The sequence below is a fragment of the Tenrec ecaudatus genome, chromosome 13 (assembly GCF_050624435.1).
Source record: "Tenrec ecaudatus isolate mTenEca1 chromosome 13, mTenEca1.hap1, whole genome shotgun sequence".
In the NCBI taxonomy this organism is placed as follows: domain Eukaryota; kingdom Metazoa; phylum Chordata; class Mammalia; order Afrosoricida; family Tenrecidae; genus Tenrec; species Tenrec ecaudatus.
The window spans coordinates 10,827,126-10,949,870 of NC_134542.1; the positions used below are offsets into that span (position 1 = coordinate 10,827,126).

General features: G+C 44.2%; 1 protein-coding gene across 5 annotated transcripts; it reads right to left on the reverse strand.

Moving 5' to 3' along the window:
- Positions 1-16,020: 16,020 nt before the first annotated feature.
- Positions 16,021-101,364, reverse strand: AGFG1 (ArfGAP with FG repeats 1). 5 transcript variants are annotated; one of them, XM_075529176.1, is made up of 15 exons: positions 100,919-101,363; positions 75,036-75,129; positions 49,500-49,615; positions 45,688-45,850; positions 44,683-44,836; positions 35,512-35,631; positions 32,558-32,767; positions 29,283-29,463; positions 27,955-28,034; positions 27,656-27,748; positions 22,672-22,719; positions 21,279-21,344; positions 20,694-20,852; positions 19,502-19,593; positions 16,021-18,738 (listed from the first exon to the last, which is right to left on the reverse strand). In XM_075529176.1, the coding sequence occupies exons 1-15, from the start codon at positions 101,083-101,085 to the stop codon at positions 18,679-18,681; spliced, it is 1,803 nt and encodes a 600-aa protein (XP_075385291.1). In that variant the 5' UTR covers positions 101,086-101,363; the 3' UTR covers positions 16,021-18,678. The 5 variants fall into 5 exon arrangements, with proteins under 5 accessions (XP_075385291.1, XP_075385295.1, XP_075385292.1 ...); XM_075529180.1 differs by lacking the exon at positions 32,558-32,767; XM_075529177.1 differs by lacking the exon at positions 21,279-21,344.
- Positions 101,365-122,745: the final 21,381 nt, after the last annotated feature.

Here is a 122,745-nt window from a genome sequence, read left to right on the forward strand (position 1 = left end):
CCTTTAACACACGTGATGTGTGTGTGTGTGTGTGTATGTGTGTGTAAACCAGCAACAGACAGCTGGATAATTGCCCATTGTCAATTGATTTGAAACTAGGAGGTAGTACTTGACCAAGAACTAGTGTTACCATTGGGCCAAGCAGAGACAGGTACAGCTAACTGTAAACTGAGTGACTAGATGAGACTGAAGGAGGGAAACAAACAGGAAGAGCCAGACTTTCCTGTAGACAATGAAATAATCAAGAAAGTGGCCATGTGCCACTTGTTCCTGTGTCCGGTGCTGATATTATATAAGGGCCTGTCAGCCCAAGGGGCGTCAGACCTCACACTCTCACCTCCTGCATCCTCTCTCTCACCTCCTCTGAGTCCTCTCGACTCCACCATGGGTTGCTGTGGCTGTGGAAGCTGTGGCGGCGGCTGCAGTGGCGGCTGTAGCAGTGGCTGCGGTGGTGGCTGTGGCGGTGGCTGTGCTGTGGCGGTGGCTGTGGTGGCTGCGGTGGTGGCTGCGGTGGTGGCTGCGGTGGCGGCTGTGGCAGCTGCACCACCTGCAGGTGCTACCGTGTGGGCTGTTGCTCCAGCTGCTGCCCCTGCTGCTGCGGCTGCTGCAGCACCCCCGTGGTCTGCTGCCGCCGCCATACCTGCCGCTGTGTCCCCTGCTGCTGCGGCTCGTGTGGCTGCGGCTGCGGGAAGGGCTGCTGCCAGCAGAAGTGCCGCTGTATGAAGTAATGCTGCTCCTAGGGGAGCCAGCCCGCAGGTGGGCTGCTAGCTCCCGTGGGAACCTGTCCCTCCATCCCTCCCTGTTTTTTTCCTCGTGGCCTGGAAGGCACTCATGTGCATGGGAATGTACAAATGTGAAACACTCCACTCAGAGAAACTAACTGTAAAATCCTGCACAGCAGCCTCAGAGACCCTGTGGGGCAGTTCTACTTTGCCCTGAAGGGCACCCATGAGTCAGAATGGACCCCGGGACCACGGCTATAGTCCCTGTCCTATGATCCTTTAAAAAAAGAAACTTGCTTGTTTGTGTAGATGGGAGCAATGGATATGAAAATAAAAAAGAGAAACATGAGCTGTTGGAAAGAGAACTCCCAAGTTAAGCAGGAATTCCCAGGTTAAGCAGGAATTCCCAAGTTAAGCAGGAACTCCCAGGTTAAGCAGTTAGGCCCTAACTGTTAGGGTCACTAACATGTTTGTTTTTCCCGGGATTCTTCCCTCCAACGTCTGAGCCTGCAGTTCTCTTCCGTGGGGCTCAGTTCCCCGGACCATGTCTCCGCTCTTTCGCGGGGAGGAAACTGGAGCCCGAGTAGAAGACGAGGGTGGACAGAGACTTCCTCTGCACCTTTACTGCCCTGCCCACTGTTACTAGAGGGCCCTTTGGTTCTTGGACTTCAACCAGGTGAATTAAAGAAGCCCTTTGGGGGAAGACCTCTCCTCTGGCATCAGTTTCACATCTTGTAAGGTTCGAGTTCACCTGCAGACTGATTCAGGGATGGAGCGGGGATCATGAAACGTCTTGGGAAGAAGGAGTCCTGGCGGCATCGTGATTTTGCACGGGGCCACTAACCACAAGGTCAGCAGTTCGAAATCACCACCCGCTCCGTAGGGTTTTGAAAGACACGGATGTCTACTTCCTTAAGGAGTTATAGCCTTGGAAACCCACAGGGGGCAGATCTTATAAAGCTGCTGAGTCCTTATCACCCCATGGTAGTGAGTCTTAGAAAGAAGAGGAACTAGTTTGCCAACAACAGCACGAAGAGAAAGCCCACCCACACCGTGGAGTCCATTCCGACCCATAGCGATCCCAGATGGGGTTTCCGAGGTTGTCAATCTTTATGGGGAGCAGAGAACCTCAACTTTCTCCCGTGGAATAGCTGGCGGTTTTGAACTGCTTGAGCTTCACAAGCCTGCACCTAACCCATAGGGCCACCAGGGTCCCTTGTAAGGAGCGAGGTCCCGGGTATATTCTGTCCCCACACTTCTGGTGGTGGGATCTGAATGCGCCCGGAAATCTGTGCTCCTCAGTGGAGCACATTGAATGAGACAACAACAAACACACCGACAGCCAAACCCAACCCGTGGCCACCAGTCGATTCGGACTCAAGCAAGCCCACCCAGGTGTCACTGAATGACTGACTGAAGGACTAAAAGGGAGCACTTTCAGGGGAGCCAGCGTGTGACCGTCCTTCCTTCTTCTGAGAAGCCCCGTTCTTCACTCAGCCCACTTCCGTCCTGTGGCCTCTCAGGCCCCAGGAACCTCCTCCTGCGGTCCAGCGTGCTGATTCCCATGATCCACCTTCAACCAAGAGCTTGGCTTAGGCTCTCAGGAGAATGGGCAACCATGTCTCCTTCCCTGGAAAATAGGAGGAGTCCCTTATTCTGGCTGTTGTTTCTCCTTCCGCACACCCGAGAGCGGAAGCTGCCTGTGGGGCACAGCGCCCTTGGAAACACGTCGCCAAGAGGAGAAAGACAGGCTCTGGCATGGAGGATCCACGCGGGTCAATTCATACTACACCCAAATGGCACCTCCGGCATTCCCCAAGGCCTCAGACTGGGGTCCTTTTCAACGTCCTTTGATTTGGGAACAAAAAGAAGTCTGGAGGAGACAGATCAGGGTGGATGGGAAGAGGTTTTCCAAAGACATTCTTAGGATAGCGCTTACTCTCCTGGAAGAATGAGCAGGCTCAATGTTGGGATGGGAAAAAATTCCTCCTCCCAGCTTTCCTGACCCTTTCCTCATCAATATCGTGTTCCATTTCCTTCGAACTTCTAATCACCTCAGTGACCGTCGCATCTCCTTCTAGAAAATCGGTTAGGACCACGCCTTTGGGATAAAAAAAAGGGGGCGCAGCCGTATCTTCTGAGCTGACCTGACCTCTCTGCTTGGGATTTAACAAGCTCCACAGATGCCCTCAGAAGCCAAGACCCCTAACCAAACCAAGACGTGTGAATTACCGACAGAGCTTGTCTGCAGCTGCCCCTACCCTTGTGACTTGAATCTCATTGAAAATCAAATGAATACCATTCATGCAGCCAGGCCACGTCACCAGTGTTCTAGGGAAGTTACCTGAGCAGGTAAGCAATGGGCCCAGAAAAGGGCCCCCTTCAAAGCACCCATTCCTTTGGCCATCCACCTTCTGCAACCTCGTGGATCTCTCTAACGACACACATGAAGATAAACACGCAATTCACTTAGTTCTGTCTATTGTTGCTGGTTTGGGGGCACCTTTTAAAAATACCTTAGATACGAGCCAATCCCAGTTAGCAAGAAAAAATTGGAATGTAGAAGGACAAACATGCCGAGACCACTGTGATCGGATGTGGGCAAGGTAAATTCCCATGCCCGAGGTCGGGGTGCGGGTGGGCGGGGAGGAAGGCGAGGAAAAAGCAGCGGGCTCTCCAGCCACATGCAGCTGTCTCGTCCATATGTGTGGCTCTGAAGTAAAACCGAAATTGAAAGTAACACTATCATAGCTTCATTCGTTAACCTTTTAAAGGCCAGTATTCAGAGCACGGGAATTCCATTTGTATGTACAAATATCCGTACAGCTCTCCAATAATTTTTAAATTGTTGTGAGGGACGGGATTGGCTCTTCCATCTCTAAGAACGTTTGCGGAGCCCTGGGCTAGACTGTGGATGGGGGTTCCGTGGGAGGAACGGAAGATGGTGGTCCACAAGACGGGGAAATCGAGGAGCAGGGAAGGGTAGATTATTTAGGGGTTGATGAGTCGTTTATAAACAAGTTGAGGATCCTAAATGTAAACCCCCACCTAATCTACAGTTGAAAATAAAAAGGAGTTTTAAAAAAGGGTGGAGGAGGAGGAAAAATCTAGGCCAAATAGTTAGATAGTATAAAGAATACTTTGGTAGGGCCCTGGAATGCCTATCTATGTGACGGTTTCGTAATAGCATCTGACGGTCTCAGCAGGTGCAGCCCCCACCCCTTTCACCTCGGCCAGAGACCAAGCCATCAGAGATGAGGATCGCCTGCCTGGAGTGGCCGCTGCCTCCGCCTGCAAGTGTCCAGCAGCCACAGTGGCTGCAGGACTAGCTCTTGTGTTCCATCTCACCACTGTCCTGCAGGCGCACAACCCAGGCCTGCTCCCTGGGAGCCAGGGTTTTCGAACTGGCTCTGGCTTTGTACGTTCTTTGGAGGAGAATGCTAGTCAGTGTTCATTTCCTTTGAGTTATTTCTGTTACCTTGGCGTTGAACAAAGGATTGGGTGAGAGAAGTGGAGGGGGCGGTGGGAAGTAAGCCGAGAACAGATGCTGGGAAGTATCGGCCCTCGTTTGGAGGCAGCAAGTGAAACCTCCATCAAACCCATCTTGATGAGAAGCCACAGGACATGGGGGCGGAGGGGGCCCTGAACACCTTTACCCAAAATAACCAACTCCGTAAGGGTTTATCGTATGGCGGGAACAATGTGGGTGGCTGTAATTACCACCGGCGGCTCTAAGGTATCTTTTGAACTTGAGGTCAGAAAAGAGCCTGGGTGTCTTGAGGTGGATAGGTTAGGGTCACCCAGGACAATTGGAGACTCTCCCAGCCCACCAAGCCCCTTAAGCGGAGGAGCACTAGGAGTAAACAGGGAGGCAGAGGGATAAAAGGAAGTAAAGCCACCAATGTGCCAGGGACATCTGGGTCGTGGTTGGCCTCCTTCTTAACCCAGGAACAGACTCCTTAGAAATGGCTTTGACTGGGAGGGGATGCTGTGTCTCACTTGTGTCCACATTTCTGGCAGCTGTCTGCCCATTGGGAAGTCACTAAAGCTCTCAAAGTTCTGATTTCTTCCCTTAGAAACATGGAGGGACATGCCCTCTAGGGGTCTCTCACAGCCAGTGGCCACCGCAGGGCGACATGGGGGAAGAGTACAGACAGCAATGGGTGACATCATCGGGGTGGGGCTGGGGCACCAAAAAGACTATCAAATTTCTCTGCAAGGTTTTATCAAAAGTCTATCATCTTTCTTCTTTTTAAAAAATTCATCTAAAGTATCCTATAGTTACAGCGATAAAAATCTTTGTAAGTCTAAGCTTTCATGTATCAATATACCTTCAAGGCTAAAACCTCTGTCCCAATCGACTGTTGGAATTCCCTAATATGCCTCAGTCAGAGCTGTCATCGTTGTTCAGTTACAGTGAAGATTTGCGTCATATGGCTGCTTCCTCTGCACACATACAGTAAGCACACACTGTCGTTGTTCACTCATGTCTGTTTGGAATTCTTGTCATGTTTTCTGGTGTTTCAGCGGCCATATTGTGGTAAGCAGTATTTGTGGGCCTGTATCAGTAACTCTCTTCAATGGACTTGTAATGAAAAAGGAGAGAAATCATAACAGGCTTCCAGCGACTAATGATGTAGTCATTCAATGTTGAAAGATTTGTACATAATTCTTCCCAAAAACTCACAGCCAAGGTTGATTCTGAGTCTCAGAGAGACCCTATAGGATTGTACAATTGCCCTTGTGGGCATCTGAAAGTGCAGCTCTCTCTGGGAGTGGACAGCCTCATCTTTCTCCCAGGAGTGGCTGATGGTTTCAAACTGCTGACCTTGAAGCTACGAGACCAACATGTGACCCACGACACCACCAAGGCTCCCAATTTTGTTCATGATATTCATACAAGAAATATTACATGTTATGTCACATATTATTTTCCAAATTGAGAACAAACCTTACTAAAGATTCTGGTAAGGAACAATGGCTGCTCAAAAGATTAAACACAGGAAAAAACCTAACCAGAGAAGCAAACGGCCGGCCGATACAAAGAAAACTACAAAGCACTATTACAAGAAACCAAGAGACCTACTTCACTGGAAAGAAACATGCCATGCTCCTGGATAAGACTTAACATTGTGAAAGTGTCCATCTACAGACATAATGTAATCCCTCTCCGGATTCCCACATTATGCGTTCGGGAGATGGAGAAAATAACCAGCTTTCTAGAAAAAGGCACCCTGGTGGGGTAGTGGTTATGAATTGGACTGATAACTACAAGGTCAGCAGTTCAAAACCACAAGGTGATTGATGGGAGAAAGACAGAACTTTCTATTCCTGTAGAGCTCGTCTTGGAAACTCAGAGAAGCAGTTCTCCCCAGGCCTATGAGAGTCGGCAATGACTTGTGTTTTAGGTATCCATACAGCCAAGGGCACGCCACGAAGAAGGATAGGCTGTCCACATTGGAGGAATTCGCCATTGAACACCTTAGGTCAGAAAGCATTCAAAATATGACTGAGGAAGAGCTGCCTTCTCGCAGTAGAGCGGTGCAGAATGGCATGGTAGGCAAGGCCTGCAGGAACTTCACTTCCTGAAGGGGCATAACTCAAAATGAAACAGCTGCACAGGACTCTTAATAATCAGAACATGGAGTGCACGAATTACGATTCAGGGAAAAGTGGAGGTTGCAGAAAAGAAAATGTTAACACATGAGATAGATACCCTAGGTGGCAGTGAGCTGAATGAACTAGGCTAGAAAAAATCATATGGTTTACTGTGCCAAAGATGATCTATCGAGAGAAATGGTGAGGCAGTCATTGTAAAAAAGAACATTTCAGGATCTATCTTGAAATACCATGCTGTCTGAGATAGGATGGCATCTATCCACATGCAAGGAAATTCAGTCAATACAACTATTATTCAAAGTTATGCACCAACCACTAAAACTAGTGTTGGACAATTCTACTGTCTTTAGTCTGAAATTGATCAAACAGGTAGTCAAGGTGCAATGATCATTATTGGCGATTGGAATGCCGAAGTTGGAAACAAAATGGAAGCAGAAAAACAACAATCCCAGGACACTCCACTGTGTTCAAAGTACATGTTTATGGATCAAGAGGAAGTTGTACAAACAACGAGGGAATACTACATGGTTTAATATCAAGGAAGGTGTGTGCCAGGGGTTATTCGATCTGGATGCTGAGCAAATAATTAGGGAACTGGGTCATATGAAGAATGTGGCATCAGGAGTGGAGGTACACTTATGAATGACCTATAATATGCAGATGACACAATTTTTCTTACCGAAAATGAGGACTTGAAGCACTTTCTGACGAAGATCAAAGACGGTAGCCTTCTGTATGGATTACAACTCAAGATAAAACCCCAAATCTCACAACTGGAACAGGAGGTAACATCATGGTAAATGGAAAAAAGATTGAAGTTGCCAAGGATGTTATCTTGCTTGGATCCATAATCAAGGCTCATGGAAGCAGCAGTCAAGAGATCAAATAACACGTTGTACCAGGTGAGTCTGCAGCACAAGTGTTAAAGAGTAAGGACATCACTTTGAGGCCCGAGGTGTACCTAACTCACCCCGTGGATGGTATGCTCAACCACCTCATATGCATGTGAAAATTGAACAAAAGAATTGACACATTTGAATGACAGTGCTGGCAAAGAATATTGCAAGCATCAGGCCTGCTGAAAGATTTAATTTTTTTAAATAAAAGCAGTCCTGAAAGCAGTGCAGCCGGAGTGCCCCTGAGAGGCCAAGATGGAGACTTTGTCTCATGTCGTTTGGACATGTTATGAAAAGAGGCCGGTGCCTGCCTGGAGAAGGGCAGCAGGCTTGGTGTGGAAGAAAGGAAAAAGAGGAAGACTCTCAAGGAAATGGATTGACACAGTGGCTGCAACAATGAGCTCCCGCTTAAGAACAGTTGCGAGGACGGTCCAGAGGCGGGCAGCGCTGCCATCCGCTGTACACAGAGTAGCTGGGACTCGATGGCACCTAACAACATCAACAAGCAGGGAGAGGAAACAAGCTGCCAAAGGAACAAAGATTCTGTACACAAAGCTGTGTGGCCGGGATGTGGCTTTAGATTCATTCGAGTGATTCCACAGCCCGTGTCCTTAGTCACCACACTGCAAACATCAGCCGGATTCTAGCCACTTGGTAAACAAGGGCAGATGCAGAATGTAAGGGGGCGGGGCGGGGGGAAGGTGATGAGAACCTTAGTATTAGCAGTTTTGATTGGCATCTGTCATTGTTTCTGGATAAGGAGAATCAGCTTATCAGGAAACATCTGGACACCCAGGCTCTTTCTTGATTTGAGCAGTGTTGGCTTCCTGCAGAGAAACCAAGACACCAGCTTCTCATTTAGCCCCTCAGCTGGCCCATCCTTTGCTGTCCCCATTGCCTCTTGTGTCTCCTCCTCCCATGTCAGCTCATACGCACCCCTTCTTCTACAGCACGGTTTTCAATTATAGCAACATCCCATCTGGTTTCCTTGCCCCGTGTGATGGCACGCTCCTGTGAATCTGAACTCCTGGATGTTCAACAAGGTGCTTACAAGTCAGCTAGTAGCGAACTGACTTGAGCTTGCTTTTAAAAAGCTGGAAGAAATCGGTCTGTGGCTGATGGCAAGACCCACCCCAAGACAGGCGGGCGGCCGCATCATCACTGGGAAATGCCCTGTAGAGAGGGTCACCCCGGGGGAATGAGGCCAACTGAACACTGTTTAGAAGAATGTCTCTATTGGTTCACTCGATACTTAGCATTTAATGCCTCAAAACGAAAAATGGAATGTCTCATATATGCCAGGTGCTAGTGTTTCATAAGTTCTCACAGTCCAGTAGAGAAAACATTTGAATAATTTATTCACCCATACTTTTTGTTGAAATAAAATTCGTCATAAAACATGACCTTTTAAAGTGTACAATTCAGTGCTCTTTTGCATACTCTCAAAGTTGCACAACCATCTCAAAATCAAATGCCAGAAATTGTTATCACCCCAAAAAGTAGACTTTATTTATCAGCTCTCTGGATTTGCCTACTGTGACATTTTTTGTCAATGAAACCATACAATATGTAGCCTTTGTGTCCTGCTCCTGCCACTTAGAACGCGTTCAGGGTTCATGCAGGCTGCATCATGAATCCCTTCTTTGGTCATGCCACATTTTGTTTGTTCATGTATCACTCAGGGATTTAGTGTTCTTACATCCAGGCGAACACGAGTTACAGTGCTACCAACATTCACATGCAAGTTGCTGTGTTGACCTATGTCTTTCTTTTAGCTCCCTCTTGAGGAATAGTTTCACTGGATATCTTAATTCTGGGTTGACAGCTTTCTTCGTCATTGAAGACATTGCTACCCTATCTTGTGGCCTCTGTGCACACATTTTCCTTGAGACCGTCTCCTTTACCGCGAGCACTTGCAATGTTTCTCTTGCCCCCTTATTATGTTCAAGGAGTATTTAATTTCTAAAACGGTTATTTTCGGCTCATATTCTGAGGAACCTACTGCGAACACGGAACACTAAGAGTTGACCCATACACAGGAGGTTTACGGTAAGTTTTCTTGAGAATTCCTAAAGCCATTAAGTGGGAACACTCATTGGCTCTTAAGAGTTCCCACCACACAGTCCAACCTTCTCATTATAATCTTGTTTCCTTATAGATGGCAAATTCCTCTAGATTAATACTATCAACACACTTCTCCAGGCTCCAGCTACGCGGACAGTGCAAGCATTCTACAACAGAGGACACATCTTCTATTACCACACACGTATGTACACATTTACATGTTGGCCTGAATCCTTTGACTCCTACTCAGGTGCCTTGTATCCATTCTACCACTGTTTTAGTCCATTGCTAAGAGCTTCCTCACCCCGACTCAACTTAACCTATTTAGCATCCTTTTAAGTCCTTGGGTGCTTAAGGTGGTAGTCTAACCAAAGTGTGGGTGGTACCAGCCCACCCAGAGGTGTACTGGAGGAATCTACTTCCAAGACCAGCCCCTGAAAACCCCATGCAGGAGCAGTTGCACACTGTCACCTCTTCCGGACTCTGAAATGTCACAGTGGAGCCCATTCTCTGCTCCAAGAGGTCTCAGCATGACAGTGGCTCCTGTGTCAGTTGCATATCCTTGAGCTCTTGCTAATGCCTAAGGGAGAGCCCTGGCGGCATGTGGTCAAGCACACAGCTACCAACGGCAAGGCAAGCGGCTTCAACCCACTAGATGGACAAAGATGAAGCAGTCTGCTACTGTAAAGATTAGAGTACTGGAAACACTATGGGCAGTTCTACTCTGTTATCCCGGGTTGTTGAGTGGCAATTGACTCGAGAGCAGTCAATTTAGTTTCATATCCAATCAGCACGTCTTCCTCCTTCAGTTCACCTGTATTTTAGAAATTTACCAAAACATTAAGCCAAAGAAACATGTTGATGACATGAATAGTTATATAAATTGGTTTGGTAAAACATTTATTATTAAATACCTTTATTTGGGGGCTTTTACATCTCATCACAATCTATACATTCATCCGTGTCACGCACATTTGCATGTTGCCATCATTCCCAAAGCATTGTTCCCACTTGAGCCCCTGGCATTAGCTTCCCATTTCTTCCCCCAGGACCCCTGGATAAGTTAGATTATTATTTGCATATCTTACATTGTCCTCCACCACACACCACCTTTCCATTGTTGTTCCCTTAGGAGGTTTTATGTTGATCCTTGTGATGAATTCCCTTTCTCCCTTCCCCTCCCCTAATCCTCCTGATCTCTCCTTGTTGGCCCTGAGGGGTTTATCTGTCCTGGATTCCAAGTGTTGCAGGCTCATGTCTGTAGCAGTGTGCATGTTCTGATCTAATCCGATTTGTAAGGTAGAACTGAGGTCATAATAGTGGGGGGGGGGCGGGCAGGGGAAAGCACCAAATTAGAGGAAAGCTGTTTCATCAGTATTATACTGCACCCTGACTGGCTCATCTCTTCCCTGTGACCCCTGTGAGGGGATGTCCAATTGCCTATAGATGGGCATTGGGTTTCCACTCCATGTCACCCCCCCACCCCCCTCCCAATCACATTGGGTATGATTTTATTCTGGGTCTTTGATGCCCGATACCTGATCCTATTGACACCTCATGATCACACAAGCTGGTGTGCTTCTTCCATGTGGCTTGGCTTTGCCTGGTTTCTGCACTTATTAATATCTCTGCATGTCTATCTAGATAAGTTAGGCAGGATAAACAATTTGGAGATGAAAAGAATGGGACCAATTGTTCTGGGGGGATATGGAAGAGGAGGTGGGAGAAAGGAAGGTGGGTGGGGAAACCAACCCAGGGACAAGGGGACAAGTGAACCAAAATCAATGGAAGGGAGTAAGATGCCTAATGGGGCTTAATCAAGGGCAATATAGCAATGAGGAATTACTAAACCCAAATGAAGGCAAACATGATTGTGGGACAAGAGGAAAGTAAAATGAAATAGAGGAAAGAACCAGGAGGCAAAGGACATTTATAGGTCTTAATACAGGCATGTACATATGTAAATATATTTATATAAGATGAGATGGGAATAGAACCATGCACTCTTATCTATATGTTAAGAATTAAGGTTGCAAATGGACATTGGGCCTCAACTCAAGTACTCCCTCAACACAAGAACACTTTGGTTCTAATAATCCGGCATTCTGTGATGCTCACCTTCCCGACATGATTGTTGAAGACCAAATAGGTGCATAAGCAAAAGTAGTGAAGAAAGCTGATGGTGCCCGGCTATCAAAAGATATAGCGTCTGGGGTCTTAAAGGTTTGAAGATAAACAAGTGGACATCTAGCTAAAAAGCAACAAAGCCCACATGGAAGAAGGTGATTTCTTAAGCATGGATTCAAGTCAGAAATTACTGTTAAGATTTGACCTTATAAAAACACAAAAGTTCTACACGTCTGGTAGTTACATAATCTGGTGTCAGTTTGGGACTTGAGAGGAATGAGTGAAGGGGTTGAGTCTAGGTTGCATCATAGCCAGTGAGGCCTCTGTGTGAACATTCCCTTCTCCTGCGAATTCTGGGAATTCCTTTATTTCCTTCTTGGAGGTGGGAGACACTCTCAGGGTCACTCCCTAAGAGACGCGCTACTGACAAAACACATGGCACTATGCTGATAGACCCCATTCCCTGGGAGCTGAAGGAACCATGTGGAGACCCTTGCCAGCGCTGAGATGCTTACACCACCACTGGATCCCAAAGTTCCCACCAACTGGGCTGTGATCTTCCTGAATTCAGCATCAATCCATGTGTTTCGTGAGACTAAAGAGGACTTTATAGATGGGTATTGGACATATGGGCTGATATTAGACTTATGGACTTGATCTGGACTGGACTTGGGCTGTTTTCTCAATGTTCAATTGCTCTTGTATATAAAGCTCTTTCTTATACACATATGTGTGTTTATAAAGTTCTCCAATCTACCCAGACTATATAATAAAATAGGCACAATATTAACAGTTTTGATCAATATCAATATACTAGAAAGGTACAACAAACCAATTTTTAAAACACTCGTGTAATTTATTGGCACAGAAAATGTTTTTTAACTTTAATCAGAAAAACGTAGGCCTTCAAGGTGAACTTACAGATAAATGAATGAAAGCTTACTTTTACAGCCTCTTTCATGGTACCCCCACCCCCTTCATTCACTTGGTTGAGAATCTCAGCAACTACTCATTCTAACATCACATAAAAAGACAAAATACCAACAAAAATGAAGCCCGTCCCCCCACCCCCACCACCCCCCAAAAAACCTAACAAGCTCACAACCATGTTGACATCTTCACCGGTAACGTACCAAAACGAGAGGCAAACTGTTATCGTCACTGATCTACAAAACAACGCTACTGCACTCCAACACTGGCTACCAGTACAAAACAAGAAGGGAGGTGGATGGAGGGGCTGGGATGCCCTGCCAAAGGCAGGGAGAGCCACTGTCCTGCAGGGACTTTCTGACCGACAGTTTTAACAAGGTAAGACTGGTAGATGGAACGGACCATGGTAAGAGCATCAGACCACAGAAAACACTTCAAATCCGGGGCTTGGGGCAGAAATGGCTGTAAAACATTTACCAACTGCCCCGACCACACTGGACTACCAAGTGGCTTCCCACTCATGGACCCTGAGTCTGCTGCCCCTGTGTTGATCCTGATTCATGGTGCCATAGAACTGTCCCCAGGCTGCCAGGCCTGTGGTTTCAATCATGCTGCAGCTAGTACTTGAGCACCTCACTGTGGCACCCAAAGGTGCTTTGGTTCAAAGATTAATGCTGTAACTAATGACACTCGCATTTCATGATATAATTTAATATTATCAATAAGCTAATTTAACGCAAATGTTAGCAAGAGCTTCTCTTTTAAAACAAACATTTTAAATAGTACAGGGCACGTACAAACTAGGCTAAAATTGCCTTTCAGAGACGTGGAGTCCTGGTGGTATTTCAGGCGTATTCTTAGTCTAAAACACACTCCACTAATTACCTTATTAATGCTCCATTAATTATCCTATTAATTTGCCTATGAAAATTAAATAAAACCTTAGATAAATTGTATTAGCATTGAAATACAAAGGAAACCCAAATCATGTGTTATATATGAAGGTTTTTACGCATCTCCAGATCTACAAACATGATGGCATTTTAACTCAACATCAAGTGTTTTATCGTGAGCATAAGCTGTCACCCTACAAACCCTGAGTCGGGCTTTAGGAGAGAGGCCGTGCTAGAGACTGTAGGAGATAATAATACACGAAAAGCAGTTGGCAAGTATCAAATAAATCAAATGGGCTTTGTAAGTTTTTTGAAAACAAGAAGCTTCGGAGCTACAAGCAAGCTCATCTTTGGCAATGTCTTCTTCCAAACATTTTAAATTGGCTTTGGAATGGTTCGCCAGGGCAGTCCCCAAATTTCACTGTGATCAGAAGACTCCATGACTCTCAAACACTAGTATTGTCAAATCACAACTTGTAGCATTCAACTGGGACACAACGATGGTATTTACACATTTTATCATTATAAACATACTTCCGGAAGACAGAGCTAAAAACATGTGCCCATTTAACTGGGATTTCAGCTGCAGGAAGACTTGGGTGTTTAAACAAGCAAGCGGCCATCTAGCTCAGAAGCAACGAAGCCCACAGATCACAAGGTGCTGAAGGGGTATCAGGCATCAAAGAACAAAAAATCATTGTGTGTTCACCTCCCTGGTACGATCACTGAAGACAAACGTGTGCATAAGCAAATGTGGTGAAGAAAGCTAATGGTGTCCAGCTATCAAAAGATATAGCGCCTGTGGTCTTAAAGGCTTGAAGATAAACAAGTGGCCATCTAGTTGAGGCAACAAAGCCCACACGGAAGAAGCACACCAGCTTGTATGACGAGCTGTCGAAGGGACAAGGTCTCAAGCATCAAGGGGAAAAAAATCCTATCAATGTAAATGTGGGTGAGTGCACAGTGGAGACTCAAAGCCCACTGGTAGGCAGCCCGATACCCCCTTACTGAAGGGTTTTGTGGATGAGATGATCCAGTCAGGGTGCAGGGTAGCAACCATGCCTCTAGTTCTTAAATGCTTCCCCCCCACTCACTATCATGATCCCAATTCTACCTTGCAAATCTGGCTAGACCAGAGGATGTACACTTGTACAGATAGCAACTGGAAACACAGGGACCCAGGACAGATGACTCCTTCAGGACCAGTGGTGAGAGTGGCGATGCCTGGAGGGTAGAGAGAATGTGGGGTAGCAAAGGGGAACTGATTACAAGAATCTACTTATAGCCTCCTCCCTGGGGGATAGACAGCAGAGAAGGTGGGGGGGGGCATCGGACAGTGTAACATGACAAAATAATTTATGAATGATGAAGGGTTCATGAGGTAGGGGAGTGGGGAGGGAGGGGGAAAATGAGCAGCAGATATGAAGGGCTCAAGTAGAAGGCAAATGTTTTGAGAATCTTGACACAATGGATGGGTGTATGGATTGTGATAAGAATTGTACGAGCCTCCAATAAAATGATTTTTTTAAATGACAAAATAATAATTTATAAATTATCAAGGGTTTATGAGGGGGAAAATGAGTAGCTGATACCAAGGGCTCAAGCAGAAAGCAAATGTTTTGAGAATGATTACAATAAAACGTACAAATGTGCTTGACACATGGATGGATGGATGGATGGATGGATGGATGGATGGATGGATTGTGATGAGTTGTATGAGTCCCCAATAAAATGATTAAAAGTAAATAAAATTAAAAAAAATAAGATATAGTGCCTGGGGTTTTAGTGGCTTGAAGGAAAACAAGTGGCCATCTAGCTTGGAAGCAACAAAGGCCACATTGGAAGCAGCACACCAGCCTGTGTGATCATGAGGTGTCGAAGGGATGAGGTATCAGCCATCATCAGAACAAAAAATCGTATCATTGTGAATGCGGGCGCTAGTGTGGAGTGGAGACCCAAAGCCTATCTGTAGCAACTGGACATTCCCTTACAGAAGGGGCGCGAGGAGACGAGTCAGTCAGGGTGCAGTGTACCAACGATGAAACACAAAACTTTCCTCCAGGTCCTAAGTGCCCCCCCATTATCATGATCCCTATTCGACCTTACAAATCTGGCTAGAACAGAGGATGTACAGTGGTACAGAGAGGAACTGGAAACACAGGGAATCGGGATGAATGATCCCTTCAGGACCAGTGGTGAGAGTGGTGATACAGGGAGGGTGAAGGAAGGGTGAAGTAGAAAAGGGGAACCGACTATAAGGATCTACATGTAAGGGACAGACAGCAGGAAAGTGGGTGAAGGGAGACGTCAGATAGTTTAAGATATGACAAAATAGTAGTTTATAAATTATCAAGGGTTCATGAGGGAGGGGGAAAATGAGGGGTTGATGCCAGGGGCATATGTGGAAAGCAGATGTTTTGAGAATGATGAGGGTAACGAATGTACAAATGTGCTTTATATGCTTTATACAACTGATGTATGGATTGTGATAACAGTTGTGTGAGACCCTAATAAAATGATTCAAAAAATTTTAAAAAGCTGTGTGCTCATCAAAACGGTTTTCATGAGATCACTAGGGCGAGCGAGACATGTGCTCACTCACTTCCTCCCGAGCCCACAGAGGCAGGCCCAGCTGCTACAGCTTGCCTGCCTACTGATTTGGCTGTGAGGCCAACACTGCTGGGGAGCCAGCCGACAAAGATGACCCACCTCACATGGACGTCGCTTGTTTCCAAAATGGCTATTTTTCACTTAAGAAAAAAAGGGTAATTTATGTTAACATGTAATGAGTTTATTGTTTTTAAGTGAATAAATACATTTTAAAAACATTTCAATATTAATTTCTAATACAGTAAGTTTCCATTGACATAAGCCACCCACACAAAGTTCCTTGGAGTCTTCCACGATTGCTAAGTTATGGATCTGGAAGAAAAATGAGCAGAAGCTTTTGGATGGCAGTAAGGAAGCAGAGCTACACCCTCTGTTTTGTCCAATTTACAGAAATTGTTCTAGACAGGGTTTGTGATGGAGGCGGGGTGGGACAGGTGGACCACAAAGAAAGTACTGATATGCTTCTTCAATTGTACAGAAGGAATTATTTTAAGGAAGAAAAGGAACCGCTAATCTCTACTGTCAGAATTAGAGCTAAACATGCCTGCAAATGAGATTACCGAGGTTAAAAGAAAAGGCATCCCAGTGCAGAAGAGGAGAGGAGAGGAGATGTGCGTCCCCTAGCCAGCGGCCGGGACCTTTGGGGGTGTGGTCTGTCTTCAGTCTTGTCATGTTCGACGTTTCCACAGGAGCTAGTCGCCATCGAAAACACCCGTGACAGTTTCTAACAGTAAACAGCACCACGAGAAGTAAATAACATTGGAGCTCCTCTTAAAGCAAACATTTGGGTTCTAGGAGCACTCATTGAAAACAGGGCCATGCCTCAGGGGGTTCCCCTTTGTTGGAAACTTTACATTTCACCTGGGAGAGAAGAAAATAGTCCTGAAAAGTATTTGGACAACAACTGTTTGATTTACTTGGTTCTTAGCCCAGTCGGTTGGGTGGGTAAGGGCTTGCAGCGGTGTCACGTGATCTCTGTCCACACAGACTGAGCGGCACAGCACAGTGCAGCCACTCAGGAGGCCACAATTGGAAACCGTATTCACCAGGAATCACTAGTTCGGAAAACAGATGTTCACTTCTTTCCAGGTTTGTTTGTTAAAGTAAATCATTTGAAGAGGAAACTTTCCAAATATGCTTTCCAGCTTTTGTGGGTGACACAGAGCCCTGGCAGTGGACAATGACCGTGAGGGGCACAGATGGGACAGAGTGATCGCCTCTAAGCTGGTGGGCTGCTCCTGCCCTCCACCATCCTCAACAGAACATGTTTATCCATCAGGGCTGTCAGTCGCCTTCCAGCTACCATGTGACGCTTGGGGAAAAACGATAGAAAATGTCCACTAAACCAGTGCCCGGTCACTGGGGGGTGAGGGTGGGGTGGGGTGGGGTGGATGCAGCGATGGAGGTGGGCTGCTCGCGGAGGCACTCTTCTCCCCCAAACCCCAAGCATTTCCCTTGTGTCTGGTTGTGGTAAGACTGCCAGATGGTCTCTGGAAGAATGAGACATTACTGTACATAAATAATTAAACAAGTTCCTTTGAAGAATAACAAAAAGATATGACTAAACATTAGTATCATTACCTCTTTAAACAAAGTATTCTGTAACTTTAAGGGAACCTGGGCATTCTGCTTAACGTTCCAGTTTTTTCCCAACCAAGTGAAAATAAACAAATGTCTATTAAGATCAGTTTGTCCCCCAGAAAAGCAAACACAAAACAAAAACTGAGGTGCAATCATGTCACAGTTAATGTCATGTCTGCTTTTCAATACATTCAAAGACGATATTTTTTTAAAAATCAATAGTTAAAATAGGCCTTTTGTATTTTCAGTCAGAGAATTCCAGATACCTTAAAAAATTGTAATATACATACATGCAAATTCTTCATATATACAAATTTTCACAAAATCATGACGTTGCAAAGAAATGAGAAAAGGTATGGTGGATTTGACGGACCAGCTACATTTAAATGCTTTACCATGGACATACTCCCAAACACAGCAGTCATTGTCGTTTCAATGAATTGTCTACATGGCCTTTTTATAAAGTTTTCTTTTTATGCAAAAGTCAGTCATGAGGAAGTCTTCTAGTATTCCGATTCAAGAATTCAAGATGTTCTCAATTCACTGCTCATATTTAAGGCCACTTTGGTAAAGGCATTGCAGCAAAAACACAAAAACAATGGCATATTTTTTCATATTTATTATTGTTCACCTGCAAACTGTAGCAAAACATGATCAGCTTTATTCTATGCAGACAGGTATCCTTCTACATTTTTTTTTTTGGAGAATTTAGGCATGTATAAATAGAAGAGCTCTTTAGAAAGGAAAAATTCAACTCTGAATAAAACCTTCCAATTCTGACTTTGTAACTTTCCAGTAGCATTGGGTCAAGTGATTTTGGGTCATTCACTCCCAGATGTGCGACCGCACCTTAACAGTGGCTCGTCTATTTCCCCAGTAACATTTCTCACATAACAATGTGTTAAAGTTACAAATACTGATATGCACAAAGAGCTAATTTCTAAGAAAAATATGTACAGTACTGCAGCAAAATGAATGTGGTATCTGCAATAACTTATTAGCCAATTTTTAATATACATGATACCGCTACCTTTTTCTGCCAATTCACAGGTTACAAGTTGTTACCGGAGCCCTCTGTTTTGCACATATTACCTGGTGTTTAATACACAATGCAGGTTTTTCAAAGACTTCTCTTGTGTTTAAAGCTAAATCAGTGAAACAATACAACAGTGCAAGAGGCGGAGAGATGTAATGTGACCACGTTCAAGTTCGTTCCGGGAAAGTGTCTACATAAGGCTATAAGAAAGGGTTGGTTGATGAGCTTCCTGCTGGAAACTGCCCGGTTGGTGCACCAGTCTGAAGAGAAGCACAAGACAGAACAGAAATAAACAGACAAGCACACGAGCAGTGTGGGAAACACGAGAAAAGCGCACGTCTCAGCAGAGTGAGCGCTGCTCAGCTCTCCCTACCTAAGAAGACTACTCACGCTTCCCGTGTGGGACACACTCTAAGGAAACTCAGTGGGAGGAAGGGGAGGCTGCCTGCTCCCACCAAGCTCCACAATCTCAGAAGCCCTGCATAGGATTGCTAGGGTTCTACTGAACTGGCTGGCTGTGGGTTTGCTTTGCTTTGGGGGGCTGGGTCTGGAATGGACTGGCTGATGGTAGGTAAGGTTTGGCTTGGTTTGGGGCTCCAGGTCCAGAACAGATGCGTAGGCAGTGAACCGGTTACAACAAAACCATTTCATAGGGGTGCTGTCCTTTCACAGGTGGCCCCTCAAGGCACGATGGCACTGAGACCCCTTCTACGTGCGCACCCACGGCATGTTAAGTGTCAAGTCGGCTCTCACTCACAGAGAGCCTGTAGACCACAGCCCACAGTACTGCCTGGGCTGTGCCAGGCTCACAATGGCTGCCACGTGAGCCCCCTATAGCAGCCGGCCAGCACTTCGGTGCGTAAGCGGATGAATCCTTCCTTAAAGTTAGCGAGGACCGCCTCCCTCTGAACATCTCCTGAGTCAGAGCAGGTGGAAGCATCTCACGCTCACTTCCTTCCTGCGTTTCAGAATCTGAAAACACATCTAACAATTAAAGAAGGCCTTAAAATCAAAACAACTCACCATGAAGGGATTACTAGATACTCCAGCAGCTGCGACTTGACCAAAAGGAGTCACCACTGGCTTTGTCTGTCCAAATGCTGCAAAACCTGCACCTTTGTTAGAAGAGAAGCTCCCATCAGAACCTGTACCTGACGAAAGACAACCCCATACTTCTGGCCCTTCTCATGAGCTTCAGAGACAAGTGTACTGGAGCAGCAGGAGCACACCTCAGTGTTTAACTGCCGGTTCCCATGCCCCCTCCCCGACACCACAGACAAAAGTCAAAGGAGTGCTTTGGCCACTCTCTGGAATGGGTGCATCACACTGTCTCACCTGTACAGTTTGGGCACCCAGAAGATTTCACTGGTGAACTAGTGACTATTTGGGAAGGGCTGTAGGGCAGCAAGGGCCCAGGTGGCACAGTGGCTAAAACACTCTGCAACTAACCAAGGCTCAGCAGGTCAAAGCCATCAGCCTCTGTGGGAGAAAAATGAGCAGTCTGCTTCTGTACTAAACACTGGCACCTTGGGAAGCCTACAGAGCAGGTCTACCCTGTCCAGCGGGCCCACTGTGAGTTGGGATCTACTTGATGGCAGCTGGTTCGCTAAGGACCATGCTGGTTTCTAGGTGAACAGCAGTCCAGTATTTCATTATGCATGGATCTCTCATAGACTACGCTTCCAAACCTTGACCCAACCATGGGCTTTAAAAAAGAAAATATGTGATTGTCATTCAAGTGACTTCCAAAATTGTAACCTGCACACTTTGGCAAATGAGAGAAATGGTCTCTCTCTGAAACGGACATCTAACTACAGTTTACTACAGCACACGAACCTCTTTCGAGCACCGTCTTAGTTCAAGTAAAGCACCCTTCTACAACAGGACACACGCACAACAGTGCTGTCAAGACCAGAAACACGTGGAACCCATAGAAGGTCCACACGGCCCTTATGAAACTAAGCAGCTGGCAAGCATGCAATAGGATTCATCAGGAAGGTCCCTGGGGGAGGGACCTGAGAGGGAGGGGCGCTCTGCAGACAGCCAGGGTTTACTCATAGAGCTGCAACCTGGTCATCCGGTGAGTCAATCGAGGTCCACGTCCCCAGAGGCTTCTGTTTTGTGTGGCAAACACTCAGGAGACAATTCTCTTTGTCCATACCCTTACCACTACTGTGACAAAAGAAGGCTAACTAAGGGCAGTGCAGGGTCTTACCATTGGGCTGCTGAGAAAATGCTGTCTGCTGAGGGAAAGCGGCTTGGGCCGGGAAGGCAGGCTGCTGAAAGCTGCCACTGAAGCTGGTGGGAAGACTGTAGGGGGCGGGAGTCCCGAAGCCCGCAGGCATGCTCATGGATGCCGTGCCGAAAGTGGCGGCTGGAGGAGAGAGGGGAGAAGAGTTACACATGGCGGGATGGGTTGGTTTCCAATGCTCAATATCACAGACTAGGTACTATTTCCTTTGGAAACTACTGATGTGTTCTAAAGGCATCTAAAATCCCAACCAGGTCTGCAATGGTAAGGTTTAGTGTCACTGCGAATCAGGATGGACGTGTGGTCACTGAATGACTGACCACCTGCGAGATGCAGGTACTGGCCCTGTGAAGTGTGTTCCCTTACATCCCAGCCCCCAGAGGGAACCAATAAAGCTACGGCCCACACAACATCAACCACTCAGTTTCATTTTAAGAAGGTAATCTAGGTTTTAAAGTTCATCAGCATTCAATTGCCATGTATACAATAAACCGTATTTGTTTTTACAGTCAGTTTTGCTATAAACAACATCCAAGTTTTCAGTTTTACCTCTTGGAGCATCTGCTCGAGTATCAGGGCGGAGGGTGTCCTGTGTAACGAGCTCACTCAACAGGGCTTATAGGAGAAAACAGGTGTGAGGCAGACCGTTAAAAACTCACACAGCCCTGTTACCAGAGGAAAACGTGTAAAAAACAAACTCTAGCACAATCACTGGCACATTCAAAAGGCTGTGTTCGTTTCTAATAAATGCATCTTCCTCATGTACAAGGTGAATGCAGGCAGCATGAAAGGAGGTCTCGCAGAACAAGACTGGGCAGCCTGCTGAGTCATGAAGATCAGGGAAGTGCAGAGATTGGGAAAGGTCTGAAAAAGCCTTTCACGGACAAGCTATAGAAAGTCGGGTGGGCAAGCAAACACTGTGTCCGGCCCTGCATGTATCTAGCTGTTACTGACTCATGCAACAGAATCTGGCACGTTGGAGGGACTGTGTGTGTGAAGAATCATGACCCACTAGGTATGCTGTCATCACCCCCACCGGCCCTGACTCATCAGTGATGAAGTCTGCACCAGAGCAGGACAGATGCCACTGATGCTAGGGCGATGTCCAACAAAGGCTCAACGGTATGTTCCCGGAAGGCTCTCTGAGAAGTAGGAGGCCGACCCCGCTACTTTAATACAGATAGTACATGACGCTATCAAAAGGTCCAAGTCAATGGAAATCCTGACTTTTAAGACTTACCAGCATGGTCAATGATTTAGGCTCAGAAGCTAAGATCTGCAAGCACGGCAAGAAGTCAGGCTTCTGTTAAAGCTGACCAGTCAAGATACACGTTACAGGTGTCTCCTGAGTCATCTGCATGGCTCTCATGCATATAACCGATGGACCAGATTAGAATCACTATTTTTAAAATGACCTTCATTGTTATTCTTAATGAGCACACTAGGAAAGGAGCCAGTGAGCAGCACAAGAGTGAGTGAGCAGCAGGGTGAGGGGGCAGGCGGGCAAGGTCCAACAGAACACGTTTCAGGAAGCGCGAGGAAAACACAACTCAGATTCGCTGAAGCAAAACCAAACACTAAGGAATGATGCGCTAACAGGGCCTGGGCCCTCCCTAGCGTGTCACTCCAGATACTATGAATTCAAGCTCAAGGAAACTAATCACAGCAGCAGGGACAAGTCTAAGGTGACCATAGAGGGAGGCAGTAACATTGGCTGGCATTTACAGATGACCACCATGAATTTTCATGTAACTTTGAGTGCAATGCAACTGTATGCCACACATCCATGCCCACTGTGCATTTTAAACATTGGGTGGGGGGGTGGGGAGAGAGGTTGACCCTATGCCACATGCAGGAAGCAAGAAGGCGGCACGTCAGCAGAAGCCCCCACAAACAGATAGACACACCGCCACAGACCGCGGAACCAGCTGTGGCCACCTACCAAAATGAGCATGAGGAAAGACTTGAGAGTGGAGTGCTCCAGACAGGCCTTTGGAAAGCCAGAAAGAGAGCGGTGTCAATTCGCTTACAGCTACAAATGCACTGGTGCTCCCTCCCCATTCTAAGAGGGTGGGCCAGCTGCAAAGCAGGCAGCGTGAGCCTAGAGAAAGCCCACGGCCATCAGAGAGCCTTTTTATCTCAACTACATTCATGGTGCTGTCAGAGGTACACTGTTAGGAATAAAGGAGATTAGAATCATAATTAAGATGAAGAAACATGGAAGCAATTCACTTTTTAAAATCCATGCTAATAGCTTATTCCTGTGAAGATACAGGCAGCATCGTCTAGATTTCACACATCTTCATCCCTCTAAAAGAAATCTGCACTCATTTTCTGTCATGTAACTCCATCAGCTACTTTCTATCTTCACAGATTGAAATATTCCAGATAAACGGCATCTTATAGTACTGTGACCCTGTGTAGCCGCTGCGTTCCCTTTGCAGTGCTCTCAGGCAGGGTTCATCTGTATCAGACGTTGCTGTTTTATGGCTAAGCAATACTCCCTTATATGGCTAGTTCAGTTTGCTCATCGGACGACAGACATTTGGAGGGTTATGAAACTTGTGGCAGCTACATAATCTCGTGTCAACTTGAGGCTGTTAAGAAGGGGTGATTCCTCCTTGTGGGTGTGGCCTTCTCCTGAGGATTTTGGGACTTCCTCTGGTGAGGTGGGACACACTCTCTCTCTCTCTCTGCTTCACATTCCTGTTGACAAGCCACATGCAGCCACGCTGATGGTAGCCAGAGCCCTGAAGAGGAGTTTATGGAGTAGTAATGGACTTACGGGCTACTATCAGAGTTGTAGACTTGATCTGGACTGGGCTGGGATGTTTTCTCAATACACAATTGCTCTTTGATATGAAGCTCTTTCTTATACATACACGATTTGTTTCTCTGCTCAACCTGATCTAACATAAAAAGTCTTGGCACTATCATGTGTGTCTAAGTTTTTGTGCACACGTGTTTTCATTCCTCGTAGATATATAACCCAGGAGTGAAATTATTGGGTTATGTGGGAACTACGTCTACATTAAGCTTGTTAAGGTGGCATAATGGATTGTGAGTTAGGCTGCGAACCACAAGGTCAGCAGTGAAAATCCCGATTCAAACCCTTTAGCTGCTTTTCTGGAGGAAGCTCTCTGCTCCCACAATGGCAGTTCTGCTCTGTCCTAGAGGGTCACTGTGTGCTGGAACTGACTCAATGGGAGGCCCTCCCCACCCCACCAACTCAACCTACATCAAACTGCTATCTAAAGCAGGTGTACTGTTTTGTATTCCCACCCGTAGTGTTTCGAGTTCTAATTTCTATTTAACAACACTTGCTAGTGCCTATCTTTTTTTTATTGCAGCCATCCTAGTAAATGTGAAGTGGTACCTCACGTCGGTTTTAATCATGATGATGTGGGACATTTTTGATGTCTCTTATTGGCCATTTTCAGATCTTCTTTGGAGACCTGTGTAATCTATTTTTCATGCTTTTCTTTAGGATGCTGACTTATAGGAACTCTCTGTACATTCTAGACACAAATCCCTTATAAATATGTGATGTACACAGTTTCTCTGGACTACTCTGCACTTAAAATTTTCTGGGTTTTGTTAACTTTTCTGTTTCTTTATTTTCAAACTGGCAATTAAGCTTTTCTCTGTAAGAAGTATCAACTACAAACTATGAAATGTTAGAATTGTGCAAGTATTACTTTGAGGGTGGAACTTTGACAAGTAAAAAGCAACAACAACTTTACTATACCACAGTATATCTCGCATGCCCCACACAGCATCTACTCTGGCTTTTGCTTTGCTTTTCCTCCCTCCTGCCCTTCCACATCACCACAAATGTTTTTGTTCTAATGTTCCTCTTCAGGATATAATACACAAATCAGGTGGATTTACTGAGTACGTAAAGATTAATAAAAAATAGTACTGATTAATGCTGATTGGCCTATTTTCCATCAATACAAAACTAAATTATACACATGCTTCTTGGTTTCTAATGTTTATAATTCCAAAGGGAAGAAAACCAGTAAGTATGAAGGTTAATTCAAAAGAGGAAGAAAGCCTATCTGTCCATGTAAAGTCTATAGAGACATGCAGTAATTACAGAAGCAGGCTGCTATTTGGATTGGAAGTTATGTTGGCTTACCCCTAGGTTTTGACCCCTAGTATCAGACTAGCCACCAGCTAATTTTGAACCCTTTGGGCAAGTCCGTGAACAATTTGACAAATTTGTTCTGGCCGGGTCGTAAAACAAAGCTACCCCTTCTTGTTCAGCTCAGCGGTTCTGCAGGTTTACCACAGCAGCATTACAATAGAGGCTAGAAAAAGTCATTCTCTTGGTGATAAGGAGGTCTTAAGATTATAAGACAGGATTTCTAATCACTGAAAATCAAATTTGCACAAAAGGTTCTGATAAAAAAATCTAAGAAGAAAACTACATTATCAAAATAAGGCTTGGACCATTGTAGTCAGTCTCCTGCAGAAGGCTTCAGGGTAAAAAGTTAAATCCTCAAGTTTAGTATATATCCAGAACACCTATCAGTAAAATACTAATTTTCAGACTGAGAAATATCACTAAAACGTCATCAATTTCATATTCAACTATTCCTTGATTCCATCTTTTAAAAGGAATCTCAAGATATATTTTAACAAAATAAACATCAGAGGTAAACAAAAGTCTTTTCTAAAGAAAAAAAAGGAAAAGTTCATCTGTGGGAAATAATGATTATATTTCTGCTTCAGTAGACGCATAGTTAACTTTGGTTCCCCCTTCCCCTCCTCTCGCCACCGTATCCCCAGGGACCTTTATTATATTATTATTATTACTAATATATTTAGTTGTATGTTACACCATCCAATGTATCCATTCACCTACAATTCTGTTATTCGTTTCCCTCAGTTCTCCTTCCATGGGGTTATAAGTCATAATAGCTATCAGTTCCCCTTTCCCCCACCTCTATTCCTACACCCTCAGGGTATCATTACTCCCGTTACTGTTTCTGAAGGGTTATCTCTCTTGGTTTTCATGCATTGAATGATATTATACAAATGAACATATGCAGGTATAATGAGATTAATGGAGGTAAAACAAAGACCATAATGGTTAAGGGGAGGAAACATTAAAGAACTAGAGGATAGTTATATATTTCATCTGTGCCCTGTGACCCTTCTGTAAGGGACTGCCCAATTATCTTACAGGTGGGTTTTGGGTCTCCATTTTGTCCACACTCTGTAATTGTAGGAGGGTGATCAATGAGATAAATTGAAAACCCTTTGTAGTGGAAAAAAATGAAGAGTTGAAAGGCTCTACAATGTTTGCCAATTTTTCAAATGTTGACATACTGCAGTGTGCAGCAAGAAAGAAATCATGTTCCTCGCTATCACCACCATACCACATCACTCCTTCACCCCCACCCTTAAAAGTAAGACGCTATTAAATTCCTACTGGAGTATAGAACTTTGCAGACATATTATGTTGACATTCCCCAATTACCAAGATGTGTGCTTGAGCTCGCACTTGATTTCACATCATGCCTCCACATACACAGCATGTTTCTGATCCCAGCTAGACCCTGATATTCAAGACTAAGACCAGCCTGATTCTAACAACAATGCAGAGACCATGTTGGGTTGGTCCCAGAATCCTACTTTTCCCAACAACCCTGACAGCCATAGAACACTGCTACAGAGATGGATAATAATGTCAGAGAAACTTAGTCAATATAATTATGTTGCAGCAAGGTAAAAACCCATTTTCCACTCCTCAGCTGTTACATGTGTTTATAAGCACCTAGAACCCATCACAGATAATGGTTAGTACTCAATAAGTGTTAGAAGATCGCCTTACCATCTTTAAATCCCATTCACTAAAATAATGATCCACAAAGCATTCTTAAAGTCAACCAGCAAATATGAAATTTGAATTTGAACACAAATCTGGCTGCACCCCCAAACACATCTACTTCCATTTCAAGCTAGTTCCATCAATCCAAAACAATGTATATTAAGAAAGAGCTGTTTCATATATATAATTGATAAAATGTAGAAATAGATACTTTCAATTAAGACAAAGCATTTAAAAAATTAAACTTCATGAACTTTTTGTAAACCTCAAATATTTATTAAAAGCCTAGTATATTAAATACTGACAAACTATGGCTAAAAATACTTATATAAAAAGGCAAATATTAGAAGTTATAGCTCAAACTCCTACTATAACACTTAACATTGACATATTTCTAAGTAAGTATTAATTCTTAGTGGTGCTGATTTAATTGTAATGTTACAGGTATCTCTTGTGCCAACATTGCTACAACTGAAGCTTCAGCTCTAAGACTACTGAGTCTCAAACAAAAACAAGATTACACAGCCCATACAGACTGCAGTTCCTGAAATCAGGCCGTCTAAGTATCTCCGCCTCCCCAACCCCGGGACTAGCTATGCGCCAGTGAAAGACCTGGTTACTACGAAGCTCAGGAACCAAAGGCCCTGCACCTCATACCAGGAGAGCTCCTAAACTTGAGGGCTTCAAATACTCTGTGGGACCACTCCAAGCACTTTTCCTTGTTTTACCACAGATATTTTGAAAACCCTTCATACTTAATTAACCCTCTTACGAAACTGTTCTATGAAGACTGAAAACATTTTAGCCAGGGACCCTGACCTCAGACCACCAAGTCACAATGTCTCACTAGAGTCCTTCTTCAGAGATAAAAGCTCGATTGGGGAGTGCTGGGCCCTAGATCACCTCAAAAGTCCTTGTCAGCTACTCGACTCCAAGACTTTAGAAATCTGTGGGTGGTATTTTTACTACGGACAGAATCTTCCACCTACACTCCATTCAGAGCCCCGTCAGCGGTCCTTTCCTGGGCATCTCTGCAACACACCTCCTCTCAACACTCACCCAATCAGAGCCTGCAGTGGCTCCTTACCTGCTGTTCCTCTGGCATTGGTCTGGAATGGATTTGTGGAAGCCGCCACAGCAGGGCCACCAGCAGCAACAAATGGATTTGTGGAAGGTGGAGCTTTAAAAAATTGGAAACGACATGATCATACCCCCATCCTTTTGCCTTCAAGTAGTTAAAAATACTTGTTCCCTTTACTACATTGAGAGAAAACTCCAGCTTTCTGATGATGAACCATTGCTTTGACTACCTCCTGGTATGCTTACACAGCTCATCCCACTCAGCATCAGAGCCCACTGTGACTCCGGCACACAAGAAGCACGTACCTCCAAAGGGGGCAGGCACACTTGAAGCAGCAGGCTGTGTTTGTGCAGACGCACCCACTGGAACTGCTCCAAAGACATTGCTGAAAACAAATGTTGACCGCGGTCTGTTAAATAAAAGGTGAGGAGGAGGCAGGACAACCATGGGAGGGTGGGGGTGGTGGGAGACATTATTGGGAAGACACTTTTAAAAAACTGAGGAAAATGCCAGGAGTTTTGCTGAGGAAGAATTTATTCCCATCATGACTATCTACCTATTCTTTGAGGGTAACAAGGGCTGTCCTGGGAGAATTACCTTACAGCCCCAATCATACCCCCTCAGATTTGCTTGTTCCCCAAACTCAAAGACCACTTCCAAGGTACATGGTTTGAGTCCCTTGAGCACACAGAACCTGCCATTTTTACCAAAGAGCAGAGCTCCTTAGGCAGGCTAGAAGGCTGGAACCCTCACCTGTATACTCTACAGCCCTAGAGGGACAACGTGTCAAGAAACAAAAGCTATCCATTTTAATACTCTTGTTTATTAAAGGTTTCTCGGATTCTATAGGAATACTTTGTGACTTCACCTTGTGGATCAAGAAAATCCAGCCTCACCCAGGCATAGAAGTGAGCAAATTAGCAGTATCTTAACAGACTTTTCAAGTAATTGTGGATACCGAACCATCCCTGCCTTTCCAAGAGTCAACAGGGATACTTTCCTACGTCATTTATAATGTAGACTATGAGGTCTATGAATTATTTTTTCATATTAGAATAAAACTCACAAGTCTGACTTGCACTTAAATGAACCTTAAATTGATAAGCTTAGGTGATTTTTTGGTGAGAAAATGTCTGCCAACGACCTAACCCTGAATAACCATGGGTTTGTCAGTCATTGTTTCAGAGACAAGAGGTGTGATGGTTTCGTACTTGGCAGCAAAACAAAAGGCTGGTGATTCAAAGCTATCACAGGATGCTGAGCCCTGATGCAAGTCTTTCTAAAACAATACTAGCCAGCACACCTCAAGGTGATACTTTCCTTATTCCATTTTCTTGACTCAGAAGGATACATTAAATCTGCTTTTATCCACTGTGAGGGATACATAACCTCGGATATGTGAGTGCTCAAGGATCAAAACTAAAATGTTGCCTCCAACAAAAAGTTTGAACCACGGCAGCCAGGGCCAAGGAATCGATTTTAATTAGCAGATTCAATTCCGTTTCCTCACGTTTACAAAGCCCTAAAAAATGTCATGTCCAAATGTTATGCCCAGAAACTCTCATGACTTAACCACGTTATCATTTCGTTGAAGAAAATACCCATGGAGTGTGGCCAGTGAGAGGCCAGGTACCTGCTGGCGTTACTCGTGGACGTGTACGCATTACTCGAGGTGGCTGCTGAGCTGAACACACTGTCGAGTTCCGCCAGGGCTGCATACTTGTCAGAAGAGGCGCTTGGCTGACTGGGAACTGGAACCACAGTCGCAGCAGGAGCTTTGCCGGCGGCCCCAAAGCCACTGCCCTGATCACCACCTGGGAAGCAGCAGAAACCAGGAACACAATTACACCCAAAATCTGGAGTCATTTTTTAACCCTAGCTAGTATGTATGCCACGAAGCACAGGCACGCTTAAAACTGATGGGGAGCAAGAAGAACAAGCTGACAGCTTCTGGAGTATTAAACTAACGTCCAGTTAAGATGGTATTGGACAGCATTAGTTGCCATAGACACCACTGTGGAAAGATAAAACGATGTTCCCCGGGACTCTGTATCAATCTGTAACAAGTCTAGATCCAGCTTAAAGTGAGGACAGAGCTACACACCCAGATGAATATAAAAATGCACACAAAAATTGGAACCAAATGTATATGAATTTCCATGGAAAAGATAGGGATAGTAATGGCAGGACACACGCCCTGCACCCATCAAGTAGGACCCTTCTGGAAGTGGGGATTCTTGTTATGTTAATGAAGCCATGTCACACAGCAGGGTGGATCCCAGACCTAATCACTTCCAAGTTGACTCCTTATAAAAAGAGCTAGACAGGCAGACCTAGGGCAAGGACGGCCACACACTGCTGGTAGGCCACAGAAGGGAAGAGAAAGGCCCACAGGAGGACAGGACCACCAGAGCTGTGGGGAAAGCTGCCACCGAAGGGCTCGCCTTGCAATAGCACTGGCCAGACTGCCAGGTAGGCCTGGATGCCTTACGTGCACCAGTGCACAAAACACTACTGTGTCGGGGCAAGGCTGTAATTGTCCTCATACCGGGGATGGCAAGATTGGGGCCAGCAGTCCAGGTGCACAATCTAGTCCAGCACCACAACCATGCTTCCCGCCATTTGTTCTGCACTGAAATGCATATTGGATTCCTGTGGGTGTGATCCTGTTTGGAACGAAGTTATCCTTTTGCTGTGTTAATGAGCAGAAGAGACGTAGACAGATACAGAAAGACAGACGGATGGAGACACACACACACACACACACACACACATACACACCACACACACACCCCACTGCCAAGTAAGGAAATATGCCAGAAAATGCCCACCAGGGCCTACTGGCAAAAGAAGGAAACTACATGCTCACGATTTGGTCTTAGTCTCCAGAACTGAGAGAAAATAATTCTCTGTTCTGTAAGAATTTACTTTTAAAATCCTAAAACACTAAATCATGCAGTACATCAAGATGTTGATTAAAAAAGGTGAAAACAAATATATTATAAAAGCTACCAAATAATCCTTCATTCAGTGCTGTTAATAGAATTTCTGAACAAAATTTGAAATGCCACTGGTGTTTCCTCTTTAAAACAGGTGCAATCCAACCTACTCTGGCTCACAGTGCCTGCCTTCTTGAGTGAGGGCCAAGCCGAGCCCCATGGTTCCCAAAGGCTGGGTTTCTGGAAACTGACCTATAGGCCTCTCTGATTGCTTCTTTGGGTTAGCAGTCAGCAACTTAATTAACCCTTTGATCACCAGGGATGCCTCTTTTGAAGCATGTTGTTCCAAGACGTTTTAAAAGAATCTATCCATTCTTACTTGGTAGTAAGGACTTACAGTTGCCAAGAATTACTCATTGTTGAAATCAACCAGATAAATTCCCTTACCTCCTGGCACACAATGTTTCTATCTCTCTCTTCTCTCTTGGAGTCAGCTTAAGTGACACAGAGCAAGAGCCTCCAGACAGGCCCAAACTTTGCTTCTGTCTGGGTGATGTTTGGTCAGTAATATTCTAGGCTCAGGCTCAAATTGTCCATTTGGGCACTGGAGGGGCTAGGCGAGACCCCCTTGGGCACAGTGAAGCAAGCACCAATGAACTGCTGCTCGTTCTGTGCAGGAATAGGGCAGACTCACAGGGAGGCGGTGATGTCACTGCTCTCCCCTCACCGCCCCCCAAAGGAAAAGAGGGGGAGGACAAGCTCATACCTCCAGAAGGTTAACGACTCCTCTGTGATCCTTCTGTACCCCGAGCTTCTCTAGAGTCATGTTTACTGACTCCTCTTCTGAGGAAGCTATAAGACCTTTTTCCAACAAATCTTAACAATGGGCTGGCACATGCCAGCAGCACTGGCATAGTGAGTGACTTTTAGAAAATCAAAACAAAACCTCCTACGCCCACAAAGTGGGCGTTGGGGTCAGAGGGGGCTCTCCCCTCAGGGTAGTGCTTCCTGATCCCTAGTAATGGGCAGGTTTCAGTTAGGGGAGTGTGGACAAGATGGGAGATAATGAAGGGAAGGCGGGGTTCTGTGCACCAACAGTTTTATGACGCTGCAACTTAAAAAGATGACTGGCCAAAAAAAGTTAATAGCCTACCCACACCGTTATACATGCTCAGTGCTATACAGAACCATCCGGAATGGTTCTCAGGGCAGAGGAGGGACTTTTAAGAGGATTAAAAGGTAGCGTTACAATGTCTGACTAGATGACTAAAAACCAAGTGAGTGAGCCCCACGCAGTCAGTCTCAGCAACGGCAGCACTGTTTCCCTCTGCGCTAGGTGCAGTGCACAACAGAGAAGCACAGGACTCCTTCATAGCTACCACAGAAAACCTGAAAATACAGCCGACTACCCATCAAGATCAACCCTGAATCCTGCCTGAGGACCTTGTGTTTGTCAGAGTTGAGCAGCTGATTTCTCAGAAGTCAATCACATCTTCCAAAATACCCCTGGAAGGGCTGGCCTAAAGTGCTAGCCTTTTGCTTCGCAGCCAAGTGTATTACTCCTTGTGCTACAGGGACTCCAACTCCACGGATCTTTAATTAGTCAGCCATGAGACACTTCTAATATGAGGCCCCAACCTAGCAAAGGGTCCTCACCTTAGTCCATGTGTACAGATGACCAGCGCTGCTCCTCTAACCAGGACAGCAGCCTGATGGCTAGTCAGTGGCTGGAGTTATTAACACATTTCTGGGTTATATCGAGAAGGCTCATCCTGATCAGGACTCAAAAAATACTTTAGATCCATAATGTACCAAGGAATCATAAACTCTAACTTAGAAATGTTGAGTGTACACAAAATTGTGAAACAAGTGAGAAAAGTGTAACATCCTCACGGTGTCATGACTATCATTAAAATGAGAGCACGGTTTCATATACACACTAGTATTCACTTTGTTGAAAGAGTGATACCTTGCCCAGCACTGAAGATATTGTCTAAGTTAGCAAGGGCTGCGTATTTGTCCGCTGTCTGGAGACCACTGTTACTCGTTGACACTCTACTAACAGCCGGTGCTGTCTGATGGCTCTGGGAAGTACTGAAGGCTCCAAAACCAGCACTGGAGGATTTGGGGAAGTTATCAAAATGAGCAACATTAGCATTTACTGATCCAGAACTTCCACCTGTAACAGAATAAACAGAACACTTAAAATTTCTAGACTTTTCCCGATCCCCTTTGGTAGACATCATGATTATTTCTTCCTACGTGAAGTACTCAGTAAGTAGTAACGCTACACCTGTAAGACCAGTTGCCAAGTGGCATCCAAATGTATTCCAACTTGGCTTTTTGTCATTTGTGAAGCTGGGTTTTCAAAGGCTATGACAATGTCGAGTGACAAACAATAAAGACCTTGATAGCCAGAAGCATGCTACTTGTCCTGAAACTCAGTTCCACCCCATGTGTTACAGGAGAGCTGCTCCACAGGGTTTCCTGGGCTCCCGTCTCAATGGAAGCAGGCAGCAAAGCTGTTCTGCTTCAGCACACTGGCTGAATAAAAACAGACAGCCTTTAGGTTAGTAGTGGGGTATTAGCTAGTTGTGCCACTGAAAGACCTGCAGAACATCCCACAGTATGACCTGATACTAGTACTGTTAAGTTGTCTCACTTAAGGCTTAAGCAGTGACAACTCCATGGAGTCACGACACATACAAACTCCGCAATGACTGATGGGACAGGTTTCAGACGCACCCTTTTATCCAGAACTTCTCTCAAAGTGACACTGAGCACTGGACTGAATTAACACCACACAGTAACTGAATTGCATATAATACCACGATGCACACAGCTAAAGCTAGCCCTACTATACAATTTAAGGAATAAAAACTGTAGTATCACTAAACAGAAATTCAAATATTCCAGAAAAAAATTACTTCTTAGCAGCAAAATGTGGTAATCTGTATATTCTATTCTTGAGAACTCGCCCCTTGAAATATGGCCTTTCTACCAGGACCAGTAGATTTGATTCTATACTTCTAATACCATACCTGTTAGTTCTACACCCCTCAACTCCGGCCAGCGAGCAGGTCAGTAATTTCTTACACACAATAAAAACAAACCCATTGTTATCCAGTTGATTCTGACTCACAGTGACCCTACAGGACTGAGTAGAATTACTCCGTAGTAGGGTTCCCCGGACTGAAATCTTTCTCTCACCGTCCCTCCCTCTAGTCTCAGCCCCAGAGCTAGCTAGCTAGCTAGATATCTCTATCCCCCCCCCCCCCCCGCCGCCCCCTTCTCTCTCTCTCTCTCTCTCTCTCACACACACACACACACACACACACACACACACACACACACACACACACAGTGGCTGGTAGGTATGAATGGCCAACTTTTTGGTTGGTGGCTGAGAGCTTTAAGTGCTTCATCACAAAGGGTTCTTCTGTTATAAAGTGATAACAAAGCACATCAACAGACAGTTACAAAGAACTGATGATACCACCCCTTCAAAAAGAGAGAGGCCTTTCTTCTATCAATCAATTCTTTAGATGTGGCTGAAAAACAAATGTGGAGGGGCTTAAAAGTCATGGAAAAATAGAATGAAAAGAAAATGGAATTTTTTCACAAACTTTTTGAAGACTCTGAAATAAAACTCTGGTTGTTTTAATCAACACTAAGTAGCATGTAGTTCTAAAGATTCTTGGTGGTCCAGTGGGTTGCTAACTTCAAGGTTGGGTTGCTAACCCACAAGGTCAGCAGTTAGAAACCAACGCTCTCTCCAATGGAAAGAAAAAAAAAATGAGGCTGTCATCTCCTCCTGTACAGCCTTAGAAATCTTAGAAGGATTTCTACTCTGTCCTCTAGGGTCACTATAAGTCAGAACAGAGTCCATGGCAGGGGTTTGGGTTTTGAGTTCTTAAATATATGGCTGCATTTAGAAGACTCATTTGCTACACATAGCTGGTGAACAAAGCAGATGATAAGCTTCAACATCTGTATACATTTTAACTTATTAAAAACTGAGCGGTCAACTCAATTTACTCACTGCATCGTATATTACTATGATATCTAATGCTGTCAGAGGTTATTAATAGAGAAGTGAAAGTGAAGCTTCAAAGGTTACCATAGAAAGATAACTAACAAATCTACAGTAGAAAAATCTATGAAACACGGCACAAAATATACACATCACTGAGAAGCCTACTTGACAGAGAACTTACTGTGGGCAGTATGGAGAGGGCAAGTGGAAGCAGATTCACCAAAACTGCAGCCAGATGGACGCATTCTAATTGCTGGACAGCCCCAGATTATGTAAATTGTGAAATTTAAAGGAAAAGAAAAGGGGAAATCGAAAGGAAAGGCTTGCAGACCAACACAGAGTTAAAAAGAAAAAAGCCAAAGCTCAAAAGTGTTCACTGCATTTTAGCAAACGAGAGTTCAATTCCTGCACAGACACAATTCCCAAGCTTGATTTAAATGGCCATTCTGTACCAAAAAAAGAAAAACATGAGGTGGCCATAGGCCATCTAATAATCTTGACTGAAAACAATGAGCAATTTTTTTTTACATTTGTTGCTCTTATGAATGGCTTGTATTTTAGTTCTTTGGAAGCAGGCAGTTCACGTCTATGCAGACCCATAGTGTCAGCCTGGAGTCCCCCTGGTACCAGAACACCAAAGTCCCTGTGCAGGAAAAGGCTGAATGCAATGAATTACACAGCACACCAAAGTTCAGAAACACAAACAAAAAATACAGCAAAAAAGAAAAATTCAGGTTTCCCCAGAGCTTGGTAGATAAGAGAGAATGATTTTAAAATCAGATCATTACAGAATTTAAGTTTAGCGTAAGTTTTCAAAACTACACTGAAAGATTTTTTTCTTTCTTTTCTCAAAGGAAACATTTAAGCACACGCTGGAGAAGCTCTACCTGTGGCTTGGGGCTGAAAAGGAGAGTGACTTGCTGTGGGGAAACCTCCAAAATTACTGGAACCACTAGACTGTCCAAATGCATCAAAGTTTGCAAACTCTGCATTTGCAGAATTTTGAGCTGTAAATGGTAAGGAACAAAATATGTTAATGATGGTGGAAACTACAAAATGAACATAGATGACAAATGAAGGTAACAATTTAATAAGCGTTTCTATACATCACCACTTACTCTAAAGAGAATACATTCAGAAATCAAATTCTAGGTCATACTAGTGTTTAAACCAATTTTGAGTGACATTAAAGATTACCCAGAAGTTTCCCACTCTACATGGTTCTCTTCAGTCCCTCTCCCTCTCCCCAGGCACAGGGAGAACAAAGGGAGCGCTTCACACTCAGGACTAGACCCAAGAGCAAACGGAGGAGTCCTCTGGAGAGCTCAGGGGTCAAGAATGGGGCTGAGTGACCCGGCAGTACGTGAATATAAAATGATGATACAACGGTGTTAAATCACATTAGTGAAGTTTCACTGTAGGTTGATAAATATGTCACACCACAGAATGTAGTATTGGTAAAAATAAACCTGAAAGTAGAACAACAGCAACACAATCTCAGCAAACAAATGAAGGACAGTCATATTCTGGGAGAATGTTGTTTTGAACAGAAACTTAAGCAACTATGAAAGCCAAGGGCAACTGTAGTGTAGCTGCACTTCACGTTCAGAGACGAAGACCCCGTGCTATCTCCTACCTGGTCCTCTGCTTCAGAGCAAGATGTTAGGCTTCCATCAACTTAAAACTGATTAAGTTAATAAATAACACAATTCCAAAGTTCAAAACAAAACAAACCACGGCCCAAGCAGCAGCTGACTTTTGCCATGATGGAGACCCAGAAGTGGCCTGGGACGCACGACAGAAGCGCCCAGTGCTCCGGAAGAGAGGAAAGGAGGGAAACACCCCAAATAGTTAATGAGTCAATGTCGAATCCTTTATTAGCAATTCTCCTAAACAAATAATCTTACAAAAGAAGATGGTGGTTATCTAAAAGCTATACAATGTGTGGTTCTTTTTACAATGCGAGTTTGTACTTCTGAAAAGTAGGTAAAATCCAAAGGGTCACCGTTTTGTTTTTGAAAATGGTTTTCAGGCACATGTATTTTAAAATCTCCCAAACACTACAGCGAAGTGCCCTGGTTAATAATGCTTACCACTTAAGCCTAACAACGATGCTATTTTCCGTTTACTGTACAATGGCGGCTTGCCTGCTACCTGAAGCTGAAAGCTCTGTCACCAATATCTCAATATTAAGATCGCCCTGGTGGATAGGTTTACCAGAGCTTCTAAACTAAGCTAGGCTAGGAAGAAGGGCATGGTGCTATACCGCTTAAAAACCATAAGGTTTTGAGAGTTTCACAACAGGATACCATCCAACATAACTGTTCAAAGTGAGCCCCTACATTGGAAGGCATTCAATGTGTTGTGACCATAACAATGCACTGAAACATAGCGAGAACCACTGCAAAGATGGCCCAGGCAATGTTTCTGCACATGGATGGTGTGACCAAGAGAAATATTTACACAAGTTCACACAAGAACTGTAATATAGGCTGAAATGTATGAAATGTGGTTACCACACAATATAAGCATGCCCGGCATTACTGGGCTAAGAACCAGGAAGGAGTGGTCTATTGTCTGGACCAGCCCTGCCCATGCTCTGGCTCTGCCAGTTTTCCCATGAGCAGATTGGGAGAGGGCTTACTCGATGGTCTCTACTTAGGAATCCAGCACTGAGACTGTCACATACAAGCCAGCAGACGTGTGGTAGAGCAATACTGAGTGGACAAAGACCAAACCCCACTGAAAGACAACATGAGTTGCAATGCAGTAGATTACTTAATACAGTTCTTCTAGCCATACCAAACAGACAAACTCACTGCTATCTAGTCGGATGCTGACTCATAGCGACACTTTAGGACAGGATAGAACAGGCCTCGTGGACTTCTGAGATTGGAACGTTTTACAAGAACAGAAAGCCCAGTCTTTATCCAAAGGAGCAGCAGCTGGTGGTTGTGAATTGCTGGCAATTAGCAGTACAACCCATATCCTTCTTCTGACCAGTCTTTCTTTAAAGCAGCTGTTCTCAACTTGTGGGTCCCTAGCCCTTTGGGGGGTCGAATGACAAGTTCACAGGGGTCGCCTAATACATGCCGCATATCAGATATTTAAATTACAATTCATAACAGTAGCAAAATTACAGTGATGAAGTGGCAACAAAAGTAATTTTATGGCTGGGGGTCACCACAACTTGATGAATTGTATTCAAGGGCCATGGCATTAGAAAGGTTAAGAACCACTGCTTTAAAGGAACCTTTGTGGTCTACTGGGTCAAGCATCAAGTTGCTAGCCACAAGGTTAGTGGTTCAAACCAAACCCACCAGTCTACACCACCAGAGACAGATGAGGCGGACAGCGCCCAGAAAGACTTTTACAGGGTCATTATGAGCCAGAATCAATTCAATTACAGTGAGTTTGGTTTAGTTTTGGAGCCTTAGCCTTTGTTGCTTCCACAAAACGAGTTCTATTTTCCTGATGAATCTGAGTAAGAGAAGGATGGTGTGGTAGATATATAAGCGTTTGTCAACTTGAGGATTAAGAGTGTAGGGGTGGAGTCTAGGCTGTTAATCAGGATATGGCCAATGAGATCTCTGTGTGGGCCAGGCCTTCCCCTGAGGTTTCTGGGAATTGCTTTAATTTTCTTCCTTGGTGGTGGGAGACTCTCTGTTCACACCCTGGGATACATAGCAGATGACAAAACACATGAACACACCCTGATGAAGCCCTGGGTGCTGGAAAAGCCATGAAGAGACCACTGCCAGTGCTAAGATGTTTCCAATACTACTGAATCCAAAGACTTTCTACCCACTGGCCTGTGATCTTCTACATTCGGTGTCATTGCATGTGTTTTGTGAGTCTGAAGAGGACTTTATGAATTGGTGTCAAACAGATGGGCTAATATCAGACTTAAGGACTTGATCTGGACTGGGCTCAGATGTTTTCTCAATGTTCAATTGCTCTTGTATACAAATCTCTTTCTTATACACAAGTGTGTCCATTGATTTGTTTCTCTAGTGTACCCAGACTAACACATATGGGGAAGACACTAACAGGATTAAATGATTCAGCTGTGAGTGATTGTTAAACAGGGTTAATTGTGACTGCCATCTGGTGGGGATAAAAAGAGCCCTCTCACAAGCAGGAAGCAGGAATCTCACTGCCAGCAAGAGAAAAAAACCAGGAGTGGAGTGTGCCCTTTGGACCCTGAGATTCCTGCACCATGAACCTCCTTGATCCAGGAGACAGCTGTAACACCAGAAGAAGGGCAGAGGCGCAGCAGCAGTTGAACCAGGAGTCATTTCCTGCCCTACAGAGAAAGTAAAGCTGAGATTTGAGGTTAGGAAGCTGGCTTGTGCAGTATGGTAGACTCTGAAGACTTTAACAGAGGGTAAGCTTCCTTACCCACGGAGCTCAAGCCAGTGTGTAAGCCATCAGGCTGAGATTTATGGTGGAGCGGCATGCCCTTTGGGCATTTATTGGCAGCCCTCAAAGCCCCTTGTAACACAGCACCAGCAGGCCATCAGGCTGAAGGTCAGAGAGAGGTCTGCCTGTGGGAACAGCAAAGAAGAAACTGTCTTGCTGAAATGTATCCTGAGCACTACTCACTCACTCACTCGAATTGTAACCTGTTAACTTCCCTAATAAACCCCATAAGCCTGATTTCTGTGTGGCCACTGCAATGCATGATCAACCCCAGGCAAGAAGCAGAGAATGTTGTGGGAGACAGAACAATAAAAACAGAGGGTGCTATTGGAGACTAAACGGGAGTTAAGGTGAAATACAGGCAACTACAAACCAATGACTGGAGAACTCTTAAGTTCTCAAACTTAGAGTGGGTTACATTCCAAATGTTTTGTACTCCAAATACCTTGTAGAAAAAGTATTAGGTCCCTGAACTGGTTTATTCTTCATAACCTAGAATATATTTGAGTAAGAGTCTACCCATAACTTGCATCTGTAACATCATGAGAGAGAAGTCTGCATTGCACATTTATAATAATAAACAGCAGAGCCTTGGTGGTGCAGAGGTTAAGCAGTCAGCTGCTAACTGAAAGACCAGAGGTCCAAACCCACTTCAAGGAAGAAAGATATGGTTGTCTACTTCCACAGAAATTCGTCTTTAAAACCCCTATGCAGAATTTCTGCACTGTCCTATAGGGGTACCATGCATCACAATGGACTTGGAGGCACACTACCACAATATAACATCAGGGAAAATAACAGTTTAACACAATCTACTTCTGTATTCATGCTCATATAATCAGATTCCTATTTTCGCCGTGTTTTCCAATTCCAAGCACCAAAGATACTAACCCATTACCCGTTCATTCATTACGGCAAGGCAGGGCTTGCTAATACTTTTATATGAGTTTTCATTTGTCGGTAATGAATCTAGTCACTATCTTCAGAGACTAGTTATAAGTGGCTTAGAAGCTTTATAAAGGCTGTAGAATCTGTATGTGGCACATAAGTTCCAAAGTTATGCTTCCCACATTCAATTATGTAAAAAACTGCTATCTGAATCTTCAATCAATCTCTGTGTAGAGAAATCCACACCAACCAGAGGATGGTCAAACAGGAAAGTACTTCTCAAACCATCTCAGTTCATAAAATGTCTGTGGGTTCAGTGTGTTGAATTTACGAGTCGCCAACTTCCTGTTTGCTGGGAGGGCTCTCCTCTCCAAAGAGAAACAAGAATTTACGAAAGAAAAAGACAGAGAGTCCAGAGCATATGAGCTGGCAGCCCTCAGCAATTTCAGAGGACAGACATTTTTTGTGTCGTCTACACAGAATTTTAATTTTTTCATCAATTCCTAACATTTAAAAAAGAGGTTACTGTATATACTCGAGTATAAGCCGAACCAATTATTAGCGGAGGCACCTAATTTTACCACAAAAACTGCATTAAAAGTGTGCTGGAAAACTCGGCTTATTAAAAAAAATGGCTTATACACAAGTATATATGGCATTTTCACATTAAAACAGATAAAACCAACAAAAGTCTCTGCTTTTCTTAAAAAAAGAAACATTAGTCTATATACAAATACTGAGCTCACATTCCCATGTGGCAAGAGTATACTGGAACATCTGTTTATAAGGTGCCCAAGGGTTCCTTCCTCTCCCACTCATATAACTCTCCCTTGTCTTACGTGGATAGCAAGGTAGTATATAGAGTGGGACAAAATTCCCTTCAGTTTACAATGCATAGGTTTGTGATATGATGTTGGTACAGCTGGCAACAAGCGATATTTCTGTACACACATATCCACACATACCATTGCAGGCAGAATGTCGACACAAAAGTGAAAGCGTGGTTCTAACTTTTAAGGCACTCCTCTCCGTGCACCCAAAAAACATCCCTTCTCTAACCAGAACGGCAGCTCCGAATCGTCTCATTGGCTAGTAAAGGTTCCACCGCCACATCAACGTGTTCAGGATATGATTTTCACGTAATCATTTTTAAAAATACATGGAACTTCAGGGTGAGAACTCAAGCTCCGAGGGCTTGAACTGTGGGAACTACACATACACGTGGAAAAAGGAAGATTCGGAATGTGTGAAGGCTCTGGGAAGAGACTTTCTGACTGAACCACAACACGAATTTAATGGACAACCACAACCATTCTGACCAATCCACCCAACTGTCTGCAGTCTGAAACCACTGATCATTCAACTGAGAGACACTGACAATTACCAGGCTAGAATGTGAAAGCTGGTGAGAAGCAAGGATTGGTCTTTGTAAAATAGGTGCTTGGTGACCTAAACAAGACCAAACAGAGAGACTGGCAAACCAACAACTTTTTCATTGCAAATACCTTATTTTAACAACATAAATGGTGACTATAGAATAACACAGGAATCAAATCCACTCTATTTGTGGAACAAGATCATGGAGAAGTTCCACAACAGCAGTCAAAATATGACCAGAGGGTGCTGACTGTGGAACATATCATCAATTGCTCGTTTTCAATTTTAAGTTGAAGCTGAAGAAAATGAAATAAAGTTCATGAAAGCCAAAGTACAACTTTTGAGTGCATCCCACCTGAGTTACAGAGCATCTCAAAACAGATGTGATGCACTAAACGCTAACGACTGAAGATCAAATGAGTTGTGGGATGACATCAAGAAATCTCAACATAAGGAAAGAGAAACCTCATTCAAATGACGGGGTGGTGGTGACAAAATGGATGTCAGAAGAGACTCTGGCAACTTGCTCTTTCATGTTGAGTAGCTAAAGCAAAAGAAAGAAATGATGAGGGAAAAGAGCTAAAAGAAGATTTCAAAGGAGCCCTTAAGCAAACCAAGTAGTAAAATAAAATGTGCAAAAGCATGGAGTTAGAAAGCCCCCAAAAAAGACACTATGCGTCTCACAAGCTCAAATCATCGAAGAGAAAGCTCCAAGCTCCATGTGGCCTAATGGAAGGTTGTATGGGCAAAAAACACTGTGTTAAAGGTCGTCCTCCCTTTTTGATGTCCCTGTTTTGAGCATGATATGCCTTCTCCAAGGATTTGTCTCCCTGACAATATGCACACAGTACACAAGACAAAGTCTCCCCCGCTTTGCTTCTCAGGAGCATTCTGGCTGCACTTCTTCTAAGACACATCACGCTTGGTAAAGTATCGGGGAATGAAAAAGACCCTTGATGAGAGGGGTTGACATACTGACTGGGGCTCAAACCTAAGGACAATTGTGAGGATAGAGGAGGACCAAGAAGAATTTCGTTCTAATGTACCACAGGGTCACTATGAGTTAGAATTGACTCGTCAAGGGCCAAAAAAAGAACCCCTGGTAGGCCGGGGGTTGGGCAGGTATCTGCAAGATTCAAGCCCAGGGAGAAAGATGAGGCTGTCTGCTTCTGTACAGATTTACAGTTTGCAGAAAACCTATCCAGGGTCTATGAATTAAAATCAACTTGAAGATTATGGGTTTGTTTTGGTTGGTTTTCTGGGGAAAAGTCAATAAACAGAATCACTGTACCAAAAGGAGCTGGTCCACATTCAACCATTTTAGGAGTAGCATAACATCAAGCACTCATGGTAATGAAGGAAGAACTCAAGGCTGGACTCAAAGTACTGGTCAAAAACAGGCTTCCGGAACTACTGGAATACCAACTGAGATGTTTCCAACAATGGGCACAGTACTTGCTTGCCCATGTCAAAATACCTCACCAACCAACGGCAAGAGACCGTATTTGTGCCCATTAACATAAAAATTAAAAAAGATTGAAGAGAATTTGGAAATTATTGAGCAATAATATCATCAATATCACCCGTGGAAGATAATTAGAAAATGGTTGCAGGAGTTTATCAACAAAGAACTGCCAGAAATGATGTGGCATGAGGGACATTGTTGCTGATATCAGATGGAGCTTGGCAGAGAATACCAGTGTCTGACTGATTATGCAAAGTCACTCGGTCACGTGGAACATAGTAAATTATGGATACTGAGAAGAATGAGAATTCCAGAATACTTCACTGTACTCATGCAGAACCTGTATATAGATCTAGAGAGTCTCTGGATCACACGAAGGGATTATCTGTGGTTTAAAATCAGGACAAGTCTGTGTCATGGTTGCGTGTGTTTACCATATCCTATTCATCTGAGTGTAGAGCAAATAACCAGAGAAACTGGACTGTGTGAAGAACAGAGCATCAGGACTGGAGGGTGGCTCATCAACAGCCTGTGATAGGCAGATAACACAACCTTGGTTAGTGAACGAGAAGAAGACCCGAAGTATTGATGATGATCAAAGGCTACAGTCTGCAGTATGGATTACAGTTCAACATCTAGAAAAATAAAAATCCTCACAACTAAATCAATAAATAACGTGATTAATGGATACAAGATTTAAGCTGTCAAGAATTTCATTTTACTTGGATCCACAATCAATGTCCATGGTAGAAAAGGGGTGTGTGAATGATATCAAACTATGTGTTGCATTAGTCAAATCTCCTGTAAATGATCTAAAGTGCCAAAAAGCAAAAGTGGCATTTTTAGAACTAAGAAGCACTTGACCCAATCTACGATACTCTCAATCACATGCAATAGCTGGATAATGAACAAAGCAAGTCAGGGAAGAACGGTTGCCTCTGGCTAATGGGACCATCCAAGAATACTAACTGCACCTTGGACTGCCAGAAAAACAAATCACTGAAAAAGAAGTACAGCCAGAATTCCCGTGAAGAAGTGAGGACAGTGAGAGTTCATCTCCCACACTTTAAACCTGTGATCATGAGGGGCTTGTGTCTGGATTAGGATGCTATGAATAGGGAAACAGAGGGTCAGTGGAAGAGGAAGACCCTCAATGAGGTGGGCTGGTAGTTTTCCATGCTGTTGGACACGAGGTAGTTTATATGACAGAACCAACTTGCTGGCATCTGAGAACAATGATATATGTATTATTTAAGTGGATTAATGAAATATTAATAGGGAATGATAACGTTGTTATAGTTATGGTTTAATAAGAAGTCCTTCAGTTTGACAGATAAAAACAAAACAGGGAAGAACTAATGTCTGAAATTCATCTCAAAATGAATTACACCAACAGCAGTAGCGCTACTGGGTGTACTATGGACACACAAAACTAATCATGAGTGAGCACCCAGGAAGGTTCTAGTCAATCACTTTTGAATCTCCATTTTTCATAACAAAAGGGAAAATACGTCTATGTCATGTAAAGTCTCCACTTTTCTCCATGGAAGGAGGTCCTGTCATTTCTATGATTAGCAAGTGAAAATACATGACTACATACTAGACATCAGTGATTCCCCAAACACCAAACCCATGGGCCTCCAGTCGATGCAGACTCACAGTGACCCTGTAGGGCACAGCAAAACTGCCCCGGTGGGGTTACGAGGAGACTATAACTCGTTCTGCAAATATGGATCAACAAATGTTCTCAACAGACTATGTTTACTGATACTGCCATTTAATCAAACACGAAGACTTCTAAATACTTAACAAGAACACAATATATTTGGGGAGGAGTGAGGTATTAAAGTTTTTGATGCTACTTTGGTAAAAGATGATAAAATAAACAAAAAAAAACTCCACTTACCTGCATGACTGTTGAAATGTGCAAAGTTAGCAAAATTGGCCGTCGCTGTTGACTGAGGAGTTGGGGCAGCGAAGATGTCTGAGCCAAGATCACTCAAAAGGTCAAACTGCTTCTTCTCCGGCTGCTGGCCCTGAGAGCGACCTACCACAGGGGACTGTAAACCACACATCAGCTATACGGAGTTTCCAGTCTGTCCACCAACGTTAGACATGAAACTATTTCCAATTCCCTCTCTAAAAGCACTTTTTAAAGATGACACCATCTTATCTTTACAGGTTTGAGCACCCTGCTGTCTAGTGGCAAGTCCTCACATCTCTCAGTGTAAATACACTGTTCAAAGCAAGCAAATGCAGTTCTAATGGCTGTGTAGACTCAGGCCACCAGATAACTGACTACAGCCACGATGACTACAATCAGACTTCCATGGTATATATCTTCTCTTACACAAATCTCTTTCTGCTGTTTGATTCTTTTGTGAAAATGGTGACTTGTAGAGATGCTCTAATAAGGTGCTGCTTAAAGGGCGGGACTTCATCCAAACACTACCACACTTTAGAATCTTATGCAGAGAGAGATGCAATGCAACTCAGAGTGCTTGGTGCAGCTCAGTAACCACCTTCCATCTGCTCCGTGTTCCCTGTGCCTCAAGGGTACACCACCTGCTCCAGGGTCAGCCCCTTGAGGAAAAACCCATGGCTTTCCTGGTCACGCTATACCACAGGGGCAATGCTGCTCTGACTCTGGCGGCCACCAGATTCCGTTTACTGAATGTCTGCTGTGAAACAGGTAGCGACAGCAGCATTCCCATAAGTCTTTATGGAGCTGTGGGGACTCGGACACTCTTAAGTAGCTCAAAGAACAAAGAGGATACATGTTCGAATCACTTAACCAGCACTCTTTTCATGTACTGTAAGCCACTAGGACACATGCGATTGATTATGGTACTGCTTTCAGGCATTCCTGTGCCTCTGGCAGAAGGCCCTCCAGATGGCCTGGGACACTCACCTGGCTTGGGGTGCCCTTGGTGAAGTGCAATGCTGCTGCTGAATCTCCGAGCAGAGATTTCAGTGGTTTGACCTCAGGCGTGCTGCTTGTGCTACTGGCAGAGGACCCTGAAATAGACGCATGAACGGATGCCACCACTTTGGCTTGTTCTGGCGGAACATACCTAAAACATGCAAACATCAAATGATAAGGAATCCCAAACTCACAGGCGACAAGCTTGAGTCTAACTTTGTTCAAGACTGTATTAATCTTATTAGAAAACTCTCTTGCTTAGAATTATGAGGGCCTACGACAATAGCTTAATTGAAACATTCAAAGATTAGCAGTAATAATGGCTAGCCACAAAACTTGTTTCAATTATTTACGTACAATTTTTCTTAAGTGAAAACACAGAGTTGGAAATAAATGTTTTAATAACTGAGGGCATACAGTTCAGTCATCATGATGAATAGTTATTATTGTACTTCAGTTTTAAAACCGAAATATCTGATGATCACAAATTCCATGTGAAGATAGATGGGAATGTAAAGAACGCACTTCATCCACTGCAGTTAATAACTTGAACTATAAAGGCCTGCTACAAATATACCATCAACAACCCAACTTTAACATGGAGTACCATTTACAAGAGACGTACACATGGCTAATCAAACAAGAAAAACACTTGTAACCTAAGAAAATGGAAGACTGAAAATAAAATATTCACTCTTGACCCGAGTATAGACTAAACAATGAACTTGGCTGCTACAAGAATAAGCTCCAATCTAACCACTGTGACCATGTTCTGCTGTGTGCGAGGCAGCTCTGAGCCGCGATCCACACGACAGCAAAGAACAGCTCGAGATGTGTGTCCTTACAGGCTTCAGAGCTCATGCAGAGCGCTTTTTAAAAACTCATTCCATTTTTCACAAAGCTCTCGTACATAGAGTTCACAACAATCTATTGAATTATATAAATCACTCTGTTCTGCCTAGCAACGCCAAGGTCATGTCTAGAACTTATCCTGAAGGATCGCTGTTACAGTTGCTATTAGTTGCCGCTGGTCTGGCTGTGGTTCAGGGCTACCGTCAGCTAACAGGAAGCCCTGCCGGGCTCCGTCTCATCTTAATTTTCGTGGGCATGGTGAAGTGACAAACCACTACTGGTGTTAATCACCTCCTTAGAGGCTTCTCTAGTCCTTACTACCTCCCTGCCAACCACAGTGTTCTTCCCCAGAGAACACCCTTTCCTGACACACACATACAGACATTGACCTTTATTATAGCACTCATTTAGAAATTTAAACATATGGGGTAATGAACCAAACGTCAGTCCGGAGAGAACTATTTAAAAGGGATGGTATAAGAAAGCACAACGTAGCTCATCTAAATCTGGACACTGAACTATTCAGAAGATCCCAGTCATGGAAACATGTGGTTGGTGGGAAGAAGTTCAGGGAGGGAGAGGAACAGTAGGGATACAATCCTGACCAACAAGTAACCACTACGTCTCCAAGGCTCCTTACCTGGGTGAAGGAAAAAAAAAATATGGGCCTTCACTCTTCCCAGACAAGCAAAACAAACCACCCTTCCATTCCACCAAGAGAACCCATAAGTTGTCATTAGCGGAGGTTTTTGGTTATTTGGGCTCTGGTTGAACTAGCACTAGGTAAAATGGCCGAGCGCTCAGCTGCTGAAAGTCAGCTGTCTGGACCCCCCTCCCCCCCCCCCCAGCTCCTGTGTGGGAGAAGCAGCAGCAGCCCAGTGTGGCAGTGCTCACAGCGTTGGAAGCCCGGGGGGCAGTTCTACTGGGTTCTACAGGGTTCCTGGAATAAGACCTGACCCCACAGTAGTGAGAATATCACAGTGTTAGGTGGATGGGGAGCTAAGAGTTTTAGCTCTATCAACTCATATTCACACTCTGCCCTTTCTAGCAAATGCTAAATTATCAATAACCCCAGATAAGTCTTTTTACTGAAATGATTTGAGTTGGTAAACATAAGACTGCTGAAAAACCAGAGTACCTTAGGGCCATACAAGAAAGGTCATAATTACAAAGCTAAGTGGTCTAGGAAGGTGAGAACTATAGTGATCAAAGCATAACTCTAGCCTTCATTTGAATAGAATCACTCACGCCATCATATTCTCGCTACCACTACACATGCCAATGCCGCCTTCTTTCCCGAGCGAAAAGGCCACCCTGGTGCTTTTATACATCTTCTTACCTAATGTTACTTGTCAGAACACACCTAACCTTGCTTGGTCACTAGGTGGGACCAATGACTACAGTTGTTAGTACAGGACAAAAGGCTGTGGGTGTAAGCCCACCGAAAGGTTGAGAAGACACTGAGGGCCACAGATTTGAAAGCTCTGTGGGGCAGTTCACTCTGCACTGTCCCAGCAGGAATTGGAACACACTCCATGGCACCTAACAACAGCAAGTGTGCAAAGGGTCAGCGCACTTGGCTGTGGTTGACTCAATCAATCCAGATGTGTCCGTCGGAACAAAGTATGGTTATCTGGCAATTGAAAGCTTTCTGAGGGGTTGCCTATGTCAAAATCTACTGGACATGGGGGGTGTGGGGGGCAGGGAGTTATTGGCTTTGGGTTTAATGCTACTTTGGAAAAAGTAGTCCTACCTAGGGAATAATAAGAATACAAAATTCAGCAAAGTATACAAATTGGAGTTACTGCTTTCATTGACTAAATCTCTCACAAATGAGCCAAAGCAAGTGTTTGCTCAGAACAAGCACAGGGTCCTGAATATATCATTCTCTGGATGACAATCTGGCCACTCAAACCCTCTCTTTGTGACTTCCTTCTTTTCTTTTAAGTACAAAAAAGGAATCAATGGCTGTTCAATCATTCCCATTAGAGATGTGCAGTACATTTCCAGCTCCCAGAGCTGGAATGAAGTACCCTGAGGAGTTGGACACTCTCCTATGGAGTTCCTGCCCCGCCTTCAGAGGCCTAGCAAGTCTAAGCTTCAGTATTTTTGCGTAAAAACTGCAAGGTGCATGGGAGTGGCTAGATAACTACGCCATGCTCAAAACCAAACACACTCAGTTCAACTCAGCAACCCAATAAGGTAGAGTAGAACTACCTAGTGGTTTGGGTTTCTGCGACTGTAAATCTCTACGGGAGCAGACAGCCTCCCCTTTCTTTCATGCATCACCTGGTGGGCTGGAATCACTGACCTCCAGGTTTGGCAGCTGAGTGCTTAAATCACTGAGCTATCAGTGCTCCAGCACTGCACTACTGGCTGATATATAGAACCTACTTAATAAACACTTGCCAAATGAACAAATGACAAAGTAGTAGCACATTTTGCTGCTAACCACTAATTTCAGCAGTTCAAAACCCGCAGGTGCTCCAAAGGAGAACGTGAGGTTTTATATTCCTGTAAAGAGTCAGTCTCAGAAATATACAGGACAGTTCTACTCTGTCTATAAGGCTACTGTGAGTCAGATTCAAATGGATGGCATTGAGTTTGGTTTTTGATTTAACTTGTCAAAAAGGGTTCAGTGTCCTGCTAAGTATTATAATGAGAAGACTACTTCTAGGCATACGGGGAGGCTTCAAAAGTTGGTGCACAAATAGAACGAAAAGATATTGGAATTTTCCACATACATTTGTGAAGTCCCTCGTAGAAGTGTTCACATAAAGTGGAAGAGAAAGAAGTTCTGGAAGCTCAGCTAAATAAAAATAAAATAATGGGCATCTATCAGCGTCATCCTTCCTTCCTTCCACCTGTCCAACCGTCCGTCATTTTGGACTAACTCACAGTTAATGTGATGTGGGGAGGCTTTACTCTAATATAAACTATTCACTCACCATCTTTTCTTTTCATACTTTTCTTGCAGAAACTCTTTCACTTTTTGTGGATCCCTGAAGTCTGGAATTGCTGAAGATCTATCATCAAATAATCCTAGCCAAATCTGTTTACAGACCTTAGGAAAGAATTAAAAAAAAATCTGTTAAATTCAAAACATTTTCATTGAAATTTAAGGGGAAATTATAATGCTTTCAAAAAGACAACCTACACAACAGTTTTAATACCACTGCTTTAAACAAGGATATAAATTACAGTAAGAACTGAAGAACGAGAACTAGGCTTACTGCACTATGTTGTAGCAGACAGAAATATCTTCACAGCAGCAGCATAAAGAACAGCACCTCGCAGGGAAGGAAACTAGCAATGAGACAGAATTTGGAAGGACCTAGATTTCTATGGTCTTGACAGAACTGTAAACAAACCACCCGCAGTGAACAAAGTGTCGTGTGACTTTTTTGAACCATAGCTCCCTTTCAATAACACAGAAGTATCGATTAGACTCCAAGTCACGGTTTCTTACTAGTTTAAAAACCCACAAAAGTACTAGAATCATAAACAATCCTTCCTCTAAGAAAGGGCAGCAGCAAGCACAAATGCTAGGCAGAGCACAGCTTCTGTTGTAAAGAAGCCTTCTTTTTGCCTCATAGCTACAAAAATGAGAAATCTGAGGTATTTAACATTTTTAAAGAATCAGAAGAGAAACAATATGGCATGATGCAGAACTCAAAGAGGGCACAAAAGCACAAAATACAAAAGGCCTATAAAGAAAAAATATGGCAGACTACAACAGAATTTCCGATTTTTTACTCTTCAAAAAGCCACCAATTAGGAAAACAGATTTACCCAAAACACATATATGACAAAAAATCCCTCAGTGATGGTGTATGCAATTTGTTTACTCGGCTGCAAAACAAAAGACTGGGGCTCACGTCTGCCCAGAGGTGCATGAGAAGAAAGCTATGGTGATAACTTCCAGAAACCGGGGCACTGAAACCTAGAACAGTTCAACCGATATATACAGGGACATCACAAGTCAGAATCGACTCAACAGCAACTCGTTTTGTTACTGTTGGTGTGTGTATATGTTTTAAAAAAAACTTCACTGCCAGAGTCGATTCTGACGCATAATGATTCTATAGCTCAGGGTAGAGCTTCCCCTGCAAGTTTCTGAGATTTAAACTCTTTGGAGCAGCCCATGGTTCCAAACTATAGACCTTATGGTTATGAGCCCAATGTACAATCCACCAGGACTCCTGAGTGTACACGAAGACATATGAAGGGGTACTTTTAAAAAGGGGGGGGTTGGGGCAGGGAATGTATGGATGTGCTTTATACAATTGATGTATGTATATGTATGGATTGTGGTAAGAGTTGTATGAGTCCCTAATAAAATGTAAAAGAAGAAAAGAGAAAAAAATGATTAGGGCAAAGACTGTACAGATGTGCTTTATACAATTGATGTATGTATATATATGAACTGTGAAAAGAATTGTATGAGCCCCAATAAATTGTTAAAATTTAAAAAAAAAAAAAAAGAAAGAAAATGATTAGGGCAAAGAATGTACGGCTGTGCTTTATACAATTGATGTATGTATATGTATGGATTGTGATAAGAGTTGTATGAGCCCCTAAGAAAATGTGAAAAAAAAGGAAAAAAATAAAAATAAAAAGGGGGGGGGGGACACTTCATTGGGCGGAGCTCACATAGTACGAATTTTCCCCGCTAGGCGTGCATCAACCAACTTACTACAAGTTAGTGCACCCAGTGGCATAGCCTGAGAAGGTTCTCTTTGGTCACAGTGAATTTTTTCATGAAAGCAGTTTTACTTGAACCTCACTTGTTTGGATGGCCTATTTCAAAGAACAGCGTGTGGCTGTGAAATTTTTCCTGCTTGGGAAAATGCCGCAGAAACTGTTATGATGTACAACACAGCTTATAAATACAGTGCTATGGGGAAAACTCAAGTGTACGAGCTGGTTTTTTAGTTTTTTAAAAGGTGAAATGTCAATTGATGACAAACCTTTTTTCTGGAAGTCCCTCAACTTCTTTGAAGAAAATGTAGACAAAACTCAGCCACTTGTGCTTGAAGACTGATGACATATCATTGAAGAGATGGGGAAGTTTTCTGGCCTATCTTGGAGCTCAGTTCAGTGACTTTTAATGGAAGATTGGGAATGAGAGAGGTACTGTGAAATTTGTGTCTCAACTTCTGGCTGACCAGGAAAAACAGCATGGGGCAGAAAGATGTTATGCTTTGAAAGAACAGCTCCAAAGAGGCCCAGACTTTTCCCTCAAGGTCATCATTACTAGTAACAAGACATGGTGCTATTTTTACAACCCTGAAACCAAACATCAGTCAAGCCAGTGGAAGACGCCGTTGTCATCTCGTTCAAAAAAAGCTAATCAAATGAAATCACAGATCAAAAGGATGCTCATTTGGTTTTTTGATGTGAGGGGGATAGTGCATTTGGAGTTTGTTATACCAAGTGAGGCTATTAATCATGCTTTCTGTTTAGAGGTCATGAAAAGATAGGCTAACAGTGTACGACAAAAAAGACCATTTGTGGCAGAAAGGAGACTAGTTTTGCCACCACTACAATGCACCTGCTCACGCAGCCATCTCAGTAAACCAGCTCTTGGCAAAAAAACAACAACAGCATGCTTTCTTGCTCCACACACCTTACTCACCAGAACCTCATTCAGTGTGACTTCATTTCCAGCGATCTGACAACTTGGGTGAAGGGAAAAAATGAGGGAGGTACTGCCAGCCCTCCAAACAGATGAGTTTGAAAAAGTTTCCTAGAATCACAGATTTGATAAATGCATTAAGTGTAATGGATAGTACTTCGAAGATAAGGTTGCTTTGTAAAAAAAAATTTAATTAAATGCATAGCTTTGGGGGAAAAATCTAGCTTTTTGTTTGTTTGTGTGTGTGTGTGTGTGTGTGTGTGTGTGTGTGTGTGTGTGTGTGTTTAGTAACCCCTGGTATATGAGAGGACTTCAAAAAGCTTGTAGAAAAGGGTAACTGAAAGATAATGGAATTTTTCCACAAACTTTTAGAAGCCTCTCTGTAAAGATAGGACAAATTCTTTTAAAAGGGGACAAAAGATTTGCAAATGGCATAAAAATGCCCCAAAGCCTTTTGGAAAGTACAAAATAAAACAACAAGGAGACTTCTCTACAGAGATACCACTAGAATAGCTGTCCACCACTCTGTTAATAAAAAGTCAATCCAACAACAGGTTGGTGAGGATAGCAAATGGAATGTTCAAGAAGTGAAACAGACCAATTTACCTAAGAATGATGCAAACTGGTAAACGAGTGTTCACAGCATCTGCATTGGAAACAAGTCAAAGTGTATATCCACAGAGGAATGGATGAACAAGCTGTGGAATACCCATTCCTATTGGAAGCATAAAAACTGAACAGAAAAAAAATCAATGAACATAAAATCCAATCACAAACAGTAACAGGGAGAAAGTCCACAATTGGAAAAGTGTCTCTAACATATATCAATGATTAAAATTACTTACTGGAAGAATACACATTATTAACAATGCCCACACTCACTCAAGGAGCCTTGGTGGTGTGGTAGGTTGGTTAGGCAGTGGGTTGCTAACTGGCCAATGCAACAGTTTGAAATCACTAGTGTCTCTGCATGGGAAAAGATGAGGCTATCTGCTCCCATAAAGATTTACAGCTTCGGAAATCTAAAGTCACACTCCCAGTTTATCTTATAGGGTCTTTAATCAAGAATATTGTCTGAGTGTTCTTTGTGGCTAGTACAATGAATTCTCAACCCCAGCATGGGAGAAGAGCACCCAGGGAGGAAAGGTGGGTGTCAGAGTAGGCAAAGCAGGACGAAGGGGGTCAGCGTGTCTAATCTCTGCCACATGGCAACAGGGAAGTCAGAGGAGACTCCAAAGCCCAGACGTTCCTCCCTTAGACAACTCAATCGTGTGAGTATATAGGAAAAAAGTTTTCAGAATAAGGAGCAGTGAAAGATTAACAGATAAAATTGGTCAACTGCAAAGAAACTGAAACAACAAAGGATTAGAAAAGCTCATACGTAAAATTAAGGAAAGTACACATCTAGGAAACAAGAAATGAAACGCAGTGGAAATGGCATAAACTCTGCAGCAGTACCAGGTTATAGAGACAACCTGGACACACCATGAACTCTTCCACCTTATTTCATTTAAGGTCCCTAATATAAGACTGAATTGAATTCCTGACAGGTTGCAAAGAACACAGACCCAGCCACATGAGCTCGGATAAAATAGATTTGTAGAAAGGAAGCAGGAACACGTCAAGGAAACAAGCAAAACTCATGGGGCTGGAGCTGCACACAGAAAGCCATCTGGGACATAGGCCACCTGAGTGCGCATTTCCTAGCCCCACCAATACACTGTGTCTGATCCCTGCTCATGCTTCTCTCAGCAGAACCTTTTCTGTTTCTTGATCATTTACAAGACCAGCTACATACTGACTACGTCAAGTGATTCATTGTTTGAATACGGACTCTGTCAACTCAATTTCTAGGGAAAAGAGCTGATTAGTCACTGACTGCTGACTATGCATGTGCTGTCCAGGGCCAAGAGTCCATTTCTGGTCCAAATTAGGATGAGGGTAGGAGTGGGTGGGTGTTCCTCCTGAGAGTCTCCCCTTCCTTCAAGGCACAAGAGCTAGGCAACCCCGACCCCCCAAGACACATTTGTTTCTTAGTGTGCAGTGTAAATTAAGGGCTTTACATATATTAGACTTTAAAAATTATTATTAGTGCTGCCTCAGTACTGTGAGTCAGCATCAATAATAAAAACAGAAAATAATTTTACTGTTTTCTCAAACTGAGCAAACACTGTAAATTTAACTCCATCCACACAGTACAGTGACTGTCACAGTTACTGCTCTGCTTCCCATTGTATTTGCTTTTCAGAAGGCTAAATGTATCCATTTATCCTTTGTGTCTGTAATTCCCACCAAAGGACTGGGTGGGACCATGCACATATGGTTATGAAATACTCACAAAGACTGGTCAGTTTTGCCACTCCTCTGTGTGTAGTCAGCCTTGTCAATAGAGGGAGAGAATTCCTGGAACCATAGGAGCATGTCCAAGGTCACCCCTGCCTGAGTAGCAGAGGCCCCAAAGCAGAGGAGCTGCAGCACTGAGACCAGAGACTGTTAGACTGTGAGGCAGAGCAGCAGTGAGCTAGTAACTTATGGTGAGCTAGTAACTTCCTATTCAACCCCCATAATTGTGAATTCTGTGTAGCCACTACAAGAAATTACAGAACTCAGCTGAACAGAACACCTTGGGGAAAGAAGGATGGAAGATGGAGGCATGTCTGACAACTGTCCTTGGGTAGGTGAAGAGTTAGATTTTCCTTCTACCTTGTATAGTCTGAGGGTATCAGATGTGACCTCCATGCCATTTCCTCAGACTTATTTTTTTTTTAATTTATAACCCAAAGTTGTTACTTTATTTCAAAAAGTATTAACAGCCATTTGTTTTACATAGATCAGATAAAGACCCCTTTGCCTTATATTTGTTATAAGTGTGATATATTGTATTTTCAAATATTTGTCCTTTTTCTTAATCATTTTATTGGGGGCTCATACAGTATTATCCCAATACATACATACATCAATTGTATAAAGCACATTTGTACATTCGTTATCCTCATCATTCTCAAAACATTTGCTCTCCACGTAAAGCCCTTGGCATCAGCTCACTTTCCCCCCACCCTCCCCGCTCCCCTTTCCCTCATGAACCCTTGATAATTTATAAATTATTATTTTGTCTCCCTTCACCGACTTTTCTGTTGTCTCTCTCCCAGGGAGGAGGTTATATGTAGATCCTTATAATCGGTACCCCGTCTCTACCCTACCCTCCCAGTATCGCCACTCTCACCACTGAGCCTGAAGGGATCATTCTTACTGGATTCCCTGTGTTTCCAGTTCCTATCTGTACCAGTGTACATCCTCTGGTCTAGCCAGATTTGTAAGGTAGAATTGGGATCATGATAGAGGGTGGGGAGGAAGCATTTAGGAACTAGAGGAAAGTTGTATGTTTCATTGTTGCTACACTGCACCCTGACTGGCTCATCTCCTCCCTTCAACCCTTCCATAAGGGGATGTCCAGTTGCCTACAGATGGTTTTTGGGTCCCCACTCCGCACTCCCCCTCATTCACAATGATATGATGGGATGGCAAGCCCTGACCCCAAAGTCTATTTTTGGTATTCACTGGGGGGCTTCGTTACTCTATTGCCCTTGCTTTTCGGTTGCACACCTTAAGTGTTTTGCCTCAGTGTAGTGGGATCAGATCGGGTGCAATTCCCACACTGTGTCTCCAGTGTTGTCCCCTGTAGGGTTATGGGTCAGTGAGGGATGTCATGTCTCATAGTGGGGCTGGCCATGTGCTCTGAGCAGGGATATCCTCAAGGTCTGGTGGGCCAGGATGTGCTCCACTCTCTCTTCCTCCCCTTCATTTGCTCCCATGTGCTCTGATCAGACATGTCCAGCTCCAAAGTGGAGTCATAATGAACCTCTCACCTCAATGTCTTTTCTTTAGAAGAGGACATTTTTTTTAAGTCACTGTATTGAGGACTCTTACAGCTCTTATAACATCAGTTGTTTCAAGTATATTTGTACATATGTTGCCATCATCATTTTCTAAACATTTACTTTATATTTGAGCCCATGGTATCAGCTCCTCTTTTTTCTCTCCCTCCCACCCTTGTGATCCCTTGATAACTTATAAATTATTAATGTTTCCACATCTTACACTGACCACCATTCTTTTGTAGAACAGTACAATCACTAAAATCAGAGAAGCACCCTCTTCCCCTGCACTTACCTCCTCCACAGACCATGAATGTCATGCGCCTCTTTAACTTCCTGCTTCCCATCCCACTCTACCCACCACCACCCCCGCTTGAAAACACATGGCTGTCAAGTCAAAACCAGGAAGAGCCTCGTAGTCTTGGGGCCAGGTATTTTGTAGGCAGATTCTCATGTTGGAAGTGAGTGTGGTTTCTGCACAATTATGTTCCTGTCCCGCAGTCTGGGCGACAGGACCACAGAAGCAAGTGTGTGTGATCAGAGGCTTCTCCACTTATTGAATAATCAATTCCTTACACAATGGACTGCTTCAACTTCAGTTACTTGTGAAAAATTCAGATCTGCATTTTATATGAAGGCTGCAGATCTAGCTAGCAAATCTATGCTTACTCTATACTAGATTCAGATTGTAACAACTGAAAATCATTTTCTATAGAGTCAATTAATATTTCATAGAGCACATCCTGATTACTTACTGGTTGCTTTCTCTTTTTTTTGGTTTTTCCAATTCTTCCTAGCTGTGTGTGGTTTCTGATAAATCTTAAAATTACTTTCATAAGAAAAAAAAATCCTAGCAGTTTTTCTACCAATTTAATTTTTATAGTTCGAAAATTATAAATTAACTCGTGAAGGCTCTTAAAGCAAAGCATTTTTACTTCTAAAATAAGAATTCTTATTAATAAGCTTACTTAGTATCATAATTCCAAGCTATGATAATATGTGAAGCTTGCGTCCCTCCCACTCTCACCCCTCCAAATACCTCCTCCATAGTCATTTTGTAGATTCTGACTCACAGAGACCCAACTGGACAGAGTAGAACTGCCCTAGGGTTTCCAAGGTTGAAAATCTTTATAGAAGTCGATGGCCACATCTTTCTCCATTTAAGTGGGTGGTGAGTCTGAACTGCCAACCTTTGGGTTAGTAGCCAAACACTTTTAAGCAGTGTGCCTCAAGTGAGCTTGCCAAGAAAGGAATACTAGTCAAAGTGTCTATTTCTGTTTCTCTACACACACACACACACACACACACACACACACACACACACACACACAGCTACATTTTTTGGAATATAACAAGAAGGAGCTAAGCAAGGAAGTAGAATGGGAAGCTAATCTGATCACATTCCTTTTAGACATCAATATTAAGAACACATTTTTTGATGCTTTCAGTGATATGAAATGAGAATTATTTGTGGCTTACCTACGGTTTAGTGACAACACTAATATTGGCGTGTGACCTCATACAGAAGACGCCATCCATTCTGAATTTCATGTAAGGTTCAATAACAGTGATCAACTGGCACCAATACACTATTGTCTGGTTTTCTTGGGGCTGACAGCGCGCCACTGTGAGGCAGTTAGGGTAAGGTGCAGTCACTGGCCCAGAAGCAGAGGCTAACTGGCTCACATGGAAAACGGGCCTCTGAATGAAGCCCCATCTACAGCATATTCTTTCTACATAAGTCAATCATGGGAGAGGGAGAAGGCACTTCATTGTCTTTGAACGTCTGGGCATAAGCAGCTCACAGGTAAAGAAATGAAATGGATTCCTTAGGCAAAACTCGTCAAAGTAAAATTGAGAACGACCGGAGGAATGAGTGTTACATAAATTTCAAAACAGATGATCCCCATTTGCCACACGCTGGACTCTGACCACCAACAAGAATAACTACAAGTGATTAAAATTTGATATATAAATCTTATCAAACATATATTAAAAACAAGCAAATGCCAACCAACTAATTGGTCATTACGGGAACAAGCTTTATAACTTACTATTCTGAAAACTGTTAAATAGCTTTTATTTATTTATTCTACACAATATATTTCACACTTATAAGTTATGTACTCGCTTTGGCAGCACATATACTAAAAAGTTGTGTACTATATTTGATACTTACGTTAAAAGCTGTTTTCACGTATTAAAAAAGTAAGCTCACTGCATGGAAATGGGACTTATATTTATAAAAAGTTTACATTTCTAAAGAAAAAATGGTACTTTTTACATGTTTGCTCATAGGTTAATTGCCTGGCTTTTAAAACACAATCAATATGTCCTATCTGATTCTCTATTAAGCACCCAGGTGGCACCATCAAGTAAGCTTTGGACTGCTAACCAGATGGTCAGTAGTTAAAACCACTCATCACTCTGGAGGAGGTTGACAGATTTACGACACTGAATGCACTATATAAGATCACTTTGAGTCAGTATCAACTTGATGGCAGAGGGTTTGGGCTTTTGGTTTCGTTGTTTGTTTGTTTGGGGGGTTGTTCTCTATTATTTGAGAGAAAGATGGGCTTTCTACTCACATAAATAGTTACAAGTCTCGGAAACTCACAGGGCAGTTCTCTCCTGTCCTACAGGGCTGCTATGAGTCAGTATTGACTTGATGGCAGTGAGTTTGGGTTTTGGTCTCTATTACTGTATGTTATGTAGTTTCTGGAACACGCCACATGCAATCATGAAAGGGTGTTTGGATATAAAAATAACATTGGCCTTACGGAACCCTTAGAAAAGGATCACTGACCCCACCTGGAGAAGCACTAAGTTACACCACATCCAATTCCCAAAAGATGGGTGTGGGCACTGTGCATCAGGGTCCATTGATAAACATGCAGTACCAGCTCGAAGGCAGTGGCTCTCCCTCTCCTTGCAAATCAAACCTAAATCTTAGGACCTGGAGATCCTGTGAAAATAGGCACCAGCCAGCATCATGGAAGTTGCTTAAAGCATGAACAGAAATCCACAAATCTAGTTTTCCTTTTAGTTTAAATCTACAGAGCAATATACCACTCACCAAGTTACTGCACATAGTGTTCAATAATGGTGACATTTCTCCAGACTGTGTCACCCGTCTCACCACCACTACTCCTGTTTCACTACTCACTGTTTCACTACTCCTGTTTCACTACTCACTGTTTCACTACTCCTGTTTCACTACTCACTGTTTCACTACTCACTGTTTCACTACTCCTTCACTACTCCTCATCTAGGCACTGGTGTTGACAACTGGATCTCATATAGCTAATTCCTTAAAATAGCACAGTTCTCAGGCAAACATTCTTTACTAGTTTAGATACACAGTTGTCTAGTTTAAAGATGACTTCAGCGGATAATTTCAGTTTGTGGCTTAGAGATTTTCTGATATTAGTAGTAGATATAAGGATTTCTCCAATCACAACAGATAAACCTGTAATAATTTATAATTCTGTTCAATTCCAGGGTCTCCTCCTTCCTCAGCAGCCCAAGAACAGACGCCAACTGCTGTAACTTAGATGAGTCCGTGGTGACAGCTTTTTTAAGGCATTACTCACTAAAAGAGAGAGTCTAACACATTAATTCTAAAAACTGGATTTGCTTATTGACCAGACAGTCAAATGCAGCCATTACCCCAAACCTTCAAACCAACAGAACTATTATGTGGGTACACAGAAAGTTCTGTGTGAGCGCAATCAAGCATTTTGGAATTTCCATGATGTCAACTGTAATTTCTTTTAATGCAGACAGCTGAGTGCTTCTCACAGTCAACAAAATACAAATGCTTTTTTCTAGTAGTCACTGCTTTCAGCTGACATTCATCTGATATCAGCAATGATCTCATTCTACGTATTCTTCAAAATCCACCTTGAATTTGATAGCTCTGTCAGTGTACTGTTGCAGCTGTTTTAAAATGATCTTCAGCAAAATTTCATGTGTATGTTGTCAATGACATTGTTTGTTAATTTCTCCATTATGATGGATCACTTTCTTTGGGACTTACACAAAGATGGATCTCTTCTAGTCATGGAGGAAGTGAGTTCATAAAGTATCAGTCCTTTTGTGGTTGACTTAGATCACTCAGAATAACAGTTTCAAGGCCCATTCATGTTTTAAGAAATACATCAGAATTTTCTTTGTGGCTAAGATGTATTGTATGCATTATATTTTGTTTACCCAATCAACTGTTGAGTGAGCATTTAGTGTGGGAATCTTTTTGCTATGGTGAATTGGGTTGTGACTGAATATGGAGAGAGAGAGAGAGAGAGAGAGAGAGAGAGAGAGAGAGAGAGAGAGAGAGAGAGAGAGAGATCACAGATGGTTTCTGTCTCACAATGAAAGCCTCACTCAAACAGGCCTTCAAAAATGGGCAATGGGTCAGGTTTGGCCTGGGAGCAGGAGTTTGCAACCCCTGGCCAAGAATGTACCTAGAGCAAATGTTGACAGATGAAAGAACTTACAATGCCCGATGGGAGACTTACAACAAAACAGCAGTAATCAAAGTTGTGAGGGGCTGGCATAAAGACTGACAACTAACCAAAATGGAGCTCGATAGAAACAAGAAATAAACCACACTTAGATCCAGGTGGAAAAGGGTTTTCAGCAAATGGACCTGTACCTGCTGTATACAGTCACAGAAAGACATGAACCTCAAAGCCATCACAATCATCCCTAAAATTAATGTGTGAGAGATCACAGATGCAAACATGAAAGGTACTCTTTATTAAGGTCCTAAAGTGAATTATCTTCATGATGTAGGAATAGGAAGAGATTACTTTAGGAAAGCACAATAATCACAAAACTAAAAATTAGACTTCATAAAAACTAAAAAAAAGATACCAATTAGAAATGGAATGAAAACCCAAGGAGTTGGGGGGGTGGGGGGGAGGGGAAATTGTCACTAAACTTCTTTCTGACAAAGAATGGACCAATTCTGATATATTCATATAAGGGGGCTAACAAAAGGTTTGTGGAAACGTTTCATTATCTTTTAACTACAACTTCCACAAATGTTTTGAGGCCCCTCGTGCACTAAACAAGCACTGAGTAATGAAAAGGACAAGGCACATGCATCCCTATGCAGAAATCTCCACAGCAACTTTGTGTAACAGAGCAATGCTCTTTACTATCTTATTCCTATGACTAATAACAGAAGTTACAGTGCCTCTGGGAGGCACCAAGGACTGACTAGAAAGGGGGTGGGGGAAGGTGTGCCAAGAAGAAACTTTCTGAAGTCATGCGTCTATATCTTAATAGGGTGTGGGGTTATGCTCTATCTACATATTTTTTAATTGTTTTTATTAGGGGCTCATACACTCTTATCACAATCTATACATGCATTAATTGTGTAAAGCACATTTGTACATTCATTGACCTTATCATTCTCAAAACATTTGCTCTCCACTTAAGCCCCTGGCATCAGTTCCTCATTTTTCCCCTCCCTTCCTGCTCCCCGCTCCCTTATGAACCCTTGATAATTTATAAATTATTATTTTGTTATATCTTGCCCTGCCCAATATCTCCCTTCACCCACTTTTCTGTTGTCTGTTCTCTAGGGAAGAGGTCACGTGTAGATGGTTGTAATCAGTTCCCCCTTTTGAACCCACCTTCCCTCTACCCTCCCAGTATCACCACTCACACCACTGGTCCTGAAGGGATCATCCATCCTGGATTCCCTGTGTTTCCAGTTCCTATCTATACCAGTGTACATCCTCTGGTCTAGCCAGACTTGAAAGGGAGAATTGGGATCGTGATAGTGGTGGTGGTGGGGGGGGGCATTTAGGAACTAAAGTAAAGTTGTATTTTTCATCGTTGCTACATTGCAACCTGACTGGCGCATCTCCTCTCCTAGACTCTTCTGTAAGGGGGTGTCCAATGGCCTACAAATGGGCTTTGGGTCTCCACTCCACACTAGCCCCCTCATTCACTATGATAGGATTTTTTGTGATGATGATGCCTGACAGTTGATCCCTTCGACACCTCGTGATCACACTGGCTGGTGTGCTTCTTCCATGTGGGTTTTGTTGCTTCTGAGCTAGATGGCCGTTTGTTTACCTTCAAGCCTTTAAGACCCCAGAGTGAAGGCCCTCTCAAGTTCTTCTGCTACCTTAATACTAAACCTATAAATATATGCACATAGATCTATTTCCCCATCCTCATATATAAATTTATTTGCATATGTACATGTCTTTATCGAGACCTCTATAAATGCCCTTTGCCTCCCAGCTCTCTCCTCTATTTCCTTTGATATTCCTCCTGTCCCACTATCATGCTCAGTGCCCACAAGGGTTTCAGCAATTCCTCTTGGTTACATTACCCTTGATCATGCCCTACCAGGCCTCCCACACCCTCCTCACCACCGATTTGGATCACTTGTTGTTCCCTTGTCCCTGGATTTGTTAACACCACTACCTTTCCCCCCACCTTCCTCTCCCATGCCCCCACAACTGTTGGTCCCATTGCTTTCTCTCCCACATTGTTCATCCAACCTATCTTATTTAGAACAGATCTGCAGAGATAATAACATGCACAAAAACAAGACAGAGCAAAACCAAGCAACAATATATAACAAAACAACAAACCAATAACAAAAATCAAAACAAAACACAAACAATTAAAAAAAGCTTGTAGTTAGTCCAAGGATTATTTGTTGGCCTTTAGGAGTGTTTTCCAGTCCAGTCTGTTTGGGTACCATGCCCTGGCCCCAAAGCCTACCTTCAGCATTCCATGGGGACCTCACAGCTCCATTCCCTTGCTGTTCTGCTGCACCCTCTTAGTGTTTTGCCTCGGTGTGGTGGGATCAGATTGGGCGCAATTTCCACACTGTATCTCCAGTGTTGTCCCCTGTAGGGCTATGGTTCAGTGTGGGGTGTCATGTCTCATAGTGGGGCCGGCCATGTGGTCCTCTCTGTGGACTGGCTGCTCTAATTGGGAACGTCGTCCTCACGGCCTGGTGGACCAGGATGTGCTCCATGCTCTCCCCCTCCCCCTTCATCTGCTCCCGTGTGCTCCGATCAGATATGTCCCTCTCCCGGAGCTGCAGATTCAATGCTGTTCTTTTGAGATAAATTCTTCTGAGGGGAGGGGCAGGTGTCTACTTAGTAGCTGGGTTTGGGACAGGTCCCCCAGACCTCTCCACTGGTTCCCTACTCATGTTCTACATCTTAATAGGGCTTTTGGTTAGGTTAGAAAGGTAGATGCATTTGTTAAAATTAACCGAATGGTTTATTTAAGATTTGTGCATATCACTGAATGTAATTACACCTAAAGAGGAAAAGAAATTGAATTCCAGTTACTGACAGAAAGCCTGAAGTGCTTAGGGGTCAGGTAAACTGTTTTCAACTTACTTTAAAGAGGCAAAAGGCTTGACGAATGAGCAGATATTTGCTGAAATAAATGCAGGAAAATGCTACTGCACCTACAGAATTACTAACTTTTATGGATATTTCCGTTTTCATAATACAATACAACCCTACAGGAGAGAGTAAAACTGACCCTTCGGATTTCCAAGACTGTAACTCTTTTGGGGGGTACAAAGTTTCATTTTTCTTCCTCAGATTGACTGATGGTTTTGAATTGCTAACCTTACTACACCACCAGGCTCTTATACCACAATATTAGAGGATGAAGAAGAAAGAAGACAACGGGTCAATCATCTGTTCTCTGTGCTGCACCTCTGAGAAGTGATCATTCCTGAGAGGGCATGTAGCACATGGCCCACCCCTGCAGGCTGACCAGCTGCTACACTACTGCCCTACCCATTCTAGAAGATCCTGCTAACCTGAAATCAGACTTGCGGTAGCACACTGGTTCTGGGGGTACCATCAAGTAAAGGAAGGAGAACAAGTGCTCACAGCCACGCCACCTTAGCACCACAGCACCCAGGGGACCGTCATGAAGCTGACAAAACATATTACCCAGTCTCCAAGAGTTCCTCCTGGGCATGGCCTCTAAGTATTTCTACCGAAAGCTCCTCTTGCCAGTGCAGAGCTTCAGTTTACGAAACAGAATAGTCCCCGCCAACTCCTCGAAACCTACGGGCCCAGACCCTACTTACAGCTATGTCGATCAATTCAAATATAACCAACGAGCAAATACAATTTTTCCTTAAAACAACTCTGATGATAAAAATCAGCACGATCAAATCCCTTACTTTTGATTCTTGTTCAGTCTGACCCCAACAGGCCGTGGTGCACTTTCTTGATCAGCTACCAGAGCCAGGTCATTGCTCATACAAGACTCAGATCTCCAAAACAAGCCCCTGATTCCAGTCAGCTGCAAGCGGGGAAGAACCCAGGACACCTACACTTTCAGCCTGATGGCTACAGGTCCAGCATATCTCTCTCCTCTTCTAGGAGACCAGCCACGAGCTCAGGTGTGTGTGTTGGGGGGTGGCGGGGGGGGGGGGGGCTAGAATTCCCTCAATTCTGATCTGCAGACTGCTAGAATGACTCATATAACTCATGGAAAATGCTATTTTTACAATCAGGGCTTTATTTTAAAGGCTGAAACATAGTACCAGATGAAGAGGAGACACAAGGGTTCCCAACACACGGTCCATCCATGTCCCCCAAAAGGTGTGTTACCCTCCTAAAAAAAAAAAAAAAAAGCTGTTTCCTCCAACCAGGAAGTTGATGGATCTTCACAGTCCAGAGCTCTTACTGGGTGTCTCACCGTGTCGTGCAAATTGGAACCACTCAGCCCCAATGCCAGTCACTATCAAAAGGTGAGCACACATAAGGTGGGACTTTCAGGGTCACATTAAGTTTTTGTTTTGTTTTGAAGGCAACATGCCTAATGGTCAACAAAGAAATAAAGTGAGAGATGACAGGGAGCTAGTACAGTGAAGGGCAGCAGCCAGAAGAAAATCAGTCACTGTGACCTGGGAAAGCCACGTGCCAGAACGTGAAGTGAGCTCTCCCAGCAATTACGCATGCACAAAACCCACCTCCTTCCATACTACTGTGGGTTTCAGTCACCATTCAAAAATGTCTACATACTGCAATAAGTGGAAAACATAAAACAGTGTATCTCTACATCCTTTTTGTTACTATTAGATATCTTTCTGAAAGCCCTGTTGATATAAAACTGCACTCTCAATATTTTAGATTACTACATTCCAAATCAAGAAACTCACTGTCATCAAGTAGATTCAGATGCACAGTGACCCTATAGACCAGGGTAGACATAACTGTCCCTGTGTGTTTCCAAGACTAACTCTTTGCAGAGTAGAAAGCCTCATTTTTTTCTCTTGCAAAGAAAGCGGCTAGTGGTTTCAAGATGATGACCTTGCGGTTAGCAGGTCCAAGGCATAACCACTATGCCAAAAAGCAGGGCTCCGTTCAGATTAGTTCATTACGACTGAATAGATTCAAGTAGAAATAAAAAAGAACCGCCTATAACACTATGTCTCTCCTGCCAAATAAAATAGGAACTAGGCTAAAGTATGCGGCTGTTTCATGAATAGGCAGAAACTGAATAAGCATCTTCTGACAAATACAACAAAGTATGGTCCAGTGGTTCAGTTAGAGTATTCTAAACCTAAGAAGTTATTACAATGCATTTGTAGTTTTTGCTTTGAATGTTGACACATAGGTGCTATTTAGCCAATTATGGTTATGGCAACCCTATCTGTAGCAGATAAGCAAATCTGTCTTGGAAGAAATACAGCCAGAAAGCTCCTAAAAAGCAAGAATGACGGGACTTTTCTATTTTTTTTTAAAACCTTGCTATTATTGCTGGGGTTGGGGAACATACTTATTATACTTCTTCCCAGATAGGTCTGATTATTCTTCTGGCCACCCATGATATATTTAATATTCTTTTTAACAGCATCATTCAAAGATATCAATTATTCTTCTGCCCTCCTATTCACTACCCAGCTTACTATCTTTTCACATTTACAAATGCCACACTGACTAAAATGAAGCACAAATTTCTACCTTTACTAAACTGACTCAAAATATCATTACCCTATATACTTGTGATTGAGTGAAATAACTCTGTTTGGCTCTTAGTGGCATTGCGGGCTATGACTTGGCTATTAACCACAAAGTCAGTAGTTTGAACATATCAGTCACTCTGAAGTAGAAAAATGAGGTTTTTGGCTCCCATACTTACTGCCTAGAAAAACCAGAGGCAGTTCTATTTTGTCCTATACGGTAGCTATATGATCAAATCGACTTGATGGCTGTTCCGTGTTAACTCCCCTCTAACAGTTGGGCTCACCCAATGTAAATTGGGTGTGTGAAACACTACTGGGGGGATTAGTCAGTTCTGCCATTCTACTGCATATAAAAATGAGTCATCTTCAGAAGCAGGAGGAAGGAGAGCCCCCAACCACCAAGAGCAAGCCACCAGCACAGCACATGTGAGCTCCTGTCTGAAGCAGCAGAGTCATCAGAGGCCACAGCCCGGAGCTGCCGAGGCACAGCGGAGGAGCAGTACCACAGGGAAAAGGCCCAGGGACTATATGGCCGAAAAGTGAAGGATCAGAAAAAGAGACATGCCTGCCAGTAGAGCCGAGATTATAGCTTCCCTAATAAGACCACAACTGTGCATATTGACTGAGTTCTCTGCGGCCACTGCAATGAAGTATAAACCCAGCAGAGAAGTACAGAGCCACGAGAAGGGTAGTTGGTGTCATAACAGAGTAAAGAAGGATGGAGGGGTGAAGGCATGTCTGACCTCCGCCTTGTGGCAAATGGCCTCAGCTGGGGTGGAATTGGATTCACAGGCTGTCAATCATGGTCCCCACAACATTTCCTCAATACTTATTTTCTGAATTTCAAAATCAATTTAAAAAGTACTAACAGTTCACATACACTATGGGACGGTGGTGGCTCAACTGGTTAAGCATTCAGCAGGTAATGAAAGATTGGTGGTGCTTTCAAGCCACCAGTTGCTCCATGAGAGAAATAGGCGGAAGTCTACTACCTTAAAACTTACAGGCACGGGGAAGAAGGAAAAAATGAGGAGCCAACACCAAGGGCTCAAGTAGAAAGCAAATGTTCTGAGAATGATGAGGGCAAATGTACACATGTGCTTGACATACAATGGATGTATGTATGTATAGGTAAGAGTTGTACGAGCCCCCAATAAAATTATTTTTAAAAAAAACAAAAAATCTTACAGGCTTGGAAACCCCATGGCACATTTCTACCCTGTTTTAAGGTCAGTATGAGTTGGAATTGACTCAAAAACAATGGGCTTGATTTGGTTTTTAGATTTAAATGAACCTCATGAATGGAGCAGACACTGTCCACAAATTACGAAGGAAAACAAAGCTCAGGGAAAACGGTTTGCCCACGGTGACAAAGCTCAGGTATTACTGCTGCTGAGTGCTGCCCTGTCAGTTCCAACTCATAGTGGCTCCAGGTACAGCAGAACAGAGCACTGCCTGGTCCTGGACATAGATTCTCTCCACTGACTCCTTCCTTGTCTGAAGGTTTTATCTGGGGAGAGAGCTTCTGAAACTGTGGCACAAAGGTCACTTCCATGAGAATCACGTGCAATTCTGGTTAAAAGGGCAGACTCCTGTGTCCCACCCACTACAGGGTCAGAATCCTGGGCAGAGGAGTCCAGGGGTGCTTACATAGAAAAAATTTTAATTGTCTATTTTAGTCGGCACCACAAATTATACTAAATAAAATCCATCTAGAAATGAAGTTTAAAATCTCTCTCCTCTTGTGTATAAGAAAGCAGTAAACAAAGCTGCGTAAAATCTCATGAGTCAGACAGTAAATGCTACTTTTTTTAAAAGTTCATATGTTGGTAGTGGGTTCTAGTTTCTGTAAGTTAAAATAATCCTGGGAGCTTTCATAGAAAAGTAGTAATTCTGACAGGGTTCAATATTCGGGATGACCAAAGAATAGCAACAAGAAAATCTTGACATAGAGAGCACATTGAAAAAACAAAAGCATGACCACAAGTCAACTATGTATGCTGGGAAGGAAACTATGAAAACAAGTCTGGTAATAAAGCAGTTTACATTGGGAGTTGGACATTTTGGAGTTAATTCTATAAACCACAGGCATACATCTTCTAACTATCACCTGCAGCCCTAAACTCGGCCACTAACCAACCTGTCTGCACTGGGTCTGAACTAAGGATAGCTTTTATGTTTTTTTTAAAGGCTGTAAAAATAATAAGGGGAAAAACCTAACTTTTCAAAGAAAACAAAACTCTCCAAAAAAAATAAGAAGATACACAGCAGACCATGTGTGGCCAACTCTAAAAGGCGTGCTCCCTGGTGCTGTTAAGGGAAAGGCTTGTCTCCCTGAGTCGGGTTACAGAACTGAGGCTGGCCACTCAGAAATGACATTTCAAATGTTGCCACTAAACTTAACATAAAATGGAAGTTAAACGCTCCAGGAGTTTAACACACAACCCACCAGTACAGACAATCACTGGGAAAAGCTCCACAAAGAAACCGCCCTCAGCAGGGACACCATCGTTATTGATGATCCTTTCCCAGAACATCTACTATTTCAGATTCAGATTCAACAAATCCCCAAATACCTTTATAACTTGGCAAGAACTGTGCTGGGACCTCTCAGATTGGCTGAACTTACAGGCTGCTGTGGCCACTTTACACCTTTGCACCTTGCAACCTGCGGAGTCCATCGGATCTTCTCTGCCCTAGACCAGCCTCTGCAATTCAATAACTACTTAACAAGTCCCTTCTAAATGTTGTGACCGCCCCTAGTGGCAAGGAGCCCTGGTGGCGTGGGGCGTTATGCATTGGGTTGTTAACTACAATGTCAGCAGTTCAAAACCACCAGCTCCTGCCCCTAAAGATGGGGCTTCCTACACCTATCTACATTTACAGCCTCAGGGAGAAATGGGGAACTAAAAACAGTACAAGAAAAAAGAAAATGTTCTAAAACGGATTCTGTTGATGATTGTACAACTCTGTTCTTGATATGACTGAACTACTGAATTGTGTATCAATTATGTGCCAACAAAATTACCTTTAAAATAATGAAAACATGAAAATCTTAAAAAAAGAAAACAACTTACAGTCTTGGAAATCCACAAAGGCAGTTTTATCCTGTCCCACAGGCCCCTATGGATAGGAACTGACTCAATGCAATGGTTTGGTGTTTCGGTTTAATACCTAGTGACCCTCTGGGTTGGATTCTGAAAACTTAAAATAAATACAAGACAGTTCCAGGCACTGGTGCAAAAAACATTTAATAGCTCATTCATTATCTCTGACCTGACACTGCTCTACAAATTTGTCAGAGGACACCACACTGTACAGAGAATGACATGATCCGAGCCTCGAGTTGATGGAACAGGGTGATTTAGGGAATAACTACTAGTGCTCTACTTAACCTAATCACGCGGCGATAAAAAACACCTGGACTATTCTATTCTAGTACAATTGTGGCATGTGAATTCAAAGTTTAAAAACATTTTTTAGAAACTAAAGGATTTTTACTCATGGTAGCACTTGCTTTTGGTTACAAAAATGGGCCCATTTCACCCCAAAGATGCAATATAACTACCTCAAAAGTCTGGCTACCTGTCTTATAAAGTTAAGGCCTATTTGAAACATCGATACTGTAGTCAGAATCATCAGGTCCACAAGCCTAAAACCCTCCAATTCCAAACCTGAAACTGCTTTTGACTCTTCCACCAAAATGGGACTGAAGGAAATCTATCTGGATCACTTATTACCCTGACTAGACATCTTCCCCCAACTAACTACATACATTGTATCTGGTTTTGTATCTCTTTATCCCTAGAACTCAAGGACAGTTCCTGGTAACCAGGAGATGATTAGTGAAGATTCCGTTCAGAAATGAAGGGTGACAACCATGCATAGTAACAGAGTAAAAGTATATAATGGGTCTAATTTAAAAGAATTCTTTTAAAAAAAATACTTTTATTGTGGGCTCGTATAACTCTTATCACAATCCATACATACATCTGTTGTGTCAAGCACGTTTGTACATTAACAGAATTATTATAAGCAATTCATTGCCTGGGAGTGCCTGCAGTCCTGAGCAAAGAACTTTGCTGTATCCCGAGTCACTTCTGATCCTGAATTGGAACCTGGGGCTTCCCCTAAGAAACCCCATTGGAATTAAAGCAAAGTATTTTAAAACGATCCCCACTTTTAAAAAGAGATTCATTGCCATCCAGCCGATTCCTATTCGCAGCCACTTCCGTGTGTCAGTGCAGAACTGCTCCACCAAGTTTGCAGACTGTGACCTTTGGGAAGCTGACTGCCAGGGTGCCAGGGCTAGTCAAGTGAGTAAGGGTTTGCGCCACTCTGGGACTCCACTCATCAATCCACAATTTTATCCCTACGTGCACAGACTGTGTACATAAAGAGTATTAGAAAAGTCTGTTCACTTTCAGTCCTAAACCATAAATCAGAAGGATGGTTAATTTGTCACTAGAGAAAGAAACTAACACTTTCTCTCTGCTTCCCCTTCCTGTTGATGAGCCACTTTGAGCTGTGTTGATGGCAGCTAGAGCCCTGGAGATGCATTCACCGCCACTGGATCTACAAGACCTTGCACACAGTGGCCTGTGATCTTCCTGCATTCTGTATCATTGCATATGGCTGCATACCATCGAAGACAGCTCAGACCCATAGCTACACGATGCACAAGAGAACACAACATTATACAGCCCTGTGCCATCCTCCCACTTGTTCCTACACCTGAGCCCATTGATGCAGCACTGTGCCAGTCCATCTTGTTTAAACCTAAAAGCTCACTACCATGGATTCGATGCCAACTCATAGTGATCCTGTGACCCAGGTCAGCTGCCCCTGTGGGTTTCTGATAGTGTAGCTCTTTATGGGGGTAGAAAATGTCATCTTTCTCCCGAGTACCTGGTGGTCTCCAACTGGCATCTTTGCAGTTAGCAACCCAGCAGGGCTCCTCAACAAGTACAAGGAAGAAGAGACATCTCGGAACTGAGATTGGCGACAGCTGAACAACTCGTATGAGTGTAAATGAACTGTTTACATTTCTACATTTTCTTTTCCATCGAAATATCCAGAAACTGCCAATACTCCTTCCATTAGCCTGGATTCTCAGGAGCTAACTTGGCAGTGAAATTCCACGCAAGAGGGCAGGACACACAGAGGAAGCACTGGTTGTTTATATGTAGCATTTTGAATCAAAGAAAGCATGACAATATTTGGAATTTTAAAATACATTACTTATATAAAAATGTCAAAAATAATTTCAGCAAAACAAGACAAAATCAGGGGCAGGGAAGGTATGGATGTGCTTTATACAATTGATGTATGTATATGTATGGATTGTGATAAGAGTTGTATGAGTCCCTAATAAAATGTAAAAAAAAGAAAAGAGGAGAAAAAAAATGATTAGGGCAAAGAATGTACAGATGTGCTTTATACAATTGATGTATGTATATGTATGGACTGTGATAAGAGTTGTATGAGCCCCTAATAAATTGTTAAAAAAAAAAAGACAAAATCCAGTAACATTCTTTACTCTCTAGCATTTTACCAACAAGAGTTATACCATGTCCTGTAACCTGATCATGATCAATATCTCGCAGCTTCATTAACTACATTGTAGGAGTCTGGGAAAATGGAAGCAATTTGTAAACCACTCTGTAGAAACAAGTGACATATACTGTAATAAATACTAAGTGCATAGTTATTAATAGTGATAACATTTGCTTACATACAACATCAGTATACCTTACTGTTGACTAAAACACCATGAATTATGTTGCTTTTATTTTTGTGACTTTCAAAACAAGGAGCAATTCTTGGTCTAATTCTAAACCAAAAGAGAGATCTCTCCTGGCTATGTGTCTGAGAGTCTCCATTACTGGCTTCTCTACTCCTTAAGGCAGCCCCCCTATCATGTCAACTACAAAGATGGCACCAAAAGCAGGAAGGAAGGCCCGCCTCCCCTGCCAAAACTGAAGCCAAAAGGAGGCATCAGAGACCTAGAAGGAGTATAGAACAGCATCCACAGGGGAAAAAAACAGTCCAAGCAGCTTCCACCAGGAGAGACCAGCTTGACCACAATGCCATCAAGTTCCCACTGACCATGAGTCAGCAATGAAGACGATGGAAAACACCCATAACACAGTGTTCGCTGCAAGGTCAGCTTGGTAGGCACCAGACCACACATTCTGGGAGGAGCGACGTGACAGTGGCAGGGCCTGGAGGCAAGAAGGCATAAGCTCAGTTGGCTCCTTGATTCCTGGGTACTATTACTTTGGATGTTGCCAACAAAACTGGGACCATCTAAACCAAGTCCAGATGGCTAATTCTGAATATAAATTTTTTCCACCACATTAAAAGATTGTAAGCAGGGTTTTGCCACATATAAGTGGAGAAATATTCAAAACCTGCAGCACGCAAATTTATTCTTCTTTAGAAGAAGAGTTCAACAAACCATAGGCCATTCAACACGTGGCACTTGTCTGCTTGAGCTGGCAACACCTGTCAACAGTGACAACAGAACATCCCTTGAGGAGAGAAGATTCAAGGGTGCTGCTTTAGGGTATATGCCTCCTGACCCCTCAATTTTTAAAACAATCATCTTAACATGCACAAAATATAAGATAGTACCTTTTTAGTCCAAAACTTGTATGTGATTAAATTGGTCTTTTCTAACCTACAGGAGCCCTGGTGTGGTAGTAGTTTACTTGGACTGCTAACTGCAAGATCAGTAATTTGAACACACCAGCTACTTCTAAGGAGGATAAAGCTCTCTGCTCCAGTGAAGATTTATACCCAAGAAAACCCAAAGAGGCAGTTCTACGCGATCCTGTAGGGTCGCTAGAATTCAGAATCAACGTGATAGCAGTGAGTCTGTCTGTAGTTTTTCCAAGCTATTCTCTGTGGAAGAGAATGGTCAAAATATGGTAACAAACCTTGAAACGTAGACTTAAGATCTGTGTACTTATCTCTAGGTATGCTATACTCAAAATTTTGTATTTTACAAGAGATAAACTGATACTACTGGCACAAGAAGTCTATGAATTTGTTATAAATTCTCTTCTACTTCTTCATCCTCAAGTGTTTAGGGCCCAGGTTTTGAAACCGGTTCAGTCATGGTTGATGAAGAAAAACCAGAACAGAGCTGGTCTGGAACACTAATTGGAATGGGAGAATTATAATCAAAGTCCTGCTATGGGAGGCTCCAGAGAATCCTTTCAGGAGCCTGACACACCGGAGTCACTGGATGCTTGCAAGGAACTGTGGAGAGCAACATATAAATTCAAAGCAGTGCAATTAGCTGCCATCTTTGAGTAGGGCCCCGTTGGTTTCCACTGAGTTCCAGAGATTTGGTTCCTATGCAACACACATCTTGCCCTTATTTTTAAAAATGGAGATCAAGTTGGAGACCAAGTTATAGCAGGGTTGTAACCTGTCATTTACCTGTTCTCATAGCATTCCTGTTTACATTAAGAAAATTCAAAGTCATCCCTCCTGGTGTCACATTGTCAGCCATGACTAAACTAGCACAAAGCAAGCCCTGTTAAGAGCACAGATATTGTTAGTAATATAGAGAACTAAAGTACAGAATCCAATATCTTGTTTCTCATTACCCAAGAACACTAAAAGCAGTCTGGGTAAGCAAGGGCATTTACATGGTCTAAATGTATCATTCCACAGATTACTAAGGAATTACTGAGACTGGGTAATCAATACTCTCTTTCTTAAAAACAAAACAAAACCTTCTTTAAAAAATCTTTAAGAAAGGCCTTTTATTTACTGCTAAAGGATCCTGGCATACTTGTCTGGAAAATTCTGGGTTGTACTTCTCTGAAACGTGGACACTAGGATAGAAGGACCAAGGGGAAGATTATGGATTCACTAAAGGCCTTTTCACCTCCATTCATTTAAGTATTCTGAAATACAGTGGTGAAGCCGTAAGACAGAAACCATTACAGCAACAGTTTAATACGCAACAGTGGGCACACACACACCCTGTAATCCTGCACTGTCAAAGAGCTGAGAACAGGCCAGTGCGCATTTGGATGCCCTTTCTTTGTGCCACTTGAAGCCCGATGCCTCTGAAATCAACTGTGGACAGCCCGCCCGCCAAGACCGGGACCCAGACTCGCCTGCACCCAGGACAGACACCCAAGGAGTACAGACCATGTTTTAGCTGTATGTTGACGCTTCTCTTACATAGCCTTCTGACAAACACCGTGGCAGCTATCATAAATTTCAAGAATAAATGAAATTACTACTCTTACAGCAACACGCAGAACTTTAAAATGGAAAAAAACAAAAGAAAGAGTGACCAAAGGTTAAACAGAGTAGAAAAGAAAACTTCCCTCCCCTCACAGGTAGTACCTGCCATTACCGAAGACCTCAGAACAACTAACCTCCAGATTACCAACATCTTTCTAAACAGCAAGGACCACATGATGTACAAGACGCCGGGTACACTTAGCAGAGGAAAGCAGGAACAAGCCTCCAGTGGAAGGTGCTCACACAGAGTGTAACAGAAGTTAAATACTGTACCACAAAGCTAACCTGTGCTTACAGGTTTCACACTTCTTTTTGGCTTTTAAAGCAAAGACTGTAATTACTCCATTACCACATGTCTTCACAAACACATTTCACATTCAACACCAATGAACTTCAAATACGTGTCACCTCTTGTTAAGGTATACAAACCCACTTCCACCAAGTCCACTTTGACTCCTAGGGACCCATAGGACAAGAGATCTCAGAGAGCAGCTGGTGGGTTTGAACTACTGCCCTTTTGACTGTAACTGAGCACTACAACCACTGCATCACCGGGGCTACTGGGCATGATTTCCAAATACATGTTTCAATAAAGCCTAATCTATGAAAAAGCCAGAATCTAAGAAGAACTTTTACAGTGAAATTCACCATCCTAACCAAGCAACATATTAAAATGATTGCCATAAAAGAATTTAAAGTTGAAAATTATAGAAACACTTACTTCATTCCCATGCTTTTGCAGGAATTCAATTTCTTGTTGTGTGAATGTTGTCATAGAGATAGATTTCACCCTATGGGGTGGATTTAACCCTCGCCTAAAAGAGAAAATATTTTAAAGATGTATTATTATATGCTATAAAATTTTTTAAGTTACAGAAATAATAATTCAAACCATTCCCCCCACCAAACCATTTTTAGTTAGCACATTTAAACTCAAAACAGTGTTCACCCCATAGACTAAAAAGTACTTTTAAATCAATGAAGATCTTAATCCGTACAATAAGTAAACTTTGGTTAACAACAAACTCAAACTCTATTTGAAAAGAGGTTCAGCAATGTCCTTAGATGCCCATAGTCCCTGGAACAGAAGACCATTTCTGGGAGTTTCTGGTGGAAGAAGACTATGCATGTGAAAGGCTTTGGGTAGATTTCAAGAAGTAATTAGTTAAAATACTTTCATACATACCTTAAGTTTGGAGCTACACATATATACATTTTTGTTTATTTTTGTACACAACCTCTGGGTAAGTTTAAGGCTAATTTAGAATAACATGAGAATTAACCCAAGGAAGATGTCAGTAATTTACCAGGTCCACCTCTATTAATTCAAGGAGGATTTACAGTAAACATTTTCAATCACCTCAGGAAGCAAACCTGTTCAAGAAATAACTGTAGGGATATTGTGAGGGGGCTGACGAAATAGCTGGGTAGAAGATTAACTTTAAAGGTCCCTTATAAACCAGAATCCTTTTCTGTATAAACCCAAACGAAACCAAACCCACTGCTACTGAGTCCATTCAAACTCACAGCAACCCTCCTTGGGTTTCTCAGAGTAAGCAGCATCACAGGAGCAGAAAGCCTCGTCTTCCTCTCAGGGAGCAGCTGGAGGTTTTGAACAACCAACCTTGTGGTTGGCAGTCCAATGAATAACTGATGTACCACTAGGGGTCCTTTTATTATGCACATGACAAGGTGAAATATGCAGAGAAATGAAACATGCACAGAGAAATGAAGACATTCATTCTGTCCAACTACCAGAAAGACATCAGAGGCAAATTCATAACCTTATCTGTCATATCCTCTAATAAAAATATTCAGACTCTAAAGCAGATCAGTAATATGGGAGGGGGCTTCAAAAAATTCATGGAAAAAATCCACTTTCCAACTTTTTATTGTGACTTCAGTGAAGGTTTACAGTGCAGATCTTTTAAATGTTACAGCCACAATTGGCTTCATTCTCATTCACTGTCAATTCCTTCCTTGCAATACCATTCATTCAGGCCCCACCCCACCCGCTTTTCTTCTAACCCTCCTGAACTTTGTCTTGGGGCAAATGCCTCTTCCCCTTGATCTTAAATGGTTATTTGTAAGGTGTGTGCTCCTGTGCGCCTCACATCACTGTGCCCCTGTAAACCTGGCTACTGTTTGAAAACTGAGTTACAGGTCCAGTCCTGCAATGTTAACAAAGGGCCAAGAAGGGGGGGGGGGGGCTCCCACTTGTCTCTACTCAACCAGTAAGTCTGATCACTTTCATGATTCTCATTTAAAATATAACACATTGTCTCCAAACAAAGTATATCTCATCCAAATAAAAAAAAATACACCTGAATTTACCATTTTGTGGGAATTGTATTAATTTATGATTTGTATTTTAAACCTACTTTTTCCGAAACTACTGAAGAAGAAACAAACTCAAGAATGCTCTGTCAAACATCTACTTCTCACTAATCATTTGGCACGTTCGTCCTAATACTTCCTCTTCTCCTTGTTCTGGCTAACACTGGGCCTGCCCTCTGCCTTCCTAGTGCCTTTTATACTCACACACACACACACACACAGTAAAAAGGTGAATGACAGTCTAATAATGAAATGTCAAACAGTGTTACAGGGGTACATACATTTTGGAGCAAACCAGTATATCCTCATACTTCAAATTGTTCTATGACAAAAAGATAGCAATTCATAAAACCAAGTGTATCTTTGTAAGTTACATTTCACATTGAAATTGCATCAAATTATAACATGTAACTTCTTTAAAGTCATATCACAAAAGCCATAAGTTTTCATATTAAATAAGTGAGCAAACTGGATTTATGAAACACATATACAAATAGACTCAGAATCTTTCCAAGAGCCATCACTACACAGTTTCTTTAAAAGGGTTCTCAGTGTACTTAAAATGGGACTAGACCTACAAAACTTGGAGGTACCATTTTTCCAAGGTCACATTTATGACATAAACTAACTCAAAGGCAATGTGAGCTTTATTCCTGATACTTTGCTACTCTAATTGCTCTTTTATGTTCCATTTATCTGAGCAGTTGACTACATTCTCAATGAAGGCTTCCTACATAAATGTTTACATGTTTATAAAAGGATTTGGTGAAGAATGGAAAACTATGGACCTGTTAAGTAGGAAGCCATCTGATGATTCATAAACACAAGAAGTCTTACACTCATGGCTGGATAAATCCACCAACATTTATCAAGAGCCTCATTCACTACAATTCACCTTGCAAGACCACTTGAGAACCTATTCCAAAGAATTCTGATAAACGGTAATCACCAATATTATATGAAAAGAAGAATCCTCAGATGAGAAAAGCATTACTAAAGAAGAAAGAAGGAGACCTGTCAAAACCTACTACAGGCCTGATGCTGGTATGAAAGAGAGCGCAGAAGTTGTTCTAGCTACCTATAGTCAGCTTCAACTTTGACAAAGGGCTGAAAAGCATTGGATGGAGGAGCGATCATTGTTTTTTAACAGAAAAATGAATTAGGACCCACATTTTACCCCATATTCATAAAAAGAACACTCGACAGCTCAAGATCTAAATGTAAAACCTAGAACTCAAAAAATTACCCATGAAAAAACAGAGACAAACTTTGGGAGCCTTAATACATGGCACAAAGCCACTAAAGAAAAGCCCATAAACACAAGAAGAGGGACTGTATGATTGAGACATCCTAAAATTAGATGTTTGTGTCCATCAAAAGAATTCACCAAGAATAAATTAGGGCGGGGGGAGGGTGGGATTTAGGGCAATGACATTTATTACACAAGAAACTGATCTCTAAAATTTATAAAATTTCAATACCTCAACAACGCAAAAGACCAATGGTCCAGTGGGAAAAAATGGACACAGGACAAGAACAGGTATTTCACCATTCAAGCAGCCAACAAATACATGTAGAAATGCTAATGATCATTAGACAATGAAGAGATACAAGTAACAATGAAGCAGTACCTCACTCCAGCTTTAACAGCAAAAGCAGAAGAGGGCACAAAGAGACTGCTGTTGAGCCTGTCAATGGTGAGAGCACTGTGTATCCGTCTGTGTGGTGTGTTCTCAGAAAGAGAAATGCCCGACACCCAGCAACCCCACTCCTTAGTGTAAATCCCAGAGAAGAGCTGTGACAAAAACAGATACATGCATACTCATGTCCATGGCAGTGCTGGTCACAATGCAAAAAGATGGAAGCAATGTTCATCAGCGCAAGACTGAATAAGCATGCCATTAAAGACTAACAGTGAATCTGTCAAACTCTGCATACCTTCCTTGGGTGAACTTGGAAGTCATTACACTGATGAAATAAACTAACCATAAAAGCATAGCTTTATAAAAACTTGTGAGGCCACTGTTATAAAAAGTCAACAAAAGGTTTTCACATGAAAAGACACATTCTTTGATGGTCAAGCAGTTTGATGAGGGAGAGGAAGGAAGGGGCGGAAGGAGAAGTTGAGGGGAAAGGGTAGAAACATACTTTGGACATACTGTCAACACACTTGTCCCTGGAGAAAGACATCATGCTTCGTAAAGCAGAGGGGCAGCAAAAAAAAAAAAATGGAAGGCAAAAAAGGAAGAAGGAAGAAAAGAAAGAGTAAGAAGCCTCCTGACAAGATGGACTGAAAGAGTGGCTACAATCATGGTCTCAAACATCAGAACAATTGTGAGGACAGTGCAGGACCAGGCAGTGTTTCTTTGGGTTGTACAGTGTCACTATGAGTCAGAGGCAATTGGTTGGCACCTAACAATAGCAACAATGGTAACGAGTTTTAAGTTGAGTGAAAGGAAGGCAATGTACAATAAATTAGGAAAAAATAATGGAGACTAGGGATGACATGGGAAGGTTTGCAATAGTTAAAGAGAGCAGAGGCAAATATTGCTATATGCATAATCCCATAAGCGCCCTGGTGGTGTAGTTGGTTACAAGTTGTGCTGCTAACGGCAAGGTCCAGAGTTTGAAACTACCAGCTGCTCGGTGGTTAAAGATGAGGTTCCTACTCCCATAAAGAGTTATAGTCTCAGAACCCTACAAGGGCAGTTCTACTCTGCCCTGCAGTGTTGCTATGAGTCAGGATTGACTAGCTGGAAGTGAGTTTGGGTTGTGACACAACTCTGTAGTAGTTGTGATCTACAAGGAAATTCTGGGCTAGACAAGTGTAGTGTGAGTTGGGGGATTCCAGCCCCCACCACTAATCACTAGTTCAGTAAACACAATTGTACGGTTGAGATACATATTATATTAAAGTCACCGAGAGCATGAGCGATAGAAGAGATATTATAATAATGCAGTCAGACACATTACATGGTAGCATTGCTCACCTCAGTCCCGCTTAGTGGTCCATGTGGAGAGGGGGAAGGGAAGGATGGCAAGGGAACAAGGGAGCGAGGATGGGAGAGGAGTGGGAGCAAGAAGAGGAGGGGGCGAGAGAGGAAGGGAGGTCTCTATTGCTAACCCAGGTCTATAATACCTTTTGGGGGTGTGCAAGCCCACTAATTACAGGTAGACATGCGTCACAGGAAGGGGTTGCACTAGGTTATACAGCAATGAGAGGGGGTGGCCTAGGGACACACAAGCAATAGGAAGAGGAGGGATTGGGGGTATACATGTGACAAGATGGGCGGATCCTAGATTTAGGATGGCAGCTAACTTTGACCTGTTCTCTGGGTCTCCATAGGAACCATTATCAGTAGGGTGTAAACCCCACCTACAGGAACCAAACAAATGACTGAAGGCCTGTCCATTGTCTTTAACAGCAAGGAGCGGGGCCCACTGCAGTCTGGTAACATCACCCTCAGGAGATGCCTGCTAGCATCTGACCTCCCCCCAGAGACAAGTAGGGTAAACAGGTGTGGGAGGGAGAGTGGGCAAATAATATAATGCGGGTTCACCAGAGGTTACTTGTATATGTATACCGTATTTAGCTTTGCTGCAATATACCCATGAATGCAGCGGAGTATACAAGGGACAAAGTTATGAAATCAATTTTTATATAAAAGCAAACACTGGGGAAATGAGTCACTGGGCCCTGAGGGATCAGTACCATGGGCTAGGGGACATCAAAGTCTACTGACAAACTTCACGCCATGTTCTACATCCTACTTTGGTGAGTAATGACTGGGGTTTAAACTCTGTTGGCATAGTGGTTGCGAGCGGGTTTGTTAATGGCAAGGCTACAGCTGGAACCCACCAGCTGTTCTATAGGGAAAGATGAGCTCTTGGCTATTTTAAAGGTTTACAGCCTTGGAAACCCAAAGGACAGTTCTATTCTGTCCTATAGGGCTGCCATGGGTCAGAACTGACTCAAAGGCAGTGAATTTAAGGAGCAAACACTGGTCTTTCTCCATCTCGAAGATGAGGTGACAATAAAAAGACACATGCAAACAATTAGTCTGGGGGATTAATGCACCTCAGGAACATCTGTCTCCATAATGAGAACTAAATGGTGCCTGGCTGCCATTCCCACCTACTCTGAGAAATATCACATCCATCAAAAGGTGCTGGATAGAGCGGGAGAAAAATGTGGACCAGAACTCAGAATCATAAAACAGAGACCAGGTGGACTGGTCAGAGAGAGGGCTGGTGGGATGCCTGTGGCTGTGGCCCTTAAGCACACTTCAAGTCTAGAACTGAACTCATGCCTCATTAAAACAATCAATGATTGGATCAGAAGGATACCGTCTGCCCAAAAACAAAGTTCAGAGGGTTAGAAAAGGAGGAGCAATGAAAAGAGTCAGCATGGGGAGGAAGTGGGGTAAGGGATGGTACCTTAAGGGAATTGCAAGGGATGAGTGGAGACAAACTGCTGAATGTAAAACTGATGATCTGCTCTGTAAGCCTTCACTTAATTCACAATAAAAAGTTAAACAGCACAATAAAAAAGGAAAGAATCTGAAATGTAGGTAACCACATTATATGCCAGATATTATCAAGTCAAATACGAAGGGGAGGTCAACAAAACTCCAAAAGTAAAAAGACCATCTCCTTGTACAGCCTGGTAAACTAAGGCAAAGCGTTTGACCTTTTGCCTGAAAGCATCATACCTGAAGAAAAACCAAAATGAATAAAACGGTCCAAAATTCTGAAGTTCATGCATACAAGGTCCCTCGACCTATCTGAAATACAGAAGTCACTTAACTTCTGCTCTGCAAATACATCGCCTCTCAAACTGCACTAAACCACTGTGCCACCACAAAGCCTGACTGAGGTAAACAAAGGGTTAGTTGACTTCCCTATTTCACTGAACTTACGAAGTCACACAGTAGCATTTCTTAATCCAAAATATACAACGAATCTCCATAACTATATCTACACATCAGTAAACGCATCCCCATTTAGAGTTCTTGCCTTCAGGGGAAGGCTGGCTCGGTTCCAGACCACAACAATAAAGCAAGTCACACACATTTGGTTCATTTCCCAGTGCACATAAAAGTTCTGTTTACACTATACTGTAGGCAATTAAAGGTGAATTTCCATCATAAATAAGTTTAAAATATTTTGTGATGAGCTTAAAAGACACATGGATAGCAGCACAAGATACATGAGAGCAAGGTCACCCAAACCTTCCATTTGTAAGAGGAAAAAATTTGCAAAGAGCAAAAAGCAAAGTGAAGGGAAATGTGGGTTGCTGGTATTCTGAAATCATGTGAGTGCTTTTGTGGATTAAAATATTATATGGAAAACATGGAAATGCATCTTGTAGTAGCTGCCATTCCATCAGTTCTTACAGTCACCGCGTGTACATCAGAAGGCTACCCAGGGCAGTGCCCCCTGACACTCACAGCATGTCTGAATCCATCACTGTGGCTCCTGCGGAGCTCCCTCAGACCCCTCCCTCCTCAGCCCTTTCTGAGAAACCTCCCCACCAAGTTATGCATGGCATTACAGAGTACGAAAACTCCAGGACACCTAACTACTACGCTCATGTAAAATCTTTAAGAAGAAAGTGATACTACATGGTTTAAGATAAGGCTGCAACAGAGGTGGAGCTTTCATCACACTTATTCAATGCATATGTGGCATGAAGTGTCTACGAACCTGGCTTATATGGAGACTAACACAGCAACCGGGTTTGAGGGAGCACATTGACAACCTGTAGGACGCAGATGATACAACTCTGCTTGCTGAAAGCCAAGAGGCACTTATGGATGAAGACACAAGACACAGCCTTCAAGGAAGGATTTCCTTTTACTTGGATACACAATCGATGTCTATGGAAGCAGCAGTCAAGATATTAAATGTCATATTGCTTTGGGCAAATCTGTTGTAAAAGACCTTTGTTCAAAGTACTAAAGAGCAACCAGAATTAAGATGCGCCTGGTAGCACAGCAGTTACTTGTTGGGCTACGATCTGCATGGTCAGCAGTTCGAAACAGTCACAGCCTAGGAAACCCACAGGAAGGTGTCTGTGAGTCAGCACCAACTTGATGACAATGAGTTTTGCGACGGGGAGCTTGCTTGACCCAAGCCATGGTGTTTACTACCAGCCTCTATGAAAGCAAAATTGGACATGAATAAAGAAGACCAAAAGATAATTGAATTTGAATTAAAATAATGGTGAAGAATATTCAGAGTACTGTACACTGCCAGACACACAAATTTGTTTTGGAAGAAGTGCAACCATAATGCTCCTTAGTCACAAAGATGGTGAGGCTTCAGATTTCATATGGATTTGTTACCAGGAGAGACCAGGCCCCGGAAAAGGACATGATGCTCAGTCAAGTAAAGGTCAGCAAAAATGATGACTTGCAATGAGATTGACCCACACAGTGGCTACAGACAACAATGGGCTCACACATAGCAAGGATCCTGAGGATGGCCCAGGAACAAGCATCATTTCATTTTGGGTGCATGGTGTTGCTATTGAGTCGGAAGCAACTTAAGGACACCTAACAACTATGGGAGGTCTACTGGCGTAGTAGTTACAAGTTGGACTGCAACTACCAATGTCAGAAGTTCTAAACCACCAGTCACTCCGCAGGAGAGAGACAGGGTTTTCTACTCTTGTATAGAGTTAGTCTCGGAAACTCCCAGGGGGCAGTTCTACCTCATCCGATAGGGTCCCTAGGAGGCAGAATTGACTTGAAGCCTGTGAGAACTAAATCAAAGAGGATGTCTCCCCCCCCACCCCCCCAAAGTCGCACCATTCTCACTTCTAAGGAGAATTCTGGTTTCATTTCTTAAAAGATGGATTTGTTTTTCTAGTCAAAAACAAAAGAGCAAACTCACTGTCCTAGAGTCTATTCCAATGCAGAGAAACAAGAGGACAGAACAGAACCATAATAGGGTTTACAAGACTGAGTCTTTACAGAAACAAGCGGCCACGTGTTTCTCTGAAGTAGAGGCCAGCAAGTTCACACTGCCAGCATTAAATGCTAGCAGCTGACCACCTAACTACCACATCACCACGGTTCCTTACTCTCCTGGAAAGCCATGAAGGTTTGCTTCAGTGTTCTTCACCACATGGTAATTTGAATGTATCCATTCTTCTACGGTCTTATTCACTGTCCAGCTTTCAGGGTGCAGGGGGCAACTGAGAAGACCATGACGTGCATCAGTGGTACACTATATACTCGTGTATAAGCTGAGTTTTTCAACACATTTTTAATGCGGTTTTTGTGGTAAAATTAGGTGCCTCCGCTGATATTCTGGTCGGCTTATACTAGAGTCTATACGGGACCTTAGTCCAAGTGGCATCCTTGCTTTTTATGCTTTTTAAATTTTTAAGGAGGACAATGTTGATTTGACATATGTTTATTTTTACAACAATAAAAACTTTTAACATTTTCAACACTGAATTATTTCCTACTTTGAAGTTTTTTTAATTAAAGCCATTTGTTCCCCATAGTTAATGGCCCTTTAAGTTTTGGAGGTAATATGGATTTTAATACAGTGAGTGAGGCACATGTTCCTAGGGGCTTCTAGTGCTGGGGTAAATGAGCAATGAGACCAGTTTCTTCAGATGATGCTTTAATACAGGACCCCCCCCCCCACCAGATGGCAGAATGAGCTACAAAGGGTGTGGGGGTCCTCAAACATTTTTAAACGGGGCCAGTTCACTGTCCCTCAAACCCACTGGAGGGCCAGACTACAGTTTTTTTGGAAAAAAAAAACAAAACTATGAACAAATTCCTATGCACACTGCACATATCTTTATTTTGAAGTAAAAAACAAAATGGGGCAAAACACCCGGCGGACCAGATGAATGTCCTCGGAGGGCCGCATGTGGCCCATGGGCCATAAGACCATTTCACTACACCCCAACAGAAAACATCAAATCATAAAAGGGTTAAAGTATTTTGTAGCATATTCGCCATTTGTACATATATCCATTGATTTCAACTGCTACTTCCTGGATGGGCTTTGACTATTGATCCAAATAGAATAAAATTGTCAAAATTTTTCTCCATTTACTATGCTGTTTCCTGGTTCTCATTAGGGGAAACTTAGTTCACTGCTGCTAAGTCTACTCAATGCAATAACTTGTTGGTAGTTGCGGCTCAGACACATAGAAAAAAAGAGACTCAAATTTTTAAACTAAAATTAAAAGCTTCCCTGGCTAGCTTCCAGAGCAGAACAAGAATAATAGAAAAATTACTAAGCTACATATAAGATATTTATATAGAAAGCATGAAACCATAAAGGGGGAAAAATTGGAGAGGGTAAAACAAAAAAAATCCAGAGCCCCAAGACCGGGAAACACCCAAATATGGTTCTCAATGGAGTTCCAGAGAGAGGGGGGAAAATTACACAGCTCAGGAAAAATTATATGAAGATATAATATCTGAGAACTCCCCAAATTTAGGAAAACATATTAAGTGAAAGTTTCAAGAATATCGGGAAATCCAAAGAGGTATAGCCAAAGAAATCTATGCTTTGACATACAATTGTTGAAAATTAAAGAAAAGGAAAAAATCAAGTAGCAAGGATGCCGAACAGCTGGATGTCTCAGATACTGCTAACGGGGTTACAATGACACGGTCACTAGAGAAAACTGTCCCATTTCAAAATAAAACTAAACACATACTTGCGGTTTCACTGAACAATCCCACTTCTATGTACTTACCCGGGTGAAACGAACACACATGTTCAATCCCCAATCAGTACCTAAGTGGTCAAAGCAGCTACATTTAAGAGTGGAAACCCAAAATGTTGCTCAAATGAGGAATGGATAAATAAGCTTGTAATGGAATATGGCACAACAGTAAGAAAAAAAACTACTGAAAAATGCAAGTAGCTTAGATGAATCTTAAAGGGATGGTGCTATGTAAAAGCGTATGTAAAGTTTATACACTGCAGATCAGTACTTCCCAGGGCTTTTAACAGAGCTTCTAAACCAGTGGTTCTCAACCTTCCTAATGCTGCGACCCTTTAATACAGTTCTTCATGTTGTGGTGACCCCCTCAACCATAAAATTATTTTCGCTGCTACTTCATAACTGTAATTTTGCTACTGTGATGAATCGGGCAACCCCTGTGAAAGGGTCGTTCAATCCCAAAGGGGTGGCAACCCACAAGTTGAAACCCGCTGTTCTAGACTCAGATGGGCTAGGAAGAAGGGCCTGGTGATCCACTTCTGAAAGCCAACCAGTAACAAGCCCTGTGTGTCACAATGGTACAATCTGCAACCTATCACAGGATGACCTAGGACCTGAGAGGGTTTCATTCCAGTGAGCATGTGGCAACGGTGAAGGGCCAATTCCAAGGCAGCCAATAACCACAAGGTCTGACAGGGTATCAGGGAGAGTTTTTGAAATAAAATAAAAATTACATATTCTGATGATGTGGTGATTAAATAAATCACCACATAACTTTCTGGTGTACCATTTACATACCAAAAATGTAATTTTAATGTATTCTAATTTTAAAAACTATAATCCTGATTCCATGTTATTATTAACTATAGTAACTTTGATAGTATTTTCACTGATTAAATTTCTCTTGGAAGATCATCTTCTCCACCTAATTTGATCACTTAAAGTAAAAAAATCTGTAGTGGATCATAATGGAAATATATATAATATATATATAAATACACACATCCATGTGACATGTCACTTTTTGCTAAGCCTAGTTGAGCTTTCATGTGAATTTACTGTTTATAAAACATTTTACTGGAATGGTATTAGTCATAACGATTAAATGAAAAGTGTTGGGCAAGTAAACAGTATTTTTACGGTGCCAAAGTGAAGTACCACCTGTTCCAGATCCTAAAAATACACATTTTAAAGTTTCAGATTTAGGAAGAGACAAATTAAATCAACGGTGTCGTTTAGTGAGAGCAGCACTGGCCCTCGGAAAGCATGACTCCTGCTCACTGGGGCTCAAGACACCCCAAAGTCTCTACTGGTGGGATTAAAAATGTGGTTTTGCCAAATAATGACTAAGTCCCACGCAGAACCCGAGTTTTCCTCTGGCCCACCACCACCCAGGTACGCCTGCAGCCAGATGGTGTGACTTATTCCAGCTGTCCACCAGCAGGTTGCTCTCAAGTAGGCCTAAAACCACCTTTGCAAATAGCCAGCAAATCTGCGCTGAGTAAGTATGAAAGCTTATGTCGTTAGTTTTATTAATTGTTTCTCTCCCGCTGGGATGAAAGCTGGTTAAAATCGCTTAATAGGCTACAGAAATTTCTATGGTTGCTAAAAATATTGGAATAACAAAGTTAACTGGAGATATGAACCTGCCCCTATCCTAGTTTGTTAATAAAAGCATCACACAACAAATAGTGTGTCTCATAAATTAACAGTCTGAGATAAAGGGCCACCAGGAGTTTCATCTGTGTTTGTTTGTTTTTTTGCTTCATCTGGTTTTTAGAAGCCATTCATTCAACTAGAATCTAATACCAGTATTGAATAAAACCATCAATGGCAAGGGGTCAAACCCCAATACAAGCCAACTGGACTAACATGAACATTCAACTATAGTTTAGAGCCATAAGCTCTCAAAAAGCAGAACAATGAATATAAATGTTGGGGGAAGTCATGATTTGAAGGTAATGCTGTATCCTGAGAAGTCTTAGAAGAGAGCTTAGTAATGGGTCTAGATATAAGATAACCACTCACTGTCATCTAGCCAATTCTGACTCAGAGAGACCAGCTGCTCTACTAGAAAAAGATGAGACTTTCTAGGCTTGTACAGAGTCTGAAACTCACTGTGGTGGTTCTACTCTGTCCTACACAGTTGCTATGAGTCAGTATTGACTCAGTGACAGTGAGTCTGGTGTTTTTGTTGTTGCTGCTTAATCTTTATATGCATGTGAAAGTTGGACAATGACGATTGTATACTGAATATTCAAAGAACCAAAGAAGAATAGATGCTTTTTGATCTATGATGCTAGTTAAGAATACTGAAAGTTTCGTGGACTGCAAAAACAAAAAGCACAAACAAATCTATCTCGATAGCCAGTATAGCAGACTGCTCCTGAGAGTTAAAGTTGGCGAGACTTCATCTCATGTACGTGAGCACGTACGTTCTCAGGAGACCAGTCCCTGGAGAAAGGCAGCATGAATAGTAAAATAAAGGGGCCATGAAAAAGAAGACGACCTTCAACAAGATGGACTTGACACAGTGGCCCCAACAATGCGCTCAAACATAAGAACAATGGTGAGACTGGTGCGGGACCGGCAGTGTTTCACTCGGTCACACACAGGGTCACTCTGAGTCGGAACCAACTCAAAGGCACTTAGCAACCAACATTCTTCTCATAAAAATAGTATTGGGGTAAAAATAAACACACCAGAAACCGAATCCCCTGCTAACAAGTCAATTCTGACACATAAGGACTGGAGAGTAGAATTCCTCAGAGGCTATAAATCACAGAGGCAGACACCTTCTTCATCTACAGACTGACTGTGGACTCCAACTGCCAACCTTTCAGCTCTTGGCAGCCCAGTGCTGAACCTACTGTCCTGCGTCCCAAGATCGAAGGCAAAATAAACTTTTCTTGCTCTTCAATTTAAATTCAACTGATATACACTGAAAGGTTTCCTTTAATTAATGAAAAAGCTTTCCCAGATGGCATGAGGAATTGTTTAATTTCAAAATTAATATCAAGTTTATGTATAATATAACAATGTCATTATATATAAAATAGCACCTGCTGAACACAACCATGTTAGAGCCCCCAGATTTCATTGAGAAACGGATAAAAGCTTGAAGAGGAAAATGAAGAACATTTCCTATCTTTCCACATAATTAGTTTTTCTGATTTTCAAGCTTCTTTTGTCAGAGATTGCCCCCCACCCAAAAAAAAAAAGAGGAAAAAAATTTTTAGAATCTGAAAATTATTTCCTGAAAACAGTTTTTAATTCCACACATTGGTTTCCTAGTTCAGCCTACAGGTCACCTTCAAACAATATGTGCTAACATTAAATAACGGCCACTCTCCATATTTCCAACAGCTGAGATAAATTTCCCCCAGCTCTACTCTAAAGTTAACTTCATTTTGATCTTAACTAATCAGGTATCTTTAGGACATTATCTCTCATCTGTGAGGCTTATCAACTCAATTTACTGCCATGGAGACTTTGTATGCCAGAGTCTAACTGCACCCATGGATTTCAAAGATTGCAGAAAACTTCATCCTTCTCTCATGGAGTGGCTGGTGGTTTTGAACTACTGACCTTGTGGTTAGCAGCCCGATGTGTAAACACTACTCCACCAGGACTCCTGGCTCCTTGTAGGGCTATAACAGTTGTCAAAAGGAAGCTGATACTAATCAAAGTACCCAAAGTTATAAATGGTGTGCTTCCTAATATGCAAATGAGGAGCATTCGAGGCTATCCTGGACAACCGTGACTTCAAGTGCTTCTCCACAGGAGACACAGAAGGGCAACCACAGTTCACAGAAGGGCTTCTCAAGAGTGCGGGAAGAACAGATCGGGGAAGCAATCTATGAAATCTCCTCATTTCCCAGAGAGATACTGGAATAAACAGAAATTCTAAAAGAAATCAGTAGTTTTTAAACTGAGGTTCAGCAAGTTCCTTGAAACAAGTTGTTTTCATTTATAACAAAACTCACTAGAAATACTGAGACTTTAATATAAACTTAATCTAGATAAATTGTATAACAAAAGCAGTGTGAAAAAGTTGCCTCCTGAGTATTTGGTATTCAGTTAGGGTCAGGTGACTTTACCATCCTTGCAGCCGGAGTTTTCCCTGCCTGGCTCTCACTCCAGGGAACAGGAGCAGTGCAATAAAAAGGCCCTCTTCACCAACTTCTTGGCTAAGCTATGTTTCTCATTCCCTCTCAAAACCCAGACAGCTAACGCCTGTTGCCTCCACTCCTCTGGGAGTCTGTTACAATGTGGTGGCTGCCATGTTGTTTTGATGCAGAAAGCTCTGCTATCTATGGGTATTCCAAGTACCAGCAGGCTCTCCTGTGGTGGACAAGCTTCAGCAGCGCTTCAAGAACACGGTCTGGTGTAATCAGTGCCAGTAGACGAGCACTTTGGGCTAGAAAGCGCTCAAAACTCAACTGGGAAGAGCTTCCTCCTCTACATCAATTGGGCCTTAATGATGTGGATGGGATGAATGGGACCTATGTTTGTGGATGTGGCACACTCCAAATGAGAATAAACAGCAGCAAACATTTATTAAGAACTGGAGCAGACAAAGTCTGGCTATTATCAACACCTTATATGCTGTATTAAGATATATATTATTCAGCAACCTGGTGACGGGCATTCTGTTTGATTTTTCTTATGCTTGTTCATATTAGGGTATATCTCAGAGGTGCATTGCCAGTGTGGTCACCCTCTTGAAATTATGTTGTTTTTCTGTCTGTTGTTAACTGAAACTCAGGAACACTGAGCCTATAGGGAAAGCAAATAGAACAAGGGTCTTGGAGGGGGAGAGGAATGGGAGGTGGGGAGAGATAAAAGGGAGATGATGTCAAGGAGTCCGTATAGAAAAATAATGGATGGAAACTGTGATGGCAACTGTACAATTCTACTTGATGTAATTGAAATATGAACTGTTATATGTAATAAATTCCAACTTTAAAAATGGAATATAGATTGTACAAAATATGAAGCTAAGAAAATTAGAAATTGTAAAAAATGAAATGAAGACATAAAATTCATTATCATAACCATTAGTGAGCTGAACTGGACTGGTAGTGGCCATTTGGAACTGAACAATCATAGGGTGCAATATGCCAGAAATATAAATGGAAGAGAGAAAATATAACATTCATTGTTAAAAAAAAATTCTAAGATCTACCTGAAGTACCACCCTGTCGTATCAATAGAGTTAACAAAGAAGAGCAGTTCATAAGATTGTTATTCAAATATATACACAATCACTAAATTTAGTCATGACAAAAATTGAAGAATTCTACTAACTCCTCTGGTATAAAATTAACCAAGCATGCAATTGATACACTGATAATTACTGGAGGTTGGAATGCAAAAAATGGAAACAAAAAATAACTATCAGTAGTGGAAAATATGGCCTTGGTGATTCCATTTTTGCCAAACCCAATTATCTATTCATTGAAAATATCTTTATTAAAAACATAACTAGCAACTACATACTTGCACTTATTCCAGATGGAATACACAGGAATCAAATCAACTACATCTGTGGGAAGGGACAACAGAGAAAAGTTTGATCAGAACAAAGGCAGAAGACATCTGCTGAGCAAACCATCAATTGCACACGTGCAAGTTCTTGTTGAACCTGAAGAAAATGAAAACACGTCCATAAGAACCAAAGTTTGCCTCCTGGTACATCTCACCTGAACTTAGACAATATCTCAAAACATATTGAAAGCATTGAAAACTAATGACCAAAAACCAAGAGAGCTGTGGAGTGACATCAAGGAAACACATATAAATAAGAAAAGGGCCATTAAACAGACAGAAAAGAAAGAGAAAGGAAAAGATGCTGGATTGACACCATGTACTTGAACATGGAGCAGCCCCAGTAAATGGAAGAAGCGATGAACTAAGAGCTAAACATATTTTAGAAGGTAGTTTGAGTAGACAAAGTAGTATAACAAGATGTGAAAAGATCTGCAGTTCCAAGCTTAAAGAAAAAAAAAATCATGCCTTGGATTGCAATATTGAAAGATTCTATGGGCAAAATACTGAACGATGCAAGGAAGGATCAGAGGAAGATGGAAGGAAACTAAGTCATTACACAAAATGGATGGATAATGTTCAATCATCCCAGAGGGCAGCACATGATCAAGGACAGATGTTATCGAAGAAGTGCAAGCTGCACTAAAAGAACTGGAGAAAAACAAGTCTCTGGGAATTGATAAAACACCAAATTGAGATGCTTCAACAAATAACTGCAACGCTAGAAGGCCTCACCTTGTCTATGCCAAGGAACTTGTGGCCAGTTACCTGGCCAATTGACTGAAAGAGATCATATGCATGACCATCCCAAAGAAGGGTGATCCAAGGGAATGTAGACATTATCAACCAATGTTACTGAAAGGCATTGTGATGATGCACTGGATTAAGAATTAGGTTGTTAACAGGAGGAAGTACAGCAGTTCAAACCCACCAGCCACTCCATCGACAAAAGATGAGGCTATCTCTACAGGCTCGGAAACCCTGAGGGGCACGTCTGATCCCCACTGGACAGCTCAGTGGGAGTGGGTTCCACCATTTATTCATATCACAAGCAAAAAGGTTTGAAGATAATTCAACCTGGATTCACAAGAGGACATGGAATAAGAGCTATCGTTGCTGGTGTTAGATGGATCTCGGATTAAAATAGAGACTATCAGAAAGATGTTTACTTGTATGTTATTGACTATGACAAAACATCTATGAGGATCATAATTATGGTAATTATGGTTAGTATTGCAAAGAGCGGTTTTTTTTCCTTGCTAAATTGTATAATTTATAGAAGAGCCTGGAAGTGTGATCCTGGGAAGAAGCAGAATTTCACCCTGTATATAGAAAATGTCTGCCTAGTACTGGTGGTCAGTCCTGCCTCACAGGGTAGGTTGGACAAGTGGCCCTGGTCAGTCCCTCCAGTGTTTGTGTATGTGGGGGTGGGGGTGGGGGGAGTGAGAGGGTGTTGGAGTAGCCTGACTCTCCCACTATTCATGCTGTGACAACGTGGGGCTGGCATTTCAAGTCATTCCAGGTCACGAGGGGAGCAGGTGATGATGAGTCTCCATGCCGTCGTCTCATGGCCAGGCCTTTCTCTCCAGCAAATCAGAAAGCATGACATAAGGGAGTTTTCATAATTGCGACCATATACACCTTCAGCAAGAACCCCAAGCCAGCTGAGAGCTAGACATGGAGCCACCAGAAGTCAAGCTGCTGCTCAGGTGCCTCTTTTTGCAGGGGCAGCGTGGAGGTGTGGCTACTGTGTATTTCCACAAGCAGACATTTCTCTCTTTTTTTTTAAATATTTTTATTGGGGCTCATAAGACTCTTATCACAGTCTGTACATACATCAATTGAGCAAAACACCCTTATACATTCGTTGCACTCGTCATTCTCATAATTCACCTTCCACTTGGGTTCCTGGAATCAGCTCGGTTTCTCTTTTTCCCCCCACCCCCCTCCCTCCCCGATCCTACCCCTGGTCCCTTGATAGTTTATAAATAATTATTATATCTTATCTTACACTCCCCGGCGTCTCCCCGCACCCGCCTCCCCATTGCCCATCTCCCAGAGAGGAGGTTACACATAGATCTCCAAGATCGGTTCTCCCTTTCTACACCCCCTTCCCTCCTGGTGTCGCCACTCCCACCGCTGGTGTTGAGGGGTTCGTCTGTCCTAGATTCCCTGTGCCTCCAGGTCCTCACTGCACCGCTGTACATCCTCTGGTATAACCAGGTCCGCAAGGCAAGGTAGAATTGGGGTCATGATGATTGGGAGGGGAGGAAATGTTCAGGAACTAGAGGAAGGTTTTGAGTTTCATTGTTGCTACACTGAACCCTGAGTGGTCCATCTCCTCCTCACTACCCCTCTGGAAGGGGTGTCCAGCTGTCTACAGATGGGCATTGGGTCCCCATCACGCACTCCCCCTCTTTCACGGTGATGTGATTCTCACCACCACCCCACCTTTGTTGTTGGAGACCTGGTCTCCTCTGCCCTTCACGGTCACCTATGTTGGTGTGCTGCTTCCGTGTGGGCTTGGTTGCTTCTGGGCTAGATGGCCGCTTGTTTGCTTTCAAGCCTTTAAGTCCCCAGACACTATATCTCTCAGTAGGCGGGCACCATCAGTCTTCTTCACCACACTTGCTTACACACACTTTCGTCTTCAGCGATTATGTGAGGAAGGTGATCATACAATAATTGTTTTTGTTCCTTTGTATCTGCTACATGGTCCATTCAACACCTTGTATTCGCTTAGGCCGTGTGCTTCTTCTCTGTGGGCTTTGTTGCTTCTGAGATAGATGGCCGCTTATTTGCCTTCAAACCTTTAAGACCCCAGACACTATATCTTTTTTTGATAGCCGGGCACCATCAGCTTTCTTCACCACATTTGCTTACACACACGTCTGTCTTCAGTGATCATGTTGGGAAGATGGGTATCCTGCAATGAATGTTTAGCAGGGCGAGGTGCTATTGTATTGGGGGATTATGCATGAGGAGGCCCAATGTCCATCAAGCAGACATTTCTCAATGTGTTCTGCCAGTTTCCTGGCATCCCATAGACAGACTGCCACCTTTTGCCCTCAGGACTCACCTAGGCAGGACCTCGGCCACTAGACAATAGGTCACACAGCTGGCCACCCTTCTGAAAGGCACAGCCTTTGCCCTGCAGTGGGCTCCTAAGAGCCCCACTCTTTAGCACCTAGCCTCCTTCCTGACAGGCAGCCACTAGGACCCAGGTGTGCCTCGCAGCCAAATCCACAAATCCAGTAGTCACTTCTTTTCTTTGGGGAACCAGCTAGTTTTATCCCAAATCCCGTTTTCTTTAGTGTGTGCACCTGTATCTTTGTGTGTGCCTTTCCTTCAAACAGATAGTCCCTGCTCTTGGGACAGCTTTTCCACATCACCTGCACAAGTCAGGTTTTGTTTAGTCTTTCACTTTTTGTTTTCAGCAAATGTCAGGCACTACAGTAATCAAACAAAGAAGAGCCAAGGCAAGTGAGGGCAAGTGAGAGCAAAGGCAAGTGCAGCAAGCAAACCAGGAGATCTGAATGGAATACGGTGGGCTTGGTCCATGGAGTGAGGTGGCTTACAGCAGGTGTGCCAAGGCAAGGAGCAAGTGCCTTTAGACAGGAGGCTTGCTGGTAAATTGGAGAGCTGTAGGTAGGTACTTGCCTGACCACTGAGCCCACTGAGACAGAGAGCTGAATAAGGCCTAGGCATACTGGCAGAGTTCACTGCCTCCAGGACCACACTAACAAAGCTGAGGAACTTTACTACATTTGCAAGCAGTGGGACTGAGAGAGGGGACTGATCTCTGACATGGCAGAAAAGCTATCATGACTGGACAACTACCCTGAGTCATTCTGAATGCTAAATTATAAACCGTCACTTCTCTAGTAAACCCTGTAACTCGGGAGTGGGGGGGTAGTTATTAACAACCTATGACACTTAAATGGCACAGCCTTGCTTGTTGAGAGAGAACTTGAAGCACTAATGAATGAAGGTCAAAGAATACAGCCTTCTGTCTGCTTACACCTCAAGAGAGAGAAAACATTGCTCACAGCTGGGCAAATAAGCAACGTCATGATCAGGGGAGAAGAGACTGAAGCTGTCAAGGACTTCATGTTACTTGGATCCATAAGCAAAGCCTATGGAAGCAGTCATCATGCAACCAAGTGGAATATCGCAACAGACAAATCTGCTGCAAAAGACTTCTTTCTCTAAAGTGTTCAAGAGCAAAGATGTGACTGAGGCCAAAGGTGCATCTGACCCACGTCAGTTATTTTCAATCACCTCAGAAGCATGCTCTCAGGACAATGAAATAAGCAAGATAAGAATGAACGATGTCTCTGAATCATAGTGGTACTGGCAAAGAACAGTGAATACACCAGGAATTGCCAGAAGAACAAAGAAATGTTTTGCAAGAAGTACAGCCAGAATGCTTCTTTGAAGCAAGGATGGTAAGACTTCATCTCGTGTACTTGGACATGTTATCAGGAGGGATCAGTAAACAAAACATAGCCAAATTATAATACAGTACCAAAAATAAGCTGAAACAAGAATTAAGAATATAAATCTGAGGGCAAGGAATGTCCAGATGTGCTTTACACAATTGATATATGTATGGATTGTGATAAGAGTTGCATGAGTCCCTAATAAAATGTTTTTAAAAAATAAAATGTTAAAGAAAAAGAAATAATCGTAGAAAAAAGTAAAATGCCAATATTAAAAACTCCCCCCAAAAAAGAATATAAATCACTACCCACTGTGGCTTCAGGAGGCCCTAAATAATAAAAATCAAGCTTCCAATATATACTTGACTGCTATCAACCCAACACTACACAATAATTAAATATAAATAAATGACTTTTTATCTGCCCAACTTTAAATAATAATTAAAAAATCTAAATTCTTGCTATAACAAGTAACCACATTAGAGTCAAAATGCATATAAAACTGAGAGAATGAGTTACTCTTAGACCCATTTACACACCAGGGAAAGCCCACTTAAATGTGCTAGTTCACATAAAACAGATGGTGCTCAGAGTGTTTTTTCAAAATGTAAGCTTGTATTTTACCTATACACATCACTGAGAATTTACTAGTAATTTATTTTACGGACAGGACCATCTTTTATTGTATTACACTAATACGGTAGTTATTTATTGTTTCACTATACTACACTAATACAGTAGTCGTTGACTGTCTCTACAATACAGATAATTTGATCTAAAACAATTCCTAAAATCCCGGGAAAGTTCTTTAACATGAAGGCAACTCCCTACTATTGTATTTAATTTAAATGTTCGGATTATCCATGCAGAATATTTTTTTATTTCTAGTCACAATTTTAACTATTTCTGTAAGTGAGTAAGAAAATAACAATTCAATGGTGTAGAGCAGCAATTCTCAACCTGAGAGTCATGACCTCTTTGGGGGTCCAACGACCCTTTCACAAGGGTTGCCTGATTCATAACAGTAGCAAAATTACAGTTATGAAGCAACAATGAAACTAATTTTATGGTTGGGGGAGCCCCACAACATGAGTAACTGTATTAAAAGGTCACGGCATTAGGAAGGTTGAGAACCACTGTCTTAGAACGTTCCACTGTATCTCAAAAAAGCCAAAACCATTAGTCTTACTGTGTCTAAGCCAAAGTCTACTATAAAGCTTCACAATCTGACTTCCATGATCCACCCTGAGTGAGCACCTTATACGCACATGTACACACAGTCATCTGGAAAGACAGAGAGGGCAGGACAGGAAAGATTAGCTCAGAGCCTAGTAAGACTGCAAGGAGATCCTGGCTCCATCTATGTCAAGAGGTTGGGAAATGATAGGTAGGTGCCCATCCTAAGGTTCACGATGGCAGCTACTGTTGTCAAACAAGTTCTGTTGTTGAATCCACATTTCAACCCTAAGATATGCGTGCTCATTGTACCATAAAGAAAGTGAAGGTGGATCCCTACACAGTGACCTGGATTCCTATTTGCCCTAAATCACAAAGCTAGTGGCAGTGTCAACACTTCCAAATTCATATTCCTTCCTTTTTATGTCATGTAAACAGCAAATACATAGTCATTATTAAACCTAATTATTACACTCATAGTCTTGTTATGGTAGTTACATAATCTCCTGTCAACGTGAGTGAAGGAGTGGAGTCTAGCCTACCAATCAGGTCATAGCCAAAGAGGCCTCTGTGTAGGCATGGCCTTCTCCTGAAGATTCTGAGACCTCCTGTCTTCTTCCCTGGAGGCAGGACACACACTCTCTCTGCTTCACATTCCTGATGGCAAGCCAGATGGAGCCAGAACCCGGGAGCTGGAGGAGCCACTTGGAGACCCAGGCAAGCACTGAGATGCTTCCACCACCACTGGATCCACAAGATTTTTCACGCACTGATCTATGTTGTTCCGGCATTCGGCAACATTGCATGTGTTGCGTGCAACTGAAGAGGAATTTATAGACTGGTATTGGACATATGGGCTAATATTTGACTTATCTGAACTGGGTTGGGATGTTTTCTGAATATACAATTGTTCTTTTATATAAAACTCTTATATACATATGAGTGTCTATGAATGTTTCTCTGGTCAATCTGTCCTGCAATATTGCTTTTTAATGAGAAAACAAAAATCCTCCTCAGACCCCATTTTCCCCTCAGTATTTCTGCAGTGACATTTTAACGGCTGCCATTCCAGCCCCAGACTCCAGATCTGGGAATTCCACTTAGGGCTCCTTGGCTCTGGGAGGAATTTCAGGGTGGTGCAAAAAAAGCAAAGAAGCTCCACTATTCACCAAAGGGCTATTGATTCAAACCTGGCCCCAGGTGCCGTGCATGTCTGTTGCTCCGGGGTGAAAGGCATCAGTCTATGGAGTGCAGTTCTGCTCTGCAACACAAGGGGCTGCTGTGACTCAGGAGGGGCTCAAAGGTCAGTGGTCCAACCTAGTTTGTTGGGGTGTCCCAATGACCACACTCATTTGCTGGCTCAGCATAGCCATGTGGCCCACTTGAATGCACTGCAATGGGGCAATAGTGCAATTACTATAGCCTTGAAAACTCTCTAAGGCTCTATGAACTCTAGGAATTAGACCGCCTCGGCGGCAGTGGGTTCAGTTCTAAGCAGTCCTCAAAGCTGGGACAGTCATCATCTTTTGATGAAGGAAATCTAGGCAACATCATTAAGACACTGGATAAATTCTGCCTGAAAGCCAGGCAACACATTTCCTTATTTTCAAATCAATGTGAGTCAGATTTTAAGTTACACCCAAAAATTATGAGCTGACACAAAGCTGTTTCTCAATTCAATGTTTTTCGCATACTGTTCCCTGCACACAAAGACTGTCCTTCTCCCCCTGGCCAGTGCTACCTTTCATCTAGCACGTACCAGCCAGGATGTCCCATGTTTATACTAAAAGCAAACCATTTGGGAGATGAAAAACTCAACCTCAAAAGACATTGTAGGCCATTATCAATGCCACACAGCTAGGAAGTGGAGCCAAGACTCAAAACTAGGTTTGTCTAGTTCTAAGCACTCACTCTCCCAACCACATTAAGCTGCCTGTCCCATGGAACCTGTCTTCTTCAAATGTTTTGCTCAAGCATCATCTCTGTGAAGCTTCCCAAAGCTTCTCCCCTGCTCCCCACGCCAGCCACACACGTGCCACCTGGGCAGCTCATTTACAGAGAGGAAATGCCAGGGGGCTCAAAATAAATGTCCAAGGGAAAAAGTCCAGTATCTTCTCCAGTTTGTCCATGAACTCTTTGAAGACCTCTCATGTTTTCATACTTGACTCCCTCACACTGCAAGCTCCTTACCATAACAGAAAGATCCCGGTACCTCCAGGGCCTCTCCACTGATGGAGAGCAACCAAGAGAAGGATAACCTCTGTCACAGATTAAATCTCATTAAAATAAACAACTACCATTACCCTCAGATAATGGAGTATTTCTGAAATGTGGCATCTCATGAGAATCTAGTGGACACAGAGCACAGAGCAGCCAGTGTGTGCCATGTTTAGCAATTTTAATACTAAAAACAAACCTAAGGAATCCATTTGGCAGATGAGCAACTCAAGCTTACGGACATCGAGGGTCATTATCCATGCCGCACAGCTAGAAGTGGGGTCAAGACTCAAGCTAGGTTTGCCTAGCTCTGAGCTTGGTATGATACGCATGCTGCAGTATATGAAATGCTGCTCCTTTTGTACTCTTTCAAAACGCGAGAACAGAGAGGCCAGAAACACACACATACACACTGCCAATTCCAACTCATAGTGCCTCTATTGGACAAGCAGAATTGCCCTTTAAATCTTTACAGGCGCAGAAACCTCATCCTTTTCCTGCACAATTGTCAATGGTTTCAAACTACTGACCTTGTGGTGAAATCTCCATCCCTTGGTGGTGGGTGTAGTTGTTAGGCTTTGGGCAAAATGCAAGGTCGGTAGCTCAAAACCACCAGCCACTCTGCAGAAGATGGGAGCAGTTCTACGCTGTCCTACAGCATCGCTATGAGTCAGCATCAACTCAGTGGCGGTGAGGTTAGTTTTATGTTATATTATATCATACATATATATAGTTCATTTTCTTTTCCAAAAAGAAAATTTCTAAAATTCCTAAAGGCATCAAAGGACCTGCATATTTAAAAGATCTACTTTTTCAGCTACTAAAAGTCAGATGCCTTAAAAAAAAAATCAATAATTCCCTGTAGGGCTAAAGTCCTACCAACGTGGTCTTTCTGTGACAAGGAAACAAAACACTAACTATCCCAGCCAACCCAAAGTCATCAGTCAGTAAGCATCAACTTCTCAGGGGTTTTTTTAGAACTACACAATCTACAAGTGAGTGACCTTTCAGGCCTTGGTTATCACTGGATCTTAATCGCTCCGCAGAACACTTCCCCTGACGTTTTTCCGGACTTAATCCTTTATTGCAGTCTCCCTCCTAGGCTGTAAAGCACCGGAGAACATGGCCTTTGTTGGGTTTATCAGTGCACCCCAAGGCCTCATCCAGAACATTCTCTGAGGGATTCAAGAATAAACGTCTACAGAGGAAGTGTTAGCCATGGACAATGAAAATACACCACCCACTTCAAAATATATGTTTAAAACCAGACACCAGTGGGCAGGCCCTGCGTTTTTCCAAACTTTGACAAATCGTTTTCCCAGATTGCCCAGTCCCTTGCTGCCTCACTAGGAATGAATCCTACCGTCAACGGTTTCAACAGCATTTGGCAACCAACCAACCCTTCAAGAAGCCACCGCGTTGGAATTCGGCGAAACGAGTACCGGTAGGCAGCTCGTCCCCAGACCCGACATCATCGGCAAACTTTCCAAATGAAATCTGGCTGCGCCAAAACGCAGAGCAGATTGGAACGTAACGAAGCAAAAGCGAAACCGCGAACTACACAGAGACATCGTGCCAGTCATTCATTCGGCACGGCAGCCTCCGTTTTGCTTTGGGCTCCCCCAACGCACCCCGAAGACGACGTTTTGCTTTGGGCTCCCCCAACCCACACCCCGTCTGTGTAGACAGCCAGGGCACTCGCTTATCGATCGGCACTGTCGATCCGCAGCCCCAGTAACTCCGAGTCGGTACCAAATTCCCATTACAACTTGCAACTCCGCTCCCACCCCACGCCACCCCGCTACCCCGCGGGTCTTTAGGGCAGGAGGCGACCGCCCATCTGCTTCTCGGCCTCCCCGCCCTCCATTCGCCCGCGGGAGCACTCCCCCCGGGGGTTGACACCCCGGCGCTTCAGGCCGGCTTCTCCTCCAGGGCCCCCAGAGGGCCCGGTCGGCTCGGCCCCGCAGCGCCCGGCAGATGCCCGGCTGGGGCCGCGCAGAGACGGGACACAAAGGGCCGGCCGCCGCGCTGGCGCCCCTGTCTCCCGCAGCCCGGCCCGACCCCGCCGACCGGCGCCGGCACCTCCGGCCCGCGGAAGCGCAAGCGCATCCCTCCTCCTGCCCGGCCCGGTGGCCGGCGCCCAACCGCCGCCGCCCGCCGACCCGGCCCCGCACTCACAGGCTGCCCGAGCAGGACGTGCACACGAAGGAGCCGACCGTCATGTTCACGTAGGTGGGGCCGCGCTGGTCGCAGTCGAAGCACTTTCGGTTGTGCGGGAGGCCGGTCATGTCCCGCAGCATCTTCAGGTGCTTCTCCTCCTGCTTCCGCTTCGCGCTGGCCGCCATGGCCGCGGCGCCGAGGGAGCAGGCCGGCAGGGCCAGGAGCCGGGCGGCGCTGCGCCTGGGGCCCCGCGCTCCCACGGGCCGCCCCGCCCGCGACCGCCGCCCTCCGTCCGCGCGCGCCCCCGCCGGACCTGGCCGCCGCGGCTCGGCTCTGTGGGGGACGGCGCGGCGCGGCGGCTATGGAGCGCGGGCTGTCGGACCTCACCAACCGGCCCAACCGGGACAACCGCCGCCGCCGCTGCCACCGCCACCTTCCCGACTTCTCCTGAGGGGAAAAGACGAGGAAGGGAGTCGGCAAGAGGAGGCCTGCCCGGGGCGGCCGGAGGCCAAGTGTCGACCGGCGCCCTCTGCTGGCCAGGAGGAGTCACTGCGGCCGTCCCGAGGCCAGGCTTGCGACAAAACCAAAAAAAAAAAAAACACACACACACAAAAAACCCCTCAGTCCCACTGAGTCTATTTCCGACCCTACAAGACAAAATAGACCTGCCCCCATCGGGTCTCCAACGATGTGAATCTTTGAGGGAGTCAAATGCCACATCTTTCTCCCAAGCTGATGGGTTTAAATTGCGACCCTGTTTGTTAGTCAGTAGCCCGGTGTTCCACCATGGAGTCACTAGTTCTTATGGATGACTCTGTGGTGTCGTGGAGACCCTGTGCTCAACAGAACGAAACTGTGCCCGGGCCTGTGCATCCTCACCGTTCTCCTTCTGTGTGAGCCCATTGTTGCAGCCATCTCCTCCTGGGGATCTTCCTCTCTTACGCTGCCCCTCCACTGTAACAAGCATGACGCCCTTTTCCAAGGACTGCTCTCTCCTGGTAACATGTCCAAAGTAAAAGAGATGAAGTCTTGTCCTCCTTGCCTCTAAGGAGCACTCAGGTCGCACTTCTTCCAAGACAAGATTGATTGGTCCTCTTGGCACTCTAGTACTTTCAGTATTCCTTGACAGCACAATTCAAACGCCCCCTTCCGTTCTTCTGCAGTCTGCGGAGTTCAATGTACAACTCCCACCTGCACATGAGGCCATTGAAAAGACTTTGACTTGGGTCTGGCGCCCTCAGTCCTCAAAGTAACATCTTTGCTTTTCAGCACTTTAAAGAGGCCTGGGGCAGCAGATTGACCCATGTGCTCTCTCAGCTGCTGCTTCCGTGGGCATTGATTGTGGATCCAAGCAAGACCAAATCCTGGCGGACTTCAACTTTTCTCCATTTCTCATGATGATACCTATTGGTCCAGTTGTGAGGATTTGGGTTTTCTTTTTTCTTTTTTCAATCGTTTCATTAGGGGCTCAGACAACTCTTATCACAATCCATCCATACATGAATTGTGTAACGTACTTTTGTACATTCATTGCCCTCATGATTCTCAAAACATCTGCTCTCCACTTAAGCCCCTGGCATCAGGTCCTCATTTTTCCCCTCCCTCCCTGCACCCCATCCCTCATAAACCCTTGATAATTTATAAATTATTATGTTGTCATATCTTGGCCTGTCCGGTTTTGGTTTTCTTTACACTGAGTTTTGGGTGGTGTGGTGATTAGGAGTCAGGCAAAGTCGGCCCTACAAAATCGCCAGCTGCTCTGCAGGAGGAAGATGAGGCTTTCTACTTCCTTAAAGAGTTAAGGTCTCTGAAAACCAGAGGGACAGGTCTGCCTTGTCCTATAGGATCACTATGAATTGCAATAGACTCGATGGCAGTGAGTTTGGTTTGGGTTTAGAGGCAGAGTAGAACCTCCCCTGTGGGTCCCTGAGACAGTTCCACCAGACTACTGACCATGTGGTTAGGGTGTGTGAGAGAGCCCGGGTGCAGAGGTGCACTGGAAGAAAGACTTGGTGATCTATTTGGGAAGACTGTGGTGGGTGCCAAGGGTCAGAATTATAAGTGGCAGCTGTTGTTGTTGTTGTTGTTGTTGTTGTTGTTGTTGTTTTAATGAAGAAAAGATTTGATGGTCCTCTATGCTCCATCTACTGCGAGACTGAAGACCACTCTCAATAACCAGACTGCTGACATTCCTTATAATGTTGACATTTCCCTGAAAGGGCCCACAGTTATTGTGACAGGCCACAGAGGAATCCTGGGGAGCAACTTCAATCACATCAACATAGACCTCAGTCTCCTTGGAAAGAAAAAGAAGAGGCTTCACGTTGGCATATGGTGCGGAAATAGAAAGGAACTGGCCTCAGCCGCTCTCTGTAGTCACGTTCAAACATGATCATGGGACAAAGAATAATTTATCAATTAGGAAGGCTTCATGAGGGAGGTGGGGAGCGAGGAGGGAGGGGGAAAATGAGGAGCTGATGCCAGGGGCTTAAGTGGAGAGCAGATGTTTTGAGAATGGTGAGGGCAATGAATGTACAAATGTACTTTACACAGTTGATGTATGGGTGGATTGTGATAAGAGTTGTATGAGCCCCTAATAAAATGACTTTTAAAAAATACAATCAAGGGTGAGATACTGGGCTTCCGGTACAAGAGGAAGTCTGTGTATGCCCACTTCCCCATCCATGTGATTATTCGGGAAAATGGGGCTTCTTGGGTGAAAAATACATCCAGAGGGTTCGCATGAGGACAGGTATTGCTTGTTCCGATTCTCAAGCCCAGAAAGATGTGTTCATTATGGAAGGAAATGACATCGAGCATGTATCAACCGCAGCTGCTTTAATTCAGCAAGCCACAGCAATTGAAACCAGACTATCTGAACAATTGTGGATGGTATCTGTTTCTGAAAAAGAAACACTTCAGCAGGCTGATGAGTCAGCTCCAAGAGGTGCCCAGCTCCTGTCGAGATTGTTCTTTTAGACCTGTCTGTGATGCTTCGAGGCAATAAAGTTTATGAAATGAAAGCAACATGTTTTCTTGATAGCACATGACCCTGGCGGGGGCAGTAGGAAGGGAAAGCAACAGAAAACAGGTTGATAGGGGCAGCCTTAGCAAAAGGTGGCATTTGAATCCCACCTGACCCACAGGCAGTGCCTTGCAATAGCGATCTAGGCCTTCCTGTGGAGTGGGAGTCTTCAGTCAGCCCACTTCACCAGCTCTTTCCCAACGTCTAGAGACATCTTGAGTGGTCATGACCGGGGGAGCCACTATTGGCATCTAGTGGGAAGGGCCAGCCACACCTCTAAACATCCTGTAATAGCCAGGGCAGCCCCACAGCAGAAGGAGCCAGCCCAAGCGGGCAGAGGTGTGGGGGGTGAGAAGCCCTGATCAGATGCCGAGAGAAGGGCAAGGGCCCTGACTTCTGGTGGGAAAGGGGCAGGCTAAGTTTGGGGGAACCCAGTGAGTCTGGGTGTGACTGCAGGCAGAGTAAGGGAACCCTCCCCCGCCGAGCAGGCCCCTAGAGCGCATTTCAGGGCCCACACACGTATTCTGGACATGTTGTCCAGAGAGCCCAGTCCCTGGAGAAGGGCATCATGCTTGGTTAAGACTGGAAGGGCAGTGAAAAGAGGAAGGCCCTCAATGAGATGAATTGACACGGTGGCCACAACAATGGCCTCAAGCCTAGGAAGGGACAATTGTGAGGATGGTGCAGGACCCGCAGCGTTTCCTTCTGCTGTGCACATGATTAGGTCGCTATGATTTGGAACCAACTCACTGGCACGTGACAACAATAAGAATTGCCAAGTCAGGGGTTCAAATCCACCAGCTGCTCTGAGGGAGAAAGATGTGACTTTCTGCTCCTCTAAAGATTTATAGCCTGGAAAATTCTGTACAGGGTCGCTGTGAATCAGAATCGACTGGGGGGCAGTGGGAGTGGGGGTTGGAATCTTCAATTGTGTCTACAATGTTCTGCTGAGCTCACCTTTTAAGGGAAACCCCATCTGGCAGGGGATTTTGCTTGCTATTCTGCTGTAGTGGCTTACCCATTGGGTTGCTAACCACAAGGTCAGCAGTTTGAAACCACCAGCTGCTCTGTGGGAAAACGCTGAGGCTCTCTGCTCCCTTACAGTCTTGTTCTAAAATTAATTGTAGTGGTGATTGCACAACTCTTTTCAATATGTTTATATCATTGAATTGTATGTGGATGAAATATCAATCCTGTTCAAGTGAAAAGATAAACATAAAAAATAAAATAAAACCAATCAACCACAACAAACGAGAGTTCCAGTCTGGGAAACCCACAGGGACAGTTCTACCCTGTCCTATAGGGCCGCTATGAGCCAGCCTCAACTTGCTGGCAGCCAGTTTGGTTTCCTTTGGTTTGTTCTACACACTGGGCCTCCCTGAGCTGGTAGCTCTATAATTTGTGCCTATCTCAGTGAGCCCTTTGAGGGAAGAATTATAGATATTCTCATTTTACAAACTGGGAAACTGAAGCTCCCGGGGATGAAGTTGTTTCCCCGGGGATACGTATTCTGTGGGTGGACTCGGTTTCTAACCAAGACTGCCAGTCTCCCAGGCCAAAGTCCCTCAATCACATCAAGAACCGGAGTCAGCAGGAGAATTCTCGGCTCCCCACCCCCTAGCACACGGCGAGGAGACTGAGAGAACTGATGTTTCAAAGTTGAGCTGCTAAGCCAAACCCATTGCCCTCGAATGGAATCTGCCTCACAGTGACCTGACAGGACGCAGTACAAGTGACCCAGAGGAAGTCACAGGATCCAGCTGTGTTCCACTCAGTTGTACATACAAGGGGGGGGGCTCCCAAAAATACGTCCAACTCTTCCATTTTCTTTTCATTCCCCTTTCCATGAACTTTTTGCATCCCTCTCCTAGCGTCACCATGAGTCAGAAAGACGCAACTAAGGACACTTAACAACAACGACAAATTTATCCAACAGCTACCTCATCCTCTGCCCTAGAGGGACCGTTGTTAGGCGCCATACAGTCAGTTCTGGCCCATAGTGACCTTAAGCACAACAGAACAAAACACTGCCCGGTCCTGCACCACCCTCACCATTGTTCCTCTGCGTAAGGCCATGGTTGCAGCCCAGGTCAGTCCATCTCGTTGAGGGACTGGTGGGTTCAAACCACTGAGCCTTTAGTTAAGTAGCCCATTACGGAATCACTGCCACACCAGGGAATGGAAAGTAGGGTTAGATCTAGGTTTCCTAATTGCCAAAGCCAAGCCCCATGTCTCCAATAAAAGTGATGGATGGAGCAGCCAAATGAGACTTAATCGCAGTAGAAGACTATTCATAACCATTAGTATTTTAATATTCAAAGAAAGGAACAGATGTGGCATTGGTCGATTGATTTTTTAAATCTTTCTACTATGAAAAAAATCATGTATATACAGAAGCAGACAGAACTGTAGCATGAATTCCCTCCCAGGAGCCCACTGTTCATCCTCAAGAGAACTTCCTCCATTTTGTGTGGATCCACAATCCGTGCTCCTGGACGCAGCAGTCACGAAATCAGACGATGTATTGCATTGGACAGATCTGTTACACAAGATGTCTTTGAAGGATTGAAGAGCAAGGGAGTCACTTGGGGGGCCCAGGCACACCTGACCCACGCCATGGTATTTTCAACGGCCTCATATGCATGTGAACACTGGCCAATGAACCAAGAAGACCAACAAAGAAGTGATGCTCTTGGATTATGATGTTGGCGAAGAATATTCAATATACCCTAGCCTGCCAGAACAACAAACTAATCTGTCTTGAAAGAAGGACAGCCAGAATGCTCCTTAGAAGTGAGGATGGGGAGGCTTCGCCTCACATGTGTTGGGTATGTTATCAGTAGAGATTAGTCCCTGGAAACGAAAGTCATGCTTGGTCAAGCAGGCCATCCAAAAGACAGACCCTGGACTGACACGGTGGCTGCAACAATAGGCGCAAACCTAACAACAACTGTGAAGATGGGGCAGGACTAGATGGTGTTTCCTTCTGTGGTGCATGGGTTGCTATGAGTTGTAGGTGACCAGAGCGTACCTCACCATGACAATAAGCATTATCGATTAGCTAACCTTGTTTTATATATGCCTCACTCATCCCCTCACCTATTGATTTGATGGAAATCCTAGACATTGCATCATTTCATTTCCAAATATTTCACCTTGTATCATGAAAACCAAGAACTTTTCTTTCATAAAAAGGAACCAAAACACCATTGTTGTTGGTAGTTGCTGTTGAGTTGGTGACTACTCATGGCATCCTTGTGAGTAACAGAATGAAATATTGCCTGGACCTTCCCTGCCCTCCTGATTCTGGGTGTGCCCGAGCTCCTTGTGGTGTAAGTTCTGTCTATCTAATGGAGGGTGTCTCTCACTTTCAGGGACTCTCTACTTGATCAAACATGATCTCCTTTGTTGACAATTAGTGTTTCCTGATGACACATCCAAAGCAAACCAGACAAAGATGACATATCCTTGCTTCTAAGCAGCATTCTGGTTCTGTACCAAACCCACGGACATCCAGTTGGCCTCTGAGCCTGTACATCTTTATAGGAGCAGACAGCCTCATCTTCTTCCCAAAGTGCACATGCTGGGTTTGAACCACTACCCTTGTAGTCATCAATCCAATGCAACACCCTGTTGCATCACCAGGGCTCCTTTCTATACCATAAAAAAAAAAAAAAGGCGCTCACTGCCATCAAATCCACCCTGATTCAGAATAAGCGTATAATGGTATCATGGTGTCAGACCTATGTCATTAGCACACCTAAATGTTTAACAGTGATTCCTGAATGTCGACTATTCCATCAGCGTTCAAGTTTCCAGTTTCCTCATCAACATTTAACAATTATTTTTACTGTTTGTTTGTTTGTTTGAGTCTGTGCTTTGGGATTGAGTGATCTGTCCTGGAAAATCTGCTTTATTCTTTCCTTCCATCGAGAGCCCAGCAGTGCACTGGCCACCTCTGGGGTGACTAAGCTCAGGGTCGGCACTTTTAACCCACCAGCTTCTCCTCCAAGGAAAGATGAGGTCTTGGCTCCCGCTTGAGAATTATAGTCTCAGAAACCTCCAGGAAGCTCTTTCAGATCCCCATAATAAAGTCCAAGTCCTGATACAGGGAGCCACACAAACGCCTTAGTTTCCCAGAGCAGAGAAAAATACGTGAACACACTAGAGTCTGTGACTAATGCAATGTCATTATGATAAAGTTTGAAAATGTATGAGAGTGGCCAAAATGTGACAGAGACTCGAAGTGAGTAGACTTGTCTGAGGAAAGGTTGCCACAAACCATCAATTCGTTTTAAAAAAATTTGTTTTTTAACCCAAAAGCATATACTGTAAAAATGAACTAACCAAACTAGCTGCCATCAAATAAATTCCACGTCAGAGTGACCTGACAGGACAGGGTAGAAGTGGCCCTGTCAGGTAGCAAGACTGTGACTCTGTATGGGAGCGGATCGCCTTCTCAGAGCGGCTAGTGGTTTCAAACTGCTCACCTTGAGAACAGTTCGCAGCCTAAGGTGAAGCCACTCCACCACCAGGCTCTGTGAAGCACAGTGAGGCAGAGAGTAACCAAACGAAGGCTGCTGGCACTCACTGAAGAACGGGGCCCTTTGTCCAAGGCCTCCCTTAGCCGCTGTCATTTCACTGGTCCCTTTGTCGCCTCTATTTCCTGAAAATCGTGGTTGACTCTTGCCCACTTGGATCAGGTTCAAGTTTCTTTCTCTCTTGGCAATTTCTAACATTTCATCATGTTCTTCCATCAGGAGGCAAATAATGGAGTGCTGTCTCTATGACATTAGCAGCCATTGTGGACTCAGGCCTGGAGTCGCTCATTCAGGAAGCCTTGCAAAATGGCGAAACCCTACATCTGCCATTCCTTCTTTGTTGATCAGCTGAAACAATTTTACAAAGAAGAGTGGCCCAGCTGTGCTACTGCTTGGTTCAGTCCATGTCGGAAAGGCAGACGACGCTGCCTGGCTCCTCTTCTTGATGTACAAAGTTTCAGAATAACATACTGCCTTCACGGCCTCTTCCAGGGATGACCAATGGCACCATAAGCTCGAGAGTCTAGATATATTTGACATATTTCATATCTCTGGTGGTCAGACTGTATCGTCTTTGGCCAGTGGGAGCCTGTTAAAGTTGGCCCCTGCAGGTTTTTAACCAGATCCTTGGCTTAGGGTCTCTTGGAGTCCCATTTCAAAAGGAGCCTGGGCTACTGAGGAGTGGAAAGCCCAGAAATTTCAATCCTAGATTGCTCAAAGAGAAGGCTCACCCACCTGCCCCACTCTGGCTAAATATAAGATGTCTTATCAGCCTCTCCTTCATCTCTTAAGAAATGCACTTACGCCACAACCAACCACTTACTTATTGGCTTCTATGTTTACAATCCACACTTGGTGTTTGTGTATTCTCCGGTGGTTCATCTCTCTCCTGTCTATCATCTGATACATTCGGAAACCACATGGTGTAAACAATTTAACAGGCGCTGGTTTTATTATCAAGTTTTGTTGTTGTCAAGAAGCCAGAGTGGACATTTCCAAATTATGCATCTGTAGGAAGGTTGAAGCCCAAGATGTTGCCTTCTTGTCAGTGTGTGACCTGTCACATCTAATATCAATGGAAGCGTCGACTTTCAGCCGTCTGCTGTGTTGGCAAGATGGGGACTCTACTTCCTTGATGCCCACGACAATCCTCAGGGTGGTATTATTATCTCCACTTTAGAGATGGGGAAACGGAGGCTCGGCATGGCTGGCATGCCCAAGGTGACGCCAGCATCGAGGCGTGAAGCCAGGATTCAAGCCAAGCTTCAACGATGGTCTCCAACGTGTATGTCCTGGCCCTGCTCGCCGAGTTCTCAAAGCAGAGACTAGCTCCCAAGGCCTTCACCCACAGCCAGGGAAGTTTTCTCAAGATGAAATGCAACCCCAGCCCTCCTGGTCCCTCCCCCACACCTTAAAGACGGTCAGGGCATTTTCAAGCTCTGTGTTGCTCGTGGCCATCAAGGACATGCCGACTCATGGGACCACCAAGCTCCCGAGCAGAACTGTCAGTTATCATCACTTAGAAGCAGATCCCCAGACCTGTCTAGGGGCACAGCTCTGGATAGTCGCCAAACATCTAGCCACCTGCACCACCCCCAGAGACTCCTTCATTGCTGTTTGGCTCAAACACAACCCCAAGAGACCCAGGACCCCTCCCAGGAAGCCTTGTTCTTTCCCTCCTCCCCTGCCCCAGACCCATGGGTTCCTCCTGTCATTACCCCAGCTCTCAACTCCACGGATCCAGCTCTACTTCCCACATTCTGATTCCCTGGTGGCAAAGTGGGTCACATGTTTACTTGCTAAGCACTAAGTCGGCTGTTTGAACCCACCCTCTGCTCTCCAGGAGAAAGATGAGGCTTTCCGCTCTAGGCCAAAGAGGAAGTTCCGCTCTATCCTGTAGGATCACTATGAGTTGGAAATCAACTCGATAGCAGTGAGTTTGGAGTTTGGTTTTTCCCCTTCCCTTTCTTCTCCTTCCTCAGCACCAGCCCCATTGCTCTTCCCCGGCCTTCTTCCCTGACCTGCCCAACCAGGTCTACTCTCCACCCACTGCCCCGGAGTCCATGCCTGCTCGTGGACCCACCGTGGGGCAAAGAGAGCTGCTCCCTAGATTTCCAAGGCTGGGAATCTTTAAGGGAACAGGAAGCCTCACCTTTCTCCCTCAGAGCAGCTGGTGGGCTTGAACCATTGACCTTACGATTCACTGTCAGAGGCTAACATACCATGCTCCTGGGGTTCCTTAACCAGGTCAGACCCCCCCATACTATATGAGCAGTTCCCCAGGGACCCCTCCTTCGCAGCACTTGCTGCTACCCTACACTGCCTGTGGTTTTCAACAAGGCTCCATCATCCTAACCACCCCACTGGCATCAGCCGGGCCAGGACCAGGCGTGTGTGTGCTCGCCATTATTTCTCCAGCACTTAGGTCACTGGCCGAATCCATGAATAGAGGCAGCAATGGGAAACGAGAGAATAAAGCTTCTCTCATCCTCTGCAGTAAGTTCATCACTCTGTGTACTGTTCCCTCTGGGGTCTTGGCTCCCGGAATGGCTACCTTTCTGTCCACGCTACAGTCATTTCATTCAAGGCCCTGGGATATTCTGAAATCCAACCCCCAACAGTAAGAAGTTAAACCCTCCCTGAATGCCGCCAGACTGGCCTGTAGTCTCCCGCCTGGCTTATCACCCGGGGTGAGTCAGAGAAAAATGCCCTGAATGAACACTGGTGTTTGCAGAGGCCCCACAGAGCCAGCTGCCAACGCAGTCTGGGCACCCCCCCCTCCACCCTCCTTCCCTGTCTTGGGGCCCAGAAAGGAGGACCGGCCAGCTCTGTGTCATAGAGAGCAAAGCAGGACAAGCAAGGACACATGTCCCCACTGGTCAGTGGTGGCTCTGTCCCTGGAAGTGTCTGAATGAGGGGAGGAAGCCAGGGCCAATAGGGTTTGGCTGGAGGGCTCCCCATTACACTGCTGTTAGCAGTCACTGAGGTGTTCCTGACTCATGGAGACCCAGGGCAATGGAATCTGACCATTGTGGTCCCCGGGATTTTCATGGTTGATTTTAGAAAAGAGGTCACCAGGCCTTCCCTCCTAGTCTGTCTTAGTCTAGAAACACCACCGAGCCCTATTCAGCATCGTAGCAACACACAAGTCACCACTGACAGGAGGGCGGCTGTGGGTGAGGGCTATTGGTCAGGAAGACTTCCGCTAAATCTTTCCCATGAGCCCCAGTTTCCATCAGGTATGCCTTTGCTGCTAGGTGCCCTCGAGTCGATCTTGACTCACCGTGACCCTACAAGACAGGGTGGAACAGACCCATAGGGCTTTCTAGGCTGCCATCTCTACCCAAGCAGATGATCTGAAGAAGAATTTGGCTTCAGGATCATAAGGAGACTCTGTAACTGTCTGCAAATGACACAACTGGCTTGCTGAAAGCCAAGGAGACTTGAGGCACTTACTGATGAAGATTAAACACTACAGCCTTTGCTGGAAATTATATCCCAACATAGAGAAAATTCCTCATAACTAGACCAACAAACAACATCGTTATAAATGGAGAAAAGACTGATATTGTCAAGGATTTCATTTTACTTAGACTTACAAAGGCCTGTGGAAGCAATCAAGGATATATTGTGTTGGTCAAATCTGCTGCGAATGATCTCTTTATTTTTTAATTAATTATTTTTTTTGCGAATGATCTCTTTAAAGGGTTAAAGAACAAAGATGTCACCCTAAGAATGGAGGTGCACCTGACCTAAGCCACAGTTTTTTCACTTGCCTTCTGTGTCTGTGAAAGAAAGACCACGGGTACAGATAAGAACTGGAAACACAGGGAATCCAGGACAGATACACCACTCAGGATCAACAATGAGAGTAGAGATACCAGGAAGGGAAGGGGAAGGTGGGGGAGAAAGGGGGATCCGATCACCATGATCTACATATAACCCCCTCCCTGGGAACTGACAACAGAAACGTGGGTAAAGGGAGACATCGGACAGGGTAAGACATGACAAAATAATAGTAATTTATAAGTTATCAAGGGTTCATGAGGAAGGGGAGCGGGGAGGGAGGGGGGAAATGAGGAGCTGATACCAAGGGCTCAAGTTGAAAGAAAATGTTTTGAGAATGATGATGGCAACCAATGTACAAATGTGCTTGACACAATGGCTGTAGGTATGGATTGTGACGAGAATTGTACGAGCCTCCAAAAAAATGATTTTTAAAAAGTAAAAAGTAAGCAAGACCATGAATAAAGAAGGCCAGAGAATTGATGTCTTGGCAGTACGGTGCAGTTCAAGACCATGCACTTCCGCAGAAGAGCCGTGACGACTTCAAAGTACAGAGGACTGCCGGAAGAACAAACAAATACGTTTGGAAGAAATACTGCCTTCAGACGTGTTGTCAGGAGAGACCAGTCCCTGGAAAAGGACATCGTGCTTAGTAAAGTGGAGGAGCGCCAAAAGAGAGGAAGACGCTCGAGGAGATGGATTCACCCGGTAGCTGCAATGACGGGCTGGAACTAGACCATTGTGCGATGGCACAGGACCAGGAAGTGTTTCTCTCTGTTGTCCATCGGGCGCTATATATCAGAACTGATTCAATGACACCCAATTCAACTAATTCAACAGTTCTCAAAGAAGTACCGCCCGAATTCGCTTCAGAAGCATGGATGACAAGACTTCCTCTCACAAGCTTCGGACGTGGTATCAGGAAAGAACAGTCCCCGGAGAAGGACATCACACTTGGTAAAGCAGGGGCTCACCGACAAAGAGGAGGCCTTTCAGGGAGATGGCAAGCCAGTATCCTCATCATCAGGTTCACCCACAGCAACTACAGTGCGGACTGCCTGGGGCTGGCGAGTGTTTCCTTCGGCTGTCTAGGGGGTTGCTAAGAGCCAGTGCCGACTGGAGGACAAGGATGGACAGCAAGCTGGGCTGTCAGATTGTTCGCTGCCCCGTGGCCCTCCTGATGTCTGCAGCTCATCTCCAATCTGGAGAGGGGGTATCTGAAAACAGTAAGCTTTTTTGTGTGGGACACTGGGGATAAGGGTTTTCCGTGTTTATTACCACTCTTCCTTCCGGAGCCTGACAACGTGAAGTATGCAGGCCTTTGGCCAGGCAGTCGGTGGCAATTTTTATGACCCGTTTAAGGAATGCGAAACTCCTCAGGACAGCCCGCCACCACCCCAGGGCTCACAGTGCCTCTCCGGCATAAAGTGCCCGCCTTGGAAGTAATGCTCAACGTCAGTCTTTCCTTTCCTTCTTTGGATAGTTCGTTCCTATCGCTGTGGTTTTTGGAATACGTTTAACCTAGCTTCCTGACTTGCTTTTGAAAATGCAAGAAACAGTGAGATCACAAAGGATGCGGGGGAGGAGGGGCAAAACCTGCAGAGAACACACAGATGGACTGGCTTCCAGGACCTGGCACTGTGTGCTAGGCATTAGGCTGCTAGCCACGAGGCCAGCAGTTCAAACCCACCAGCAAGCTGCTCTCTGCTCTCTTAAGGATTCACAGCTTCAGAAACCCCGAGGAATAGCTCTACGCTGTCTATCAGGTGGCTATGAGACTTAGTGACAAGAAGTTATGTGTTGAGCCGCTCTTCGAAGCCACCAACTATTCCAAGAGAGAAAGACGGGGCTGTCCAGTCCCCGCAAACAATTACAGTCTCAGAAACCCACCAGTGGTCGCTACGAGTCGGCATCGACTCACTGGCAGTGAGCTTGTTTGTATACATCTTTATGGGTGCAGGCAGCCTCATCAGTCTCCCATGAAGCAGGTGGTGGGTTGTGAACCCCTGACCTTGTGGTTAGCAACTCAACCCTTAGCCTACTATACCACCAGGGCTCCCTGGATGTAAGGGGGACTCTCAAGACTTGTGATCGGATCAGAACCCACCAGTACAGAGACCCGAGAGAGTCTGCAACCGGCCTCCCTTCTGCTACAGCTGGTTTGTGGCGAAGGCGTCTGTCTGGGGCCCTGGGCAGCCTCCCCCGGCTGCCTGTGGAGAACGTGAGTCATCACCCGCAGAAGCCAAAGGAGAAAGAACAAGGCCCACTCTGCAGGGGGAGGAGAGGCCCAGCGTAAGTAAGAAACGCTCCATTCACGTCGTCAATGGAACGTTGTTCTTGGCGTTGCTGCAGAGAGAAAGGGGACCTTCCCCTCTGGTTCCGGGGAAAGAAGGCAGCCCCAGTGGGGAGAGGAACCTGCCACGGTTATTGGAAAAGAAACATCAGCAGGGCTTGCTGAGCCTGTCCCCTCACCGGTTGGCCCTCCATTTGGGTGGGGTCAGAAAGGGAGGCGTCTGCAAAGAGGGTCTCCACCAAGCACCCCTCCTTTCTTCTGCAGATCTCACCCATGCCAGCAGAGGAGGAGGGGCTCAGCACGCCACCTGGGTGGACTGAGAATAAAGGAATTCCCCTGTGCGCCCTTGGCTGACTTTCCACTGGGCCCCTTCCCCTGAGACAGGAGCTCAGGACACTTCTGAGGTTCTACCCTGTCCTAGAAGAATGAAATGAGTCAGAATCGACTCGATGACAGTAGGTTGAGTTTGGTTTTAGACTAACTTAGGCTTCGTCTCACCTACTTTGGGCATGTTGTCAGGAGAGACCAGTCCCTGGAGAAGGACAACATGCTTGGTCAAGTAGAGGGTCATCAAAAAGGGGGACTGCCCCCAGGGAGGGACACGGGGGCTGCCACAAGGGGCTCCAGCATCAGACCACAGTGAGGACAGCGCAGGACCGGCAGGGTGTCCTTCTGTCCCACACAGCATCGCTCTGGCTCAAAACTGACCTGATGGCACCTAACAACAACAACAACAAAGGTTGGCAGTTTGAATCCAAGCAATGGAATCACGGAGGGGAGGGGAGGGGACTTGGTAATCTGATCCCATAAAGATTAGTGCCAGAAGACCCCAAGAGTAGTTTCCCAACACTGGGGTGGGGAACCTTGCTTGTTTGTTTGCAAAGGGCCATTGGGATATTTATAACCTCATTCACAGGCCCTACTGATCAAACATTTCATTAACTGGCCCCTAATATGATGAGTGAGTGAGGCATGTGATGTTAGCTGGTATTGATGATTTTATGGGCTTTAGACAGCCCACAGGCTGGACAGTCCCTAGCCCTGCTTGATCCTATGGGGTCACTATGTGCTTGTTGTTAGGTCCTGTCTGGTCAGTTCTAACTCATAGCGGCCCTATGCACAACAGACAAAACACCACCTGGTCCTGCACCCTCCTCACAGATGTTGTTATGTTTGAGTTCATTGTTTTAGGCACTGTTCTACTCCATCTCATTGAGCGTCTCCTCCTCAGGAGCATGCTGTCTGTCAGTCTCCCAAGAGAGATTGGTTTGTTCCTCTGGTGTTCATGACATTTGGAATATTCCTCACCAACACCATAATTCAAATACATCGATTCAACATTCATCTTCTTTAGTCGTTGTCCAAATTTCATAGGCCTATGAGGTAAATCAAGGCGCTCTGTGGCATTGTGGTTACCCATGGGGCTGCTAAGTGCAAGGTTAGCAGTTCAAACCCACCAACTGCTCCAAGGGAGAAAGATGGAGCTTTCTACTCCTGTGAAGAGTTACAATCTTGGAAACTCACAGGGACAGCTCTACCCTGTCCTACAGGGCTGCCTTGAGTCAGCATTGACTAGATAGCAGTGGTTTGGGTTCTGGTTGATGAGAATCAAAATAGCATGGCTAGGATCAGGCACACCTTAGTCCTGTAAATGGCATCACTGCTTTGTAATACTCTAAAGACATCAACAGCAGATTTACCAAATGCCCTATGTCAATGTTCTCCTACCTTCCCTAAGGTTTTCAGTGGCCCTGGTGGTATAGTGAATTGCTCCTTAGCGGCTGCTAATTGCAAGATCAGCAGTTCAAAACCACCAGCTGCCCCAGTGGAGAAAACTGAGACTTTCTGCTCCCATAAAGATCTACAGCAGTGGTTCTCAACCTTCCTCGTGCCGTGACCCTTTCATACAGTCCCTCATGTTGTGGTGACCCCCCCCCCCTCCACTATAAAGTTATTCTTGTTGCTACTTCATAACTGTCATTTTGCTACTGTTATGAATCAGGTAACCCCTGTGAAAGGGTCATTTGACCCCCCCCAAAGAGGTTGGGACCCACAGGTTGAGAAGCGCTGATTTACAGGCTCGAATGACTCAGGGGACAGTTCTACTCTGTCCTTTAGACTTGCTGCGTGGGAATCTACTTGCTGGCACTGAGTTTCTGTTTGAATCCTTCAGAAATGGATCACTGCTTTCTTCTTCCTGGTCTGTTCTTGGCCTGGAATCTCTGCTGAAACCTGTTCACCATGGGTGACCTTGCTGGTATTTGAAACATGCAACCCGCCAGACATCACACCAAGGAGTGGGGCCACGCGAGTCGGGGGCAAGCAAAAGGCAGCTGGGTTGTTGTTGTTGTTGGCTTGGCTTGGCTTCAGAGCTCATGACTTTACCTGTACCTCAGCACTGTTACTTTCTGCTGGTGTCTCTCCTTAAGACCCAAACCTGACCTCCCTCCAGACCTGGAAATGCTAGAATACTTTCCAGCTCTCTACCTGGGCCTGGGGATATAACTGGCCTTGTTTAACCTGAGGTTTGTGCACCTGAGGACACCACCCGTACCCAGCGCCTCAGACTGTGCAGTTGTTTTTGTTGGGTCCCATCAAGTTGGCTTCAACCCACAGTCCCCCCTGCACGGTCCTGCACCAGTCTCACCAGGATGCCTGAGCTTGGCCCATCGTTGCAGCCACTGTGTCAGTCCATCGCCATGAGGATCTTCCTCTTTCTCTCTGTCCCTCCACTTTACCAAACATAATGTCCTTCTCCCGGGACTGGTCTCTCCTGAAAACACGTCCAAAGGACGTGAGATGAAGCGTGCCCATCCTTGTCTCTAAGGAGCAACCTTTTACCAGCCCACTTCCAATCTCTCCCCTAGCACCATGATCACATGTCTCGGTTCTTCTTCGGCCTTCCTTAGTCAATGTCCAACGATCACATGCATGTGAGGCCGTGGAGAATACCCTGGTTTAGTCCTCAGAGGCGCATCCTTGCTTTTCAACACTCTAAAGAGGTCTTGTGCAGCAAGAGGTTCGTCAGACGAGGGGGGTCACCTGTGAAGCTCGCACTGCACACTCCCACAGTGAGAACGCCCTGAACATTCATCTAGCACAGGCTTGGCACCCACGTGCTTGCTCTGACTGTACTAGGGGCCGTTTACAGTCAATGCGTCGGGGGTGGAAGGTGGGGTGGGGAAGTCCCTAGAGCCAGGTTACAGGAAGCGGCCTCAGCCCGTTCACCATTTGGAGACCCCCACTGTCTGACTGAGAGTCATTACCATCACCAGGGCTATTAATGTCAGCAGGCAGCGGTGAGGGTGAGATGAGGCTGTATACTCCGCCCAGCACCGGCCATCTGTGTCAGCGATGCTCTCGTGATTCCTGCCCCTCTGAGGATGTGAATGCCCTTTGCTTCATTCGATGCGCCTTGCTTTGAGACAGCCTCAGCTGAAGGGCAGCGGCAGCCTGGCTGTCATTTTACAGAAGCTGCAACATGTGAACCTGTGGGCACTGCTGCCCTTCGACCCAGGCGTTGCTGTGTGTTGTTTGCTTGAGATCACTTGTGGTCTAGAGGCGTTCCCAAGGGAAGCCAGTGCCATACACTGAAAACTAGCTTTTACTCCGCCGAGTCGACGCCGACCCATAGTGACACGATAGGTCAAGGTAGAACTGGCCCTGTGGGTTTCTAAGATGAGAGCTCTTTACCCCCCATAGAAAGTCTTATCTTTCGCCCGGACTGGCTGGTGGTTTCAAACTGCTGACTTTGGTTACCAGCCCAACATGTTGTGCTGCTTACATCAATCTCTGACACAGTCCACTTCAAAAGATTGTGCAGAGGGAATGCCCTGGACACACCGAGCTCTAGGAAGGATGGTCATTTAATGTCTTTGTATCTGGAGGTAGGGGCAGTGTGATGTCTGTGTGTGTTTAGGAAGGGGTGTCCAGTTGGCTCAGAACAATATGACCCCAATAGTTATGAATCATGTTTCTGAGTCAAAGTGTGTTCTTACCCTGCCTCTCCCTACAGCTTGAGGGCGTCACGTCACCTTTTGTGCCTCAGTTTCCTTACCTGTGAAATGGGAATGTCAGTATTATGTGCCTCGTAAGGCTGCTACGAGGTTTTCATAAGTTAATATTAAAACACATGTACACATAGTTTTAGCAGTGTCTGGCAGATACAACACTGTAACTTGCTGAGTGCTGTCCAGCCAATGCCCAATCCGAATTACCCCACGTGACAGAGTGGATTCCCCCCGGCCCCCACTGAAGTCTTTACAGAAGCAGAGAGCCACGACTGTTGTCCCAAGAAGGGCTGGCGGGTCAGGATGGTGCCCCGAAGCTTAGCAGTTACATGCTTCTCTATTGCCTCACCAGCAGAGGCAACACTAAGAGAGTAGAGGGGGTGTGGATTGCACCAGTGACCCGGTCAGAGGGGGTGACCCACAATGACCTTCTACATCATTCCTGTGCCCTGTTTCCACAGGAACATACCATCGTTTAAGGAAAACATCACCGTCATTAGCTAGGACAAGAAAAACATTGCTGTTGCAAGTCTGGCTCGAATGTTTTTCTCCACAAAGTGAACACTCCGTGCTAATGCGCTCTGGTCAGAGCTGCCCTCTGAACCAGACTTCTGTAATGCTCTGGTGTATTCACTGCTGTCCGGGTCTCCCCCGGCCGCTGATTTTATCAAATGTGCTTGTGTTTCAGCTCCATAGTATGTGTGGACCTATTTCAATAACTTTTCTTTTGAGAATGAAGTTGTACTAAAGGAATAGGAGGAGAAAACATTTAAAAGGCTTCCTGTTAATCTTATAACTATGTTGTGATTCAACGTAGGAAGATTTTACAAAACAACTCTGCTGTTGGTGTGCATGTAACCAAAGAAATGGTGAATGGGGGCCATTTGCAGCTGCATTCATCATGCACGCTGAAAATGGAGGATAAGCCTAACTCAGGATTCTGTATGGTTTGCACGGTAACACCAACCCCCAAGGGTGTCCCTGGTGACCAGACTCCTTCCCTAAGTGTCCACTCTTGTTATTATACTCATTTCTTTTGCCATTAAGGACCTCGACTATAATCTAGCCAAAGCAAACGAACATGTTTGCATGTGTGTGCGTGTGTACACGCGCGCGTGTTGGTTTCCTATAGCATCTATTTTGGTTGTTTCACTCAGTTTCTTAATATCATAAGTCACACACTCTCCTCTCTAAAACACCTCCGACCATGTTAGTAGAGCCAAATTTTCTCTGGTCCACTGCCACACTCCCTGCTGCACCCCCCCCCCCCCCCCCGCTTCTCCCAATGGCTGTGTCACTGTTACCCTCTGGTGTCCTGACCTGTGCTCTTGAACACACATCCACCCTGTTGCACCTCGCAGACAACAACCACCTGTGGGCAGAGCCACAGCCAATCAACACTGTATAGCTCCACTACAGCCAATCAACACTGTATAGCTCCATCCGATCTGCAGCCAGCGGACAGGGGACAGAACATCTTGGGGGACATGAGAGGCATTCCTGATTTACAGTCGTTAAAAGGCAAGAGCAGCCAGATGGAGGGAGCACTTGACAACAAGTCACAGGATGCTCTCTAAAGTAGTTAGTTTATTGTGCCAGCCTGGCCGATAAACACATGTGGGATTAATTGAAGGGCAGAGGGACAAATGGCTCAGCGAGCCTCACCTCTTGTCTCTCGCTCTTTGATCATTGGACCAGTGTGTGGCTGCCTTGCTTGTTCTGTGCCTCCATTTGCAAGCTACACTACCTGTGGGACACCTACCCTGTGGACTGTGTGGCTGTAATTTGAGGTTCCTTCAAGACCTGCTTCGCCAGACAGTTGGAATTTACACCTCTTGAGCTGGGGACTGATTGTTAGTGACCTGACTGACTGTTGGTGACCTGGCTGACTGCTGGTGACCTGCCTTGGATAGCTTGAATTTCTCTACAGAGGACTACCTGGAGGCCCCCAAGACTTGAAGGACTTTCAGTGTCTCACAACCGTCTCATGGGAGTGATTTGCACTGAGCCATTTGTACTGCTTTATAATTTAACTGTTCATTTCTTGTGTTATATATCAATCTATCTGTATATCTGTATATATCTATCTATCTCCCAGGAACACAAGCTCAGAAGGGACAAGGACCTGCCTCTGGAGTCCACATAGAGAGGGGTGTTTTCATTGGAGCCCGCACCCTGCACTTAGACTGCCAGCCTCTGAATCTGGGGAGATAGATTCCTGCTGATTAAATACTTCACATTTAAAAAGTCAAGGACAGTTCCTCCAGAAGGATCTCTATAAACCCTTCAGTCCAGTAATGCCACACCTTAGAGCAAGGGGAACTTGGAAATTTGTGGGGAAATGGAACGCAGAGGTAATAAGATTTCTCCAGTAACTTTGGGCAGCCCCTCATATACCCAAGAAAATTGAAAGCAGAGATTCTAATAGGTTCATATCCGCCAGGGTGCCGCAGCAGGAGTCACCCTTGCCCAAAGGCGGAAGGGCCCAAAGGTCCCTCAGTGGGTAAACCACAGGCAGTAGGCTGGCGCAATGGCATAGTACCTGGCCATGCCAAGAATGAAGTGCTGACATGTTGCCACGCCGATGGACCTTGAAAACACCCGGGCCAAATGAAAGAAGTCAGACACATGGGTTTACATTGGTACCAAGAGAAGTAATGCATAGAAACACCGTGAAGGGGGAAGAGGGATGGGTGGGTGTCAACGGCTTATTGCTTGTAGAAGTTATTTTCCATGGATGGAAATGTTTTGGAACCAGAGAGGGTGGCTGCACCATGTATTATTTACATGGCTAATTTTCTATGATACCATTTTTACTCCCCCCAAATTTAGAAAGTCAAACAAATTCTCTAAACCCATGCCTTTTTAGATATGTATTTATATGTAAATATTTCTATATTATATATGTGCACATATATGTTTATATATAAGTTATATATATATATATATATATAAAATTTCCAGGCCTTCGAGATGACCTTCACAACTCACCTTTTTTCTTATGTGGGCTGCTTTTTTCCTTCTGTATTGGTTGTCATCCAATGAATGGGTCCATTCTCTCTGAGAAAGGGAGGCTGCTATTCCAAGAGTCCAACTGCCTCCAGCCATCTGGTTGGTGTCGACTCCTATCAAACCTAGAAAGGGTTTTTTGAGACCATAAATCTGGATGGGAGCACACAGCTTCATCTCTCTCTCTCTCAGAGCAGCGGGTAGGTTTGATCCACCGACCCTTAAGGTTATCAGCTCAACGCCTAACTTACAGTGCCACCAGGGCTGCTTTGCCACATTTCCTAGCTGTGAGCCAGACCCCAAGTTCCAATTGCGTGGCAAAGGATGACCACATACCAAGTATGAGAGGAAGATTATTAGACTTCTCCCAGGTCAATGACTTCTCACAATGGGTGGGTCACAACCCCTCTTGAGAATCTCATGAAGGATAGAGCTGTCTCTTTTCCAAACTGTGCCCCCAAATTCTCGGATCCTCAGGCCAGGGTGAAAGCCCCTTTGTGCTTCACAGCTAAGAAAAATGAGAATCCAAAAGTAAAGCAAAGGTCCCGATGGCAGAACAAGACCCCTGCTTCTCCTCACCCTCCCTTTCCTCAAGGCCTCTGATCCCATCTGATGTGTGCCTCCCTACCCCTACCCCCTGTCTTCCTGCATGGAACAAAGCTAGGGAGGATCAAGGGAGAGGAAGCCTGAGCCCAAGGAAGCGAGAAGCCAGAAGAAGTGTATCATCCAGTCTGCACCTTAGAACGACGGTGCCAAGATCACCAAATAGCCTTACACTGAAGGGTAAAGGTTTTCGACCACACAGGGAGGATTTGCTCCAAGCCACCACTGCTGCATTTCTGGGAGATGTTCCTATCACATTTTCTTCAGCACTCAAAAAAATCAAAGAGCAGGGCAGCGGCCCACCTTTCTAAACGGTCTGAAGGCAGGCAGAGAAGGAACCACGTGCATGTGTGCATGCGCATCCCACCCTCCTTCACCCAGAGCAGCCACTACTGATCAGCAGAGAACCACTGCCAACCAAGACCGGGCACAGCCCAGAGTCCTTCACTGCCCAGAAGCCAATCCCCAATGAGCCTAGTTGGCAATGATGTCTGCAACCTATTTGCCACCACACAGCTTACGTGACCTTCCCACCTGCCTCCCCTCTCTGGTGATTAGCTATTTCCCTGACTTTATGA

Bases quoted from the DNA above. Each gene is read 5' to 3' on its own strand.
- AGFG1 (XM_075529176.1), bottom strand. From the start codon at position 101,085: ATGGCGGCCAGCGCGAAGCGGAAGCAGGAGGAGAAGCACCTGAAGATG. The intron at 75,130-100,918 runs GTGAGTGCGGGG...TTTCTCTTTTAG, and splicing joins ACGTCCTGCTCGGGCAGCCT to GCGAGGGTTAAATCCACCCC. The intron at 19,594-20,693 runs GTAAGACCCTGC...CTTCTAACAAAG, and splicing joins ATTTTCTCAGCAGCCCAATG to GTGCAGGTTTTGCAGCATTT.